Source organism: Periplaneta americana, chromosome 7 (genome assembly GCF_040183065.1).
Source record: "Periplaneta americana isolate PAMFEO1 chromosome 7, P.americana_PAMFEO1_priV1, whole genome shotgun sequence".
In the NCBI taxonomy this organism is placed as follows: domain Eukaryota; kingdom Metazoa; phylum Arthropoda; class Insecta; order Blattodea; family Blattidae; genus Periplaneta; species Periplaneta americana.
The window spans coordinates 124,406,117-124,550,295 of record NC_091123.1 but is presented as its reverse complement, the minus strand read 5'-3'; positions in this window follow the sequence as shown (position 1 = coordinate 124,550,295).

Sequence of the window (144,179 nt, the reverse complement as noted above, 5' to 3'; positions counted from 1 at the left end):
TGGTCAAGGGAATTTAATATGAAGGAAGGGTTAAACACGGAGATGGTCTTAGTCTCTTACTCTTCACTACTTTTATGAATGAAATAACTAAGATATGCAAAAGACGAACGCATAGGACTAAAAATAGGAAATTAGAGACTTACGACCGGTCTATATACAACTATGCTTTATGAGCTGCTAATGTCTTGATAGCAAACACACAAGACCTACAATATAGCAGACAGTAAATGAATGATAAAAGGTGCTGAGAAGGAAAGGAATATTGATTATCACAGATAAAAGTGAAGTTGTAAGGGTATCAAAAGAAGATGGGTGGCAAGAGGTCATAACTATCAGGTGTGGAGAGGGAACACCAAAGAAAGTAGATAGCATTGAATACCAAGGAACTATAATAAGCAGGCAGCGCATTTTCGTTCCCAAACAAGTTAGGAAAGTTATCGGTTAGTATATCCTGGAGTTTCTGTGTTCAAACTATAATCTTAAATGCATATGTTAGGGCGCTACGAAAGGTAAAACCTAGTTCGGTGCATAATAATAATAATAATAATAATAATAATAATAATAATAATAATAATGGAGCATGACAAAATATGTCAGTGGGATTGCTATTAAATTGAAATTGTCTGTCTAGCTATTTTTAACCACATAAACGCACTAACATTGCGAAACTAGCGCTCTACAAAATATTAGTGCTACATATAACAGGAAATATAATTAGGTCGATTTTAATACTGAACTAATATATATAATATATATTTTAGAACATAATAGTAAACATGATACACATTAACTGTATGTCCTCTATAAATACAATATACACAATTAATTCATTTAACGAAATCAGCTCCGTTACGGTAAACAAAAATATATATTCTGAGATCATGAAATTCATTATCTTTTACCATAACTGTCAGAAAAAATTTGTTTGAGGTAAGAAAATGTTCTTACTACGTCACAAGACGTAACAGGACACAATTATAATAACAAGAATCAATATACAAATTAGCAATATTTACATTTTACACAATATATAAAAAATACAGATCAAAATGACATACAGTATAACATAGATTGATAAATTAAAATAATATTAACACAAAAGTCTGAATGAAAATGCAACTTACTCAGTATTAGAATCAGATCACAACATAATCGTAATTTGGTGTTTTACATAAACAACATTGACGGTGGAGCGCCTGTATTGTACTATGATTCATAGTCTATGCGTACTGCTTACAATAGTACCCTGCTTATGCATCCATGGCTAACGAGCCCACGTTATGCATCGACGTGACGTAATAGATGTACCAGAAGAAACTACTCGGTCCGCTGTACGTTTGGGAACAAAAATGAGCTGCCTGATAATAAGTGGAGATGGAAAAAGGGAGTAAGAGATATTGAAGGGTGCAAGAAAAGCAATACCAGCACATTAATATATGTAATATGGTAGTTGGAAAAAGAGACCAAAGATCAAAATGCAAATCCGTGTCCATAAAGTTCCAGTACCAGTATAATTAATAATTGCTCGGAAACCACATAACACAGGGTAGTACCACAGTCTAAGATACACAGTCACGAAGCTTGAGTTGTGAGGTTGCTAGGAACAATAGACTGTGCCGGTACTATTTCGCATTGTCTGTAATGAGGCGATATTAGCGATCCTAGTGGTCAGCAACTATCTATGGATGCATATTTACTACGTATTGAGCTTCGTGACTGTATATACTAGACTGTGATAGTACGGTTTTCTGCAACATGTTCTACATCTCTCAAAGTTTTATTTTCATACTTTTGCAGATTTTAATTAAACGACAAGAACAACACCAGTGGAGAAGGCCCAATGTGTATAGTGGTATGCTGAGCGTGAATCACGAATAACTGTTCAGCGACATTTCCGCCGGCACTGTGGAAGAAATCCTTCATCCAAATCCACCATAATGAGATGGATTACGAACGTTCAACAGTCTGGTGGTGTTAAGGACTTGCCACGGAGTGGACGACCAGTTGTGACTCAACAAACTATCGACAATGTGCAAGATGCATTTCAACGCAGCGCTCAGAAGTCCATCCGTCGTGCTTCAAGGGAACTGCATATACCCAAATCAACCATCCATAAGATCCTCCAGAAGCGGCTACGTCTTCAAGCCTAAAAGTTGCAAATTACCCAAGCTTTGCAGTCAAATGGCGAGTGCAGTGCGGTTTCAGTTCTGTGTTTGTGTCTACTGTTTGAGACATGTTTATAAGATTTATTATCGAACAAAGGATTTTTTTATTTGTCGTAGAGAATTTCGGGATTGATTTCCTGGGTTTGAGCCATCTGATATGAGAACAATTCATAGAATAGTGAACAAATTCCAAACTACGGAATCGGTAATGGACATGAAATCAAATCGAAGACGTCACGAAACGTCATACAGGAAGAAATATCCAAAATTTCAGAGCTGCAACATGTGAATTAAAATGTCTTTACACGCTACAACTTTTGCTTCGCAGTAAATGGGGAACAGGTTCAACATCCTCTTCTAAAAAGGTAAGAATTTTTTACAACTTGAAGGTGCAAAAAAGAAACTCTCCGTTCTACAGTTTATAGTGCGTGTTCTTGACTCACAACTGATCGCTGTGCGGGCTGCGTATGGGCAGCTGCGCTCTACAATAGCGCATATAGTGAGCTTCCGCAAGCGAGCCCTAGCAAAATAAATGCACTGTATAAAAATGGTTAGCTACTGTTTACTATAATGTAGATACGTTTACATAATGAACTTAACACGGATGTGAAGTAGCGAAATATATAGATTTTATTGAACCCTTAAAAAAATTGATGCTGGATGGCATTCATTTCACATTGGAATAGAATAATGCTACTATTACTAACTTCACAACGCAGTATAGAATGTAAAAGTAACTCCTACTTGGATTGATAGCGCGCTGGTATTCAATCCAGGGGGCCTGGGTTTAGGTTTTGATGGAACTTGTGGTAGAAAAGTCGGGCGTTGCAGATAATTTTTCTCCCGATACTTCCGTTTCTCTCTAGCATTCCAACAACACTATCCAGTTTCCCCTCAGTTCGTCTAAGTTATCACCTACAATAATTAAATTTAGGCTGGGATTAAGTCTGGAGGAAGGGGTTCAGAGGAGCTTATCAGGCTATTCGTTTATGGATTGGAGCGCTTAGACAGGATGGCCTACCTATCAGTGTCAGATTCACAAATACCACCAGGCCACTTATCAGACTTGAACATCGCATCTATAGGGTGCACAATGGGTCAAAATAAGCCCAAATGCAAGGACCCGTTTCGGGTCAATCCCTCATCAAAGGCAAGGTACTTGGGGTTTAGCCGCAACAAGTGCGTAAGTTATTGTGTTACGAACGGCCCAGTTGAAAAGGAAACACTAAAAATGTAAGGGTTTGAGAAAACTACATTTGAAGCTTCATGTTGCTGTGAAAAATGAAAGGATGGTTGAAATAAATTACTATTAATTATATTGATGATATTTTATATACTACACAATGAGTTTGAATTTAGAGTGTGTTAATTGGATTTATCGCAGCAATATGAAGCTTTAAGGTACCATTTGGGTGTACGCGACAGAGACAGGAGACGGAGACGTCTCGCTAAATTGATATTGCGGCAGAGACAAGCGACAGGCGAAAGCGACACAACAACTCCCTCATTATTCTAGAAGAGTTTGTTCAGAAAATACGTGCAAATATTCTGTGAAATATGACTACAAAAGTGTTTTTTTTTTTTTCATTTCTCAGCAATATCCTTCCAGATGTTATCACGAGTATTCCCATCCTTGTACGACTCGACCTCTGATAGAACAATAGTGGGTTTTCTGCTACTAATAAAATTCTACCAATTGTTCGTCTTCTTGCCAGTGAATTTAATTACTGCCATTTTGGACAGGTATTTTACTCCACAAAACACGTGCTGCATAAGACTGTCGCGAGATACTACTGGTCCGAAACGGGTCTCGTGCGCTTTGTCTCGGTCGTCCGTCTCCGTCGCTTGTCTCTTGTCTCGCGCTCTCAAATGTACTTCATATAAATCTATAGGAAGCAGACAGAAGGCGACTAGTCTCGGTCGCTTGTCTCTGTCGCGTGCACCCAAATGGGTACCTTTAAAATTCACTTTTCTCAAAACTTGAAAAATATTTGGACTGGCGATGGAGTGAAGGACACTGGAAACTTTGCGAGATTCTGTGATATCCGGGTTGAGATAAGTAATGTATTTTGGATATAATAAATATGTAAGTCCATACTTAATTATATTCATGCATTATTAATGCTATAAGTGCTTTGGCTCTTAACGTCAGGTATCCTGGGATTGTTACTGATGGCTGCCTAGCTGCTCCAAGAATTTCATTAGAACACTAATTAGCAAGTAGTATTTCGAGTACTTGAATAATATAGATGAAATTACGTCACTTTATTATTTAAAGTAAATTGCTTATGCATTTACTCTATTTTATATATTTCTTTTAATATTTTTCATTAACATTTACATCTCCACTGATGCAAAATTAGCGAACATACATACAAAACCAAAGCACAGCAGGTAAACTCGTGTTACAACCTCGAGCTATAAACAAAATTGTCACATTGTGTTAATTAGTGAAGAACAGATGAAACACTTTACTGTAAACATACAAAGAGATCTATTTATAAACTGAGAGTGCGAAATTCTAGATATGAATGCGACGAAAGATATGAATGCACTAATTTTCTAACACGTTTTACACGTTCTGCACATGTTTCCTCAAGAATAGTTCTTTGCCTAATACTGTAACGAACCGTTGCATTAGAATGGCAGGCACTATTGTTTGGTTCCGGTGCTTCAACGCAAAAGTGGCTCAGAGAATGCGGGAGGAAGTGAAGTAATTGCCGTTAACTTACGTCATCGATGTACACTGTACCCACGCTCAAATTGTAAATGGATCAATGTTTGTAGAGGAAAGCGCACATATTATGAATAATTACAGTGTCCCTATAGCGCATGTTCAAAACTTTGATAAGTAATGACTACTACATTGTACTTCTATGAATATAGTATAATTAAGTATTTACGATTAGCGATGTGGAGACGAGCTCTACATACCAGTAATATTTTCATATTTCTCGCCTGAGCAAAAGCTTCTGATTTACAATTGCAGATGATGATGATGATGATGATGATGATGATGATGATGATGAGCCATATGTGTGAAAAAAAAAATCCTAGCTTTCCTCTAACATCCTCAAGATGACCAACTGTTTAATACTTTCTTTAATAGTTTGAACATGATCTATTTGATAGTTTTCCGTTCGCGAACACCCGCAGTTTGTTCTACGTGAAATAAGGGAAAAATGCCGGCACTCTATTTTATAGTTGAAACGTATTGTAAGATCTAAATGTGAAACATTATTATTATTGTTATTATTATTATTATTATTATTATTATTATTATTATTATTATTATTATTATTGTACAAGTAATAGTGGTGGTAGTATGATTTGCTGTACTGTCGCGGTTAAGGAGTTGAGTTCCAATCCTGAAGGTCTTGGGTTCGAGATCATTGATATTTTCCATTCATCTAATTCTCCGGCCGCACTAAGGCCCTGAGCTTCAATCAGACTATAACAGCCCTAGTAATAGTACGCCTAACAGTAGAAGTGGCAGACCCAGCATTAGCAGCAGCGATAGTAGTAGCCTAGTACTAGTAGTGACAGTAGGCCTATTAGTAGTAGTAGTAGTAACAGCAGTATTAGCGGCAGTAGTCGTAGTAGTAGTAGTAGTATTAGTAGTAGCAGTGGTAGTATTAGCACCAGTAGTAGTAGTAGTAGTATTAGTAACAGCAGTATTAGCAGCAGTAGTCGTAGTAGTAGTATTAGTAGTAGCAGTAGTAGTATTAACACCAGTGGTAGTAGTAGTAGTAGTAGTAGTAGTATTAGTAGCAGTGGTAGTAGTAGTAGTAGTAGTACAGCAGTATTAGCAGCAGTAGTCGTAGTAGTAGTAGTATTAGTAGTAGTAATAGTAGTAGTATTAATAGTAGCAGTGGTAGTATTAGCACCAGTAGTAGTAGTAGTAGCAGTGGTAGTAGTAGTAGTAGTAGTAACAGCAGTATTAGCAGCAGTAGTCGTAGTAGTAGTGTTAGTAGTAGTAATAGTAGTAGTATTAGTAGTAGTATTAGTAGTAGCAGTGGTAGTATTAGCACCAGTAGTAGTAGTAGTAGTAGTAATAGTAACAGCAGTATTGGCAGCAGTAGTCGTAGTATTAGTAGTAGTAGTAGTAGTAGTAGTAACAGCAGTATTAGCAGCAGTAGTCGTAGTAGTAGTGTTAGTAGTAGTAATAGTAGTAGTATTAGTAGTAGCAGTGGTAGTATTAGCACCAGTAGTAGTAGTAGTAGTAGTAGTAGTAGTAGTAGTAGTAGTAGTAACAGCAGTATTGGCAGCAGTAGTCGTAGTAGTAGTAGTATTAGTAGTAGTAGTAACAGCAGTATTGGCAGCAGTAGTCGTAGTAATAGTATTAGCAGTGGTAGTATTAGCAGCAGTAGCCGTAGTAGTAGTAGTAGTCCTAGTAGCAGCAGCAGTAGCAGTAATAGTATTAGCAACAGTAGTCCTAGTAGTAGTAGAAATAGTAGCAGCAGCAGCAGTAGTAGTAGTAGTAGTAGTAGTAGTAGTAGTAGTAGTTAAAAATGTCTCATTTCCGAAGTTTAGAATTTTTTCAGTTTCTTTCAAACAAAACATGAGGAAATGATTGCGGAGAAGACTCTTGATTTTATAGTTGAAAATGTGTTATAAGTTATGTCTGAAAGTCACATTATTATTATTATTATTATTATTATTATTATTATTATTATTATTATAAACATTATTGATATTATTACTAATTTTGTTATTACTTACTTACTTACTTACTTACAAATGGCTTTTAAGGAACCCGAAGGTTCATTGCCGCCCTCACATAAGCCCGCCAGCGGTCCCTATCCTGTGCAAGATTAATCCAGTCTCTATCATCATACCCCACCTCCCTCAAATCCATTTTAATATTATCCTCCCATCTACGTCTCGGCCTCCCTAAAGGTCTTTTTCCCTCCGGTCTCCCAACTAACACTCTATATGCATTTCTGGATTCGCCCATACGTGCTACATGCCCTGCCCATCTCAAACGTCTGGATTTCAAGTTCCTAATTATGTCAGGTGAAGAATACAATGCGTGCAGTTCTGTGTTGTGTAACTTTCTCCATTCTCCTGTAACTTCATCCCGCTTAGCCCCAAATATTTTCCTAAGCACCTTATTCTCAAACACCCTTAACCTATGTTCCTCTCTCAGAGTGAGAGTCCAAGTTTCACAGCCATATAGAACAACCGGTAATATAACTGTTTTATAAATTCTAACTTTCAGATTTTTGGACAGCAGACTGGATGATCAGAGCTTCTCAACCGAATAATAACAGGCATTTCCCATATTTATTCTGCGTTTAATTTCCTCCCGAGTGTCATTTACATTTGTTACTGTTGCTCCAAGATATTTGAATTTTTCCACCTCTTCGAAGGATAAATCTCCAATATTTATATTTCCATTTCGTACAATATTCCCGTCACGAGACATAATCATATACTTTGTCTTTTCGGGATTTACTTCCAAACCGATCGCTTTACTTGCTTCAAGTAAAATTTCCGTGTTTTCCCTAACCGTTTGTGTATTTTCTCCTAACATATTCACGTCATCTGCATAGACAAGAAGCTGATGTAGCCCGTTCAATTCCAAACCCTGCCTGTTATCCTGAACTTTCCTAATGGCATATTCTAAAGCGAAGTTAAAAAGTAAAGGTGATAGTGCATCTCCCTGCTTTAGCCCGCAGTGAATTGGAAAAGGATCAGATAGAAACTGACCTATACGGACTCTGCTGTATGTTTCACTGAGATTTTTACTGTAGGAATTCGTAACAAGCTGTTTTTTACGGTGATGGGTTGTTAGCCCTTCGCCCAACCCCCAAGCTGGAGGACCACCCCTTATCGGCTGTCCACGACTGCTTATTCAATATATTCGCAGCTACCCTCCATATCTGGAGGCCGTCTCCTCTATCCGCAACCTGAGGACGCGCCATGCCGTGGTGATAGGGACCCACCATACATGGACTAATTTTGTTATTATTAGTCAAAATAGGCCTGTTTTATTTAATCTATAATAGACTACATGATCAACAAAGGTACGAAGTTTTTTTTTTAATAATTGTTTAAGGCAGCTATCTTAAGACAGGTTGAAACCTCGTACTTAAAACTAGTAAGGCACCACTCATGAGGCAACTAAGCCAGGTTCCGTAAACTGGGGTTACTTTGAACACAGAGGAAACTTTGACCATTTTTTTAGAAAATCATATTTTTAGGTTTCTACATGCTGCACTTGTTACAGATGGAGGTAAATTTGGTATGAGAATGATTTTATGATAATTTACATCCATCTATAACAAATGCAGCATGTAGAAACCTAAATATGATTTTCTGAAAAAATGATCAAAGTTTCCTCTGTGTTCAGAGTAACCTCAGTTTACGGTTATAATGGGATAGAATAACCAGTTTCTTTCCCCCTCTATTGCATATATCGCAGACTAGTTTAAAGCACACACACAACACACACACACACAGATATATATATTATTATTATTATTATTATTATTATTATTATTATTATTATTATTATTATTAAATAAAAATATACAGATAACGGAATCAATCTGTGCGTTTGGCGTGAGTTATAGCCACATCACATCTCCATACCCTCCTCCGTACCCTTTACATCCGGGGGTTAATTTGTTCTTTTATATATGTTTTTAACATACCTGACATTTTGAATGTTTTTTTGTAAGTTTATTGTTTGGAAATACGCCAAATAATTTATGATGTTTTACGAATCACCTTGTGGATACTGCATTTATGTACCTCGTTTTTACTGTTACAACATGTTTTAGTTTCGTATTAGAATTCAATTTGTTATAGTGTTGATGTTTTTATTTTTGAAGAATTTTAGATAAGGGCGCAAATAGCCAGAGTAGCTGACGTGTCCTTTTTAAACCTTACTAACTGGCTGGCTGACTGACTGACTGACTGACTCACTCACTCACTCACTCACTCACTCACTCACTCACTCACTCACTCACTCACTCCATATCCGCACTAGCAGGATTACCTGGACTGAAAACGTTGGTCTTGAGTATGCTTATCTATTACATCATGGTCCGTCCCTTTGGAAGGCAATGTTTGTTTTCAGAACACTACCTACTCGCAGCCACCTTGCCTCATTCCACTCCCTCACCCAAGCATTGTAACGGTCATGTAATAGCCACCAATCGCAGAGATTGGTCCCAGTATCTTTAACTGGCATGAGCTTTCCGTCTACTAGTTAGTCTGTCTCTTTATCAGTTTGATAATGGAGTCGATACATCTGCTCCATGATGTAAAAACCAAACGTTCACCGATGTGGAGTATAGCTGACAATAAAACGAACAGACCCGGGTCCAAATCTTGGTTGGGATGAGTTACCTGATTGAGGTTTTTTCCGGTGTTTTCCGTCAACCCAATAAGCGCAAATGCTGGATAAATTTCGGCGCTGAACTCTGGACTCATTTCGTCCTCATCTCTCTCAGACGTTAAATAGCCATAGCAGTTTGATAAAGCGTCGTAAAATAACCAATTGAGAAAACGTTCCAAATATCTCGCACGGAAATTGCAGTACTTTATAACTCGCAAAGCCATTTATTTTAGGGGCCCAGTATTTTGTGCTCCTGACAATACCATATCTAGCAGTACAGGTCCATCCTTTGAAATTTAATATCACCTTAAAAGAAGTAATCTGTGATACTGTCTTTGTATGTATCTCTCTACTATGAAGACGAAGGCAATTTCCTAAAGAGGTTTTGAAGGCTCTGTAGGACGTATCTCCTGCTGTACAAGACAGCGGTTGTAAAACATGCCATCCATCAAAGAATATACGACAAGTTGTACAATATGCGCCAATATGAACTCGAGTCAGTAACTCTACCGCGATATATTGCAGTTTTATCTGCAGAGAATATTTGTTTGGTATTTTCTTGGGAATTGAAGAAACAACAAGACACTAATACAAGGATATAATTTTCATAAATAGGAAAGATATTTAATCCCACAGATAAGAAAGTACTTTAGAAAGTTTGCCTGTGTGAAGTTTAAACAATGAGAAATATATTATACTTTCCCAGAGGTAATTCTCTAGCTTATAACTTTAACTCGGTTTATTTTTTTATGACTAAAGCAAATCAGTTCTACAGAGCATATACAGGGTGAACCGTAAGTAATGTCATTAATTTCAGATATTTCAAACATTAAAGCTTAATACAATTTTTTTTTTTTCGGTTTTTCTTCCTTTTCGAGGAGAAAATTATTTTATGCGAAACACTTCATAGCGTGATTTGGTAAAACCATTGATTCAATTCTCAATATGCTTGCAAGGAAAGCCCGTCAAGTGATAATGGATTTACGTGATGATTTTTCCCCCATATGTTCCATTTGAAATCAGAAATCTTCCTGTAAATTCCTACATTCGGAGAAAGTCTAGCCTTCGAGATATGATTTAAAAAATCGCTTGACACTCATATAAGTCTCATATCTCCATTGTCATTGTGAAAAATAAAATGTTTGTCTCAAATGTTTATGTATTGCCCTCAAAATCGGGAAAGCTTATGAAAACTCACCTCTTTAAACCGTTTCAAGAAGTATATTTTCCATCTGTCAGTGATCATACCATTCTTTTGGTAGATTCGTGGACCAGTTACCGAGGTAGACAGGCTATAGAAAGAATAACTCCAGAAGGCAAAACTGTAGAAGTGTTAACAATTTCAAAGCACATAGCTGCGATTGTTCAGCCTCTTGACGTTATGGCTTCAGGCCTTAGAAAGAATTAACTGGAAAGTTCTCTGACAGTAGTTTGCTACTTGGCACGAATATTATATTGCATCACAGAGATAATGCGATACAATTGCAGTGCTTAACACGCAATCAGTTTCCATCTCCTAAATATGTATGTGTATGTAAATATGGCTGGCATAAAGCAGGGTGTCCACATCTGTGGACGGTCAGCGCGTCTGGCCGCTAAACCAGATAGCCCGGGTTCGAATCCTGGTCAGGGTAAATTACCTGGATGAGGTTTTTCCGGGGTTTTCCCTCAACCAAATTTGAGCAAATGCTGGGTAACTTTCGGTGTTGGACCCCGGACTCATTTAATCGGCATTACCACCTTCATCTCGTTCAGACGATAAATAACCTAAGATGTTGATACAGCGTCGTAAAATAGCCTAATTAAAGAAAATATAGCCAGGTACCTTGACAAAAAACCTGATAAATTCGTCACTCCTGTAGAATTCGGTTTTCACATTAATATTCAGAACTGTCTAAAGCTGAATGAGGATCTTATTTTTTTTGTAATGTTCGTGGTACAAAGTTCCACTGTGTTTTGAGAATTTTTACTATTTCCACTACCGTGATCAGTACAGTGAGTAATTTCAGGTATGCTTACATTTACTTATAATTACTTCATAAACTATTCTATAGTCAATTTCATTAATATTATGAATTTGATATGCCATTTTCATAACTTATACAGGGATATCATTTTATTTTTACTTCCATTTCTATTGTACCTGAGTTTTTTAATGTAATTCACTCCCACCCTCTCTACTTGCAAACGTGCAACCGTCCACACAGAACCAAGGTCGCGTATGCAGACAAAGTCGTCTTACGGTCATAATAAACAGTACTGAGTTAGTGAGTATAGTACGTTTCAGAAATATGTCCGCGTTTTCCAGTGACGAAAGAGCTTTCAATATTGAATCATATTTTCGCACAGGTACTGTTGTCCATTTGTCTACGTCGCAACCCGGTTTCCTCCACCCGCTTCTGCTCGCCATTCTGTAAAGGCTAGTGGTTGGGCTATCTTTGCTTTTTTCTCAAAACATTAATTTCTGTTAGTAATTGGACGTCTACGTAATATTATACAACTGTTTAAAATAACTTAAATAAAAGGGCCACGTTAAGTAATTAACTGTCACGTGATTTCCCCCTTTCTATGACCCTGCGACAAACCACTTGGACATCATTAGATAGCATGTCTGAGTAATCTTATCTTTTCGGATCGGGCAGAAGTGGAGATTGAATTTACATTAAGTAAGGTACTCTTTTATAGAGTAGGTACAGAATTATTTCAACATGAATTACTAGTACGAAGGACGAAACTGGTAATTGGGATTAGGTACAATAGTCTATAGTGCGATAATATGCACAAACGAACTGAAACCAGTATCGAAATGAACGGCCACCATTTTCAAATATGTATTTAAATATCCATATTATCCGAATGTATAGCTCAGTTCGTGAGTAAAAACACTCATTGTTAATACAGTACTGTATTTTGATTAAACAAAAACCTAATGAAAATTATCAAACTCAGAATCGCGATATTTCCTACTTTACGTAAATGGATGAACTACTTTTCTTCCTTCCTATACCCAGTAAAGTAATTTGTTTGTATTTTACGCCAGTATCATCGAACTCCAGTTGTGGAAGGGTGTAGCAAACTGTGTTTCCGGTTCTCAACCGTTAATCCAAAGGTATAGCCAGGTTAATATTGAAAATGTTAGTAAAAATAAAATGATGTCCCTGTATTATTAAAGGAGATTCTGATAATATGGTATGCAGCTAGATGAGATTTATTGCCTGATATGTCTAGCACATAGCACTGTTTGCATTAGCTGTTATAGCTCTGGATTGAATAATTTGAAAAAAAAAATCATATTTCGAAAACTACGCTTTCTCCGGATGTAGAATTTAGGGCCTATAGGGAGGTTTTTTTTTTCTTTAAAATGGAACGTACGGCAAAAAATCGTTGTGAAAATCCATTATCATTCGGTGAGCCTTCAGTAAATTTAAGAGAGCAATGTACTGTGATAACAAATGATTGAAAGAATTTTAGCTTTGTCCTTTAAATACGCAGAAATTTGATCCGAACAAATAAATGTAACTTTCCTTTCTGCGAAATAATTTTACGGCGTTACATTTGTTCGTATGAAATTTCTGCGTATTTATAACACAAAACTGAAATTATTTCAGTCTTTCTTTGTCATAATAGACTGCACTCTTACATTAAGTGAGCATATTGGGAATTAATTCAATGACTTTTCCAAAACACGCTGTGTAATGTTTCATATAAAACAATTTTTATCTCAGAAAGGAAGCAAAAGTGAGCAAAATTGTATTACACATTTCTGTTTGGAATATCTCAAGGAATAACCCCCTGAAATTACTGACATTACTTATGGTTCACCTTGTATATTTATATTTTTACAATATGAAGACGCAAGTTAAAATCCTGTCAATAATAATAATAATAATAATAATAATAATAATAATAATAATAATAATAACAATAATTGTATTTTATATTGAACTAAACATAATTATGCCTCTTAAACTATAAATAGGCCTATACAATTTTGTAGAGTGTTACATTTTTAATATCGGAAAAATCGTTTAAACTGAGATAATGATAAAAAAAAATCACAAAATTGAATAAATCATAGTGGTTATTTCGTGAACGCTATATAGTTTGGAACATAAAATGACGTCATAATGAATATCTAGATTGAATGAAATACACGATGAAACAAAACATACAAAAGACATCCAAATTAAAATGTGTTATTTGAATTCGTACAATGGTTTCTTTCCTCGAATATTGTTATGAAATTCGTAGAATTTCTCATCCTATCAAGCGTTCTCCAGAAATAGTTTTCGCTCAGACAAATTCCGTTGTATATCCAGGAAATAGTTTGTACATTTCCAATTGTTCGTGCGTGAGAAGGTTTATGTTTTGCTAGTATGAACAAATAACATAGACAGAAGAGACGTCAAAGTTGCAGCATTAATATAGAGCTGAGTTCTATTAATTTCAGTTCAGTTTAGTTCGTGGAAGTCCAGTACACATTACAACAGTGTGCATTCCTTTGTGAAACGTATATTACGAAGAAATCGTAAAAAAAGTGTCGTGCTATATGTGGACTAAAATATCCTGGCACTCAACTAGGCATACTATCTCACTGAACAATGCTTAATTTAATAAAATAGTGAGAGAAAGTGGCGCAATTTTTATTAAATTTATGTCACATAAATCGTGTTTTAATTGAAGAAAAATCAATGACATAGCTTAAAGCAGCCCTGGGCACAGTGGGGAAGTGAAAAGGAACGCAGAATTCCCCGCCTATGTCCTTTAAGTCAACAATGGTTCATTAATTGAATGAGTCCGATTATGTTCCTTGGATTCAATTCAATCGTATAGACGAAATCCAGCTGGTGTCTAAAATCTTAAAAAATATTGTGGAATGTACAGTACGTTAGTGGCAAAAAAAAAAAAAAAACCGGACCGACCCTTGTAGCTGATTTCAGAGCCTTGTTCACTCCAGAGCACGATAGACTGGTAACTAAGACTTTGGTGGTTCGAATCCTGCCTGGGAAGGAAACTTTTTTTTGTTCCTTATTCAAATTTATTCCCAATACTTTTCGATTGCAGCGATATTTTACTACATAATTATCTTATTATTCCCAGAACATGAATTTTACCAGAAATGAAAAGTATTGGGAATAAATTTGAATAAGGAACAAAAAAAAAGTTTCCTTCCCAGGCAGGATTCGAACCACGAAAGTCTTAGTTACCAGTCTGTCGTGCTCTGGAGTGAACAAGGCTCTGAAATCAGCTTCAAGGGACGGTCCGGTTTTTTCTGCCACTACTGTACATTAAAGGGAATGCTGGACAGTTCTATCATTTATTATAAGTCAATATATTACGTCTGTAATACGATGCATAAGCGTGAGATTTTATTGCCGAAAACTGATGAGCTGAATCACCGCTAAGTAGGCTGTTATTTGCCCATATCACTTTCGAACGGAACTGTACTTAGCGGAACTTGTTTCCAAGCGTACATCCGTTTGTTTACAAAATAAAATGCCATCAAAGTGATTTATTCATAATGAGACAGTGTGGGTTGAATGGGATACAAGATAAAAAAATACATGCAAAAGGAAACGAAAATTAATTTTACTTCCGGTAATACAACGCTTCCTCGCTTGTTATTAAATTCGTAGAATTTTGCATTCTATTTTGTTCCAATTGACTTTCATTTTATATGAATTCGTATTATGTCTCATCTCTCGTTTCAATTACTATAAATCGTGTTATGAAATTCATAGAACTTTGCGATGAATTTTACTTCAATTTGTCTTTTAATATTTCCTCTGAACTGAGCTTTAGAGTTAATAAATATTTTGCAGAAATATAACGAATAATACTACATAGAATGTTATTCAACAAAGGAATTAAACAGGAAATGTAGGTTATAGTCTATGAATCTAAATGCAATGCTATTTCCTCTTGCTCACGAAGTTCTGAGGAAATCTCAGGGAGAATATTTCATTTACTACATTGAACAATAAGTCATCCTATAAAACGTGAATGGATAGTAAGTTAATAGCTTTCTGCTTTAAACTTGAACTCTGAGATTGGTATAAATAGGTAGAGATATTTAATTATGTACAGTCACGGAAGAAAAAACTGGCCGATGTGCAGCAAAACTCGTAATGTTACTTATGCCGGTTTTGTTGTGATTATCACAATTATAGAGCAGTGGTCCCCAACTCAGAGCACTGTGTCGTCATCAAGCCTTGCCCGCTCGCCCGCGGAAAGTCGTAGCAGGGCAGGTAAGACGTTCAGCGGCGGGACCAAAATATGAATTTACTGCATAGGTTTATGATTGTTTTCTGATGGAAAAAAGATACGGGCTGAATAGAAATAACTAAATGAACTATCTTAAGCAATTTGAAAAAAAAAAAAAAATTTTAGCCTATTTTCAACAAAGTTAGAAGTTAAAAAAATTTATAATTACTTTCAGAAATGTAATACACATTTCATGTTAATTATTCGGGTAATGCATGACAATTACTGTAAATGTGTAAACTGCTTCTGTTAAGGAAAATATTGAACAAAACACATAAAAATTCTAGGAATAATAATGCAGAAATTTAACTCCATTCAGTCCACTCAACACTGGCATTAGCATTGATTTTTCGGGATTTGTTTAATTCTCTTTTTCCTCAGCAATTTCTCAACGATTGGAACTATTGTTTGTATAGTGCATAATGTGACAGCGCATTTTAAGTTGTGATCCGATAATTGGCTTCCATGACATGGCTTGTTTATCTTCATCATAGGAAAAAAGTTACTGTTCGCACAGATGGCCTACGTGAATCCGAAAAAGGATGTCTGTACAATCGGGGAAATCTAAGACATGGAAAGTTCATATAAAAGTCAGATAACTTCTTTTGTTTTGATTTTTATCCTTCAATTCACTATCGTAAAGTAAATCAATAAGTTCTAATTACAAATACTAATTGAAAATCAAATTGAAAATTTTCCTAATCTTTAAATCTCGAATCAAATTTCTGGTGCAGGACGTCATGATGTGTGAACATATTCTTCGAAATCCAAAGTCTTAAGAAACTAGTATGCCTATATCGTTGTTAATATTGAAAAATGTGCTGTAACTTATCCTTTTAGTTAAGCTAACGTTCCATAATTAAAGTTGGTTTATATTAAACGCTTTCACTCTGTCATATAACTGTGTAATAATCTTGTTGTTACCATGTAGAAAGCAATTTAAAGCATTCAGATAATTCCATTAAGAAGGCAAGTTCACAAATCCATTTGTTCATTCTTCACTTATGATACAGACTTTTCTTCTTCCTCCGTGAACGATGATGTTTCCTCCCTCAGTTCAAAGAACCTATTCAATAATTTGCCACGACTAAGTCACCGTACTTTACTATAATATGACAGATCGCCTTACTCGCTATTGCATTCATCAAGAAAGACTTAAATTGACAATGAGCGAGACTTTTCGATATAATTGTGTTGGTGGTTTTTCCAACTGGACTACTTCTATAACACCATTTTGAACATGATTTCTGTTGGTGTCTAATGTAGTGAATATAAATAACTTCATGGGATACATTAACGCTTTTCACTTCGTCCCTTAGAGAGATTGGCTTTCGGAATGGTTTTATTTACATTCTACAGTATTCTGTAGGTTATGCAGAGCCGGAGTTAGGTATAGTGCCGCTCCTAGGCAGTGCTAGATTTTGCCGTCCCCAAATCCCACAAACAGTTTATGGACAGCTATTATACAGGTGACGTTCAGTTAAAGTTATTTTTAAATGAAATGTTACAATTCAGAAAACAAAATGTTAAATGTTATGATTTATTTAACGACGCTCGTAACTGCAGAGGTTATATCAGCGTCGCCGGATGTGCTAGAATTTTGTCCCGCAGGAGTTCTTTTACATGCCAGTAAATCTACTGACATGAGCCTGTCGCATTTAAGCACACTTAAATGCCATCGACCTGGCCCGGGATCGAACCCGCAACCTTGGGCATAGAAGGCCAGCGCCATACCAACTCGCCAACCAGGTCGACTTCAGAATACAGTAAATTACTGAAATCAAAATACTTGCATCTTACTTGTGAATTATAAAGACTTTCTTCGGACTTTCACAGAGAAAGCAATGATGGTATTATCAAAGCATGTCAGACTCGAAGCAAAGAAACATAATACTCGAACTTATTCATTGTTGAAACAAAATTTATTTTTGAAAGGCAGGCTGTGGTTTTTTTTAAGCATGGTTTCTGTTGGTGTATAATTTTTACGAGTATTTCTTACTTCGACAGGAGTATAAAATAAATTGAAAAATAAACTCCAACTCTTTACAGAATAAACCTTTCAAATCGAATTATATAGTGAACATAATGAAAAGGATTAAATAGTATTGTTGATGATATAGGCCAGTGTTTCTTAAACTTTTTTGAAGTGGGGACCACTTTTTTAAGTCAGAACAGTTCCGAGGACCACCTTACTCTTGTTCCCTTTGAAAGCAAAGCATATTTTAATACCAGTATATTTTAAAACTGAATTAATTAATTAAAATTAATTTATTTCGTTTAACTTTATATTAGTATTAACTAATTAAGTTAATGTTAATAGAAAAAATACATTTTAGATTTTTAATAAATCAAGGTAGTAGAGTTTGGACAATCTTTAACTTATTAACTAAACAAAATAAATAAATAAATAAATAAATAAATAAATAAATAAATAAGTAAGTAAATAAGTAAGTAAATAAATAAATAAAATGTTGGTATTCTCATTAATGAGATAGATAAGCCTGTCGATTCTTGCGCAGTTGTTCTATATTTTGATATATGCTGGTAAGCTTAAGTCAGAGATCGTTACATACATAGAGTCGATTTCGGTACTTTGGTTTTATTAGAGTTAGTGATGAAAACCCTTTCTTACACAGACACGTAAAAGCAAACTGAATTATAATCTGTATAGCACCACTGTACATTTCAATATATTCTCTTTTCACTTGTGTTGAGGTCCAGAAATTAACCATAGTTACTGCTTGGAATTTCATTTTAAGTCGAGAGTTCAATTAACTGTTCTCTTTCACTCAACGAAAGTTTGTTATTTTCAATATCAAGGGATCGCGAACCCATGAAAATTCGTCATATTTACATGGAAAATAAGTTTCAAATTGTGACCTCAGAGTTTCGAGATGCGAACGTATGTCATTGCATAATTTTCTTTCCAATAACGAAATCATTTTCAATCAAAGAAGACTCTAGGGTTGAAAATAGTGAAAAAACCTCTGTTTTACGGATCTGACCCACAAACCAAGTTTCCTCCCGAACACTTTTTTCTCATACAGTCAAAGAATTACCTTGTAGAGAGAGATTTAGTTCGTTTAGTTTTGAGAATATATCTGGAAGATATTCCAATGTACTTAGCCACATGTCGTCAGCTGATGTGCAGGGAAAAGATGGCGAGAAATACCATGTTCATAGTGCTTTAAATCCCTCTTTTTTGCTGAGAGTAGAGTGGGAATTCTGTAGACAGGTAGGTTAATAAATTTCATAAAATGTCAGTACTGGGAGTAAAACTGAAAGGTGACTGTCATGTATCATTTCCAAACTCTGAGATTTTTAGATAGTGTGATAAGCAATTCGTTTGAATTTGATTTTTTCTTCTGTCCTTTTTGAAGAACCACAAGGGCAAACCTCGGGGACACAGGTGGTCCAAGGACCATAGTTTGAGAAACGCTGATATAGGCTATTATATTGTGAATGTAACTGAGAGTTGTGGTTACTATTCATAGAGATAAATAGCTAATAAACAACAATATGCAATTTGATTTTCAACACTGCATTCTTGTTCACACAAGCAGTTAAATTTAAGCAGTTTCATAGTATAATAATGTGATACCGGCATTACAAGTATGCAGCTGCATACTTTCCTTTCACTCTTGCCACGACCGCGACAATGTGATAACAAAACAATTTCTCACTTCCACAAGGTGTTCAAGAAGAAACTTCAGAAAAGATTTACCAACATGTGTTTTAAAAACAAATTTCATTGTAAAATAAAAATGAAAAAGGGAGAGAAAGAGAGAGAGAAAATGCCGCCCCCTGGAAATTGCCGCCCTAGGCAAGTGTCTAAGTTACTTAGCCCTGAATCCGGCACAGAGCCTATGTGTATATTTGCAATGTTTGTTGTGTTTTAGTCAACATACAGAAAGTTGTTCTGCCATTGGTTTTGCCATTGCGGGTATGAGAAAAGTTGTTAATGTTATTTTCATCCCCTCTGTTCGTCTCTCTTCACTCTACAGACATACTATATTTATGGTTTATGACTACTGTATATTTCGTGTTCTTTCTAGAGTCCTAGGCACGTGACCCTTTCCAGCCCTATTAACAGAATTTGTCTATAAATAGCCACAACCACTAAGAAAATCATCATTAGTATTTCAGTTCCACAGATATGGACGTCAAAGCCAAAGTAATTGCACTGATCGAGGAAGACCGATTTAGCACGGCTCGAGCTGGAGAACGCTATAGAGTTGCGACTAGAACAGCATCCAGGTGGTGGGCGCAGTATCAAGAGCGAGGTTACATAACTCGTAAACCTGGTAGTTGAAGACCCAAGGAATCAACACCACAACAAGATCTTATGTTAATAGAACGTTCGAGGCGCTTTCATTTTATACTTCTAAAATATTTGTGGCCGGCAGGGAATTTCCTGCTTCCAACAGAACGTTAGTAAAAGGCTCAATAGTGCCAACGTTGTGCTGAGAAGAACAGCGGTGAAGGAAGTTCTGACTGAAGACCATCGAATTGATCGTGTCACATTTTGTCGAATTCATACAACTATCCATGGAAAGAGGTCATCTTTTTGGATGATGTGTTTATGAACTATAGCAGGCCAGTGCACGTATATCGACCGAAACAATCCAAGAGATTTGACCCTGAATATTTGTGGACCAGAGACAACGCAGTGGTCGTTTGTCCGTGTCAGTGTGCTACGGATTTCTGGTTATGGTGGCGGTGCACTATGGAGGATTCATGGGTATATGAATGAGCATCAGTACACCAAAATGTGATGCTACCTAGTGTTCGTGTGTTTAAGCCCGAAAACAAAATAAAATTCCAACATGACTTGTCTTCGGTACACACATGCGTCGCCGTGCAGCGGTGGTTCAACATTCACAGGGACGATGTCAAGAGGTTCCATGGGTGCCAAGAAGTCCTGACTTAAATTCCATAGAAATATGTGTACGGAAGTGCAACGCAATGTTAATGTGTAACTACAGAGTCGGTGTCCTAGGATTGCAGATGAATTGTGGAATCTCATTGCAGATGTTTGAGATGATGTTGCATTGCCAGATAGATACAGTAGGTCTATATCCAAAGCCTTGTTAATTTTGTAAGTAGAAGAATGGATGCAGTGATCAATGTCAACGGTTTATGGACAGGCTATTAAGCCCAGAAGAAAATTGTTGTATATAACTAGAACTACATAGGTAGAAGAACATTTTAATGTGTGATATAAAGAACATCCAGTATTAATTATTTTACTTCAGGAATGTATTTTTATTTTCTATTATTAGAACAAAAATATACACTGTGGGCCGTATTCATAGACATTCTTAGCGCGGGCTTTCGGTGGATGATCAGCGAACTAACGTTTTTCGTATTCATAAACCAGTGTCAGCGATATGATGATATGATATGATATGATATGATATGATATGATATGATATGATATGATATGATATGATATGAATCCTGTTTAGCACGCTCGTAGCCCGGGCTAGCGAAATGTCTATGAATAGCACCCTGTAGCTTTAATAATATAATAAATAAATAGGTTCTAGTAAACACTAGAATCACTTATATAATCAAACGTTTTCCTAAATTGCACAAAAATTATTTCTAACTAACAAATCTATTTGTGTTTCTCTTCCCTCATTACTAATTGTTTACCGAAAGTAATTTATAGGTATTTATTTATTTCAATTTAACTGAATGTTCACTTATATAATTTGTATTGGATTACCTTAATCAATTTATATTGTGACAGCGACGTGAGATTCGAACTCACGACCAGCGTCCCGCGAGAGAGCATATCGCACGGGCTTCACGGGGAAAGGGGAAAGGAGCCTACACGCGAGGGAAGGCTGCGCGCGCAGCTGCTACTTAACGCAGTGAATGTGGAACGACCTTCCCGACTATTCCAGAAATCCGTCGAAGTGGATTTCTCTGGAGTGCCATCTCTAGAGACGCGTGGAACCTTCGAGGCTACGTCGCTGTGGTTATAAATTACGGACGCGAAGGAACGACAGCAGTTTTAGAGTTTCAGAGTTTTCAGTTATTCAGTCAGTGAGAAAGCCAGAGCAAGCAAGCCAGCCGGAGTTCGACTCGAGTGTGCGTCCGCATCTGCGTCAGCATCCGAAGGCCTGAGTTCGAGTGCAGTGGACCGCAGTTGGAGGGACCTGAGTTCGAGTGCAGTGGACCGCAGTTGGAGGGACCCGAGTTCGAGTACAGTGAACTGTCTCTGAAGGTCTGTAGTTCGAGATACCGTGAACTCGAGTGACTGAGATAGAAGAACTGTGAACTGAGAACTGGTAGTTCTGATTTGTAAATAGTGCTTTGTAAATATTAGTTAAGATTAACAGTTCATTGTTGTGCGTAATAGTCCAAGTAAATTGTCATTGTCGTCGGTGGAGTGCTATAACGAATACGGTGTTGAGTGAAGATCCAATTGTTGACGAGAGCGTTTAAGGTGAATTGTAGAAAGGAATTATTGTTGTGACGAATAAATTACATTGTTGTTACTAATAAAGTTCACATTGGTGTCAGAACCGGGATATTATCGACAATGGAGAACCTACAGCAGATCCTGCAAGCCATCGCGGAAATGAAAGCTGAAATGAAAAAGGACATAAGTGACGTAAAAGCAGAAATGAAGAACGATATCAGTGAGGTCAAGAACGACATAAGTGAAGTGAAAGGCGACATAAGCGGAGTGAAAGGCGACATAAGCAGAGTGAAAGATGACGTCACTTCGCAAATTGAAAGCGTTTCGGCCCACGTAGATGGAATTGTCGCCATCGTGAAAGACGAACTCAAAGCCGATCTTGACAACCTAAACAAGAATTTTACAACTATAAACGAGACAGTAACCGAATTGAGACAGGAGGTAGACCATTTCGATGGCAAAATCCGTGATCTCGATCGTCGTCAAGAGCAGACGACCGAGTTGCTGGACAAGACGAATGAGATGATGGATAAACACGCTGAGGAAAACAAGCACATTCTCGCGTTGGTGGATCGCCAGGCTAGAGAACATAAACAGATAGTTGCCGAGGAGGTTCGACGTGCCATGCAAGAAGCGGCCACAGAGTTGAGGACTCCATATAGTGCCCCTGCGGAACCATCGGCTTCAGCCAGACATCACAACGTCAAGACGCCGAAGTTCGACGGTACGACGTCTTGGGCGATATTCCGTCGCCAGTTCGAGGCCATCGCAGAGCACAATGGATGGACGCCAGCAGAGAAAACTACTCAGCTGCTGGCAACGCTTCAGGGACAGGCGTCGGAGATTCTTCACAGCGTTCCAGAAGATGGGACAGCCGCTGAGATAATGGCGGCCTTGGAGGGACGTTATGGTGACCATCAACTTGCGGCAGCGTTCAGGACCCAACTGAAAACGAGGGTCCAACAGTCAGGCGAGTCCCTGCAAGAATTCGCGATGGCGGTGGAACAACTGGCCCATAAGGCGCTCAGGGGCCTACCTAATAACTTCATCGCTGGAGAGGCGGCCTACACCTTCGGCAGCGGAGTTCGAGACCCGGAAATAAAGCAACAGCTACTCTTGGCAGAGCATCGCACCATCAATGCAGCTCTGGCGGCGGCCCTCAGGATGGAGGCAGCCAAATTGACGGCGAACGTCTCGGCATCGCACCGGATTAGGAGCGTCGCGGCGGCCGACGTCGAGGAACGTCAACCGAAATCACCCGAGCGACGAAGACGAGGAGTGCCCACCTGCTGGTCCTGCGGCGAGCCTGGACACCTGAGGAGGGACTGTGACCGATCTGGTCACAAACAGGAAAACTAAAAGGGGCCGATGCGATGAGGGGCACGTCGGCGCCGTCATCACCATCCCCTCGGCTGATCTTGAAGAAGGTTAACAGAAGATGCGACGATGGACTGATTGCTGACGGATGGATAAGAGGCCGCCCATGCAGAGTACTGGTAGACACCGGGGCGTCGCTCACTATCGCCAGACCAGAAGTCGTGCGTGGACTACCTGGGAGGACGCCGCTGCGCCGGTATGAGCTACGTACTGCCTCAGGCGAGAACCTGCCCATCCAAAAAGAGGTTTTCCTGGACTTGACCTTGGGAAAGAGGAGACTGGAGATATGGGTGTTCGTCGCCAACATCACTGAAGACGTCATCCTGGGACTCGACGCCATGCGGATCTTCGATGCAACGGTGGACGTCCGGCGCCGTATCCTCCGTTTTGGTCAGGATGAAGTGTTCCTGAGGGACGTCGAAGACCAACCCATGGCCAGCAGACTCACCTTGGAGAATCAAGTGACAATCCCAGCAGGCTGCGAGATGGTGGTGACGGCAAGACTGGACGGACAACCTAAGAGAAACCTGCTCCTCGATTCGCAAACAACTCCGATAGATGGGGTTTATGTGGCCAGATCCCTACTCCCGAATCAGAAGGTGGTACCGGTGAGGGTCCTGAATGTCACCAATCGGGACAAAGAGGTGCCTAGTGGAACTGTACTAGGTAGCGTCGAGCCGGTGGTGTCTGTGACGTCTCTGGCAGATAACGAGGAGTGTCACCGACCACGTCCAGATCTAGACCCATCACTGAAAGAGCTGGCTCGAGAATTGCCGGCGAATTTAAGCAAAAGAGAAAGAAGACAAGTCCACGATCTATTGACAGAATTTCAAGACGTGTTCAGTCTGTCTGAAAACGACTACGGGAGAACGGAGAAAGTTCAGCACCGCATCGACACCGGAAATGCTCGCCCAATCAGACAACCTCCTCGACGCGTTCCTCTAGCTAAACAGAGGGAGATTGACAGCCAACTGGAGGGCATGAAAGCAAGAGGGGTCATCGAGGAATCCGACAGCCCTTGGTCATCACCTGTGGTGCTGGTGAAGAAGAAGAATGGGGACCTGCGTTTCTGCGTGGTCTACAGAAGACTGAATGACGTCACTAAGAAGGACTGCTTCCCGCTTCCACGAATTGACGACACCTTGGACACTCTGGCCGGAGCAGAGTGGTTCTCGACGTTGGATCTCAAGTCAGGATACTGGCAGGTGGCGCTACATCCTGAGGACAAGGAGAAAACGGCATTCTCTACAGGCCAGGGACTATGGCAGTTCACCGTTATGCCGTTCGGCCTCTGCAACGCTCCGGCTACATTCCAGAGACTAATGGAGTCCGTAATGAGAGGCCTGACATACGACACCTGTTTGCTGTACCTTGATGACGTCATCGTGGTGGGCAAGACTTTCGGCGAACAGCTGTTGAACCTGAGGAAAGTGTTCGAGAGACTGCGACAAGCCAGACTGAAATCGAACCCGAAGAAATGTCATCTATTCCAGAAGAAGGTCAACTACTTGGGACACGTAGTAGGGACCAACGGAGTGGCCACGGACCCGGAGAAGCTACAAGCCGTCAAGGGATGGCCGAGACCGAGGGACAAACAGGAGTTGCGCCGCTTTCTCGGCCTCTGCACTTATTACAGAAGGTTCGTAGCTGGGTACGCCAACATCGCTAAGCCTCTAACCCAGCTGACCGAGGAGAAACGACAGTTCCAGTGGACGGACGAGGCGGAGTCATCCTTCCAGTCACTGAAAGAGGCGCTCTGCACTGCTCCTGTACTGGGATATCCCATCCCTGGAAGGAAGTTCACACTTGACACGGACGCTAGCAACGTAGGCATCGGCGGAGTACTCTCTCAGGAACAGGACGGGCAAGAGAGGGTGATTGCCTACTTCAGCCGAACATTGTCCAAGGCTGAGAGAAACTACTGCGTGACCCGTAGAGAACTTCTTGCCATTGTGGAAGCCCTGAAGCATTTCCACAAATATTTGTATGGCCAGGAGTTCCATCTGAGGACAGACCATTCTGCACTCATCTGGCTATTGGGCTTCAAGAATTTGGAGGGGCAGACCGCCCGTTGGGTTCAACGACTGCAGGAGTACAACTTCACCTCCGAACACCGCCAAGGGAAGAAACATTCCAACGCTGATGCCTTATCAAGACGTCCATGCCCGGAAGGCTGCAAACACTGCCTGAAAGTAGAAGAGCGAGATGGCGCCCACGCAGTCCGAGCAATTGCCGCCCAGCCGAGCCCAGGATGGGATAACGCCGCCATCAGGAGGGAGCAGCTGGAGGACCCAAACATTGGACAGCTACTACGTGATGTGGAGTCCGGCCAGAGACCAGTATGGGCCGTTATCGCCAACCGTAGCACCACTTACAAGAGCTACTGGGCCCAGTGGGAATCCTTCACTGTCAAGGACGGTATCCTGAAGAGGATTTGGGAGTCGGCCGATGGAAGGACCCGCATAGAACAACTTGTCCTGCCCAGGAGCAAGGTGAAGGAAGTGCTGGAGGAGACTCATGCTGGAGTGACTGGAGGCCACCTGGGAGCCAACAGGACGCTGGACAAGTTAAGGCAGAGGTTCTATTGGTTGCATCAGAGAACCGACACGGAACAATGGTGCCGAAGATGCGACACCTGTGCAGCCAGTCGCGGACCAAGGACCCGCAGCAGGGGAGCCATGCAGCAGTACAACGTGGGAGCTCCTTTTGAGAGGATCGCCATTGACGTTGCTGGACCGTTCCCGGTCACGGATCGCGGGAACCGCTACCTGCTAGTCGCCATGGATTACTTCACAAAATGGCCAGAGGTGTACGCGATTCCCAACCAAGAGGCTTCGACGGTGGCCGACGCGCTGCTTGACAACTTCATCTGCCGATTCGGGGTGCCCCGGGAATTGCATAGCGATCAGGGGCGCAACTTCGAATCCAACCTGATGGGAGAATTGTTCGAGCGTCTGGGGGTGCATAAAACCAGGACCACTCCCCTTCACCCACAGTCCGACAGCATGGTGGAACGATACATCAAAACCGTGGAGGAGCACCTGCGGAAGGTGGTGTCCAACCATCAGCGAGACTGGGATGCCAGAGTTCCACTGTTCCTCTTGGCCTACAGAGCTTCGGTCCACGATACAACCGGGATGACACCCGCAAACATGGTCTTCGGGAGAGAGCTGCGCCTGCCCTGTGATCTGCTGTTTGGCACGCCACCCAGCGCCGACCAGCCAGCGACTGACTATGTAGCAGAACTCACCGAGAAGTTGAATGGAGTTCACCAACTGGCCAGAGAGCACCTCAAGATGGTCAGCGACAGGATGAAGGTGCGCTACGACAGATTAGCCAACTCTGCAGGATTCCAGGAGGGCGACCTGGTGTGGCTGTATCGACCTACCAGGACCAAAGGGAAATCACCAAAGCTGCAGCGTGCCTGGGATGGACCATACCGCGTGGTGACCCGGATCAACGACGTGGTGTACCGCATCCAGCGACAACCTCGAGGGAAGATGATGGTGGTGCATCTGGACCGATTAGCAGCCTACCAAGGGACTGCCCGGGACGAGCAGCCCTAAGGAGGGAGCAATGTGACAGCGACGTGAGATTCGAACTCACGACCAGCGTCCCGCGAGAGAGCATATCGCACGGGCTTCACGGGGAAAGGGGAAAGGAGCCTACACGCGAGGGAAGGCTGCGCGCGCAGCTGCTACTTAACGCAGTGAATGTGGAACGACCTTGCCGACTATTCCAGAAATCCGTCGAAGTGGATTTCTCTGGAGTGCCATCTCTAGAGACGCGTGGAACCTTCGAGGCTACGTCGCTGTGGTTATAAATTACGGACGCGAAGGAACGACAGCAGTTTTAGAGTTTCAGAGTTTTCAGTTATTCAGTCAGTGAGAAAGCCAGAGCAAGCAAGCCAGCCGGAGTTCGACTCGAGTGTGCGTCCGCATCTGCGTCAGCATCCGAAGGCCTGAGTTCGAGTGCAGTGGACCGCAGTTGGAGGGACCTGAGTTCGAGTGCAGTGGACCGCAGTTGGAGGGACCCGAGTTCGAGTACAGTGAACTGTCTCTGAAGGTCTGTGGTTCGAGATACCGTGAACTCGAGTGACTGAGATAGAAGAACTGTGAACTGAGAACTGGTAGTTCTGATTTGTAAATAGTGCTTTGTAAATATTAGTTAAGATTAACAGTTCATTGTTGTGCGTAATAGTCCAAGTAAATTGTCATTGTCGTCGGTGGAGTGCTATAACGAATACGGTGTTGAGTGAAGATCCAATTGTTGACGAGAGCGTTTAAGGTGAATTGTAGAAAGGAATTATTGTTGTCACGAATAAATTACATTGTTGTTACTAATAAAGTTCACAATATTTATTCTACTTTAACTAACTGTTCACGTCTATATCATCTTACCATTAAGTTCGTATGTATTGTATCTATCTCAATTTTGTTTTCTCTTCGTCGTCTGTTTTTCCAGGAAGATATTAAAGAAAAAATAAACCATAAATAAACGAAGTACTGTATGTCTATAGAGCAAAGAGAGGCGAACAGAGGAGTTGATAATGAAATCAGTAACATTTCTCGTACTGGTAAAAACAATTAAATAACAAATTTCTGTACATCGACAAAAACACGAGAGTTTCAACTTTATAGAATGTGAACAGAAACAGTACGAAAGCCTTTCTCTCCTAGTCCAGCAACTTCGAGTAAACAGTACTCTGTACTGTGATAATTACAACAAAACCGGCATAAGTAACATTACGAGTTTTGCTGTTCATCGGCCAGTTTTTTCTTCCGTAACTGTACGATATGAAATAGACTATAACATGAATTACGAAAGAGGAAATGACGACTTTGAATAGCCTTGGATTGACACATTACACAACCTCAAATAATTTAGAATTTTCTCAAAATATTATTGCCAAGTAAAAAATTATACATACTGTTTATGCTATTTGTACACAAATGGGGATTATTAATAAATGCGGGAAGATTAAAGACAAATTAGTTTAACATACACTAATTTAATTCTGTGCTATTAATTTACAAGTGAATCCAGTTCCTTTTAACGGCATATAATTGAAGACCTCGGTGCAAGAACCGGTCAAGTTCAATTCTTTTTCAAAATCGACATTTAGTGTGTAATTACTGCATAGATAAATATATGTTGCACACAATTATGCAAGAATCCGTCAAGTCTGTCTTTTAGTAACGCGTCTACGGTTAAAATGACTTTACTGTTTCACAGATTTGCGTCAAAAGACAGACATTTTCTCGCTAGATATGATAGGCCCTATATGATATATTTATTATATTAATTAATTTATTTATTTATTTATTACTTAATTAATTAATTAGTTTATTTATTTATTTATTTATTTATTTATTTATTTATTTATTTATTTATTTATTCTAGTCTAGTTAAGACCATCAGGCCTTCTCTTCCACAACACCAGGAATACAAATACAATAATAGAAATAAACAGAAAAAAATACACTATATACAAAGTAAAGCTACACAAGAAATAAAGAGAGAGAGAGAGAGAGAGAGAGAGAGAGAGAGAGAGAAAACACTACAAAGTAAAGCCACACAAAAATATACACAGGTTGCAGTCACATAAACTTTAAATGAGAGATTAAGTATCATAATTAATTCTATCCTAACTAATTAACTAACATAAACAAGAAACTTGCAATTTTAATCTAGATTAAAAAAGAAAAAGAAAAAAAACACAAGTCAATACTTCTAGCAATAGCTAAAAAACATTAACTAAGACAAAATTTTCCAATTTAATTTTGAATTGTGATAAAGTCTGGCAGTCCCTGACATCATTAGGTAACGGATTCCAGAGGCGAGGTATTTCTACAGTGTAGGAGGATGAGTATAAAGACGTTCTATTATGAGGGATAGAAAGAAGTGCTTGATGTTGGTTTCGAAGAGTTGTAAGAAATTGATAGCGCGATAACAAGATATTATAGTTGACAGGCAAAAAAGAAAAAATACATACATATAATCATTGAAGCCTTACATTACATAATTTATAATTTACATATAGATATACAATTTTTAATATGATTTCTAAACTTAACTATTTAATATAAATTGTTTTATCAACTCAACTCATTTTAATATGTTGTTACAATTAGTCTTTGGTCACTTGGCTAAGATGTACTTCACGTTTCAGTCTGCAATGTGTTCTCGCTATACTATTTCCAACTAAAGATTGAAGTAGACATAAACAAAACCGAAATGTATTACTCCGCACTCGCAAGCTAGTTACCAAAACAGCACCAGAGCGCATTATTTTCAGCAAGTGAGTACGCAGGGCAGCCATCATCTATATATTGCAGACAATATTTCAACACATTCATTAAACTTACCCGTAAAATGCTCACAGAAGGTTAATAACAAGACTTACATGATTTTAATAAAGTTAAAATGTTATTAATATAATAACTAGATTCTACTTGTGTCAGTGTGTTAACTCGTATACCATTAATCGGAACTTGATAGCGAATCTATCCCCTCCATATCCGACACAACCACGACACTATAACACACGCTTCGTGTACTGACTGCTTTAACAATACAATACTGTACAACAAACTGTTGCGACTGAGACATTGACCTTAACCTCGGTGCGAGAAAGACGAAGTCGGGGATTCACAAAGGCATCTCTCACGTTATCATTCTCGGAACGCACACGCGCTAGAGGTAGAGGGGAGACGAATTGTGTGCTGATATACATGGTGATTCAGTAACACAGGAATATAAAAGAATTTTCATTAGATAGATATATGCACGTTGATATCGAAGAGTTCATTATTTCTCTACTGGGAATAGTGATTTTCTTTTTCTATAGATTCGCGAATAAATGTTGTTCTTTGAAGAATTTCTTCAATTCTACACAAATTTCTTTGAGGTTGGCAACACTGAATCTCGCAGTGTGTTAACAGTTGTGCTGATGTGCTCTGTGAAGTTGCAGGTCACCTTTGGGAGGAACTTAACGCCTATTACGCATGCGCGTTACCATAATACACGTTACAATGATTTATAATGCAATGTCTGAAACTACTAATATAAACATATTGTTTAAATCGTAACAAAGTGTTCTTATAAGCATGTTTAATTTACCCATATTCTATGTATATTATACATTATTATTTTAAAAGGAACTATTTTAATGTGATGAAGATGACAAGCATGGGCTTGGAGGCGTTGTGCGTTCAATAACCAATCAGGAACCTTCATGCCACGTGCATTTATTTAGATTTACATCAATCTTTAGCTGGAAAGAGAGCATTTCAGTACCAATTTTAACTACAGCTTTGGTCCCCCAAGATCAGATACTAGTAGCGCGTTCGCCCGGTGATCTGGAATTGCACTCGCGCGTGTGTTCGATTCCCGCTTGAGCTGATTACCTAGTTGGATTTTTCCGAGGTTTTCCCCAACCGTAACGAAAATGTAAAATAATCTGTGGCGAATCCTCGGCCTCATCTCGCCAAATACCATTTCGCTTTATAATATATAGGTATGTAATTTATATATATATATATATATATATATATATATATATGCATTGATTAACTTCTCAACGGGAACCCATCTAAGACTGAAATAAGTTTCGTAGGTTAGTTTCCAGACAAGAAATAAATGAAGTTCACACATGGCAAAGAAATGTGTTGTATTTTCGGGACAGAAACATTCAAGTTCACCATTTAAAAAAATCTGTGAAAGAAAGGGAATTAACAAGAATAATGGTAACCACATAAAAACCTACTAATTTCCTAAATTATCGTGAAACAAAATCAATTTAAAATTAATAAACATTCAGTTTTTGTGGAAAGTATTTTCTTTTATCTCCTGTAAAATTTTCATTTTCGGACTTAAGCGGTTTTTGCACCGAGATATTCAATTACAAAGAACTCATTGGCATCATATATTTGTGTGATTCGTTTACGACTATCAATAATTATTGCATTATTGTCTCGAGACTAGGCCTCATGAAATGGGGAAGTCGTTATGAAATAATTGACGAGAAGGCTAGTTTCTGTTTAAATTCAAGGAGAAAGAGAAATTATATAAATAATATAACCCAATAATATATATATATATATATATATATATATATATATATATATATTATTGGGTTATTTTACGACGCTGTATTAACATCTCAGGTTATTAGGTAAGCGTCTGAATGAAATGAAGGTGATAATGCCGGTAAAACGAGTCCGTGGTCCAGCACCGAAAGTTACCCAGCATTTGCTCGTATTGGGTTGAGGGAAAACCCCGGAAAAAACCTCAACCAGGTAACTTGCCCCGGGCCACCTGGTTTCGCGGCCAGACGCGCTGACCGTTACTCCACAGGTGTGGACTGTATATAGCCTATACAATCTCAAACATCCTTCCAATAAAACATTTCAGTTCACCACTTTAAAAAAATCTATGGACGAAAGAGAACTAACAAGAATATTAGTAACCAAACAAAAAAAAAACTTATAATTTTCCTAAATTATCGTGTAAAAAATCTGTTTGAAATTAATGCACATTCAATTTTTGTGGAAAGTTTTTTTTTTTATCTCCTCTAAAATTTTCATTTCTGGACTTGAATGGTTTTTGTACCGAGGTATTCAACTACAAACAAGTCATTGGCGTCATATTGTTGTGTGAATCGTTTCGACTATCAGTAATTTTATTCTTGTCTCGAGAGTAAGCCTCATGGAATGGGGAAGCCGTCATGAAATAATTTACGAGAAAGTTGCACCTTGTTATATTACAGGGGGAAAGAGAAAGAAAAGAAATATAGGAAAAAAATTTTTAATCTCAAACTTCCTTGCAATCCCAACCATGTTTACGATAATAATCCCGAACCGTTTATAAACATTTCACGAAATTATAGGCATTCGATGAATCCTCTGTGACTTTATCTTGTACTTGCAGTCTAAAGCCTAGTTCCCACAGTAGGCCTACTTGTTTCGTTCCTTGTTTCCTTGCTGGCCAGCAAGCTTGGGTCTCTGATGTGTACGCCGATGGCTCCCGTGTTTGCTACTATGCTAGTTGCTTTCCCACTTCTCTTTTCATAGTTCAAATTGGAAAATCATCTGATGTTTCATCTGTTGCCAACACTCATGATCAAAAAAGAAACTAAACCGTGAGTGGAAAACAACTAAAGTTCTACATTAACAATAGTAAAGGTCGTAATAAGGTAATTAAGCCAGAAGTGTACCCATCCTCCATCAAAATAGCTGATGTCCGATATTAAATTGCCGTTTCTTAGAAACTAAAGAATAGGCCTATAGAAAAAAACAGTTAGTTGGAAAACAACGAACATGGCGACAAGGTTTCAGTGGTGATACTGTATCACCTTTGGTTCCAGCCTGCAAGCCAACACGAAAAATAGCAAGCAACTTAATTTCGAAATCCAGCAAGCTAGCCACCAAAGCAGCCACCAGAGCGCATTATTTCCAGCAAGCGAGCACGGAGGGTAGCTATCAGCGCTCCCAGTTTGGAATCCATCACGGAAACAAGCACCGTGGGAAACGGGCTTAAATTTCCTAAGAAGCATAGAGTAGATCGGGGGAAGATGCCTGACTTTTTCTTTGATTGAAAATTTAAGATACTGTAAATTTAGTTTTGAATTTCATATTGAAATATCAAATTCTGGAAAGTATTTTGAAACTGTATTTTTAGTATAAAACAGAAAATATTAATTACCTTGTTTATAGATACAGGTTTTCTTCTTACCTGCACTGTAGGCATCTTTCCCCGATAGTCGGGCAAGATGACAAATGGAATAAATTAACACATTTACTGATATATGTATTTTACCTGAAGTTGGTTTGATACATGTATATAACAAAATTGACTTAATCTAAAGCTCATTGCCACTTCATAAAATATGTGTGAACAACAAGTTCCATGAACCGACCGAAGACTGCAAATGTGCGCTGTGCGGGCAAAGATGTAGGAAATACCACATCATAACGTGTGCGAAGAGAGTTAAACCAATAACAGACTATGGCAAAGACTAAACTTGGACATTAATGCTCAACTCGAGCATTTTTCTCATTATTATTATTATTATTATTATTATTATTATTATTATTATTGACACTTTCTCACTCGTTTATCACTACTTAGCAACACAGTCATACTGCACATATTTTATTGCCATATGCAAGATTCGTGAAATCACTTCTTGCACACAATGAGTTCAATCCAGTACATTTTTTGGTCTTCTTCTTCTTTTATATAGGTCGTAACCTGTTTTTCTTCACGCTTTATCCTGGAGATTCACTAGATGTTGATTGCAGACCATCTTTCCATCTTTGTTGCGGCTTTCCTATACCTCTTCTTCCTACGGGTTTCATGTCCCTGCCTATTTTAGCTATTCTATCATCCCTCATTCTTGTAACATGATTATTCCAGAATAGCTCTTCTTGGGTTCTCAGCCAGGTGAGTTGGAGATTAGCTTCCAAGCTTTCGACGGCTAGCTCTGCCATCTCCTTCATCTTTAAGGGTACAGTAAGAAATCCCGTATGCTTGCGATGTTCTAAAATAGTTCATACCCTCTGTTATAACATCGCAAGTTGAAGATTGTCCTCAATCCACTGACTTCTATCAGAGGATCTTACATAATGTTTACAGATTCCCTGCAATAAAATAAAAAATTAAACTCTTGCAACAAGTTGCCAGCTTACCCCGAAAAAAAGTGATCATCTTCCTCAATTATCGGGGTAAGATGCCTAATACTGTGACGCAACCTAAGATGGCGGAACAAGGTCGTTGGTTGTTAACAATACAAACTTTAGAACCTTTACTAAATATCTATTACACACTTATTACGAATTCAAGGATGTATTAAAATTTTAACATACTTTTGCAATTATTTTATAGCAGAAAAATGAGCTGTTTTCTTGCTTTTCATGTTCTCACAACAAGAACACGTGGCAAAATGAGTTAGCTTCCACTCTGCAGACATTCAGCTATCTCAGTGATCATGAAGACATGCGCGTGGCGTTCTCTCTTGGAAGAATGTGAAACTACAAAGAAGTAAGCATCTTCCCCCAATAGTCATCGCCCCCCGATTCACTCTATGCAATTTGGGGCATTGAAACTTGAAAGAAACTATCTGTAAAGCTTCTTTACACTTGTCAGACAGACAGGGGCAGCTCGTCCATAAGAGCTGCGGAGCTGCAGCACTCCCTGCTTTGACAGGAAAATAAAAATAATATTTATTTTAATTTGTAGAAGAATTGTTACAGCTTTTATTGGTAAATCGCTTTATATTTCATCTGGCCGGGAATATGTACTATTATCTTATGCATAATCTTTTTGCGCGTCGGCTGTATTGGAATTGACACTGCATTCAAAGTCGTCCTGGGATCTGCAGGGTGGGACAGATCATAGAGATTGTGTCTTGCATGGTCAGGGGGTAGAGAGGTGAAGGGAAGCAGAGGGAAATTGCCGCTGTTTAAAACCCATATTTCGCTGCAGTGGCTTGCAGAGCCAGGCGACAAGGAAAGATCTTTCCTCCCCTCCCACACTGCTATTGCAATGCTACGTCAAATGGATTCTCTATTCCCTTGAAACTTATTGACAAAATTTTTATTTTCTCTTCACATACTTATTGTCGTAGAATCTTATCGAGTTAATATAACGAAATTAATATTCTCTTTTACCTTATTATTACGTATATATCCAGCCTCCAGCAGAACCTAATATTTGCCTTAACTCAAAATGTTTGCACGAGTATAATCCTTTTGATATAACACGTAAAATACGAAAGAGAATTCTTCTCCAATTTTAGAAAATTGTTGACAATCAGTATATCTGAGTGTTTCTTTGGTGTGACGTTTTAGTACCGTAACTTAACCAGTGAAAATGTGCAAGCATGAGTGTGTGTGAATTACAGAATATTAATTTTATTTTTCTCAACTTTCCCTTGCGGAGAAAAATTGATGTAATGAAGTGAAATTAAAGGGTCGTTCGTTACCCGACTTAAATCTTACTCGAGCTTCATCCATACGAAATAGTGCATATATGTACAGAAGTATAATAATGAAATTTACGCTGAGCATTTGTGGTTGCCTCCTCTTCGGTGGTGATACTGCATAGACTAGGAGTGGTGTGACAGATTTAGGACATTTGCCCCTAAAAATTAAAAAGCACGAATCTTCGCAATCTCACATGAAAAATGTTGTTTCATTGGCTATGTTAGGCAAAACTAATATTGCTGCGCAATTAAGTGAAACGAACAGAACAAACATTCTCAAACATAATCAAGAAGTGAGAAAAAATCGTGAAATTATTTAAAAAAAAATATTGGTTGTATCAAATTTTGTGGCCAATATGAACTTCCCCTTAGGGGACATTATGAAAAAAAGATTCGAAGAACCCTGGTGTATTTCGTGGGTTGCTACAGTCCGTGAGTAATCTATTTTTTTATTTTATTGGGTTATTTTACGACGCTGTATCAACATCTAGGTTATTTAGCGTCTGAATGATATGAAGGTGATAATGCCGGTGAAATGAGTCCGGGGTCCAGCACCGAAAGTTACCCAGCATTTACTTGTATTGGGTTGAGGGAAAACCCCGGAAAAAACCTCAACCAGGTAACTTGCCCCGACCGGGATTCGAACCCGGGCCACCTGGTTTCGCGGCCAGACGCGCTGACCGTTACTCCACAGGTGTGGACGTGAGTAATCTAAACGAGCCACTGTTTAAAGTTAATTCTAAGACAATTCAGAATGAACTGGTAGATTGCAAGTTGAGTGTCTGTCGATCAGAAGTTCAGACTGAAATCGATGGTATTAGTTTTTTTTTTTTTAGCGATTAGCAAATGATGCCACAGCCATCTCCCAACTAAGTTAGAAAGTTTTGGTTTTTCGATATGTAGTGCATTTATTTTTGTCCTATACTTATTAGTCATGGTATCAAGAAGTGCAATTTTTATGTACCAAAATCTATTGCAGCAGCTCTCCCAATCCATAAGTTCACGAGCCGCCACTGCAGACAGATAAGTGAATCAGTTGCAAACATAAATAAATAAATGCTGTTTGCAACAAACTAAGAAATATCAGTTTCTTTTAATCACACATAAGGTAAAGTCTCTCTCGTATCGACAACCAGAAATAATAGAAAACTTAATTATCTTCCATAGGGATTAGCTGAGAGCAATAGTCCCGCCTTTTCCCTGTGTTGTCTTATTATTATCTCAGACCTTGATCTCAACTAGCTTACACAGTGAGAGGTTCGTAAACGAAACTTGTAAAAAAGCTGCGAGAGTAAGTGACTCTTAGCGAAAAGTAATAATAGTGTGCTGTGGTAGGTCTATCCCTACATATCATTACGGAAGCAAGTGTACAACACCTTGTTGACCTTCATTGGATTTCCACCGCTGCATAAAAGTAGATGCATTAAATTAAAAATATCTGAGTTTGTATCCTACACACGTCCTGCCATTTGTTGTGCTCTGTCTGTTACAGAATGTATACCGGTACCTATGTATACGTTTTCTTTTTTGTTAGAGATTGTGAATGATTAAATTGCAATGTGAAAAGAATAGTATTGGAAATACATCGAGAAAACCTAAAGAAACATTATGTCCCAGACTTTAAAGGCTAGTCTACAATAAACCGGGAACGGAAACGACGAGAACGAGAACGGAAATATTATTGAAATGTATTTCAATGTGAGCATTCACAATTAACGAGAAGCTTGCCGGAGCCCCGGAACGGGAACGTGAACGTGAAATTTAATTGTGTATGCTCAAATTTAAATATATTTTATGCTCGACCGTGCCGAAATGTAGTAATTATACACCTGGTAGCAGTCCTTTATTGCATGTCATTAAAGTACACCTACTCATTAAAGTACTTAAAGTACAGGTGTTCAGCCAATGACAACTCAGCTTACAGGTGTTCAGCCAATGACAAGTCAGCTTTGTACCGTTATAAAGCCGCAAGTATCGATTATTCTCGGATATGCAATCGAAAGAGAATTAGCGAAAAGTCACGGAGGCTGGAAATCCAATACTGTCGCAGAAGGTTATGTTCTGTTACTATAATAATTAGCGTTAATTGTAAATAATATTCAAATAAATTCAATTTGTCATCTCGTTTTTCAATGTCGAATTCAATAATCAAGGTTATATAAAGTTTAACGGGATTACATCAAGGTCAATGACATTATTGTTCCTCGGAAAAAATCAATAGTCTACTTTCGCGTCTGCGCACATCTCACAATACACGACCTAGAACAAGGTCACTTCCGATCTTGTCAGATACAAATAAAATGTATACATCTGAATAATTTCAAGTTAGAAATATGGTCGAGCATAAAAAGTCGTATGAAACTCGCCTATAATGGTAATTAAGAAGCTCGTATGAAAATGAGGAAACTCGCTTGCGCTCGTTTCATAAACATCCATACTCGCTTCTTAATTACTATCATTATAGGCTCGTTGCATAATGTACTATTATGCTTCTGAAGAAGGCCAATAGCAGGCCGAAACATGTCAACCAGGTACAGTAAAATTTAACACGAGAAAGTCATATAATACATATTCCGGAGTAAATACATTTATTTTAATAATATTTCTGTTCTCGTTGTCGTTTCCGTTCCCGGTTTATTGTGGACAAATCTTAATCTGGCTTTCCGGCGCGAAAATTCTAGGTTTTAGCCATTTAGCTGTGAGACCGACATACAAATGAAATGTCGTCAAGTTCTCAGACACCAAAAAGCAAGTTTCGCATGGCATTCGGCCAGCAGGAGGTATGTGACTTGTCAGTGTCACGGCTAATTTCGAAGTGAGTTATCGCTAAGCAATGTCTCCCATACTTTCTTTGACGCAGAAAATGTTAATTTGTTCTACAGCTCGACCTTGCGACTTCTGTAAGCAGATATGCTGGAACATTGCCTGTTCTGCACCTGCTCCCATTTCATTATTTTTATGTTATTACATTTATGCCACATATCTAATCGTTTTGGCGCCCGTCGTCGCGTTCAATATAATAATTACTATTTTGTTACTTAAATTACAAAATCCTTGAAGTTTATTTTTCCACGAAATCGTATTATATTATATTACTAGCCGTACCCGTGCGCTCCGCTGCACACGTTAGAAATAAATATAAAGTAATTACATAATTAAAATAGGACATTTGATCTAGGGAACATTCGTGTTTGATACAAGGATAAATCGTTTAATATGTTACTTCATTTAAATTGTGTTTAAATAATTAAAATGCAGAGAGCACTCATTTGGTGCAATGACAATTCCTTTAACATGTTTCTTAATTGTTATTACATGCAACCGTAGTTTAATGAACATTGACATCATTTAGATTTAATGTCTATACTTTATTTTACTTGCTATATGTTTCCATATAATTATGGTAATAACTTAATTTTAACCCTTCTTTTCTACGTATTCAGTAAATGGCGTTTGACACACTATGGTCCTGAACCCTACAAATAACTTAAATTATATTATATTATACTAGCCGTACCCGTGCGCTCTGCTGCACCTGTTAGAAATAAATATAAAGTAATTACATAATTAAAATAGGACGTTTGATCCAGGGAACAACTTTTACAACAGCGCAAAATAATCTGCTTCACTCATTACCCAATTTTTTTTGCATTGCATTTATTACATATATATTTTATGTATTTTAACACGATTCAATTGAGCATAGTTAAAATTTGAATTATAAAGTAATGGATTGCTAAGCTAACGTACTATTACTGCATACTAAATCAATACACTCCCGTTGTTCGTTAATTCTCTGAGATTAAAATGAGTGTACATAAATATTATTTTAAGAAATATAGAAAACGAATGTACAAAATAGCCTATCAAATTTTCTGTGCATAAGAAGCTATTTTAATCTTACCTGTCCTCGATTTACTCAGACGTTACTGTAATAATATTATAGCAATATGTCCCTCTAGAGAAACTACACTTTCCAATGGTGAAATAATAATTAATTATACAAATCGGTTAATTTAGCTTCTTATATTACTTCAGACAAACACAGGAACATTGTCTGTAGGCTATGTTTCGTAGCTTTCGATTGTTGTTGTCCAAGGCCCCTTATAGACGAAGTCATTTGTTCTTAATTCATTGCACCGTCTTAGATGGCGTTATTTTAATTTTAAAACTCATTTATCTCATGAAATATCAGTCCTATCAAAATTTTGTAAAGAATAAAACGTATCGGAAATCATTTTTAAAGAAACTTTTGTCATGTAATATTTTTCACAAAAATCAATAATAAGCGAGATATTTCGATTTATTTAATTCAGGCCCTCTTATAACCCCCCTTTTAAATAAAGTATTTTGAATGCCATAGAGTCTAAAATCTAAGTTACAACGAACTTAATTTATATTCCAATTTTCATATAAATCGGTTCAGCCATTATCACGTGAAAAGGTAACAAACATATAGACAGACATACAAACAAAAATAAAAAAAAAATGCGATTTTCGGTTTCAGGGTGGTTAATTATATATGTTAGGACCAATCATTTTTGGAAAATCGAAAATTACCAGAAAAATTTCGGCTACAGATTTATTATTAGTATAGATTACATATTATATTATATTATATTATATTATATTATATTATATTATATCAGAAGTTACTGTAATAACATTATAGCATTATGTCCATCTAGAGAAACTACACTTTCCAATGGTGAAATAATAATTAATTATACAAATCGGTTAATTTAGCTTCCGATATTACTTCATACAAACACAGACACATTCTCTGTAGGCTATCATTCATACTTTTCGATTGTTGCTGTCCAAGGCCCCTTATAGACGAAGTCATTTGTTTTTTAATTCATTACACGGCCTTAGATGGCAGTTATTTTAATTTTAAAACTAATTTATCTCATTAAATATCAGTCCTATCAAAATTTTTCAAGGAATGTAACTTATCGGACATTATTTTTAAAGAAACTTTTGCAATGCAACATTTTTCACAAAAATCAATAATACGCGAGATATTTCGATTTATTTAATTCAGGCCCCCTTATAACCCCCCTTTTAAATAATGTATTTTGAATGCCATATAGCCTAAAATATAAGTTACAACGAACTTAATTTATATTCCAATTTTCATGGAAATCCGTTCAGCCATTATCGCGTGAAAAGGTAACAAACATACAAGCAGACAGACATACAGACAAAAATGTCAAAAAAGCGATTTTCGGTTTTAGGGTAGTTAATTATATATGTTAGGACCAATTATTTTTGGAAAATCGAAAAATTACCAGAAAAATTTTGGCTACAGATTTATTATTAGTATAGATATAATATCTATGCTAATAATAAATCTGTAACCGAAATTTTTCTGGTAATTTTCGATTTTCCAAAATTAATTGGTGTTAACATGTATAATTAACCATCCTGAAACCGAAAATCGCCTTTTTGACATTTTTGTTTTTATGTATGTCTGTCTGTCTGTCTGGATGTTTTTTACCTTTTCACGCGATAACGGCTGAACCGATTTATATGAAAATTGAAATATAAATTAAGTTCGTTGTAACTTAGATTTTAGACTATATGTCATTCAAATTACTTTATTTAAAAGGGAGGTTATAAGGGGGCTTGAATTAAATAAATCGAAATATCTCCCTTATTATTAATTTTTGTGAAAAACTTTGCATAACAAAAGCTTCTTTAAAAATGATTTCTGGTACGTTTCATTCCAAGCAAAATTTTGATGGGACCAAATTGCACCAAAAACGGGTGTTCTCTGAACCAAATGATCATATTATAATTATTTGCACGTAATAACAATTAAGAAATATGTTAAAGGAATTATCATTGCAGAAAATGAGTGGTCTCTGGACCAAAATGATCGCATTTTAATTATTTAAATACAACTTAAATTAAGTGACATATTAAACGATTTATCCTTCTATCAAGCACGAATGTTCCCTGGACCAGATGTCCTATTTTAATTATGTAATTACTTTATATTTATTTCTAACAAGTGCAGCGGAGCGCACGGGTACAGCTAGTTATATAATATAATATAATATAATATAATATAATATAATATAATATAATACAATATAATATGATATAATGCAATATAATATAATATAATATATAATATAATATAATATAATATAATATAATATAATATAATATAATATAATTCATTATTCATTCATTCATTTAGTGTTCTGACTGAGGGCAGGTCTTTCACTACAAACCCAGCTTTCTCCAGTCTTTCCTATTTTCTGCCTTCGTCTTCGTTTCCTCATATGATCCACATATCTTAATGTCGTCTATGATCTGATATCTTCTTCTACCCCGGACTCTTCTCCCGTTCATCATTCCTTCCAGTGCATCCTTCAGTAAGCAGTTTCTTTTCAGTCAGTACTCCAACCAATTTCTATTCCTCTTTCTGATCAGTTTCAGCTTCATTCTTTCTTCACCCACTCTTTCCAACACAACTTAATTTCTTATTCTGTCTGTTTACTTCACACGTTCCATTCTTCTCCATATCCACATTTCAAATGCTTCTATTCGCTTCTCTTCACTTCGTCGTAATGTCCATGTTTCTGCCCCGTACAATGCACATTCCATCCATACATAGCACTTCACTAGTCTCTTCCTTAGTTCTTTTTCCAGAGGTCCGCAGAAAATTCTCCTTTTTCTATTAAAAGCTTCCTTTACCATTGCTATCCTCCTTTGTCTTCTTGGCAGCAGCTCATGTTACTGCTTATAGCACACCCCAAGTATTTGAAGCAGTTCACTTGCTCTACTGCCTCATTTAGAATCCGCAAGTTTATCTTCTGTATTTTTCTGCCTCTGACTGTGCTCTTCGTCTCATTTGCGTTTATCTTCATCCCATACTGCTCACAGCTGTCATTTACCTCCAGTAGCATATCTTTTAATATAATTTTCTCTTCAACAACGCCATATCATCAGCAAATCTTATGCACTTTATTCTTCTTCTCCTACTATCACTCCTCCCATGTTCTGAAAACAGTTCTTTACTAAATCCTCCACGTAGACGTTGAACAAGGTAGGTGATAAAGGGCATCCTTGACGTACTCCTCTCCCAATTTCACTTCCTTCTGACATTTCTTCCCCTATCCTGACTTCCACTCGTGGTTTCATATAAAGATTACTGAACAGTCTTCTCTCTTTCCAGTCAACAGCAAATTTTTTTGGATCCCCATCAGTTTATTCCAATCCACATGGTCAAATTCATTTTGTAGGTCCACAAATACTACAAACACTTCTTTATTCTTCTTTAGGTATCTTTCACCGATTGTCCGTAGCAGTCCAATTGCATCTCTCGTATATTTTCCCTTTCTGAAGCCAAACTGCTAATCATTCAACTGTTCTTCCATCTTACAATTAGAATATAAACGTCGATTCAGTATTCGCAAGAGAATCTTCGCCGAGTGCGATATTAGACAGATAGTCCTGAACTCCTTACATTTTTTGGCATATTATATTATATTTTTTACTTGGTTAATTAACGACGCTGTATCAACTGCGAGGTTATTTCGCGTCGAAGAAATTGGTGATAGTGAGATGGTATTTGGCGAGATGAGGCCGAGGATTCGCCATAGATTACCTAACATTTGCCTTACGGTTTGGAAAACCTCGGAAAAAAATCCCAACCAGGTAATCAGCCCAAGCTTGAATCGAACCAACGCCCGAGTGCAGCTCTGGTTCGGTAGGCAAGCGCCTTAGCCGACTGAGCTACACAGGTGGTTATATTATATTATACTAGTGGCTTGTGCAGCAAATGCTGCAAACTAAGTTCATTAGACGTTCAAATAAACATTTTTCAGATTTATTTTCAATGAAGAATACCAGACATTCTGAAAGTTATTTGCTCCCATAATAATGAAAGATACTCTCTCTCGAGCGAATACTGAAGAGAACCACGCATATAAATATCTACACCACACCGCCATTCTCGTATGAAAAAGACCCAACCCCACTTGATTAATAACTATAAAAATATTTGATTTTTAATAATATTATTATCTTACGTAAGTTTTATAGCTTTCAGTAACATATACTATATTATATACTATATAGCCGCCACTCAGTAAAATATAGAAATCAAAATCTAATTTAAGTTATTCTCTACATCTACTTATATAACCCCAAAATGTTTCACTTTCATATCATCAATATAACATTAATATGTATAATAAATTAATGAAAAATAGTCACATCAAGGCATTAACTACAATAATATTTAATTTCTAATGGTAATAATGTCATCAACCCACATCAAGTTTTGTAGATTTTAATATCCAAAACACAGCTGTACCCAGAAAATTACACACCACAGAATCGAACCTGTAAATTATTTTTAGTACGTTAACTTTTTAATAACCAATTTAATTTGAGCTCTAAATATGTCAGCATTCTTGCAGATCATGGCCTTCGTGTATATTGTTTACTGTAGTGTGTGTTTTGTTTTATTCTGAAATGCAATTAGCTAGTTCTCAAAACTGACGACAGATGGATTTTGGAAAATAGGAAAATTAACATTTCACTGAAAACTGCTATTTTTCTGAAAAACTTTTGAGTTCCAAGCTTCAAAATGAGGGGTCATTTATTAAAATCCGTTCAACCGTTTTCCCGTAATTTCCATTACCAGTTCAAATTATATATATATATATATATATATATATATATATATATATAATATTATATTTTCAGTTATTAATTCCGAAACACATTCAGCGTTAATAAAACAGTCCTGGATGAAATTTGCTATGAACATGGTGAAAAAGATGTTCTGAGAATAATATTTTCGTTTTCCCTAACTTTCCACTGTTTAATTCAGTGACGGAATGTAACTCTGTCATAAAATAAAACTCACGCTAATTGGGCGCTGTAGTCTTAATCAACACTAAAGCATAGAGCAGCGTTTTTCAGCCTTTTTCAACATGTGGTATACTAAGTTGTAATTTAAAATCCCGCGGCACACTCATATAATCTAAACTAGTGGTTCCCATCCGGGAGGGGGGATTCTGAAGGTTTTAGAAGGGAATATGTTTATTGAATGTTGACGTGCCGTGTTCGCTGAATGATGACTCTTGTGGACTCACTTTTTTACGACTCTTTTCGCTTTGATTTTTCAATGTTTCCTACAGCCTTCACTATTCTCATTTTCTCGCGGCACACAAGCGGATTATGAAAATGACTGGTATAGAGGAAATAGAAATACATGAAAGTGGCACGAACTTTACATTTGTCACGGACCTAGTTTGAAAAATTACTTTTAAATAGTATATCGGTAGTAAGTTCACTACAATACCTATACGCTTCCTTTCCTCTTGACTGATTTTGGCAAAGAAAATGTAGGCCTATTATATATCGCAGCAAGGCTGTCCTGATCGTCATGATTTATGTTTATCTACGCCACTACTGAACAGGCGATATAAAGCATTTATCTTCACTAGCTTGTTGTTCCTTACCCTTCAGCACCGGCCGTCGTTGTTTTGTATCACGGCCAGTGCACTATTAAGTTATTTCCCGGCTCGACATTCCGTAATAATGTGCTATGATGTGTGCCTCACATAATAACTATGTAAGCTTGCAGTTCTGTAGTGCGATGTATCCAACATTCCATTTACTTGCATTCCACCTGTATGCAGGCAACGTCGTCATAATGAAATTATCCGTAAATTTTGTTCGATGTGACATGCAGGAAATCAGTGACGAAGCAGGAATGTGATCAACAGTGTGTTTCAAATTTAAATTTGTCAGATGATCTAAGTGTATAAAGGTTAAATTTTTTAGTTTTTATACTGCCCTTGTCTTTTCTTGTCTTTAAGAGCTAACTGCCTCTCTTTGAAAAAAAAAATCAGAAATTCCAATCCCTTTTATAGCTCTTCTCGCCTGTATTGATAGCCATCTTGTCTCTTGTCTTGTCGTGGACTGTGTGAAAATGAGCTTGCGAAATGATGAAGTATTTTTGTATTTGACAGATATTGGAGAAAAAATTGGAGTATAAGAGTAGAGTACAGTACATTAGTTATTCATAGATTTCAAAAAGGCATATGACTCGGTTAAGAGAGAAGTTTTATATAACATTGTTATTGAATTTGGTATTCCCAAGAAAGTAGTTCGATTAATTAAAATGTGTCTTAGTGAAACTTACAGCAGAGTCCGTATAGGTCACTTTCTATCTGATGCTTTTCCAATTCACTGCGGGCTAAAGCAAGGAGATGCACTATCACCTTTACTTTTAAACATTACTCTAGAGTATGCCATTAGGAAAGTCCAGGATAATAGAGAGGGTTTGTAATTGAACGGGTTACATCAGCTTCTTGTCTTTGCGGATGACGTGAATATGTTAGGAGAAAATCCACAAACTATTAGGGAAAACACGGAAATTCTACTTGAAGCAAGTAAAGCGATAGGTTTGGAAGTAAATCCCGAAGAGACAAAGTATATGATTATGTCTCGTGACCAGAATATTGTACGAAATGGAACTATAAAAATTGGAGACTTATCCTTCGAAGAGGTGGAAAAATTCAAATATCTTGGAGCAACAGTAACAAATATAAATGACACTCGGGAGGAAATTAAACGCAGAATAAACATGGGAAATATCTGCTATTATTTGGTTGAGAAGCTTTTGTCATCTTGTCTGCTGTCAAAAAATCTGAAAGTTAGAATTTATAAAACAATTATACTACCGGTTGTTCTGTACGGTTGTGAAACTTGAACTCTCACTTTGAGAGAGGAACAGAGATTAAGGGTGTTTGAGAATAAGGTTCTTAGGAAAATATTTGGGGCTAAGAGGAATGAAGTTACAGGAGAATGGAGAAAGTTACACAACGCAGAACTGCACGCATTGTATTCTTCACCTGACATAATTTGGAACATTAAATCCAGACGTTTGAGATGGGCAGGACATGTAGCACGTATGAGCGAATCCAGAAATGCGTATAGAGTATTAGTTGGGAGGTCAGAGGGAATAAGACCTTTGGGGAGCGTAGATGGGAGGATAATATTGAAATGGATTTGAGGGAGGTGGGATATGAGGATACAGACTGGATTAATCTTGCTCAGGATTGGGACTGATGGCGGGCTTATGTGAGGGCGGCAATGAACCTTCGGGTCCCTTAAAAGCCATAAGTACGAGTAAGTAAGTAAGTAAGTAAGTAAGTAATGAAGTATATTGGCCAGAAAAGAAACAATGCACTATCTCATTAGGTCAATAGGAAGTTTAAGCTAACATTTTAAACTCTGAGGAAACTGAATATCTTCATGTGAGGCCCAGATAAATGCTAACTACAATTAGTAATTAACGGAAAATAAAAAGTGTAATTTTTTCTGGGCACACTTGTCAACATAAAAATACAAATAAATTGTGCAGATGTATTTTAGTAATTTTTATGTATAACTTTTAAGAAGATGCAAAGAAAAATGTAGAAATAAAAAATAAAACTATGTACTGCGTCACCATAAAATTATCTATATGAATCTTGACTTCCTCGCCAATATTAAAGCATGTCTAGGTAGATAGATAGGTAGATAGATAGATGGATTTATTGAGTAATATTATACATACAGATTTTATATTATCATAATTTTCTCTAAAATCCAATGCACGGGTCTTCTGACCGTACGTGCTTCGTACGCAAAACAAGTCCTCCTTTAAAGCATATCTATAACATTTGAGCTAAAAATGGTAATTGTTCACACAACGAAAAAGTTTGGAATGCGTGTATTTTGATTCCATATGCCTGCCAGGAAAATGGTGACATTTAAATACCCAGATACCAAAGAAACTAGTTACGGGTTCGTAATTAATTTAGAATGGACTTGAACGATAGACATCAGGAACAAGAATCAGAAGAAGTTTCTTGCGCTATTGATAATCTCAAGTTCAGTGGAAGGGTTCCCTGTCCAAAGCTTGTCGTCATAAGAGAGGGATACCCAAGATAGAGCGATGTGTTGAATATATCTTTCGACTACAAACGACCTGACAAGATAACCCCTATACATTACACGCTTACTGAAGATTCATTATTTCCTTCCTTTGATAGTGCTGCAACTTTTTCACAGCCATAATATGTGATTGTAAAATAAATTGGAGTATTGGATTCATAATCGCAACGTTTTCAGTATAAATTTGCACATAAAAACTATTTTATAATAATTGTCTTCTTTTTTGTTTCCTTGTAGTCATATTTGAGGAAACTATTTGCTGCATGTGTTGTTTTGTAATGAGACTGCGGACGCCTTAGGCGATACCCATTTCCCCCTTTGGAACGATGCTGAATATAACCTCGACATTTGCGAGCGTCGTTAAATAAAACATAATTTAAACATTGTTTATATCAAGTGTTAACATGCCCGGAAAATTTAATAATTGTACTTCCAAGTTAGATAGTTTTAATTTTGAGTGTACAGTAAGTTGAATTAAAAATACCTTTAAAATTTAAACATTAATGTCCCATTTCGTAACTTACTGTATAACACAGTAGATACCAATCACTCAGGTGTATTCAATACACAAAATTAATTCTAAAAAGCTTCTATCATTAGGATCAAATCCATAACAATGAGATTTCAGGCATATATATATATATATATATATATATATATATATATATATATATTATTTTTGTAATTTTTCATATGCCATTACAACTATCTTCACTTAACTATGACACTTACATATCGTACGTACAACATAATAATAATAATAATAATAATAATAATAATAATAATGCCCAAAGATTTCACCAAGACAGTGTTACTTCCAATACCGAAGAAAAATAAAGACAAGAAATGTAACGAGTTCAGGATTATCACCCTGATATCACACTCGGCGAAGATACTTCTGCGAATACTGAATCGACGTTTATATTCTAAGATGGAAGAACAGTGGAAGAAGAACAGTTTGGCTTCAGGAAGGGAAAAGGTGCGAGAGATGCAGTTGGACTTCTGCGAACAATCGGGGAAAGATACCTAAAGAAGAATAAAGAAGTGTGTGTGTGTGTGTGTGTGTGTGTGTGTGTGTGTGTGGACCTAGAAAAGGCGTTTGACAGAGTGGATTGGAATAAACTGATGGGAATCATGAAGAAAATTGGCGTGGATTGGAAAGAGAGGAGGTTGTTCAGTAACCTTTATATGAAACGAGTCAAAGTCAGGATAGAAGAATAAATGTCAGAAGGAAATGAAATAGGGTGATAAGTACGAAAAGTATGCCCTTTAACACCTACCGTGTTCAACATCTACTTGGAGGATTTAGTGAAGAACTGTTTTCGGGACATGGGAGGAATGATAATAGGAAGAAGAATAAAGTGTGTAATATTTGCTGATGATATTGTGTTGTTAGCAGAAGAGGAAATACTACTAAGGGATATGCTACTGGAGCTAAATGACAGCTGTGAGCAGTATGGAATGAAGATAAATGCCAACAAGACGAAGAGAATTGTCATAGGAAGAAAAATAAAGAAGGTAAACTTGCGAATTCTAAAAGAGGCAGTAGAGCAAGTGGACAACTTCAGATACTTGGGGTGTACTATAAGCAGTGACATGAGCTGCTGCCAAGGAGTCAAAAGGAGGTTAACAATGGCAAAGGAAACTTTTAATAGGAGAAGGAGCATTTTCTGCGGACCTCTGGATAAAGAACTAAGGAAGTGACTAGTAAAGTGCTTTGCGTTGAGTGTAGCATTGTATGGGTACGGAAACCTGGACATTACGACGAAGTGAAGAGAAGCGAATAGAAGCATTTGAAATGTGGATATGGAGAAGAATGGAACGTGTGAAGTAAACAGACAGAATAAGAAATGAAGTTGTGTTGGAAAGAGTGGATGAAGAAAGAATGAAGCTGAAACTGATCAGGAATACAAAAAGGAATTGGCTGGGTCACTGGTCGAGAAGAAACTGTCTTCTGAAGGATGCACTGGAAGGAATGGAGAACGGGAGAAGAGTTCGGGGCAGAAGAAGATATCAGATGATAGACGACAATAAGATATATTGATCATATGAGGAGACAAAGAAGAAGACAGAAAATAATAAAGATTGGAGAAAGCTGGGTTTGCAGTGAAAGACCTGTCCTTTAGACAAAACACTATAAATGAATGAATGAATGAATGAATGAATGAATGAATGAATGAATGAATGAATGAATGAATAATAATAGAGGTAGGAGTAGGAGTAAATATATGGTGTTAGAAATTTCGAGCTGACTTTTGAATAGGTCTAATCACATTACAATACTTAATTTTTTTTTTGCTTTATATCCTGAAGAGATGATTTGTGATCTCTTCTTATAGCCTATATGTAAATATCCATAAAAAATAAATGAATGTTCTGTCTTATTCATTGTACTTCTGGCCGCAAGCAGTAGTTAATTATAATATTTCTCAAGTCCACACCTGTGGAGTAACGGTTAGCGCGTCTGGCAGCGAAACCAGGTGGCCCGGGTTCGATTCCCGGTCAGAACAAGTTACCTGGTTGAGGTTTTTTCCGGGGTTTTCCCTCAAGCCAATATGAACAAATGCTGGGTAACTTTCGGTGCTGGACCCCGGACTCATTTCACCGGCATTATCACTTTCATCTCATTCAGACGCTAAATAACCTAAGATGTTGATAAAGCGTCGTAAAATAACCTACTAAAATAAAAATATATATTTCTCAAATGCCTACGATGAGAGTATAACTGGAAAAATTCATGCACTGGGAACATTGTAATTTTCTGGTGTATTGTGCTATAACTTCTGCGTCATATGTAGAGCTTGCACCGTTGTGAAACTTTCTGTAACACGAGTATTACCAAGCTTCAGTTTGGTTTATTTTTCGACTCAGCTCCAAGGCAGCGAGCAATCTTGCAGTTCAAGTACCAGACGTATAAAAGGCGTGAACACTTCATCGCCCGCGGCAGTCTCGCTGGAACAACCCTTCTGATTTGCGTCCTTGATCCCGTATAATACAACTACAAGACCCTGAAATCAAGCCGTAAACACACTCGAGTATATTTCCTAGACCTCCCATCGCAGTATATCTTTCTAATAACAGTTTTAAAATTCAGGGACATTTTAAACTCAGTCTGTTTCTGCATCATGATTATTCCCTCTTTCGAAGCACAAGAGAAATATAGTTACTTTTATCACAAAAACAAACACCAAATATGTCGCTACAGTCTTGCACAAGCACAAGCTAGTAGTGCAGGAAATCTCACGTGTGACTGTAAACGCTGAAAATAATTGCACTCAAGTTTTCACATATCCGACACTTGTGCACAACTCAGTTCTATCACAGTCTAGTACGAGTATATACAGTCAGAAGCTTGAGCTGTGAGGGTACTAGGAACAATAGACTGTGCCGGTACTATTTCGCATTGTCTGTAATGAGGCGATATTAGCGACCCTAGTGGTTAGCAACTATATATGGATGCATTTTTACTACATATTGAGCTTCGTGACCGTATATACTAGACTGTGGTTCTATTGTTTACTTCCTTGTCGCTTGCAATGTTTTGTTCATGCTCATTTTTACATTACGTATATCTAATCTTCAGGTTATAATTATGTGTCATGTGTCTGTCTGACAACGAAAGCAAAATACTGTTTCAATGTATTGTATGCAGCTAGTCTCGATTCTCTTTTCATTTCTGTTTTCATTTCGGGATTGTTTCAAGCATAGTGGAGCTCCAACCCCGATTTTTAGTTGCAATTGATGTTGCGGAGCTTTTTCTAGTTTAACCCAGGAATTTAATTCTATTAGTAACTTTCAGGTGTTAAAATAAAAAAAAACAAGTGGTAAATTATCTATTTCATTAATTTCGACGTCGTGTTAGTCATCTTCAGAAGTAGATAATTTACCACTAATTTTTATCATTTTAACACATGAAATTTGTTATTGTAACTAATTCTTAAGTGATACAAAGTTTGAAAGTGTGTAATCACGATGTATTTTCTTGTTTCTTCAACATGGTTTGATAAAATTCTCTACTTCTATAGCTGCTTCAATCAATTGGGTCAAAGGTTCAGTTTTTTCTTTTGCACAGATATTTTAATGCAACTTTATCACATAATTTTTGGACATAAAGTATTGGCCATCGCCGTAGCTCAGGCGATAGGTGCGTTTGTCTACTGATTCGGAGCTACGCTCGGGTATGTGTTCGATTCCCGTTTGGACTGATGACGTGATTGGGTTTTTCCTGAGGTTTTTTCCAATTGTGTGGCGAATGTCAGTATTCAGTTTCGAATCCTCGTCCTGATCTCACCAGATACCATCTCGCTATCGTCAGTTTAGTTTATTCTCAAATATTTACATTTTAAATTTTAAGGAAAAGAATTAAAAGGGGCACTTTTTACTTAAGGTTTATGTTTATTGAGAATGTTATGTTTTTCTTAATATAACACGGACAGTTTGAAATTGAAATACAAACTGCTGAGCCACCTATACCCGAACCCACGCTTTGAGAAGTCGAAATTGCGATAGAAAATCTGAAAAAGTACAAGTCTCCAGGTATCGATCAAATTCCAGCAGAATTAATACAAGAGGGTGGAAGTGCATTATATAGCGACATTTATAAACTTGTACTTGCTATTTGGGAAAAGGAAATTGTACCAGAACAATGGAAGGAGTCAATAATTGTACCTATTTTTAAAAAGGGGGACAGAACCAACTGTGGTAACTTTCGAGGAATATCACTTTTGTTGACGTCGTACAAAATTTTGTCCAATATTCTTTTGAGGAGATTAATTCCGTACGTAGATGAAATTATTGGGGATCATCAGTGCGGTTTTCGGCGTAATAGATCGACTATTGATCAGATTTTTTGTATTCGACAGATAATGTAGAAAAATGGGAGTATAAGGGTACAGTACATCAGTTATTCATAGATTTCAAAAAGGCATATGACTCGGTTAAGAGGGAAGTATTGTATGATATTCTTATTGAATTTGGTATTCCTAAGAAACTAGTTCGATTAGTTAAAATGTGTCTCAGTGAAACATACAGCAGAATCCGTATAGGTCAGTTTCTATCTGATGCTTTTCCAATTCACTGCGGGCTAAAGCAGGGAGATGCACTATCACCTTTACTTTTTAACTTCGCTCTAGAATACGCCATTAGGAAAGTTCAGGATAGCAGGCAGGGTTTGGAATTGAACGGGTTACATCAGCTTCTTGTCTATGCAGATGACGTGAATATGTTAGGAGAAAATACACAAACGATTAGGGAAAACACGGAAATTTTACTTGAAGCAAGTAAAGCGATCGGTTTGGAAGTAAATTCCGAAAAGACAAAGTATATGATTATGTCTCGTGACCAGAATATTGTACGAAATGGAAATAAAAAAATTGGAGATTTATCCTTCGAAGAGGTGGAAAAATTCAAATATCTTGGAGCAACAGTAACAAATATAAATGACACTCGGGAGGAAATTAAACGCAGAATAAATATGGGAAATGCGTGTTATTATTCAGTTGAGAAGCTCTTATCATCCAGTCTGCTGTCCAAAAATCTGAAAGTTAGAATTTACAAAACAGTTATATTACCGGTTCTTCTGTATGGTTGTGAAACTTGGACTCTCACTCTGAGAGAGGAACATAGGTTAAGGGTATTTGAGAATAAGGTGCTTAGGAAAATATTTGGGGCTAAGCGGGATGAAGTTACAGGAGAATGGAGAAAGTTACACAACACAGAACTGCACGCATTGTATTCTTCACCTAACATAATTAGGAACTTAAAATCCAGACGTTTGAGATGGGCAGGGCATGTAGCACGTATGGGCGAATCCAGAAATGCATATAGAGTGTTAGTTGGGAGACCGGAGGGAAAAATACCTTTAGGGACGCCGAGACGTAGATGGGAGGATAATATTAAAATGGATTTGAGAGAGGTGGGGTATGATGATAGAGACTGGATTAATCTTGAACAGGATAGGGACGGATGGCGGGCTTATGTGAGGGCGGCAATGAACCTTCGGGTTCCTTAAAAGCCATTTGTAAGTAAGTAAGTAACACGGACAGTTTTATTAAATAGAATATGATTATTCAGATGGGAGCATAATTCTTTAGTTAAGGCCAGCGGGCTATGAATGTATACACAAATTATGGTAAAACATGCACTGACACTTTTGACAATATCTGCTAGAATATTTATGATAGCTGTCGGTGAAGGCGTCATACATTCTTTCTGCAATACGGTCAGTCCCAGGTAGAGCATTCAACACAACCCGTTGCCGCCACCCAGACTGTGACGAGACTGAAACACTAGGACATGTGTTAGGTTTCTGCCGGAAGACTAGTTACTACGGAACAACCGCCATTACAGGTTGAGAACAATGCTTGCTGACATCCTAAGACAACAAGGATTAGAAGTCCATGAAGCCGTCCATTGTATCTCGGAAGATGATTCAACAAGACGAGCAGATATTGTTGTCATTGATAGAAAAAAGAACACAGGAACAATACTATATCCGACTATCAGGTTTGAAAGGATGCACAACAGCCAAAACTTACTGATGATGAAAAGAATCTTGCATTCCTTATTTTAGCAAGCAGTATAACATCATGGCTAATCGTTGATCAGTACACGGACTTCTTTTTGAAGTTCGTGGTACCATCTCCAAATACACCTATAACCTTTTAAAATCAAAGGGATTCACATTTTACAATGTTGAGAAAATCCTTAGAGAAATTCTGATGGATTCAATTCAAATTTAGGAATTTCAACTCAGTTTCAAGTAATATGATTCACGTTAATTTTCTGTATGTGTTTATTGTATGTATTTTCATTGTAAACTTTTATATATTCATTTGTTTTCTGGATCCTTGTGGTCACCCTTATTGAAGGGCAGATGGTTTTATTTTATAAATTCGATGTGTGTAAACTGTATCGCTTGATCTCGAAAGAAAGCTGAATCGAATGACATACAGTTCACTTAATTTAGATTATTCACCTGTCCTAAATAATTTGTTTAATTGTTGCAACAAATCGAAAATACACTGAAACATAAGATCACATAGGTACAAATTGCTGGTAAACTAATGATTTCATTGGTTCTAAATTTTTATCAGATCTTACATATACATACAGCTATAAAAATCACTTTTTTATTAAATTTGAGAAAGCTCTGTCTATTTTGAGATATTTTAAAACATTAGACTTTGGAAAAAAATATTTTCACAACATGTATAAAATTATGAAACTAACTTAATTTTAAAGTTATAAAAATAAAACCTGAGTTTCACTACCACAAGGCAATATGTAAGATATGGCAAAAATTTGTTTACCAAGAAAATGTTCCTATGTGAACTATAAGCCATTCAATTCAGCATTCTTTCAAGATTCAGTAGTAAAATTTATGTAAGTATGGTTATCATAAATCTTGTGATAGATATTGTCGAAAGTGTTATTGCATGTATTGTCAAAGTTTTTGTATGCGTTCGTAACTCTCTGCCCTTATATCTTATACGATTATATTGATTCTTACTTTTGAAACTGAATTAACCACATTCGTACACAGCCAAGACTTTGACTGTGTTAGGCATTTGCTTGTGGCCAGAGCTACGTTGCCCCGTCAATTTATTCTGTGCTACGAATGTTACCACCACTTATTACTATCATTGACCTTGATACTCCAACTCTATACTGCGTTCTATAATGTCTGACAGGCAAAATAAACATTGCCGGCAGAGGAAGGGATAAATATAATTTCTAATTAACCAATGGGAGAGGTCACATCCCACGCTTATCTTCCGGTTGGATGGTCTGAAGTGTTCTACCTCCGCCCAACTTCAAGATAAGTCTGAAATGTGACCGCTGCCATTGATTGAGGAGCAATTATCTTCCTCCCTTCCTCTGCCGGCATTGTTTATTCTGCCTGTCAGACAGTATGGAACGCAGTATACTGAGTGTTCATTTCAAAGTGTGCCTTGACGTCACTGTTGATGAGTCAGCGATTTGAAGCGAGTTTCAGCTTTTGTGTCAGAGAAGATGCCTATTAATCATGGCGTTCAATCTGAACTTGAGAACGTGAAGGCTACGGTATAACTTGAACGTCATAGCAACATTTGGCGGTCTGTACGGTCTGTGTGCTACCATAATCTCTTTCGAACTGTGTTTTGCGCGGCCAAATCGTACGCAGGGTATTTGTTATCATCGGTTGCGTACGGCAACATCCACAATACAAATCAAATGCTCCGTGTCCATGTTGACCGTCGAAGTTAATGTCAACAAATACGTAAGTAATCGTCTTAACCCTTTCCCCATATCCCGACAGTAAGAAAAAAACTCACCTCAGTACATGTTTCGAAACAGTTCACATTCCTGCCACTACCGGCGTTACCGTACATATCAGTAAGTACTCTTCTGAATGAACGCCGTAGTTGCTAGGCAACTTCTCTGGCAGATAAGTAAACACCTCTGCGGAAGTGTAGGAAGATTGAATTTTCTAGGCTCATCGATTAGCCACGTGACGGCATACAGCGAGCCATGACACACTTTGAACTGAACACCCATAGGTCTTTTTGCTAAATTGTAGGGAGACAGGCAAGCAGGAAAACTATTCCAATTTTAGTCGATGTGAATGATATCGAGTCTGCTTCAAGGCTGATTTTCTGAGTCAAAAAAGAGCGGTCCCAGTGAAATCATTAATTGCTCTCAAAAAATAAGGTTTGAGTCTTCTTCACCAAGCATTGCCCTAACAAATCCGACAAAATTAAGCGTCCTACTTTTTGCGGATGATAGAGTAATCAGTGCTAATTCAGAAAATAATTTACAAAGAGGAATATTTTCAGTACGTAATATAGCTAAAGATATTGGTGAAAGAGTAATGGAACGGAGAAAAATTCCCTCCGGCACCGGGATTTGAACCCGGATTTTCAGCTCTATGTGCTGATGCTTTACCCACTAAGCCACACCGGATACCCATCCCGGTGTCGGACAGAATCGTCTCAGTTTAAGTTCCAACTAGAGAGAACCCAAGTGTTAGAACTTAAACTGAGACGATTCTGTCCGGCACCGGGGTGGGTATCCGGTGTGACTTAGTGGATAAAGCATCAGTACGTAGAGCTGAAAACCCGGGTTCAAATCCCGGTGCCGGAGAGAATTTTTCTCCGTTCCATTACTCTTTCATCTTATGATGACGCAGAATATCTGCATGGAAATATCATATGTACTTCGGTACATTAAAATAATATATATAAAGATATTGGGATGGAAATATCTTCAGAAAAATTCAAAATAACAGAATTTGTAAAGCAGGATCCAAGAAGTAGAACAGTAATCCATAACAAATGTTTAGAGAAAGTATCAAGTTATAATTGGATACTTAACAATGATAAGTGCCAAAATTAAAAAAGTGATAGTTCAGTAGAATGGTGCAAATTTCCAAAAGGCATTCATCACATGTCAACAGGGCTAGGTCCATAGAAGATTGTAGAGTGTTATTGAGATTATCAAAAGATGGCAATGGTGCTAAGTTACCAGGCTCTCTCATAAAAAAGGTGCAATATGCCATTCGCTTTGATTTCCCTCTATTGTTTATTTGGCGTGTTAATAATGGAAAGTTGGCCTGGGTAGCGTAGTCGGTATGGCGCTGGCCTTTTGTGCTCGAGGTTGAGGGTTCGATCCCAGCCCAGGTCGATGGCATTTAAGTGTGCTTAAATGCGACTGGTTGGTGTCAGTAGATATATTGGCATGTAAAAGAACTCCTGCGGGACAAAATTCCGGCACATCGGTGACGCTGATATAAACTCGGCAGTTGCGAGCGTCGTTAAATAAACTATAATGTAATTTCAATAATGAAGTTATGGTAAAAGCAAGATCAGCGTATGTAAATCTTATAAGAAAAGTCATGCGTCATATTTGCAAGTTTTTATGTCGTATTTAGGTATATTTAAGGTATAAGTGTATCAGTGGCGGCTCCTGCATATTTCTTAAGAGGAGGAAAGAAGTTACAGCACGAAATGACACCTTCTTGAATGAAACATGCTACAAATTAGCCTACATGCATACATGTAAGGCCAGGTAGTGTTGGGGCTGGCCTTCCCTTCTGTATAGCAATAATCTGTTCTTGTAAACTGAGTTTCCTAAATTGTCCAAAATATATTATGTTTTCACTTCCATTCTTTGTTGAATAATTGCGCAAATTAACAATTACAAGGAAATTCACAATCTCATAGCATTTTTCACGCACACTACAGCATCACACGTGTTGGAAGAGACTAGCTACTAACTCGTAACCGGAACCGTTTTACGGAAATGGAAATGGGAATGGGAAATAATCTGAGGAAAGCGAGAACATTGCACCCACCCACGTGGTCTGTGTTGCCACATGTACATTTTACAAGTTCAGTTATCACATGCTTTTGAAGAATGTCAGTTCTTGTAAAGTCATACTACCATTATTGTTCAAAGCTGCCGGTGGCCGATTAATTTTTTATGTTAAAAATTATGTAATTTGGAGTACCTACTTTCAATTTCAAATATATATTTGTACAAAACTGACAGCTTGGCTGTTGCCCTGTCTAGTAAACAATGAATAGAAGTGAATTTCAGGGGCCAACTACGTAGAACTACTTCCTCTTTGTTTTACATAAACCCGACTTTAACTTTCAAATATCCACGAAAGTTTCAAACCATGAATAGTAGCCTATATAAAGTGCAATGAATAATATTTTTGATTTATAATTAAAAAAAAGTTTACATGGTGTCTTTCATAGCGTTGCGTTAAAACTGTTTTTGTTGTGTCTCCTCCTAGATGTGTTATAGTCCGGTCGAATGCAACATAGTTAGGTGGCAGCGGTAGCGAGCTTGCTGCACGACCAGTCGGTTTCTATTTCTCTCCCATGACGGATTCAGAGGAGGATCTCCTCCCTATCCGTTCATTTACTTGCTTTAAAACTCTGCTTCTTTCTCTGGCCGCTAGTGCGCTGTTGTCTATGTGTGTTAACTGCAGTAGAGGAGGAATGGACAATCGTTTAAAACTCGATCAACCGAGTTTTTCTTATAGCTGTGAACTTAAAAATTATCGAATCTTCCTCGAATTTCAAGGCACATATTTTATTTGGTATTTATTTTCAAAAGAAGAAAATGTGAGGAGGACGTTCCTCCCTTCCCTTCCCCGAGGAACCGCCACTGAAGTGCATGCATATTTGCTGGGTTTTGAGGTCATACAAATCCGAGCCCTAATGATGATAGTATGGTAAGCCTTATTGTTGTCATTAGCACGCTAGTATAGCCATCGTTACGGCTTACTACTGCTCTTGTTTGGAATTGCTTTCACAAAGGACACAGTGATCCTTTCATTACTGCTTTCACTGAGCGCCGTAAATAGACGTGTGATGACTGATTCGTGTGGCTAGCAAACGCAACGAGTGTGTGTGCGTTTCCCACGCGCAGCGGTTTGATTGTGGTGGGCCTTCAAGTTTCATCGGTACGTAGGCTTTTTGTGTAAAATAACTAATTTCAATAGCAATGTAACAAGTTCACTTTAACCTCTCGCTTTCACAAAGCACTGCCGGAGGTTTCATTTCGATATTGCGACTGATTCTGAGTAGCCTACATAGTTTAGGAAAAGCTAGTTTAAAATGCACAGACGACATATTTCTTGTTTATGTGTGGAAAGGAATTGGATTATCACCTTCATCTCATTCAGACTCTAAATAACCTAAAATGTTGATAAAGCGTCGTAAAATAACCTACTAAAATAAAAAACTCCATGGTGTTCGCTGATGATGCCACTTTTTTGACATGTCATAGTGATGTTAATGAATTCAAAAGTCTTACTAATTCACTTTTCACGGAAGCCAAGAAATGATTTAATTCCAATAAATTTCTTCTAAATGAAAACAAAACTGCATCTCTCTTATTTAATAGTACAGCCATGGAAAATAATAACTTCAGACTCCCGGTATTGCTGTGGACACCACACTTACCTGGGCAGACCATATTGATTTTGTTTGCAAAAAATTGTCAAGAGTAATATTTCTTCTGCGAAATTTGAAAATGTATGTTCCGAAGAATTACATTAGAGTTGCCTATTTTTCTTATTTCCATAATATACTTTCTTACAGACTACTGTTATGGGGAAATAGTACTCATATTAATAAGATTCTTATTTTACAAAAAATAACAAATTCATCAATGAAAGCACTCTGCAGACCGTTATTTGAGGGGTTCACAACCAGAGTGGATCAAGTTCACCAGTGGTCAGTTTCTGGATTAATACAATCTCGGATGAAGAAAACTTAGATTTATTCATTGCCATAAAAACAAAGTCCATAACTCATTTGTTACTCCACAGAGGGCAGCATTTCCTATGGAAGGTGAAGGTTGCTAAGCGTGAGCCAGGAACTTCAAGACTCAATATCTCAGAACTATTCCAGATGGACTTGGTCCACTCTAGTTGTGAACCCCTCATTTATGAATGAAAAAATAATGACTGTAAAATCACTGTACATTTATCAAGCCCTAAATTTTGTGAAAGATAATGCACAAATGTTGACACATAGGAATGATGTACACCTATACAGCACTAGAAACCGTGACATTTTTTACTTACCTAAATGTAGGCTAACTAAAATAGTGAATAATTATTTTATTACCTCTTTAAACATTGCAAATAAATTTCCGGAATATGTTTTCAATCTTGAAACAAAGTCTTTTATCAGACTTGTCTCTGGTTAGTTGTTCAACAAACCCTATTATGATATTAATTCGTTTTTTTAATGTTAATGTTGTTGAGTATTTCTGACACGATGTTATTGTCTTTATGCCTCTGTTTTTTTTTATTTTATATGCATTATTTGACTTTGTCAATTGCACAAATTTGTGTTCACTGACTGTACGATACTCAATATACATTTATAACATGAATTACTCATTTTATGCGTATTTTACGCATGGTGTAGAAATTAATTTCTTACGCGTAACTTTCCAACCCTGGCGGTCATTGATCTCGTTTGTACATTTATAATCTGACGATTGTTGGCACATACTAAGCGAAGTGTGTTGTAAGCTGCTCCATAGTAGCAGGCTGCTATGAGCGTGACACAATTTGAATCTCTTCCAGAGCCGCCCACACGGAATCAAAATAATATATGTAGTTGTAACTGTGTAACAGATAATTTATTAAAAAAAACCGATCCTTACTAGAAATTACAGTCACTTTTACTACGTCACACTACTTTTGACCAATAAAACGGTACGAAAGAACGTCTTTCAACCAATCATGGCTGCTTATCGCACAATTTTATCGCGTCCCTAGCATTTGTTTAATTTTATCGCGTCCCTAGCATTTGTTTATTTTTATCACTACCCTAGCATTTGTTTCTTTGTTTGCCAACATTTCAAACTGCACTGGTCTGGACGTCAAAAAACAGAAAATTACAAGCCACTCCAGTCGATGCACAGCACTTTTAAATATGACTAACATTGGCATTCAAGAACAAGAATTAATAAAGATCACTGGTCATGGCTATTCATGTTCCCTGAAACCCTATTTACAAATAAATGAAGAGCACTACTCGGAAATCCTGAATAAGTTGAGGGATACACCATGTACAACAACGAGTTCACTTCTTTTACGCACACGTCCAATATAACATCAAATGAACCACCAACCACTAAAACATTCAAATTTGAAAATTGTACCTACTTTTAATAATTGTTTCTTTTAAAATTATTCATGCGTATTTTTTATTTCATCATCGTTAATTAAAATATTTCTTGTTTATTTCATCATCCCTAATTAAAACTTTTCTAACACTTGTTTATATTATTTAGGTTATGTTATAGCTTCTGCTATATGATATTATGAATAGTCACGTATCAGAGATTGTTTAATACTAAGATTTATTGAAAATCATCTGTCAAGTGACGTTGATTACTGGGATCGGGATAACTGAAGTAGAATGCAACTGTTTTAATAAAAATGAAACTGAATCAACAAAGCCTTCTTGACCAGTAACCGTCCACAGAGTTCAATGAACATTCCATAGTTGGCACAACTGATAATAAAACAGCTATTAATAACACACTACTGCCATCTACTTGCGTAATATTTACAATGTTGAGATGATACAAATTTGAAGACAGTTTTGTATTTTCATAAGTCAGTTAATATTTTATTATATTGGAGTACTTTGTTACTTCTAATCTTTATATACTTTCTTCTAATCGTGTAATAGTCAATTAAATTCCACTCGAGTGTTGATTTTCTCTGGATAAATCAAAGCCTCTAGTGAGATAACTGTTGATAAATTTAATATTTTTTGTGGGTTACTTTACGAAACTATATAAACATCTCAAGTTATTTAGCTACAGAATGAAATAAAAGTGATAATGCCAGTGAAATGAGTCCGTGTTCCAGCACCGATAATTACCCAGCATTTACTCATATGCAGTTGAGGAAAAATCCCGAAAAATTTCAACTAGATAACTTCCCCCGTCCGGGATTCGAAACCGGGCCACCTGCTTTCGCGGTCAGACACGTTAACCGTTACTTTACAAGTTTGAACTAAACTTCATATTATTTCGGAAGACCGACCTATACAGGCTGGAAATGAAATAATCCTGCAGATTGAAAGAAACGATAGAGTACACTTAAATTAATAGAAAATCTATATCACGTTTTGTGATAAAATAGACGATTAATTAGAAAATTGAGTTGAAAGATTCAGCAGTCTGGCTATATCGTCGCTAACAAGTTTCTTTTCTTTTTGGAATACAGATGTAAGAGGTCAACGAACCCAGGTATGTCTGCCTTAGTGAACTATCTCCCATCTTCCTTTCTGGCCACAATGTTGCAAGCTAGTCGCATAGGTGTGTGGCTTCAAATTAGTGGTTTTTAAATTAAATTTACAAGAAAACCGTCCACGTTATTGAAATACGCCTGAGGGATAAATTATTCTTTATTTAATTTTCTATGGATATGGACAAAAATCACGATCATACTCGCAATAGTCACCGAATAGTCAGGGAGAGGCTTACCCCCAGCCGTGGGCTAAAACTTCAGTGTACGAGAATTATATCAGCTTGCACTCAGTCGATCATGTGTGTACATTCAAGTTAACTTTAACTACTATTATAAATAATTCAGTCAATTATTCGTTTATATGGGATAATCTAGACTATATCATTGTTACCTTACCTCAAAGGAAATAAATAAAATTTAATATGAATTAGAGAAACATAATAACAAATAATATTTTAATAATGGTACAGTATTTTTTTTCTTAGGAGGGAGAGAGCATCCCACGCACTACAACCTGAAGTCTATTGTACACCCTCCTATATGGGATGAGTTGCGTGCCCACCGATCCTCTACGCGCATCAACCTAACCACTTGACCCTCTTAACGACTGGGACCTATAGCCAACAGAGTCGAAGTATCACTCCTGCTTCGGCGCCTCCCCCCCCCCCCAAGGCTCCCTTAACGATTCGAGGCGGAAGCCCTCCCCCTAGAACGTCTGCCCCGGGTTTCGTTGCGGAAGTTATCTATCATCGCATGAATACAATCCATGGAGGCCGGTCGGTCGAGAGAGCCAGCAGCTTCCGAAGGCCATCTGTAGAGCGATCTGAAAAACCAGAAGAAGTAACGGGATGATCAATGAAAGGATGATAGGGGAGGAAAGGAAGTGGCGAAGATGAGTGGCATTCCAATCGCCTGATAAAGGTACCTGATATTCATCCATAGGAGTGAGGGTAAAAACCCCGAATGGAACCTCACCCAGGCAACTCGTCTCGAGCGGGGATAGAACCCAGGCCCGCTGGTTTCGGAGTTAGACTCGCTAATCCCTCAGCCACAACGGTGGACTACAGTAGTTACATTCAAACAATGGAATACCGAGCCAGATGACTAAGTGGTAGAACACTGGGCTTGCATTCCGGAGGTCCCGGGTTCAAATCCCGGGACCATACAATTTGATTTCTAGTGCTTTCCTCGATCATAAAATAACTATAAATCTAACTATTTACAGGTTGTTCCTTAGGACTTGAGCTCTTGCTTTTGGTTCAGAAATAGCACACAACACAATGCGAAGGAAGGGAAGGGGGAAGCAATCTGTCAGTTGTGTCTCAGTAGTGAAAAGTTAAGATGATATTTTATTTGCAGTTCAAAAACATCGGTCAGTTATAATTACAGTTACACATCCTTCACGCATGTTATAGCACAGTCTAACCGAAAGACATTTTTTGAAAAACGTAAATGCCGGTTTGGTTCCCATTTTCACTGCAAAAGGTATTGCAAGATAATGTAGACATGTTTGCAGATATGACCGCTAGGTTGAATGAGAGCTCTCTGACTGAACGATAGTTGGCAGCAATGCATTTTATCAACAAAAATGCACACCAGATAGACAGTCGACAGTCGTGAAATGACCTTGTAGTTAAAGTGGCAATAAATAAAATCTGAGACAATAAAATCAAAGGAACAATAAATTATCCTTACGTAATAACAGAGTAATAAAATGTTCCGAATGAGAGTTTTTAATTATAATAGAACAAAAACATATATATGACAATTTAATTGATTCAATAATTTTACTCCTCAACGCTACAACAGCTGTTTACGACGGAAACAATTGGCTGTTTACTTTTTTGCCCACGAAGGCTTGAATTTCCCCCTACACAAAAAGGTACTTTCTTCACATATCAATCGTACTTGGCATGAGGACTAAATAATTTATGAAGTTTGAGAGCATATTCTTAGGAAAATTTACGCGAACGTAAATTGATAATAATGACTTTACTTGACTTCAGCAAAGCCTTCGATTCTGTAGACATTGACTTGTTAATATGTAAACTCAGAAGACTACACCTAGAAGAGCACGTTGTCCTGTGGTTTGCCTCTTACCTAAATGGCCGCCAACAAAGTGTGATAGCTGGAAATCGTTCTTCCTCTTGGCAGGTCGTGAGGTCAGGGATCCCACAGGTATCAGTTCTTGGCCCTTTACTATTTACAATTTATATCAACGACATATCAGAATCTCTAAAGTACTGCCGACACCATCTCTATGCAGACGACCTTCAAATACACATAAAATTCCACACTGACGAAATAAATGATGCAATAACTAAAATTAATGACGATCTGGACTCCATCTGGAAATGGACACGGAAATTCCGATTTAAACTAAATCCAGAAAAATCACAGTCAATCATTGTGGGCCATTCACGTTTGTTAAGCACTATTACCATACCAAATTTGTCCCCGATTAAAATACACGGCACCGAAATTCCGTTCAGTGAATCAGTAAAGAATCTAGGTATTTATATGGATAAAAGTTTAAATTGGAACATTCAAGCTGCAGAAACCTGCAAAAATGTATTCTCATTAATCCACTCGTTTAGATGATTGAAGAATTTTCTACCCTTTTCCATGAAAAAAATGTTAGTGCAAACGCTCGTGATGCCCCACTTCGATTACTGTGATATTCTGCTTACTGACCTAAGCGTTACTTCGGCGCAGAGACTACAACGTGTTCATAATATGTGCGTCCGTTTCGTCTGCAATATTCGCCGGGCTGATCACGTAACACCATCCCTCGAAATGTTGTCCTGGCTCCGTCTAGAAGATCGTAGGAAAATCCACTGTCTTTCCCTTCTCTTTCACATATTACATTTCTCCACTCCTGTCTATCTTGCGTCTCGTTTTCAAAATTTATCCACCCATCATAACCTAGACACACGATCACAACACTCCTCAATATTATCCATTCCCTCCCACCGAACATCCTCATATTCATCTTCTTTCGCTGTGGCTGTTCCTCGACTTTGGAATTCCCTACCGAGGAATGTCAGGGACTGTCAGACATCAAATCAATTTAAGAATAGCCTAACGAGATATTTTTCTAACAATTCTTGTTATCAATAATAGCTGTTTCAGGTTTCTCAATGTTTAATGGTTATATATATCACAGATAAATATCTAAATTATCTCATTATTATTATTAGTATTATTATTATTATTATTACTACTATTATTATTATTATTATTATAACTATTTCTTACCAATGTTTATTATTGTCACACTAACATTAGCTATCCAGTTTTCATTATTTACTTTCATGTTGTTTTATGATCTAGATATTAATGTAATAACTATGTAAGCAAATGTATTTAATTAGAATTAGAGTCTGGCTGGGCGGAAGAGAAGGCCTACTGGCCTTAGCTCTGCCAGATTAAATAAATAAATAAATTATTATTATTATTATTATTATTATTTCAGTTAACAGCTTTCAAAATTTAATTAAACATGTGCTACAAAGAGGGGAAATTTTTTGCAGGAACTCAAGAAAATATGTGATTTTACTGAAGAAAACTTGCTAATATAGAGACATACTAAATAATTCATGACTTAAACCTTTACGATAGTTAACTCAGCGAGCTGGTGTTTCGAGAACTCTGCTTGGAGGACAACCAAATTTAATTTTACGTCCTCGAATACAATTTGTCATGCGTTGACTTTATGAGGCCAATAATGAAGCTAGGGAACGTTACACAAGTTTCTTAACTAGACTGTGTAGTGTGGTATTGTTGACAATGAAATTACACTTTACACAGACAAAGCTCGGTTCCTCCTGAGTGACTGAATAAACTCCCAAAATAACGGATGTTGTAATACGGACAATTCTCATCTACTCCAAGATGTTATTCAAATGTGGGAGTTGGTGCGCAATTGGCGCTGAAGAATTCATCCCTCAGATTCTACAATATATTTCACTTTCTACTTCCATGGTTGTAAAAGTAAGGAAACATAAATAATGCATTAAATTAAGCATGTATAGAAGAAATTCTCATTTTTATGAACGTTGCTGTTCATAGTGAGTAAAATGCTGCAGAGTTCAGGCGACAAAACTACTCTGAAACCTAAAATACCCAGACCGGTAAAGTGATTTGGGACTTGAAGAACCTGAGTTCGTTGTTTTATGAAAGCAGAGACGTTTATTACAAACAACATTAATACTCACTTTTCCAACATCACCAGCAAAGAAATCGAACTCCTCTGATGTCTCTGATAAACTTTACATGGAATTAAAATATTTGAGAATATCTAAATTGGCCGGAAATATTTTAGTCAGAAGACGGTGGAATCTAACGGTGCGATACCATAAAGTTCAATTAATGAGATTGAAAGTTTGTATTTGCTGTTCGTTTTATGTAAACAATGCCCCTGCATTAGAACAGAGAAACTTATCTATTTTGTACCGGTATGTCTGTATCCGCTCGTGCTGTACTGTGTACTCGTAAACTCCCTCCTCCCCATCTAGCAACGTTGCCAAGCACCTAATATTGTAAACTTGAATAATTAGTTAAAAGATGCACTATCACCTTTACTTTCTAACTTCGGAATATGCCATTAGGAAAGTTCAGGATAACAGACAGGGTCTGTAATTGAATGGGTTACATCAGCTTCTTGTCTATGCGGATGACGTGAATATGTTAAAAGAAAATCCACAAACGATTAGGGAAAACACAGAAATTTACTTGGAGTAAGTAAAGCGATAGGTTTGGAAGTAATCCCGAAAAGGCAAACTATATAATTATATCTCGTGACCAGAATATTGTACGAAATAGGAACAAAAAGTGGAGATTTATCCTTCGAAGAGGTGGAAAAATTCAAATATCTTGGAGCAACAGTAACAAATATAAATGACACTCGGGACGAAATTAAACACAGAATAAATATGGTGAATGCCTGTTACTATTCGGTTGAGAAGCTTTTGTCATCTAGTCTGCTGTCAAAAAATCTCAAAGTTAGAAATTATAAAACCGTTATATTACCGGTTGTTCTGTATGGTTGTGTGACTTGGACTCTCAGTTTGAGAGAGGAACAAGAGAGATGAAGGGTGTTTAAGAATAAGGTTCTTAGGAAAATATTTGAGGCTAAGAGGGATGAAGTCACAGGAGAATGGAGAAAGTTACACAACGCAGAACTGCACGCGTTTTATTCTTCACCTGACATAATTAGGAACATTAAATCCAGACGTTTGAGATGGGCAGGGCATGTAGCACGTAAAGGCGAATCCAGAAATATATAAGTTATGGAGTATTAGTTGGGAGACCGGAGAGGAAAAGACCTTTGAGGAGGCCGAGACGCAGGTGGGAGGATAATATTAAAATGGCTTTGAGGGAGATGGGATATGATGATAGAGACTGGATTAATCTTACACAGGATAGGGACCGATGGTGGGCTTATGTGAGTGCGGCATTAAACCTGCGGTTTCCTTAAAAGCCATTTGTAAGTAAGTAATAATTAGTTAAATATTTCAATTACAAAAAAATTGTGAGGGCATTTTTTCTTCCTTATGACATGAACAATCATCAGTTAAAATAATGACACATACTTTATACCCCTTACACCTTGTATAATCCCATTTCAGTCAGAGCTTTGGCCTTCTTTTCCCATCTAATTTTAGCTATAAAAATAAATTTTCCTAATTTATGCGGATTACTAGCCCTTAGGGGACCATTAATTTTTTATATACCACTATAGCGTTTAATTTCAAAAAAATGTTTACCCATCCAACAATTTCTCAAATCATTCCAACCAGTGCAGGTGTAGTTTTCGTAATATCTAGCCATTGAGTATTGCAGGCGAGAACGTCTAAAGGATGAAGATTAAGCACGACTTAGGCTGCTGAGGAAATTTATTATGTTAAAACATGTTTACTTTTCCGTATTATCATACGAATGTCATAGATTACTCCTAAGTGCCTGTCCTATATAGATATTTATCGTTGTGTAGGTTTAGTGCTGACATGGAATACAAAATGCTGTCACGGTAAAACATTGATCCTTTAATAGCTGTTAACTTACTGCTTAAGCTAGTATTAAGTTATTACGCGTTATCCACATTCGACGTTTCCAACGTGTTCAAATGGTACTCTTGCTGAGGAAAGACATTTTTGAGCAGATTTTCTGGTTATATTCTCGTTTCAAATTCTACGGTTCTTCTTATCTCTATAATTTAACATTTGAGGGGTTCGGGAGTAAAACATGGTAAGTGACGTTATTAGGTAGGTAAACATTTATATATGCAACAGTTTGTGTAGTTACCAGGAAAATAAAACCTTTATAGGGTAAAGGTTGGTAATATTGTGATATGAGTAATATTGTGATAGTTCTTTTTGAGAATTTATTACAATTTTACTTAGCGAGAGGAAGATCGGTTGTTTGCGTCAACGTATTATGGGAATGTTCGTGGACAAGTTTATGCGCAAAACTGGTCCTTCTCTCGCTCAGTAAAATTGTAATAAATTCTCAAAAAATAAGTATAACAATATTACTCTTATCACAATATTACCAACCTTTCCCCTACTTCTGTCATCTGTTGAGATGTTGGAAAACTAACTACCACTTTAGACGCAGAATGTAAGATACCATATCATACGCTATATATCTCATTTTCTGACCAAAATGTCAGTTACCATGTTTGACGCTCGAGGCCCTCATTTGTATTGGCGTATTGTTACAAAATTATCTACACGGAGTAAGAACGTATTCGATCCAAACTGAGGTCAGTTCCAATGCTAATTTTTGTTGATCATAGATAGCGGATGAGTTTTTGACGTAGAATACTCACCGAATATGGGCACCCGTTCCGAGATCCGTGTTCAAACGAAAAATTACAGAATTTAAAATGCTTACTGTTAACAACACTATAGTCGAATGCTAATGTCATTAGTAGTTAGGCCATGAACGAATGTAACTTGTGTGATCACCTCAATTACTCCATTTCCGTGGTGCCTCTCTTAGTGATATCTCGGGATCGAGAGTACCTACAGATCTATGCTAGTACTCCTTTGATTTGTAATCGCGAGTTCTGCAATGTTGAAGTGGCAATAGACCTTTATGAGATACTTTGAATGAACCACAGTGAAAAATTTGTTGTGTGCTGGGACTAATTTCGATTCGTATGGAGAGAAACTATATCTCATACCCTTAATTAACTACTTCTCTCATTTTAGTCCCCCTACTCTCCATTTGTAAACCAAAATAAAACAAATCATTCAAACTAACAGAACAGTGACTGTGACGTATTCTATGTGGCAGTGTATTTCTGATACAAACCAAATATTTATTCTGTTTATTGCTCTGGTCTTCTGAAAATATGTACCATTTCTGTACATGTAAAAATCAAGGGAAACAGTTCATTACGTTATCTATGAAAGAAAACATCAGAAATTGGCATAGTAAAATAGTTCATAGAGTAATTGATTTCTAGACTTGACTAAAAAGTGTTTTGATTTCGAAATTGTGAACCGGGAGAAATAGTGGTGAAATGTACAATTTTTAAAATAGAAGAAAGAATTTGTTATATTCTTATAAACTATCTTGTTTCTATCGCCATACGAAGTTAATTGTCTAGCAATGGACACAGTGTAATTTCTAAGTGCTTCCAAAGTTGTAATACTGGCATAGTGGTTAATTTTAATGGGAGTGATAATTGGTGAAGATATTCCAGCGTACAGCGTTATCGACGCTACAGCCAGCTGTCAACATTGTAACCTCAACGTGTAGTGTCAAGAAAATCAAATGATCAATATCAGTAGCAAGAACCGGAAAGATTAAACAGCTTTTAACAGTTCCTGCTATCTTCCAAAGTGTTACTGATGATTACCTTGATCTGTATTATGAAATATTACTTTTCTGAGAGAAAGAAGTGAATAAACTGATCCTTGCTTCTTGTCTTCTTAAAAAGGGTGCTTTTGGAAGGAAAGATAAGAATGGAAGATAAGAAAAGGTGAGAGAAAAATGGAAGTCTAAGATGAAAGAAGAGAAAATTAAGTCTAAATAAATTGCGAGACAAATAAGTAGCCTATAAGCACAAAGTAAATGAAATAAGTATAAAAGGAAAATTACATAAAGGAGGAACAACAGAAATAAATGGAAGCAGAAGTAGCTAGACTAAAAGATCTTCTTTTCTATTTACAGGCAGGACCTTTAATTTACTATTATTCTCCCCGACTCATGAGCGGGCTTATACAGTAGATGTCACTAGTGCCGGGAAGCGACACCACGTAGTTCGTCAGATAAAATCCAGAGTGCGCCAAAGGTGGTGGATCTGCACTGCACTTATGATGATGATGATGATGATGATGATGATGATGATAATGATTGTGTTAGTGAATAATTGTTGGGAGTTGACTAAAATGTAGGGTCTTTAAAAATAGTGACGAGTATAAATAGAAAAAGCCAGAAATAAGAATGAAGCTGTGAGATGAACAAGAAAAAAGGAGAATAAGAATGCTGAAGCAGATAGATAACAAAGATTAAAAGAGAAAGAAAAATAAGATGATGGAAATAACAAAAAACGGAAGAAAGTAGGAATTAAAATAGCCTAAAGTTGAATAATTTCAAGGGCAATATTGTTTCGGGGACCTTTGGCTGAGCGCGTCAACACTTTACCGACTGAACTATCCAAGAACTTTAGTAGAGTAATTCAGTCGGTAGAGCGTTGGCGCGCTCAGCCAAAAGTCTCGGGTTCGATATCCGGTACCGAAACAATTTTTCCCTTCAAAATTATTCAAATCAGCTTTGCAGGGAGCAATTCCTGAACGGTCAGATTTATATAATAAACGTCACTGTTCATTAATAAAAAAAAAACCACAATTTAAGTCACAGGGAAAAAGTGTGCACTCATTGCTGGGACTTTGATGTCTTGTCAACCCACTTCAGATATGTGGATAAAAAGGGGGAATAATTGAGCCGGGATCTGGTAGAGTTCTTGGGTAGCTCAGTCGGTAGAGCGTTGGCCAAAGGCTCCGGAACAATTTTTGCCTTGAAATTATACAAGTCAGCTTTACAGGTAACTTTTCCTGAAAAGTCAGATTTGTAAAATAAGCTGACGAAATGAAAAAATAAGGAGAATAAAGAAATAAAAGATAAAGAAGAATCAAGATGAAAAGAAAGGAGAAAAGAGAAGCTTAATATAAAAATGTGAAGAAAGAAGAAACAAGACATGACCTAAAGAAGAATACGAAAATTAAACAATGAAGATAAAGGAGTTTGGCAAAGAGCAAGAATACTAAAGGCAAAAGATTAATGTTGAACAAATGAGGAAAGTAAAATGAATCCTTAGATTCAAAACCCCCTAAATACCATTTTGTTCAGAACTGAGTTATACCCACACACTGCTTGCTAAGAATGATTTCTAAAGATTTATATAGGCCTAGTTATAATTCAAAATGCCACAAAATTCAAAGCAAAAGGTTTGTTAGAAGTCACTGTTAGGTTGAAAATTCGCCCTATTTGCGACCAGTTATGGTCAAAATCCTTTAATTTATGAAAGTGGATATAAGGGATTTTGAATCTATAGGATTCAAATAAAGAACAAGAAGAAAAAGACAAAACAAATGTTGATATGAGAGGGAAAGATGGTAGAAAAACAGGAAACAGTTAAGGAAGTCACCGGCATAGCTCAGTCGACTGGAGTGATTGCCTGCCGATCTCAAGTTGCGTTCGGGTGTGGTTCGATTCCCGCTTTGGCTCATTACTTGATTGGGTTTTTCCGAGGTTTTCCCCAGCCGTAAGGCGAATGTCAGGTAATCTATGGCGAATCCTCGGCCTCATCTCGCTATCACCAATCCCATCGACGCTAAGTTGATACAGCTTCGTTGAATAACCAACTTAAAAAATACGGAAAGGAAAAACAAAATGTTGGAAGGAAAGCCTGGAAAGCACTACATTTCTCTATGCGTAATCTGAAGGTCAAAAGAATTAGCGTACAAAACCCTTATTCGCCCAATTATGGAATATGGAACAGTAGGTTGGGATCCGTACAGACAAAACCAAATCGATTCAATAGAAAAGGTCCAACACAAGGCAGCAAAATATGACAAAATGGGAAAGGGACATGGTGAAGAGATAGTAAAAGATTTAGGGTGGGAATCTCTCAAATCAAGGCGACGAAAAACCAGACTCACCGCATTGTTTAAGGCACAAATGGGACACAAAGCATAGACCGACATCAATGCTAGATTAGCAACACCATCATACTTAGGCAGAGCAGATCATATTAGGAAGTTTAAATATAGGAAACAAAGAACGGTCGTGGCAAAATTTTCCTTTGTTAACCGCACAATAGTAGACTGGAACAGCTTACCTGCGGCAATATTTCAGGGTGGTCCTCTCAAAATCAATACATTTAAGGAAAGGTTGAGAAGATTAGACTGAAAAGGTAATTGTAGGTGCAGTGTAAATATCTAAGTTGTGTCATGTAATTAATTAAGTTGATATGTAATTAATTAAGATGATATGTAATTTACTTGATATGTAAATCAATTAAGGTGATATGTAATTAATTAAGATGATATTTAATTAAGTTGATTTGTAATTAATTAAGGTGATATGTAATTACTTAAATTGGTAATAGTTGGGTGAAATAGAAGTACTTATAAGTTAGGTTTACTTTTGCTTATTGTAGGCGTTATTATAGAATAGTTTTTATTTATAGTCCTAGGTTTATTGCATCTATTTATTTATAGTTAGAAATAAATTTATGTTTATTTCATTTTATATTTTTTTATTTTTCTTTTATTGCTGTAATTACTGTAGAATTATAATGGCATTATTGTATATTATATATCACTGCCACCGGGTGTATACCCAATTGTAGTGTTAATAAATACACACATACAAATGGAAAGTAGAGTTAAAAGGGAAAGGAGAAGAGTAAAGGCTGGTTCACAATAAACCGGGAACGAAAACGACAACGAGAACGGAAATAATGTTAAAATGTATTTCCGTTCTCGTTCTCGTCGTTTCCGTTGCCGATTTGTTGTGAACCAGCCTTAAGAGAGAAATAAAGTGAAAGAAAGTTAAATAGGAAAAAAGAAGAGTGAAAAAAAATAAAGTGTGACAAAGAAAATATAAAAAGAACAAATAAGATGTGAAAAAGGGAATGTGGAAAAAAGAAGAAAAAGTAATATAAAAACAAGTGAAAATATTAAACGTAATATGAAAAGAGGACAAACAATAAGGAAGGGGATAATTGAAAAACTCAGGAAAATAAGATAAGAGAAGTGAAACGGATTATTAATAAGAAAGTTGGACAGAAAACGAGAAAACTGAACACAAGGAAGTATGTAAGCGGTTGATAATAAAAGACATAGAAGACAATGACGAAAGAATAAAAGAAACGATTATCGTAAGGATAACAACAACAATACATTTGGTCAGTGAGTCAGCCGGCCATGTAGCTATCGCTTACGGATAGAAAATGTTTCTGTAGATTAGTCATAATCGCCTTACCCTTGAAAGTCCCACACAGGCGTTTTATAATTTATTATTTCTATAGTAGAAAGAGGTTCGTTACTTGAAACAGCTGTTAGGCTGATAAACGTCCTCTACTCTTCTGTCACTTGTTTCTCTGCCCACAAACAAACTGTCGAATACGCAGCCTGTATCGTATACATCACCACTTCGCGCACGAAGCCATGTGTACTAATTAAGTTGTTACAAGGTTACTATAGTTACGGCCGTATAATCATTGCGTGAGCATGAAATCAAGTCAGGTGGATTATAATAGAGGTTAATAACAATTTTCAAGTGCGTTGTCTGTGTATCTCTTTGTCAGCCACTGCAACTAACTACCTGTATACCCCCATATCATTATCATCCTCTCTCTGATTAAATTCATTAATACCTTTCTGACATGCATTTGAGTAATATAGGAACCTGCTGAAATTGAATGAAACTTGTCTCTCGTCATTAGATTTCTAATGTAACTAACTTAGAAATATTTGCTAAACAAAATCAATTTTGTCTAAAATTTGTACTTTTTCGTCGGTAACTTCTAATGAAACAGATTGTTTACGTGAAGGATTTTGCACTTATTCGATTAATAGAAGTTACAATTATTGCAAAACAAAGCTGATAATAAAGTAAATCTCTCTTCTTTTTTTTTCTTGAAAATGAACTTTAAATTGCTAACTGAACATGGGTAGTCAGTGGAGATACACTTCTGGAGTTTAAATTACGAACTGGACACAGGATAGGCTACAAGTTAAGGTAAAGTTCTGAAGTTTCGAATTACGAACTAGACACATAGAAGAGGTTAAGTTACAGGTCTGAAATTTAAATTAGGGACAGAATACAGAAATTATGGTACAGTTCTGATATTTTAAATTACGAACTGAAAAAGTAAACTAGTTAAGGTGGAGTTGTGAAATTTAAAGCTGGGAGCTGGATATTGGGGAAAAGTTAAGGAATTGTTCTGAAGGTTTAAATTACGCACTGAACATTAGGAACCTGTTAAAGTACAGGTTTGAGATTCTAAATTACGAACACAGGAAACCAGTTAAGGTACAGTTCTGAGGTTTCAACTCTTTGCAGCATAGTGGTTGTCCAGAAGAACACCGTTTTCTTTCCTTCTAAATTTTATGGCACAGATATTCCACCAAGGAACCATCTCTTAAGCATACATAGAGGTGCCATCTGTGTTTTGAAATTGTATGCAGAGTTAAAATGTTGAAAAGTAATTGATTGAAACTTTGGTATGATTCATGATATGAAAAACATAACAAATTAATTTGTGCTTCAAAGGGTTAAATTACGAACATATGAAACTAGTTAAGGTACAGTACTCAAGTTTAAATTACGAACTGGACACAGGGTAGAAGTTAAGGTACAGTTATGAAATTTCAAATTACGAACTTGACACATGGAATAGGTTAAGTTACAGCTCTGAATTTTAAATTAGGCACAGAATACAGAAAACAAATTATGGTACATTTCTAATATTTTAAATTACGAACTGAAAAAGTAAACTAGTTAAGGTGGAGTCCTGAAATTTAAAACTGCGAACTGGGCGTTGAGAACAAATTAAGAAACACTTCTGAAGCTTTATGTTACAAACTTGATACAGGGAACTGTTAAGATACAGTTCTGAAGTTTTAAGTTACAAACTTGATACAGGGAATCGTTAAGGTACAGTTCTGAAGTTTTAAATTAAGAACTGGACACAGGCAGCGAGTTAAGGTACAATCCTGAGATTTCAAAATATGAACTAGTCATAAGAAACGAGTTAAGGAACAATTATGAAGTTTTAAATTAGGATCTGAACACAGATAACCACTTAGGGATAGTTATGAAATTTTTAATTACACAGTGGACATAGGAATCCAAGTAGTGTAGAATTCTAATGTTTTAAAACTTTTTACTTGGTTATTTAACCACGCTGTATCACCTACGAGGTTATTTAACATCGATGAGATTGGTGATAGCAAGAAGGTATTTGGGGGGATGAGACCGAGGATTCGCCATAGATTACCTGACGTTTACCTTATGGTTGGGGAAAACGTCAGAAAAACCCAACCAGGTATCAGTCGAAATGGGAATCGAATCCACGCCAGAGCGCAACTCCAGATCGATTTTAAATTATGAACTGGACACAGAGACCAAGATAAGTTAGAGTTATGAAGTTTAAGGAAAAGGTAAAACTTAAGGACAATTCCAAAATTTTAAATTGCGAATTGAATACAGGTAATTAGTTAAGGTACGTAAGATAGAATTCTGAACTTTTAAATTAAGAACTGAACATAGGCAACCAGTTAAGGTACAGTTATGAAAATCTGAATTATACACTGGACATAGGGAACGAGTTAAGGGACAGGTCTGAAAAAATTTAATTTCCAAACTGGATACAGAGACACAGTGGAAGTAGAATGCTGAAGTATCAAATTATTAACTCAATACAGGGAGCCAGTTAAGGTAGAGTTCTGAAATTTTAATGTACCAACTGGACACAGGGAGCCAGTTAAGGTAGAGTTCTGACATTTTAATATACAAACTGACACATGAAAGCAGTTAAGCTAGAGTTTTGAAATTTTAATTTACCAACTGGACACAGGAAATCAGCTAAAGTAGAGTTTTGAAATTTTAATATACAAACTGGACACATGAAACCAATTAAGCTAGACTTCTGAAATTTTAATTTACAAACTGGACGCAGGGACCAGTCAAGGTAGAGTTCTGAAATTTTAATATACAAACGGATACAGGAATCCAGTTAAAGAAGAGTTCTAAAGTTTTAAGTTACGAAATGGAGCCAGAGAAATAGATAAAGTTAAGTTCTAATTTCAAAATATAATTATGTATATAATAAATTATGTTGTCTACTTTTGCTCTTCCTGTTTGCATTGCTAGAGGTGTAAAGGAAGTATACAGATTTCCGGAAAAACGATTTCAGAATTATTACAGAGGAAATGCAATTTCTAACATAACGTTTGAGTGTTAAATTTTCCATATAATTACTGAATACATTTTGACTTGAAGTATTTCAAGAACTCGGGACCTTTGGCTGAGCGCGCCAAGTCTCTACCGACTGAGCTGCCCAGGAACTCTACCAGACCTCGACTCAATATTATTTATTTTTATATCTACATACCTCAAATGGAATAGCTTCCTGTAAAGCTGCCTTGAAGAATTCTTTAACACATTTTGTTTGTATTAGTAATTTACTGAAATGTATGCAATAAAATGCCCAAAAGTTTACTAGGAATGTGATACATTTATTTAAATCCCTCCAACAAAAATTATTTATTAAATATAAATTCTTCAATTTTTCGAATTGTTAACGAAGAAATAGAACAGTAATGGCTGATACCTCAGACATGTTGCCTTCATATTACCTAACAATTTGAGAAAAGAAAATGACATACACCGCTTATTAAAGCATTTAATGACTTCTATTCGCGAAGTGAACTCTTCAATTAACGTATTTGAGAAGAGAACACATTATGTTTCCTTTCGCTATTGGACATGTCACCAGGAGGACACGAGCGGGTAAACACTTGTACTTCGTCGACCACTATGGATTAATTCAAACTGCAAGAATCCTGCAAACATTGAGAGCGCTTATGCATACTAAAAACTGAAGAAGTTAGATTTTTACATGACATTTGTTTCCATACGTCATTATCATTCCAAACTTGGTACCGTCAACTTCATGCATTCATTCAAAGACCTTTGTCTTTCATGACCGTGTGACCTTGAAACTTTTCCTGTTAATAATAAATGCAAACGAGACTGATATATCTACTGTAACTAGTTTTCAATCTCTTCTGTCATCAGTCTGTCTGATGATTGATTTGTCACTCAATTTATGTGTATTAAAAGGGTGGATTTGTGTCTGTCCGTAACTTTTTAAGGGATAATTTCGTACTAATCTTAAAATGGTGATTGAATTTTTTATACTGAAATACATTTATTATTTTTCTTAAGTGAAATAGATTTAAAGCGCGTTCGCTTTTCAGCCAATCGATCCGTAGTTCAACTCCCGATGTGGACCGAGATTTATCTCCATTCCACAGGAGTTTGTCTCTCGTCTTGTACTTGACCTGTGATGTTTCCACGATGATCCTCATCCTTTTGACCACACAGTTAGGAAGGCTTGCATTATGAGAGAGTCTAGTGGACCCAATTCCTTCTCCCCTACACATCATTGGATTATAAATCGATATAGGGGAAACTCGCAGGACGGGCAATTCCGCAGTAGTTTATAAATGAATTTACTGCGGCTTTACAATAGCGTGAATGTAAGTTTTGAGAGGCTGTCAACAGGAGGCATGTCCTCAGCAGTGCTATAGAAAAAAATCAAGAATATTGGTCGATACCTCTGTCGGAAATACACCGAAACATTGAAAAGTTAGCTGTTTTTCGTGTTTTGCTACACAGCTGTGAAGAAAGTGAGCATTGTTACATATAAATTGTTCCTTTTATGTTACTTTCATAATGTATTTCATAATTACTTACTACTGCGGAATTAGCCAAGTCCTATTACGGATTTATCCGCACTGTTGCGGAATTACTCGAGTTGTACTTTTTAAACTGTAATCTATGTACAACTAAAATATTTGCATTTTAATAGGTCTCTTTATCTCATTTGGTAATGAAAATTTTCGTCCATGCCTACATACCTTGATAAGATTTTTCAATAAATATTTTGATAAAAATATAATAGATTTACTTCTTAATATTGCGGAATTAGCCGAGTCTCCTCTAAAGGAGGCGATGTAATAATAATAATAATAATAATAATAATAATAATAATAATAATAATAATAATAATAATACAAAGAAAACAAGAGGTAGAATTTTAATGGGACATTGAAATGTTGTAACACGGCCTCATTTGTATCAAAAGCATTTCGCCAGTGGTGAAAGGAAGCGTGTCTGTTTGAATCTTTTTTCTCGCAAGTCTTAATACTTAGCAAGCACGCGGTAGCGTCACGGTTAAGGGCTGCGTTACCACGGGAGAGATCGTTGAATACAGGATGTCTCAGGAGGAACGTCAAATACTTCCGGATAATGTACAGTCTACGCACAAAGTCGTATACAAATTACAAAGTATATACTTTCATTCAAATTAAATTACTTACTTACTGGTTTTTAAGGAACCCGGAGGTTCATTGCCGCCCTCACATAAGCCCGCCATTGGTCCCTATCCTGAGCAAGATTAATCCATTCTCTATCATCATATCCAACTTCCCTCAAATCCATTTTAATATTATCTTCCCATCTCGTCTCGGCCTCCCTAAAGGTCTTTTTCCCTCCGGCCTCCCAACTAACACTCTATATGCATTTCTGGATTCGCCCATACGTGCTACATGCCCTGCCCATCTCAAACGTCTGGATTTAATATTCCTAATTATGTCAGGTGAAGAATACAATGCGTGCAGTTCTGTGTTGTGTAACTTTCTCCATTCTCCTGTAACTTCATCCCTCTTAGCCCCAAATATTTTCCTAAGCACCTTATTCTCAAACACCCTTAACCTATGTTCCTCTCTCAAAGTGAGAGTCCAAGTTTCACAACCATAAAGAACAACCGCTAATATAACTGTTTTATAAATTCTAACTTTCAGATTCTTTGACGGCAGACTGGATGATAAAAGCTTCTCAACCGAATAATAACAGGCATTTCCCATATTTATTCTGTGTTTAATTTCCTCCCGAGTATCATTTATATTTGTTACTCTTGTTCCAAGATATTTGAACTTCTCCACCTCTTCAAAAGATAAATTTACAATTTTTATATTTCCATTTCGTACAATATTCTCGTCACGAGACGTAATCATTGACTTAGTCTTTTCGGGATTTACTTCCAAACCTATTTCTTTAGTAGCTTCAAGTAAAATTCCCGTATTTTCCCTAATCGTTTGTGTATTTTCTCCTAACATATTCACGTCATCCGTATAGACAAGCAGCTGATGTAACCCGTTCAATTCCAAACCCTCTCTGTTATCTTGGACTTTCCTAATGGCATACTCTAGAGTCTAGAGCAAAGTTAAAAAGTAAAGGTGATAGTGCATCTCCTTGCTTTAGCCCACAGTGAATAAAATTGGAAACGCATCTGAGAGAAACTGACCTATACGAACTCTGCTATACTTTAAATTAAATTACATTACCGACATTAAATTCAAGCAGACGTGCCATGTTCGTGCTGGTATATTGGCACTATTGCTGTCCATTGTTGACGATCTGAGAATCTTAATGCGTGGCAGCAGTTTGTTAGTTGAAGGCATCTCTGACAGAGTGAATACACGATTGAGGAACGTTTGGTGGCCATGAGCATCAAGTTAATGGCAAATCAAATGGACGATTTCTTTACACGGTTTGAGAAGGCAGCACCGATAAGGAAGACTTTGTTGCTGTGAGAAAAGAAAGCTTTCACAATGGCCAATGTTCATGACGAGCCGAGAAGTAGAAGACCATCCACAAGACCTGAACGTTATGCAGATGTGGCACAATCTGTCCAACACTCTCCGGTCAAATCCAAATGGAAACGTGCTGCTGAGTTAGGAACATCAGAATCACCATGAGGAAACACAAGAAATTGGACCTGAAATTGAAGTGACTCGAAAATTTCGTATAAAAGATATTATTATTGGCAAAGAATGGAAAACTATGAGGCATACGTTTTAACGACGAAGCACTTGAAATTAAAAAATAAATAAATAAATAAATAAATAAACGACTAATTCTTGAAACGTTATGTGTGTGGTAAAAACAGCAATGGCTACGTCTCGAAACTTTTCTCTGCTTGATATTATTAATAGCGGATAGTTCTTGAAAATTGTCACCCATGTGAGAAATAATAGCAAAAGCTAGATGTCGTAATTTTATCTGTGTGTTAGCAATAGCAACGGCTACGGCTCGAAAATGTTATCCATATAATATCAGTAACAACGGATAGGCATCGGAAAGTTATCAATGTGATACAAATACTGTTTAATAGTTTCGAAAATGTTATCTGATATCAATAGCAACGGCTAGGCATCTACAGTTTTATTTCTATGATATCAATAACTACGGTTATCTATGAAAAAAATTATCTATGTGACATCAATATAAACTATTAGGTCTCGAAAATGTTATCTGATGTCAGTAGCAACAGCTAAGCATCGAATATTTTATCTATGTGATATGAATGACAACGGTTGGCATCGAAATATAACTATTATGTTCCGAAAATATTATCTGCTGTCAGTACCAACTGTTGTATCGAAACGTTATCTGATTTCAATAGCAAGAGTTAGGCATCGACAATTTTGTGTGTGATATCAGTAGTAACTGTTACGTCTAGAATTTTATCTGATAACAATAGCAACTGCTTTGTATAGAAAATATGATTTATGTGATATCAATAGAATCAGTGTGAATCAATACCAACTGTTAGGTCGCGAAATGTTATCTGATAGTAATACCATTACGTCCCGAAATGTTGCCTGATATCAATAGGAACGACTAGGCATAGACAATTTTATATATGTGATATCAATAGTAATTCTTCGGTGTCGAAAATGTTATGTGATGGCAATAACAATTTTCTGTTATCGAAAATTTTATCTGTGTTACATCCATACTAACCTTCATGGAAGTGTTATGTAATGTCATTGTCAACGACAAGATATCGAAAATTTTATCTATATGATGTGAATGACAACGGTTAGGCATCGAAATATAACTATTATGTTCCGAAAATGTTATCTATTGTCAGTACCAACTGCTGTATCGAAATGTTATCTGATATCAGTAGCAACAGTTAGGCTCGAACATTTTATGTGTGATATCAATAGTTACTTTCACGTCTGGAAATTTTATCTGATAACAATAGCAACGGCTTTGCATAGAAAATATTATTTATGTTATGTCAATAGTAACAGTGTGATGTCAATAGCAACTGTTAGGTCCCGAAATGTTACCTGATATCAACAGCAACGGCTAGGCAAAGACAATTTTATCTATGTGATATCAATAGTAATTGTTAGGCGTCGAAAATGTTATCTGATGACAATAACAACATTCGGGCATCGAAAATTATATTTATGTGACATCCATACTAACTTTTGTGTCTGGTAACTGTAATGTAATATCATTAGCAACTGAAAGGTATCAAAAATTTTATCTATGTGATATGAATACTAAGTATTAGCTCTGAAAATTTTATCTGATATTAATCGCAACGGCTAAGTATCGAAAACTTTATCTATGTGATATCAGTAGACCCTGATTACTTAATATGCAAAATATAAATTGTAACAAATTCCATTTTGTGAGATATCAACGCATGAAAATTGTTGAAAAAAGAGAAAGACTATAACAGACAGGTTTTTGGGTCATTTGGTTTCTTCTTCACTACCGATCCACAAATTTGTTACCAATATTATTATTATTATTATTATTATTATTATTATTATTATTATTATTATTATTATTATTTAGAAAAAGCTCAACCTAAACAGATTTGTAGTCTAGAGTTACAAGTAAATAACTTATAAACCGTAATTGTCCCTCAAGCTCTTAACTCGAAGTCAATGTGTCTTCTGAAACTGGTTACCATCTAACAATGCAAAGCAATTTTTATAACATATTCTAAATTATTTCTATATCTTAGCAAGAGTCCACCTAACGCTCTACTTACTGTTGGAGATTCTCTAAAGAGTAATTTAATTATTACATCTTTTGCAACTCTGGTGAAAAGATTGATTCATCTAATTTATCATATTTCAATTTCAAATACCAAGTTGACATCGAGATATATGTGATACATTTTCTTATTGTTTTATTTTATTCATTATGAGTTGATCTTTGCAAATACGTTTCTCAAAATCTTACGCTTGACAGTATTAAAATTATTTTCATCTGATTGCTAGTATGTTAAGAGTGTTCTGTATCGCGTGCTTAAGAAAACGTAGATTTGGTTACTGATGTATTAGTATGAAATGTTTAATTTCTCTAAGTATTTTAGGATATTCAACGGAGCGTATCACTTGTTTGCTCACTTTGTTTGGATAGAGACTTTCCCTTTCCAACTATTAATATGGATTACTTGAATTTCTAAATAATTAATGTTACTAATCCTATCCATAGTGTCCATGTACTTTTCAGGTTTTCCTTCTGCAGTCATGAGTCTGAGAAGTACTGTACTGGAAACTGTTGAAAAAATAGCAATTCTTGCTTAGGCCTATATCCTAAAATTCTTACATATGAACAGGTGAAATATTTAGGCATTATAGATAGATATAGATAGATTTATTGATATTAGTTCACAAAAGTACAAAACTTAATAATTTAACAAAAAGATCTATATACAAAAGTAGTTATACATAATAAAATATACAATTTCCTAAACTAATTAATTTATCGCAAATCTCAATAATTTATTGGTTCAAACTTGCACTTACGTCTGGTTATTTAGGCATTATAACGCACCAAAAATTAAGGATATAGCCTATAGATTATATTTCGTCGGTTTACAAGCAAAACACATTAAGTAAAAAATATTAATTACTTACAAATGGCTTTTAAGGAACCCACAAGTTCATTGCCGCCCTCACATAAGCCCGCCGTCGGTCCCTGTCCCGTGCAAGATTAATCCAGTCTCTATCATTATATCCCACCTCCCTCAAATCCATTTTAATAATATCCTGTCATCTACGTCTCGGCCTCCCCAAAGGTCTTTTTCCCTCCGGTCTCCCAACACTCTTATATGCATTTCTGGATTCGCCCATACGTGCTAAATGCCCTGTCCATCTAAAACATCTGGATTTAATGTTCCTAATTATGTCAGGTGAAGAATACAATGCCTGCATTCTGCGTTGTATAACTTTCTCCATTCTCCTGTAACTTCATCCCTCTTAGCCCCAAATATTTTCCTAAGCACCTTATTCTCAAACACCCTTAATCTATCAAAGTGAGAGTCGAAGTTTCACAACCATAAAGCACAACCGGTAATATAATAGGTCTATTATACAAAATTTACATATCTTGCTTGATACGATGGTTGTAATAGTAACAATGATTAAATTTTATGGTAGGCCTACATGATAATATGAGAAAGAATTGTGGTAAATATAATTACACTTAATATAAAAGTAATTAATTCCGGAACTACACGTAATAGCCGGTAATCAGTGACAGGTTAGGTTTAGTTTGTTGAAGTTCTTAGTATGCCTACAAAAATACGTAGGCCTATATGCAAGGCATATCAAAACCTAAAGAAATCAAACCTAACCTGTTATTGATCCTCGATGACTGTATTGCATTGTATTTATTTATATTCCATGGTATTCGTACATCGCTTACAGTTAGAATATGGAACATGTAAAAAAAAAGTCTTAATAGTACTATTAAGTCCTAATTATAGTCATAGTCTAGTTGAAATATACACAGAGTAGTTTTACAGTATAGTTTACTAGTACAACACAAAGGTTTAGTATCAATACTTAATACAAGACAGAAATATTCATGAAGCGATCTTGAATGTCATAAATTCACCTACAGAATAGGAGACATGAGAAATTAGTTATAAGTTATGAGAATTATTTGTAGTTTTTTAGAAATTATCCTACACGATCCCCTAGATTTAGCACATACTATTATTCTAATTACTCTTTTTTTTAGTAGGAATATACTGTTATAATCTGTAGAATTTCCCTTTAATATTATTCCAAAATTCATTACCGAGTGGAAGTATGCGAAGTATATTGTTTTTAAGGTATTGATATTTACTATCTCTTGCATAGTTGTTAGTTGCATATATATTATTGATTTTCGTCATATTGACCAACGTTTAAATTATTATATGTTTCCCTTTTCATAATATTTACCGTAACATATACATTCTTCTCTTCAGTTCATACTGCATAAATGGGTGTTCAGTATTTGTATAAAATCTTTTAAAGCAAGCAGTATAGGCCCTATCTCAACACATTTTCTTCGGAATGACGAAATTTTCACGAAAATGTAAATGAACTGCCTTGGAATCGTGCCACGACTTTGTCATCAACCCTATGACGGAAAAATTATCAATGTTATATTTTTGTTGGAAGTATGGTGTCATTGATTATTTAGATTTTCTCTGTAAGTAATCCCAGTTAATTTTCCTTAAGGTGTAGGGTAAAGGTTGGTAATGTTGTGATACGAATAATATTGTGATAGTTCTTTTTGAGAATCTGTTACAATTTTACTGAGCGAGAGAATGACCGATTTTGTGCAGAAACTTGTCGAAAAAAAAAAAAATGTCTTCTCGTTCAGTCAAATTGTAATACAAAACTTTTACTATATTACTCTTATTACAATATTACCAACTTTTACCCTACAAAATCCACATTTTTTCCCTTAATGTCATTCAAACTTTGGTATCATGATTCTAGGGAGTAAACTAAGCAATTTGAAAATCGAATTTGGGTGTCAAAAGAGTTTTTTTTTTTGGAAAAAAAAAATAAACTTTTGGCCCACCTAACTCCATTAGAAATTTACCTAGGGTGAAACTTCTTTCGCCAAAATGATCCCCTACGTATGGAGAATGTTGCAAATTAAAATTATTTATTAATCTTGAACCAATGAAAAGATATGCCACATTAGGTAAGCACTTTAGAAGAAAGAAAAAGAATATATATATATATGGGATTAATGTAACTATAATCGATTGAAAATAATAATTTTAGTGTACAACATAGCCACATGTTTAAGCTATAATTTGGTACCTCAATGAAGTCTTTTTCCAAAATTGAAGTCTACATTTTTTTCGTCGGAAAGATAATAAATGTCGGAAAATGTGAAATAGGAGAAAATAGACAATGAAAATGGCGTGAGGTATCGAAAATATAATGCGCTTATATTACAAAGGCCCAAATAATTATGTAATTATTGAGATAATGGGTAGAAGTTACATATTTATGAAAACTAGAAGAAATGATCTTTCAGATGAGGCAAAAACATTATTTACCAAAATTTTGAACAAATCTGATATTTCTGGAGTCGATGTACTGTATACGTCAAGACAATTGTATTTTGTTTATGTATTTAATTTTTTTAACTAGCTAGCTAGTAAGTTCAAATTAAAATCATAAAACAAAAATATTTCTAGCTACTACCGTAAGAGCCAGGCTCGTGTACGGTGTGGTCTTAGCCAATGATATAATATAAAATTTACAAGGACAATTTAATAAATGCAGTAACTTAATTCAAACCAATAAATAACACGAAAGAGAAAAAAAAAAAGTAGAAGAAGAAGAAGAAGGAGGAAAAGAAAAACAGAGCAAAAACACATAATATAAATTGATTATCAGACAGAAGCCAATTATTCAATAAAAACATGAATATAGTCGACAGAAATAAAAGGTAAAAAAAATACACACATTTGTTAATATTATATGAGTTATCATGGATAATTTTATAAATTTCTTTTTTAAAAGCTTCAATTTTAAAATATTTCAAATTTGGAAAATGGTTTGTAATTTTATTATAAAATGTTGGGCCGAAACTATAGTGTTATATTATGATTGCATAATTAAAGTTTTAGTTTCTAAAGCGCACATACCTAAAACGAGTGCATCACACTCAACCTGCCAGTATACTTAAATAACTGACATTCTGCGGTTTAGTGATACGATTGCCTCCCATCTCCATTCGTCAGAGCGTAGCCGTTGCTATAAACACAAGCTATAAAAGCACTGTAACTATAAAGAACTCGAACCTACCTTGACTGGGATGCAGATGATGATGAGCAGAAGGTCGGCAGACGCGAGGCTTGCTAAGAAGACGTTGGTGGTGCTCTTCATACGTCTGTAGCGGCAGATGGTGAAGATGATGAGAGAGTTACCGGCGATTCCTATCACCATGGTAGCGCCGTACACCACCAGCGTCGGTATCAATTCAGCCCAGTTGAAGATATTGTGAGAGTCACTTGCATTGTATTCATAGTCGTATTCATCTTCTGTTAACAATTCTTCTTGTTCCACAGTTAAAACTTTGGAAACGTTATCGCTTTTAGCAACGTACGTGGTGATGTTATTGTTGTACAAGAATTTATCGACGTGTTTCTTTACTCCGTTTCCTTCCACACTGTTAGTGTCGAAACTTATTTCGTCACCGTCACTGAAGTGTGTTCTTTTGTTATGTTTTTCATGGTTTTCATTAGCTTCTTCATTGTGTTGATTGTTACTGTAATCTACTTCTAACTCACTGTTACACATCACTAGAAACATAGGACTGAGGACTAGGAGGTAAAAAACACTGAAAACACTCGAGTGAGGCACTCTTCTTTCGTACGTCATGATTGTGTTGTAGTCACTGTTATTTTATTCCATTAGCAAAGTAGCCATTTCTGCTTCAAAAAAGTTAAAGATATTTAATTCTGTCTTCATAGTCTTGTCGTGATTCATAGTTCAGTCACATATGTATTCGACTTTTAAAAACATTTTAATTGGATAAACGACATCAAAAGAACGGAAACCAATTCTGGATTCCCCTGTCATAAGGCGATAAAGTTCCCATATGTTCACACAACGCTGAAAAAAGCGGAAATTCTTGTAGTACAGCTTTTTTATTTGTGTTCGTGTCCTTATCGGAATATGCTGGTAATTCTACTGGCGTGTTAATTTATACTGTCTACATAGTTTATCCTGCAAAAAAAAAAAAAAATTCACCTTAAATGTCGTATAGTAAGAAGAATGATAGTCTGTTTAAATGTAACTGAACCACTGCTTTGATTCAGTGCGTAAACTTCTTTCCGATTGTCTAGAACTTTGGATGTCTTATAAAGCGATTTTAATTGGATAACTTTGAAAATTAACGTCAGTTGAATTAACTTCTAATAAGATTCCGAGAATGAGCAATCAAAGTGTTATAAGACGCTTTGTAATAAATTGCTTGAGAAATTCTATTTTGGAAGGCTGCCAAGAAATCACACTCAATTTATGAGGCACGTTCTTTTCTTCATGAATCTTTCTCGGTAATGATTTGTTACAAATCTCTAGTCTTGATAATAATGCTTCCGCGATTGAATAAACGGGCTAGAAAAAAGTATATTTACGAACTATAGTGAGGGGAGGTATTCATTATGTGTCACTAAAAATCTTGATTAATAATTGAATGCAAGACAAAGAAGTGTGATACACTTAATATGATATGATTTATTTGTCTTCACCGTCGTCTATGAAATTTCGAGCATTCAAACTTAGTAATCTAAATTTAATTTTTAATTGATTGACACTTTTCGTAATTTAATCAAAAACTGAAACAAAATAACTGTTAAATAATGAAAATTTTTTAATACATAGCGATATTTTCGTTAGTAAACGTTTACGCAGATGATAAATTTAATAATTTGGCGTGCACTCTGTGTTGTATATAACATTTTGAGAGGGTTTGCCGCTGAATTTTACTTTATGCTTAATGCTTCCCGATATTTTACTTTCACCACGACGTCTTTTACACGACCTCACTAAAGTTTAAAACTCGACCAAAGTGGAACTTATTATTTGTTTCGAATTATGTTTTTGTGAAAGTAATTCCAAATATATTAGTTTTTATTTGCGCCTTTTTGAACACAAATTATAAAGAGAAATTTTACTTAAGAATGAAATAAAATAAAAAAGATCAAGCATAATATTATAACTACACAACTACATAGATTTCAGTTTATATTTTTCAATTTATGTTCAAGTTGGTACAAGACTTACTTCTGGATATTTCTGAGTAAATTGCCTATAGCAGCAACATTTAAGAACTTTAACTGTCAAATAATGTCACATCGGTACGCTAGTTATTAATTGAATTACTTTAAATTCAGATTCAAACGACAATAATAAAAAAAAAACTACTATTAGAATGTCAGTTTATTAACGCATACGTCTTTTCTAAACACAGATAACAAAAGAAAATGTCTACATTTTAATGTGGAAAGGGTAACATCGATAATATTTCACGATCTTGCGTGAAGTTCCATTTATATTTCAGAGCATTCCAATGATTACGAGCGTTCGGAAAACAGATGACAGCTATGGCAACTCGGGATAAGCGACGGACTAGCATGGAAAGTCTTGTTTTATTTACCCACGTGCGTACAGCTGCACCGCTGTCCGCTACCGACGCACCGACCCGTCGCGCGGCTGCTCTTGCTAGTGGACACGAGGCAACTGAGCGCTCCTCGCGGCCGCTGTCAGGCTCTGTGAGGAGTCCCTCTAGCGCAGCGCCATCACGCATGCCACAGCGCAGATTGAAGTTTTCAGTCGTCTCATCCTTCTTATTTTCTACCGGCTCCTTTCTTCCGATATTTCATTCTATAGAATAAATGAGTAGTAAATTTAGATGAAGGGGGAAAAGACTGATTGTAGTAACTTTCGAGGAATATCACTTTTGTTGACGTAGTACAAAATTTTGGATAGAAACAAATACAATAAAAACATTCGATATTTATATAAGGGTATAAAGGAATTTAAAAATGGATATCAGGCAAGAGTAAACATGATCAAGGATGAGAATGGTGACTTGCTTGCAGACTCTCATTCAATCCTGAACAGATGGAAAAACTATTTTGGACAACTACTAAATATACATAGGCCAAATAGAAATGATCGGGACGAAATTCAAATACAAACTGCCGAGCCATTTATACCGGAACCGACACTTTATGAAGTCGAAATTGCGATAGAAAATCTGAAGAAATACAAGTCTCCAGGTATTGATCAAATTCCAGCAGAATTAATACAAGAGGATGGAAGGGCATTAGCTAGCGAAATTTATAAACTTGTACTTGCGATTTCGGAAAAGGAAATTGTACCAGAACAATGGAAGGAGTCCATAATCGTACCCATTTTTAAGAAGGGGGACAAGACTAACTGTAGTAACTTTCGAGGAATATCACTTTTGTTGACGTCGTACAAAATTTTGTCGAATATCCTTGTGAGAAGATTAACTCCATATGTAGATGAAATTATTGTGGATCATCAGTGTGGTTTTAGGCGTAATAGATCGACTATTGATAAGATTTTTTGTATTCGACAGATATTGGAGAAAAGATGGGAGTATACGGGTACAGTACATCAGTTATTCATAGATTTCAAAAAGGCATATGACTCGGTTAAGAGAGAAGTTTTATATAATATTCTTATTGAATTTGGTATTGCCAAGAAACTAGTTCCATTGATTAAACTGTGTCTCAGTGAAACATACAGCAGAGTTCGTATAGGCCAGCTTCTATCGGATGCTTTTCCAATTCACTGCGAACTAATGCAAGGAGATGCACTATCACCTTTACTTTTTAACTTCGCTCTAGAGTATGCCATTAGGAAAGTTCAGGATAACAGAGAGGTTTGGAATTGAACGGGTTACATCAACTTCTTGTCTATGCAGATGACGTGAGTATGTTAGGAGAAAATCGACAAACGATTAGGGAAAAGACGGAAATTTTACTTGAAACAAGTAAAGGGATAGATTTGGAAGTAAACCCCGATAAGACAAACTATATGATTATGTCTCGTGACCAGAATATTGCACGAAATGGAAATATAAAAATGGTAGATTTATGCTTCGAAGAAGTGGAAAAATTCAGATATATTGAAGCAAGAGTAACAAATATAAATCACACTCGGGAGAAAATTAAACGCAGAAGAAATATGGGGAATGCCTGTTATTATTCAGTTGAGAAACTTTTGTCATCTAGTCTGCTGTAAAAAATCTGAAAGTTAGGATTTATAAAACAGTTATATTACCAGTTGTTCTGTATGGTTGTGAAACTTGGACTCTCACTCTCAGAGAGGATTAAGTGTGTTTGAGAATAAGGTTCTTAGGAAAAAATTTGGGTCCAAGAGGGATGAAGTTACAGGAAAATGAAGAATGTTACACAACGCAGAACTGCACGCATTGTATTCCTTACCTGATTTAATTAGGAACATTAAATCCAGACGTTTGAGATGGGCTGGGCATGCAACACGTAAGGACGAATCCATAAATGCAAATAGAGTGTTAGTTAGGAGGCCGGGGGGATAAAAACTTTTGGGGAGGCCAAGAGTAGATAGGGGTCTGAAGGAGGTGGGATATCTTGATAGAGACTGGATTAATCTTACACAGGATAGGGACCGATGGCGGGCTTATGTGAGGACGGAAATGAACCTCCGAGTTCCTTAAAAGCCATTTGTAAGTAAATAAGTAAGTAAATTTAGATTAAAACACAACACTTACTTCCACTTCTCATTACTTATTATCCATTTTCCGGCTTGTGACTTATTTTTATGACGAGCATGTTTATCATTCATTATTTCTGCATCGCACGTATGTAACAGCGACACTAATCTTGATAACTACTAGGGCCTATGATATAATAGACAATTCTGTGATTTAACAGCAAAACTGACAAGGAAAGCTCACCAAGTGGTAATGAATTTTCAAAACGATATTTTCCCACACGTTCCATTTGAAATAAGAAACCTCCGTATATATTTCTACATCCGGAAAGGGCCTAGTTTTTGATGTATGGTTTTTTCAAATTCTTCAATCCAAAGCTATAGCAGCTAATGCAAACAGTGCCATGTGCGAGACATATCCGGCAATAAATCTCATCTATCTGCATACCGAACTGTCAGAATCTCCTTCAATAATATAAGTTATGAAAATTAGATCAAATACATTCACGAAACTAACTGTAGAACAGTCTATGAAGAAAAGATAAGGAAATATATGCAGGCTTGAAATTGATCAGAGTAGTGCAATCGTTGTAAAAATGCAGAAAACACAATGAAACTTTCCACCACGAACATTTCAGAAAAATAAGTTTCTCCTTGCTTAGTTGCCTCATAAGTGGTGGCTTATTGGTATCACTTGCGAGGTTGAGACCTATCTTCGGACATTTGACTAAACAACAACAGTCAACTTTAGAGCAGTTCTGTACATCAACATGAAAACAGAATTTTATAGGAGTGACGAATTTATCAGGTTTGTTGTCGAGGTACCGGACTTTATACCACCCATATTTAAACATATTTACATACCTAGGAGATGAAAACTAATTATATGTTAAGAACTGCAATTTTATCACATTATCTCTCTGATGCAATGTAATATTCGTGCCAAGTAACAGAACACAATCAGAGAACTTCCGAATGAAATTTTCTGAAGCGATTATTTTGAAAAATCATATCTCGAAGATTAGGCCTTCTCTGGATGTAGAAATTTGTAGGGAGGTTTCTTATTTCAAATGGAACGTATGAGGGAAAAATTGTTGTGAAAATCTATTATCACTTGGTGAGCTTTCCTTGTGAGTGTATTATTATTATTATTATTATTATTATTATTATTATTATTATTTGTTTCATTTATTTAATCTTGTGTAGTTAAGGCTATCAGCAGAGACAAGAGTTATCGTTACTTACTTACAAATGTCTTTTAAGAAGACACTTTGGTGAAATAATGCTGACAAAATAATGTAGAAAAATTCAGCTTTCTTGTTTTTACGGTTGTAATAATTAAGACAGTTTTAAATTATCTAGCTATATTGTCAAATATGTCCAAACACACGGTGCGTGAGTTGACAGAAATGTTTGTTTGCTTTTTTAAAGCTGTTTTCTTGGCTTCAAAATTTTAAGCTGTTTATTGAATAAAAAAAGCTTCTTGCGCAATAGTCAGATTGGTCAGAAACTTCTCACAGAGATCAATTAAATGTTCATAAATAAAATTTAATTAGCATTTGTATGAAATAATTATGTTAAATTCATTCGGGGCATATTCATATTGCAATTATAAATATGCTGTAATGGTAAATTCATGATATGTAAAAAAAAATATTGTGACTATTTACACTAAGCTCAAAGCTAATTAATTTTTATTCCCATGACTATTTTCAAAGATTTTGAGCAAATATGAACTAAAATTGTTTATACTATGACGCAAGAAACCTTCTAGTGACGTCAATATAAAATATATTTAAAAAATGTAATTTCGAAACTACTAGCCCTAATGACACAACATTTAGTACAGATGATAATGTTGTAGGCTTGTTTACGTGGTTTAAATTTCATAAAATTATCGATTAAAATTGTGGAAGTTTTAAAAATCATATAGCCTATGTTCCCTTAAAGACGCCGGAGGTTCATTACCGCCTTCACATAAGCCCGTCATCGAACTCTATCCTAAGCAAAATTAATCCAGTCCCTAGCATCATATATCACCTCCCTGAAATACATTTTAATATTTTCCTCCCATCTACGTCTCGCCCTCCCCAAAGGTTTTTTTCCCCCTTACATCTTCCGTCTGTACTCTATGTACATTTCTGGATTCACCCATACGTGCTACATGTTTTGTTCATCTCAAACGTCTGGATTTAATGTTCCTAATTATGTTATGTGAATAATACAATACGTGCAGTTCTGCGTTGTGTAACTTTCTCCATTCTCCTGTGACGTCATCCCTCTTAGCCCCAAATATTTTCCTAAGCACATTATTCTCGAACACCCTTAACCTCTGTTCCTCTCTCAAAGTGAGAGTCCAATTTTCATAATCATACAGAATAACCAGTAATACGGTATAATTCTTTCAATATGAATTGATTTTTAAAGGAGTAGTCGAATACTCTTCGATTTTATAACTATATTAGTTTTTCGTACTCATTTTTATTGCATGTGGAAACATTTTATTCATTTTTTTTTTAGAGTGGAAGTCTGTAAATAATCTTTCTCTATCTATTCTTTAATGGCCTTTCTGCTAATCTATCATTAATATTAATGTCTCTGGATTTTATTCTTTCCTTTTTGTCTATTAGTTATTTCAGTATAAGATCTGCATCTACTGGTATTATTCGGCCTCATCTAAAATCACGGTGTTCCTCTCCTATAATTGGTTATATAACATTATTTTAATATATTCCGCATAATATTTGCATAGACTATAACTTGGTGCCGCAATCAGGAGTGAAATTCCTCTATAATTGTTGGTCATCTTATCTCTTGATCCTTTATTGTGAATATGTATTGCCGTACACACATAAACATTCTTTCTAATTATACGTTTTGCGTGTTCCTTTAGAAAATTGTTTCCCATATATCAATTAATTTCTGTCTGCGTGTCTCTCCGTCTTTGACAATAGGCCTATTTCACTAGAGGAAAAACAAAACATTCTAGTGTAAAATATTTGAAAATAGTACAATTAATAGGTTTTGTAGTGGAGTTACTGAATGTGCACAACTCTTCAGGCTGTATTTTACATTATTCTAGCTGTGAGAAGTTTTTCTTCAGCATTGAGTAACAATCTGTCATTGCCCGTAACGCTTAGCGATGACACACTCTCTGATAAGATAATGTGCAGCGTTAGTTTCTACAGGCAAGTGGGTTAGTGGATCTTCAGCTACAGTTCAGTGCCTAGTGATCCAGTGTCTCAAATGTGCATACAATTTAACGATATATAATTTCTTCTCATATTGTTCCTCATTGTTAGTTGATTCATATCGTCTCTAAGCAAAATGTATAGTAGGAAATACAAATTACATCGAAATGTTTATTTTCTCTCTAACGGTGCATCCGAATTGGCTCCCATTTTCCGGATTGGCTCTTGATTATAAAGTTCTGAAATCCGAATTGGCCCCCGGTTACATCCGAATTGGTCCCCGGTTACATCCGAATTGGTCCCCGGTTACATCCGAATTGGCTCCAAAAATCGAATTACCAACAAGTAATAAAGAAAATTCATTACAAAATATAAATACAGAACCAATAAAGAAAAAAAATTCTTAAAACAATAAAAATGGACTAAGTGCATCAGCATTTTGCTTCTCAGTTTGACTTAGGACTGTCTACATTACGTAGGTCTGGTTAAAAATGTTGTTGCAGTAAATCAGTACCTAAACCAATAGCTTCGTTTGTTTTAAATCAGTGGTAAAACCTATAGCTCACTTTTTAAAAAACTTCATCCATGTAATAGGCCTATCACGTCGTCTGCATTGTTGCAGTAAATCAGTACTTAACCCAATAACTTCGTTTGTTTTAACCCCTTCAGGCCTGAATTTATATTTAAAAAAATGAGAAAAAACTGATCACACAATCATTCTGGGGATCCAAAATTCCCAAATCAAGTCTTCATAGAAAATCAAAATTTTGGGACAATTTTGACCCCTGGGGGACCAAAATTTTAAATTTATAGAAAAGTTTCAAAAATAATATTCTCAATTTCTATCACATTGAATTTTTTCAAAATATTTAAAAGTGTCGAAGACATTCCAGAAAAGAAAGAAAGATATGTACACTGCAATGTACAGCAGGCCTAAAGGGGTTAAATTTGTGGTACAAACTTATAGCTCACATTTTTAAATTGCATCCGTGTGATATCACGTCGTCTTCATTCTTCCGGGATAGTTTTAAGAACGTTTTCTTTCTCAAGTTGTGATTTACTTCTATATTTCTTCTTGCTGTTCAGTTTGATATATGTGTTATTTTGAATACCAATTAAAACATCAATAAAATTAAAAACATTGGGATGAGCAAAATAGAACTGTGAATTCAACTTTGAATGGAAAGACTCACAGCAGTTAGCCGTACGGCAAATAGAATCCGAAAATTCATCTCAAATTTTAGGAGTGAAACTCGAGGACGGAGATATATTAATCTCTAACACATTATCACAAAAATCATCAAATTGTGGGAGCCTATTCGGACGCGAATTGCTTATCTTTACAGGTAACATCCGAACATATTTGGGAGTCAATTCGGATGAAGTATTTTAATCTGGGAACCAATTCGGAAACACTGATTTTAATTATAGACGATCCTGAGATTAAAGGTAGATAATATTATTGTTCTTATAGGCCTAATACTGAAAGAGATAATAAAAGAATATGAAGAAAAGTGCCTCAAATACCGTCGTTGTTCCTAGAAGTTTCAATAGATACGAATTTTAGATTTTCACGGTAGTTGTGTTCAGAAGTAGACTCCTGGGTAAGTCCACACCTGTGGAGTAACGGTCTGCGCGTCTGGCCGCGAAACCAGGTGGCCCGGGTTCGAATCCCGGTCGGGACAAGTTACCTGGTTGAGGTTTTTTCCGGAGTTTTCCCTCAATCCAATACGAGTAAATGCTGGGTAACTTTCGGTGCTGGACCCCGGACTCATTTCACCGGCATTATCACCTTCATTTCATTCAGACGCTAAATAACCTAGATGTTGATACAGCGTCGTAAAATAACCCAATAAAAAAACTCCTGGGTATTCCACCGCATATGAGCATCTCGAAATAAGTCCGACCTGAAGAGTTATCTGTTATGTTGTAGGCTATTCGTTATGTTTGGTTATCCCAATTTTATTATTCCCCCTTTAGAGAAAGGCACGGAGTGGGACTGTCCTCGCACGCACGCCGCTTGGGTGGGCCTATAGTACTACCCAACAAGGAATGGTGTGCATGCGCTAAGGGCCCCCACACTACAGATCCCCCTGCGCTCCGCTCCCCTACAGGCTTTCCTTTTACTATTTCACGTAGCCCTCAGTACACCCCAAGTATTTGAAGATGTCCACTTGCTCTACTGCCTGAATTAGAATTCGGAAGTTTACCTTCTTTATTTTCCTTCCTATCGTCATGGTCTTCGTCTTGTTTGCATTTATCTTCATCCCATACTGCTCACAGCTGTCATTTAGCTCCATTAGCATATCCCTTAGTATAATCTCCTCTTCTGCTAACAACGCCATACTTACTTACTTACAAATGGCTTTTAAGGAACCCGAAGGTTCATTGCCGCCCTCACATAAGCCCGCCATCGGTCCCTATCCTGTGCAAGATTAATCCAGTGTCTATCATCATATCCCACCTCCCTGAAATCCATTTTAATATTATCCTCCCATCTACGTCTCGGCCTCCCCAAAGGTCTTTTTCCCTCTGGTCTCCCAATTAACACTCTACATGCATTTCTGGATTCGCCCATACGTGCTACATGTCCTGCCCATCTCAAACGTCTGGATTCAATGTTCCTAATTATGTCAGGTGAAGAATACAATGCGTGCAGTTCTGCGTTGTGTAATTTTCTCCATTCTCCTGTGACTTCATCCCGCTTAGCCCCAAATATTTTCCTAAGCACCTTATTCTCAAACACCCTTAACCTATGTTCCTCTCTCAGAGTGAGAGTCCAAGTTTCACAACCATACAGAACAACCGGTAATATAACTGTTTTATAAATTCTAACTTTCAGATTTTTTGACAGCAGACTAGATGATAAAAGCTTCTCAACCGAATAATAACACGCATTTCCCATATTTATTCTGCGTTTAATTTCCTCCCGAGTGTCATTTATATTTGTTACTGTTGCTCCAAGATATCTGAATTTTTCCACCCCTTCGAAGGATAAATCTCCAATATTTGTATTTCCATTTCGTATAATATTCTCGTCACGAGACATAATCATATACTTTGTCTTTTCGGGATTTACTTCTAAACCGATCGCTTTACTTGCTTCAAGTAAAATTTTCAAGTTTTCCCTAATCGTTTGAGGGTTTTCTCCTAACATATTCACGCCATCCGCATAGACAAGAAGCTGATGTAACCCGTTCAATTCCAAACCCTCTCTGTTGTCCTTGACTTTCCTAATGGCATATTCTAAAGCGAAGTTAAAAAGTAGTTAATTAATCGAACTAGTTTCTTGGGAATACCAAATTGAATAAGAATATCATATAATATTTCCCTCTTAACCGAGTCATATGCCTTTTTGAAATCTATGAATAGCTGATGTACTGTAACCTTATACTCCCATATTTTCTCCATTATCTGTCGAATACAAAAAATCTGATCAGTAGTCGATCTATTACGCCCAAAACCGCACTGATAATCCCCAATAATTTCATCTACGTACGGAGTTAATCTTCTCAAAAGAATATTGGAAAAAATTTTGTACGCCGTCAACAAAAGTGATATTCCTCGAAAGTTACTACAGTTAGTCTTGTCCCCCTTCTTAAAATTAGGTACAATTATAGACTTCTTCCATTGTTCTGGCACAATTTCCTTTTCCCAAATAGCAAGTACAAGTTTATAAATTTCGCTATGTAATGCACTTCCACCCTCTTGTATTAATTCTGCTGGAATCTGATCGATACCTGGAGACTTGTACTTTTTCAGATTTTCTATCAGCAAATCTTACACACTTTATTCTTCTTCCTTCTATTATCACTCCTCTTATGTTCTGAAAACAGTTCTTCACTAAATCCTGCAAGTAGATATTGAACAGGGTAGGTGGTAAATGGTCCCGCGCCGTGGCGTCGTGGTCTAAGGCATGCTGCTTAGGACTCGCGTTACAGAATGCGCGCTGGGGCCCGTTTCACAATCCTTACAAATTACAAATTAGCAATTTACAAATAACAAGTAAAAGATTACAAATGCTTGTAAATTGTGTTTCACAATGCTATTTTATTAGTTTGTAAAGTCTGACGAACTTTACAAAATCAGCTAAAGGAATTTACAAATACGCATTATTGGTTACACACGATCGCCAACGACAGTTTACAAAAATCGCTAAGGAGCAGAGCTAAAGTCGCTGTATTTTTACTACTATCGATACATATGTTTATATTTTGTACTAAAATAGATAATTCTAAGCTTGCTGATTCATATTTCACCAACAGAAAATATAAATAGATAATTCTAAGCTTGCTGATTCATATTTCACCAACAGAAAATATAAACGCGGTATTCTGAAGTATAGTGCGGGACTCATTCGAAACCTTTCATTAAATTTATACAATGATACGAACGTGTTATTAATTCTTGCCCGGAGAATTTTACGTATACGTCTTCGTTTGATTAGGCCTAAATTCAATATCTTCGTCTGAGTCATTAGAACTCCTTAATAACATCAAAACTGCTTTAGTTTAATTCTTAATATTATCCAGTTACTCAAAAATTAATTTAACAAGTATTTCTTTATTGTATTTATTCATAATTTGTTACAGTTGTATTGTAGAAAATGTGCTAATTTTACAAGTAAAATTTACACGCTTGTAAAATTATTCTTCATTGTGAAACAGAATACTTGTAAAGTGAGCAAAATTTAATTTGTAAAGATTTGATTTCCTTTGTAAAGTTCAACATTACAAACAAAGATTGTGAAACAGAAGTTTACAATTTACAAGCAAAGTTTACAATTTACAAAGATTGTAAACATTATGAAACAGGCTCCTGGTTCGAGTCCTCATAGGGAAGAAATTTTCTCATGAAATTTCGGCCAGTGTATGGGACCGGTGCCCGTGATGCACTTGGGGAGCTACGATGGGTAGCGAAATCCGGTTGCGAATGCCAGCTATAACAGCTGGGGTGGGGGGGATCATCGTGCTAACCACACGATACCTCCATTCTGGTTGCATGATTGTCCACCTCTGCTTCGGCATGTGGGCGTGAGGCCAGCAGTCGGCTGGTCGGTCTAGGCCCTTCACGGGCTGTAGCGCGACGGATTATTTTAGGTGGTAAAGGACAATGAAATGTTTGTGTGGAAAGCTTGAACATCCATAGCATTTGTCAGTTTAAAACTTAATGCAAAGGGGTATAGTAAAATTAACATAATATCCTGATTTGCTTTCATTTTGTAAGCTTTAAACCACTTGAACTAAATTAACTGCATTATATTAAGCTTATAGAGCAGTGCTTAGCAAACTTATTCCACCGCGAATCCTTTTGTAATTTATAGTGTAACTGCCGAACCATTGCAATCCATTTTCTATATTTTCTATTGTATTATTATTATTATTATTATTATTATTATTATTATTAATCCTAGTATATGAATTGATTTTCTCATTTTTTTACAAGGAAACAATGGTACATGGCAGCCGTGGCGAAAATGCGACTCACGAGCACATTGTGGCTCGCAGTGCATTTCCCTGCTTCCTACCTACAACCCCCACCATCTCACTCACTGGAGTCAAACTCCGTTCCATTTGTATTTGTCTCTGACCTGCGAGTGGCGTATCGTCGCAATGTCTCTCTCGAAACCATGTACCTCTATAAAAACGAAAGTTTCAAGTAGGATAGGAGGATGCATTTTTTTTATTTTTTTTTTATAATTTTTTTTTATAATTTTTATTATTTTTTTTTGCTGACAATATGATGAGAATATTAAATGTATGATTTGTTCACAAGTATTACTAGGAAAATGGTTTTGTAAAACGGCATTGTAAGTTACTATATGTTACTGATGAAACATTAAAAGGTTAAGTGTTATTATTATTATTATTATTATTATTATTATTATCATTGTTATTATTATTATTATTATTATTATTATTACCGGTATTATTATTATTAATATTATTATTATTATTATTATCATCATCATCATCATAATCTCTGTACGTCGATCCTTTTTCAGCAGATGTACGAATAATGCGGTTAGATCTTCAATTTAAACTCACAGATTTACAATGTGATGTTTAATGAAAGCTAGATTTAAGGACTTGACAAATGTTGAACTTTTCAAATCTTTGGCAAAAAATAAATATTTGAAGCTTCGTTCTTTCGCTTGCTCTGTTGAAGCCATGTTCGCTACAACTTACATTTGTAAAAAATTATTTTCAACAATGAAAATAGTCAAAATCAAATTTAGATCACGACTGACAGACTACGACTGGCAGTAAGGACATAATTCCTGATTTTGAAAGTCTGTCGCAGAAACATTCTGAAGACAGTTAATTTTAGGTTGTGATAATTTGTCCTATGTTTTCTTGTTCATTTCTTTCTTCGTTACACGTACTAAACATTAGTTTGTAGCCTTGTACTGTATATAATTTTATTTAAGTTCTTGATGTAAGGAAAATGAAAAACCGTTAATAAGTCAGACAGTTGCTTCATTTCCTCTTCGGGTGTCCGCCTCCCTCCATAGGTGCTATGCACGTTGCAGGTTACACAGTGGCTCGGCGCACGATGGCATTTTCGCCACGGCTGGTATATGGCTTAATGATACCGATTTCCATCGAGTATCACAATTTATTCAGCATTTAGGAAAAGTGGAAAAATGTGATCCTCGAACAAAACCGTTTCAAATTAAAAATATTAGTTTTATGTTATCGTGTTCTTCTGAATGAAGTTGTCTTTTTCAGTTACAAAATATATCTTGAGACGGTGACATGATGCGATCATAATAATTGTGGGAATGAAAGACGTGTATTGGTAATCTTACCTAATTTTCACAGCATCTGTTCAGACTCGCATTCGAACGCCTTTGGTAAAAGAAAAATCGAGCACAAATGGATCAATTGAAGGGTTCAGAGCCATAGTGGGCCAAGCGCCAAGCGCCATTTATTAAAAACGAAGAAAGCAAAGATTAAAATTAAGTGAATACCATAGTTTAATGAAGATTGATATATCATTTAGTTTTAATGTGTATACTTTATATTACTTGCTGTATGTTTCCATTGAATTATGGTAATAACTTCATTTTAACCCTTGTTTTCTGAGGTTTTAATAAATGGCGCTTGGCCCACTATGGTTCTGAACCCTTCAATTTAACTTCCATATTAAGCTACAGAAACTACTCGGAGATGATAATATACAAAATAATAAACAAAATCCGAATGGGAATGACTAAACCTGAGGTTGACCTAGAAACCCGTGTTACAGCTTATTAGACGCCACAAAATTTACACGACCTACTGCCGCTCGGAGTGCAGTGTCATAGTGAGAAAACATCAGCTTAAACGAGCTATTGTTGTGGACCACAACTTGTGGTCTTGTGAATTGATTGACCGCTGTTTCAGGGACTACTTTTGTAAGTAAACATGTCTTTAGTCATTTGTAGTCCTCGGGATTGTTATGACTGGCATACACTCGACATGTGTTCGCCGTTTAATTTCTGTATTGTAGATTGAAACATTTCTAGTCTTTGCGCTTCATGAAGACATTAACATTATTGAAAATTATTCGGTTTCACTTCATAGGCCTATTGATTTGTTGCCTGTGAAAAGGCATGGAACCAATGACAAGAATTTACATTTTCTTAGCCAGTTAAAAGCCCACATATGCCGAGTGTGTAAAAATGTAAACCCGACTTTGAATCTATGATGAATTATTTATTTATTTGTTTATTTATTTAATTCTTTTTATTTATTTGTTTGCTTACTTGCTTGTGTATTTATTTATTTGTTGGTTTGTTTGTTTGTTTATGTATGTATTTATTTATTTGATTCAACATGGTTACCTGTATTGAACCATAATCAATAACCATAACATTAATTTTACTCACACTCAACAACTTCACAAAATAATATCTATATTCGTAATACTTGTATAATGTTAATTCTTGTGCGCGGGGTATGTTTATATGGAAAGAAATCGGGCGTAAATTTGTAGACACCGGGCATATTGACTGTAGAGTACATGATTGTTCTTATCATACATAAAGCATTTTTTTTTTTCAGAAACATACTTCTTTATCTTCCACCGGTGCGGAAGTTTAACATTCCGAAGTTTCAGAACTTCATACATGTTTCATCTTCAAGGCAGTAAGAGTCACCTACTCTTTAAGGCCCCATATGTAAGATGATCCAAACAACTGGGCTAATATCCAGAACTCTTCCTCTGAACACAACAGTAATCACTAGAGCCCGGATTTTATGTGTAATTATATATTCTGTTCCCATATAGGCTATTTAGCTACAAGAAAAGCTATAATATCGATGAATCATACCAAAGGGAAAATTAATCCATATTTTTTTAAGTTACATAGCTATGTTTACATATTTTGGAGCACAATAAATATTTTGGTGCATAATAAATATTTTGGTGCATAATAAATATTATCATCCAGTATGCTGTCAAAAAATCTAAAAGTTAGAATTTATAAAACAGTTATATTACCGATTGTTCTTTATGGTTGTGAAACTTGGACTCTCACTTTGAGAGAGGAACATAGGTTAAGGGTGTTTGAGAATAAGGTGCTTAGGAAAATATTTGGGGCTAAGAGGGATGGAGTTACAGGAGAATGGAGAAAGTTACACAACATAGAACTGCACGCATTGTATTCTTCACCTGACATAATTTGGAACATTAAATCCAGACATTTGAGATGGGCAGGGCATTTAGCACGTATGGGCGAATCCAAAAATACATATAGAATGTTAGTTGGGAGGGCGAAGGGAAAAAGATGTTTAGGGAGGCCGAGACGTAGATGGGAAGATAATATTAAAATGGATTTGAGGGAGGTGGGATATGATGATAGAGAACGGATTAATCTTGCTCAGGATAGGGACCAATGGCGGGCTTATGTGAGGGCGGCAATGAACCTCCGGGTTCCTTAAAAGCCAGTAAGTAAGTCTAAATATTTTGAAGTATATTGCATATTTTGAAAGAATATACATTTTTTTCATCAATTTTCCTTGGACTTAACTCATAAGTTACGCGTTTTAAAATTGTTTATAAAGCTTGTCCCTTCGTCTCTAGTATATAAAAATAATTTAAGTAATTGAAAATAGTAATGTATTCTGTATAAATATGGACATCCCTTTGCCATTTTGTTTATCCCTTAAGAAGTAACGGTGAAGTAGAAACAAATACCAATGCTAAGGGTGGTTCATTATACTGCTACCGCGGTGAAGAAAAGAGTGAAAATTACCCTGTGGGTATGACCGTTTGGCACAAATACCCCCAGTCAGTTGCTGTGAAAGAAAACAGTAGTTCTTTCATATTTCTTAAGAAGCTTATTCTGACATCAGGTGATACAGCTAGCGAGTCTAGTGCTATGGCGCCAGTCGCATCCAAGTTAAAAGACTGGGTTTCAATTGATGATGCCTTTACAAGTAACGGCAAAATCGTGCTGTGCAAAGTGTGTGGCAAACGTATTAAAAAACTGAACTTCATGTCACAAATAAAAAACGCGCTCCGTCGAAAAAACAAAATTTTCTTACACAAGTGGTGCTGGAACCTTATTCGTCTTCTACCAGTGAATTTAATAAAGATTCGTGCATGGCAATGGTTGCTGCAAACATACCGTTGTATAAACATGAGTGTCAAAGTTTCAAGCATTCCCACGCAAATACTGCGATTTCAATATTCCGGATTAATCAACACTCCGGAAAAATTATCTGAACTCCTGCTACACTGACACAATGGAAAGGATTAGAGTTTAACTTGGACATTCCTACATATGGGTTGCCATTGACGAGACGATCAATGACCGCAGCAAATATGAAAAAAATATATTTAAATATTAACTGCGCCTCCAAACAATAATTGGCTTAATCACATGTGCACCTGTAATTTTTATCAATGTGCAAAAATACATGTAGTAAAGCTTATATTTTCAATTACATATTTTTTTTATTTATTACATATCTATCTACATATTTTTCCATTTTAGCTACATATTTCTTATTTTCATATTACGTTAAATCCGGGCTCTAGTAATCACCATAAGAACCTAAAATCTCATAAAGCATTCATTGTTCAACTTACCACGCACTCTTGAATCCCAACTTGGTATATTAATTTTACTCTTTCATATCAATATATTAAATTCCTGTTTGAATTTATATTCACAAGACTGAATGGAACCCAATTTTTGTGGAGATTATGATGATGACGATTTTGAATTTATTTCATTTCTTCTTGGACACTAGATATTTCTTGTACAGTGGAAGCTCTTAAGTTCGACATCCTATAGTTCGACTGCTTACGTAGCAGAATTAGACACGCCCCTATACGAGCACTAAGAAATGGGTTTGCCATTTGAATGGGAATTGGTTCTGTGTCTTGTAGTGATACTTTTGTTGAAGAAAAACAGAATATTTTATTGATTAGGACATCCATATTTAATCATTGATTTTAAATTAATGAACTCTTCCTTTTCTATTTGAGAATTGTGCCGTTTGTGAGACGGAATTGTCGAAACCCACTGTGGTACTAGAAGCACATACATAAGTCTCGGGGCGGGCAGGAAATGCAAGTACAGTACTGTATTCGTTGATGGATAACCAATAAGAATTTGTATTCATGTTACCTACCACACCCACTACCTTTATTGGACTGAACTTTCAATTCTGTTCAGTCGAACTGAGGAGAGTCCACTGTACTACCAACTGAGCATTCACATTCAATAGAAACAGTAGTAGGCCTACTCTTGTACTGTGTTCGTATAAATTGTGTTATTTTCATGATGATGATGATGACGATTATGGCTATTGTTCGTTATAGTGATACGTCATTACACTGTTTTAGCAACGATTTGTCTTTGTTCGCCAATTCTATGACCGAAACATTAAACAATGTCGTCTCTTGGTTTCAGACGGACAATTTTAGTCTCAATTTCAATCAAACTCAGAAGATACTTCTTCCTATAAAATAAACCATGACCAATTGAGACCATAATAAATTTTTTGGCTTAAAACTCGATCCAAAATTGACTTGGGATAATCACACAAATTCACTTTGTTCTAGATTATAGAGTTCTTTTTTCTGTTGAAACAATTGAAATCTTTGGTACCCAAATCTTATTTAAGAATATAATTCTTTGCCTTTTTAATAGCTTATTACTACATAGGATTCGTATTTGGGGAAATTTTCTGGTATTCCTAAATTACTTATCTTACAGAAAAAGGTCTTATGATTACAGGTACCGTTTTCAATGCACATTGCAAACCAGAGTGAATATGCATTTATTTCATTGTTTATTGAGGGTAAAAAAGGGAATTAAGAACAGTAGTAGTGGACAGGATATTCGTAATTGCAATATTAGGTCTAATTAATTACGTGCTAATTGAATCGTCAGACTAAAAAAAAATAAAGTTTTGGATCAATTCAGTGTCTGTAAAATTATTTAAAAATAGTTATCCCACGAACTTCACAACATAATTTAAATTAATTTTAAAATAATTTAAGAAGATGGCTTGCTACAGCCATTTTTACAGTGTGAGTGAGTATTTTGAAAAGCAGAAATCTCTAAATTTTAATATTAATTTTCTATTGGTTGATTATGTACACGGTTGTTTCCGATCTCTGATAACGGATTTGAATGACATAATGTGCGTCAGGAGTCACACGACAGCTGAACTGTGGCGCGAGGTGACAGACCAGTAGTGAGTGATCTCATAGCCAGAGTGCACGCGACTCACAGCAGAAATTCCCAAGAAAATCTTGCCTTTTTGGGAGGAGTACATAACAACCATTTCCGATGCCAAGTACAGTTAAGTGAAAATAAAACAAGCCTGCAATAAACGAGGTTTCGTTATTTCCAAGAAAGGCATTTTCTGTGTACTTAATAATATTGGTAAAGCTCGAATGGAATTAATTTGCATCATCTCGTGGGGTGCGGCATCTTGTGATTTGCTTGCTTTTTCCACTCTGGAATTAATCCCATCCGAGTTTTGCCAGTCTTATTAGGTATACACAAGATATCTTTCTTGTAAATAACGAAACCACGTATTTTTGCAGGCTCCTATGATTTTCACGTAACTGTACTTGGCATCGGAAAGAGTTGTTATGTACTCCTCCCAAAAAGGCTCGATTTTCTTGGGCATTGCTACTGTGATACACCATGCACTCTGATTATGAAATCACTTACTACTGATCTGTCACCTCTCGCCACAATTCAGCTATCGGTGTGATTCCAGACGCACATGACGTCATTCAAATTCGTTATCAGAGATCGGAAGCAAACCTGTATACATGTAGAATGTATTTTTATGTTTACGGCGGTAACTAATTAAATTAAATTAAAACAGTGATTTACGATAATGTTGGCAGTGATGATGATGCTGATTGCGATAAAGATGGAGTTATAGCTACGTTTGAAATAATATGAAAATATTCTAACTTTAGTTCAATTGAAATTCTGTCATGTATGTCGTCATATTGTGAGTTCAAATTTATTGCAAGCCCTTATTTGCATACCCTCTGCATAATGTAGATTTTAGCAAGTATCAAAAATCATTATTTTTGAACGTATAAATATACCTACTCCGCCTTTGATGTAAACCTTCATTTAAATACAGTGTAGGCCTACTGTATGTTTGTACTGACAGCAAGGGTCTTTTTTTCAATTCCTGCTTTTAGTTTATCTTTCCTCACACCTAATACATCTCTCAATTTCATAAATCCCACCCTCAGACCTACATCTCTATTTCGCCCACATAGGATTTCATTAAACTTGTGGGTGTAGAGATGTGATCCACAAGCAAATTTGTTTATGCGATGTTAATGGCTTAGCTTATCTTGTTCCAAGTGTCGTTCAAACACATTCGTAGGCGTATGTCACTTCACTGTGCCAATTAATGGTTTGGTAATTGCTCATTCTTGTTTCGACGCACCTTTTCAACTACAGTAACTATTCAGTGATGATGACGTGATATGGCGATATGGAATGTTCGTACATTGAGAATGGATGAAAACTGACAGGGTTCTGATAAATAATAATAATAATAATAATAATAATAATAATAATAATAATACTTTATTACTTACTTACAAATGGCTTTTAAGGAACCCGGAGGTTCATTGCCGCCCTCACATAAGCCCGCAATCGGTCCTTATCCTGTGCAAAATTAATCCAGTCTATATCATCCTATCCCACCTACCTCAAATCCATTTTAATATTATCCTCCCATCTACGTCTCGGCCTTCCCAAAGGTGTTTTTCCATCCGGCCTCCCAACTGACACTCTATATTCATTTCTGCATTCGCCCATACGTGCTACATGCCCTGTCCATCTCAAACGTCTGAATTTAATGCATCTAATTATTTCAGGTGAGGAATACAATGCGTGCAGTTCTGCATTGTGTAACTTTCTCAATTCTGCTGTTACTTCATCTCTCTTAGCCCCAAATATTTTTCTAAGAACCTTATTGTCAAACACCCTTAATCTCTGTTCCTCTCTCAAAGTGAGAGTCGAAGTTTCATTATCATACAGAACAACCGGTAATATAACTGTTTTATAAATTCTAACTTTAAAATTTTTTGACAGCAGATGGATGATAAAATCTTCTTAACCGAATGATAACAGGCATTTCTCATATCTATTGTACGTTTAATTTTCTGCCGAGTGTCATTTATATTTAATACTGTTGCTCTAAGATATTTGAATTTTTTTTTCTATCTCTTCGAAGGTTAAATTTCCAATTTTTTATTTCCATTTCGTACAATATTCTGGTCACGAGATTTAATCATATACTTCGTCTTTTCGGGATTTACTTCTAAACCTATCGCTTTACTTGCTTCAAGTAAAATTTCCGTGTTTTCCCTAATCGTTTGTGGATTTTCTCCTAACATATTCACGTCATCTGCATAGACAAGAAGCTGATGTAACCCGTTCAATTCCAAAACCTGTCTGTTATCCTGAACTTTCCTAATGGCATATTCTAGAGTAGGCCCTAAATTTAAAAAGTCAATATTAGTTAAAATAAATAAGTTTAATATAAAAGAATACTGCTACTGCTACTGCTGCTACTACTACTACTACTACTACTTACTTACTTACAAATGGCTTTTAAGGAACCCGAAGGTTCATTGCCGCCCTCACATAAGCCCGCCAGCGGTCCCTATCCTGTGCAAGATTAATCCAGTCTCTATCATCACATCCCACCTCCCTCAAATCCATTTTAATATTATCCCCCCATCTACGCCTCGGCCTCCCTAAAGGTCTTTTTCCCTCCGGTCTCCCAACTAACACTCTATATGCATTTCTGGATTCGCCCATACGTGCTACATGCCCTGCCCATCTCATACGTCTGGATATAATGTTCCTAATTATGTCAGGTGAAGAATACAATGCGTGCAGTTCTGCGTTGTGTAACTTTCTCCATTCTCCTGTAACTTCATCCCGCTTAGCCCCAAATATTTTCCTAAGCACCTTATTCTCAAACACCCTTAACCTATGTTCCTGTCTCAGAGTGAGAGTCCAAGTTTCACAACCATACAGAACAACCGGTAATATAACTGTTTTATAAATTCTAACTTTCAGCTTTTTGGACAGCAGACTGGATGATAAGAGCTTCTCAACCGAATAATAACACGCATTTCCCATATTTATTCTGTGTTTAATTTCCTCCCGAGTGTCATTTATATTTGTTACTGTTGCTCCAAGATATTTGAATTTTTCCACCTCTTCGAAGGATAAATCTCCAATTTTTATATTTCCATTTCGTACAATATTCTGGTCACGAGACATAATCATATACTTTGTGTTTTCGAGATTTACTTCCAAACCGATCGCTTTACTTGCTTAAAGTAAAATTTCCGTGTTTTCCCTAATCGTTTGTGGAGTTTTTCCTAACATATTCACGTCATCCGCATAGACAAGAAGCTGATGTAACCCGTTCAATTCCAAACCCTCTCTGTTATCCTGAACTTTCCTAATGGCATATTCTAAAGCGAAGTTAAAAAGTAAAAGTGATAATGCATCTCCCTGCTTTAGCCCGCAGTGAATTGGAAAAACATCAGATAGAAACTGACCTATACGGACTCTGCTGTATGTTTCACTGAGACACATTTTAATTAATCGAACTAGTTTCTTGGGAATACCAAATTCAATAAGAATATCATATAATATTTCCCTCTTAATCGAGTCATATGCCTACTTCTACTACTACTACTGCTACTACTACTACTACTACTACTACTACTACTAATAATAATAATAATAATAATAATAATAATAATAATAATAATAATAATAATAATAATAATAATAATAATAACAACAACAACAACAACAACAATAATTTATTGCTGGAACAAAGATACATATTCGTTTTCATATATAAAAATCACTCTAGCACCTTTACAAAGGGTTCATACTTGTGCTCAGGAGACATTCCACAATATTTTGAGATAAGTATTTCATTAACCAACAGAATAAAAACAAAAACGCAGATATTACAATAACTGAAAAGTTATATTTTCTCCCTATACTATATTTTTAATTGATTTTTTTCAATAAAGTGCATTAGCAAATTGAATGTTTGTTTAAGTAAGCTGTTACCTTGTTGTAGAGCCTTGGATCGAAGTTGCTAAGCTGTACAGTTGTAGCACATTTTAGCATCTGTCAAGCATAATGTTGTCTGATATTTTAGTTTTATATTTGAAGAGTTCGCGAGAAAAATGATGAATGTCACAGTTTTGTTAAGGCTGATGTCATTATCTAATTCAATGTATCACTACGAAATTTAATGTTGTTCTTATGAAAAATGATAAAAAGGAGAATTATCACCACAAATACAGTAATCCTTTCCTTTATTTTATAGAAACAGCACTACATCTTGCAGTTATAGACTCAATTAGATCATTATCTAATCCTTAACAGAAAAGTAACATTCATCGTTTTTCCCGCGAACTCTTTCATTTATGTGAATATAGATTAAATATATTTCGTTTTTTTGTGTACGAAATTCAACAAGATATTGCTATAAATTTGATGGATATTGAATACTTTAAATCCAGAATACAACAGTTCTGAGGGATAATCAAGATGCTTATTAAGACATATTCATTATTCTTTTCTGTAGGAGTGTTATTGACATGACTGAGGTATAAAAACACAACCCCATTCTAAAATACAATATTGTAACATAGCTTGTACTAATTCGAGGTAAGTCAGTCACAAAGATAATTTCGTAGAATAACGAAATGGTGAATAATTGTTCTTAATCTAATGCCAAGAAAAAGAACATGTTTATCCCACTTTAAGTGTTGGTCGATTATTTATCCGAGATACTTAACTTGAGGAGATTCATTTACGATACAGCAGTTACAATTATTCATAGAAGAACAATTGAATGTATGAATTTTTAAATAAAAGAGCGAATCAGAGGATTTCATATCGAAAGATGTTAACGAAAATGATACAGACGTAGTTTTATTACGATTTAAGACGACTAGGTTGGAAATCTAACCAATTATTAATCAACTAGATGCCATTATTTGTATTAGGGTAGGTGTCATCCCAAGTTTGACCTGAAAAAATTACAACAGCGTCGTACGCATACGAAAATATTTCACAATTGAATTTTCTAAATTAATTTCCAGTATATCATTGATATACATTAAAAACAAAATAGGACCATGGACCAAGGACAGTCCCCTGTGGGATACCGATATTTCAAGTGCTACATGTGTTACATGTGTTTTCTGATTGAGATAAGAAACAAACAATTTTTGTTACATGTGTTTTCTGATTGAGATAAGAAACAAACAATTTCAAAACACTTCCATTAATTCCTATCTTATTTAATTTTTCTAATAATATAAACGTGATTCACAGTATCAGAGGCATTTATAATGTCATTAAGACACCCAAACATTAATTTTACACTCCAAATCAGTGATAATACTTTTGGTTATATCAGTACTAAGATTATTATGAAAGCCAAATTGATTCGTGTATAAATTAATATTACGGTTGTCTAAGAAGATAATTAAACGTATTTTATGAAATTTTTCTAGAATTTTAGAAAACTAGAAAGTAAAGAAATGGGCCAGATTTATAAATTGGAAGAATTTAAGTATTTTACGAGTATTAATCAATAAACAATCTTACTTCACAATATTAAAATGAAACTCAAAAATAAAATGTAAAATTTAATCAATTGACCTGTTCTGATAGGTATGAGATCTGTTCCAATAGATATATACCAGAACAAATGTGTCTGAAATCTGTTTCGTTTTCTTATTCTCCAACAATTTCATAAATTTTTCGTGATTTATTTCATAGCTTGCACAAGATTTTCTGAACACTAATTCTACTTTACAAGCCACTTTGTAGTAAAATACCTGCTGGTAAATTGATTTCGATATTGCACAAAAATATCAATATCAAACCAAACAAATATGCCATGAGTATATCGCAGGGTTTTTTTTCACAGTAACTGATTAGGAATTTGGTATCTTATTTACCTAATTCGTCTTTATTAATTCACTTATAATTCTGTTGTAAAAAAATGTAGCATATGAAAGTCGTTTATAATATTGTACAGTTATTTCATTCGTAAGAATTAGCCTGAAAATTAACCCATGCAATAAAGTATGGTAACATTATTTATAAACTAATTTCGTAATATAGTCTGTAATTAGAATACTTTTGTATGATTTGATGACTACTCATAAAAATAAAAATAACAGATGAAACTTGTCTTGTTATGAAATTTATAATTGCGAGAAATTCCTCACACATTAGCGTGACTTTATGGATAATGGCATAAATCTGGAATGCTATGAAAGGCGATCGGAGGATTCTTGTTTCCTGACTCAAAAAAATAGATTCAGGATTGAAATTTATGTCTAAAAATGAAATTTTTATTGCATAATATTAAAAAACTTCTAAATATTATATTCTGGTCTAAACATGTTTAAATTACTACAATGTTAGACATTTCCAATGTGAGTTTTATTTACTTTTTAAAGACCTTCTCCACTTGTCAGATGTTGCGTTCTATTGCCTGACGCCAAAGAATTTATTCTGTTCTATATTTGGCTCTCATCAGGGTTTCGCTCTTTCATTGCCTTGCCGATTCCACTTCTCCACATGATGCTAGGTCTTTGCCTTTTTCTTCGTCCTTGCGGTGACCACATCAGGGTATTGTTCAGCTACCTCTTTTCTGGAATTCTTTGAATGTGTGCATACCACCATCGTACCTTCCTTCCAAACTCCCAACGGCTGATTCGATTCGTTTTTTCTCTTATTACCTTATTTCAAATTCGCTGTAATCTAGAGACGCGGCAACTCCTTCGCAGTCCATATATTTCTTTTTTCTTCCCTTGGAACAGTGACTTCCTTCTCCTTCATAAGTTACAATACTCCAACGATTACATTCAAAATCATTGACTTCGTCGTCCGGTAGATCTGTTGACGGATTTTTCGCCTCCAAAGGTCACCGCTATGTACCCGAAGCGCGCCCTTTGCACATACGTCTCTCTACATCTTCTTCACAAGTAGCACTCCAGTAAAAGTGTCGTAACTTGAAGAGTGTGATTTGTAAAGAAACGCTATTATCTAGTAAAATTTTAATTTTTTTTTTATTATTCAATTTAATAAACCCTATTTCACCCTGAAGTATATTAGGGTTATAGTTGGCATCAAAATACATATAATTAGAATTTTTCTTTAGAATTATAAAAGCCCATTACATCCTTATCAGGCAAGGGCCTCCTACCATCGGTAGGGCAGCTCTACTTTTGCTCACGGGGTGAGCTAGTCCCTGTGGGCCTTACTCAAAGTTGAGTTACTTCACTGTTTTGTGTTCTACTGTTACTTATTCTAAATCTAAAATTATGTCTTTCCATTTTTCTCTGTCTCTCACAATACGCGTCCACTGCGGTCCTATCACGTCAACGAAGTCCTCTGCCCATCTCCTTCTAGGTCTTCCCCTTCCTCTTCTTCCCCTCCTTGGGTCCCAGACTGTAGTGGCGTATGTCCATCTGTCGACGGGTAGTCTGGCTATATGTCCTCCCCATTTCCATTTTAGTTTTCTCGCTGTCTTGCAGGACATTTCGATACCGCTTTTTAATCTCAGTTCTTCATTTCTTACTTTGTCCTGTAGTTTAATCTCTAATGTCTTTCTCTCCATTTTGTTTTGGCATACCTGTATCTAGTAAAATACTGCTGTAAAAATATTCATAAATATGTACTAAAAGTTTTTGATAATTTACTTTATTATTATTAGAATTTCATACCTCCAACCAATAAAACAGTTGTTCTTTAGCCAATTGTCCGAAGACAGATCTGAACCTCACAAGTGATACCAAGGAGGCAGCACTTATGAAACAACTAGGCCAGAAGATAATGGGGTAGGTTGGCCAATTCCTTTCCCCCTCTATTGCATACATCGCCGGCTAGCTACATATTACACTAGTCTGAATTCAGATGCTTATAAATAATTGAAGCGTTGGGCCGAATAACGATCTATGTTACAATTTTTTTAAAATAGAGTTTTTAATGGAATAATTTTCTGTATAGTCTTACACAGCTATCGCAATTTTTTTTTTTTTTCAATATCTGTATCAGAGGCGCTTCTACACGAGTTACAACCATGAATTTCTTGGTTGGAACAACGGTCTATGTCACTAGTCACTTGTAGCGTATCCAGTTGTTTACATCGTATCGCGAGTCATTGCACGGGAGTTTGTTCTCTTTACGAATACTGGATACTTACATTCTGTGTATCAGGTTTCGGTTGATATATTACGTTAAGTGGTGGACTGCAAGGCAATGACAATTTCTACAGTAGATATTGACCGGCTAAATAAATCTAAAAACAAAAAGGACCCACACAAATTAATATTAATATGTGGAAAGATGTGTCTCGAAAGTCGCTGAGAAATAGTGGTCTTGAGTATACGACAAAGGAAGACGTAGTCGCAAGTTAGTGTGAAAGGTTTCTGTCTGTTATTTTTGCAGTTATTTTATTTATTCAATTGTTATTCCTACAACTTCCATTAATTTAATGGTGTCCTTCCATCTCAATAACTGCAGTTATTTTCTAATAATAGTGTTATTATTTCATCAATATTGTACGTTTATTCATAATTTGATTTTGAGTGTAACTTTAATAAATTGCATTGTGTTAATTTATTTTAATACATAGCGTTTAAAAATATATGGCATAATAATTTTTTTCATAATTTAACTTTTTTTTTTATTTTGTATATTTCGTAATATTCTGATTGTATAAAACTGTTTATTGTCTGTATTCCCCAGTAGAATTTCTGTGGAGTTAAAAATGTTACAAACTTCTATGATGTGTAATATGACTTTCAATAACATACAACAGCGGTGGCGAAAATGTAATCGTGCGCCGAGCCACTGTGTAACCTGTAACGTGCATAGCACCTATGGAGGGAGGCGGACACCCGAAGGGGAAGTGAAGCAACTGTCTGACTTATTAACGGATTTTCGTTTTCCTTACGTCAAGCACTTAAATATAATTTTATACAGTGCAAGGCTACAAACTAATTTTAGTACGTGTAACTAAGAAAGACATGAACAATAAATGAACAATATCACAACCTAAAATTAACTGTCTTCAGAATGTCTCTGCGACAAAGTTTCAAAATCAGGAATTATGTCACTTACTGCCAGTCGTAGTTGATTACGAAGGTATTTGTCTGTCAGTCGTGATCTAAATTTGGTTTTTACTATTTTAATTGTTGAAAATAATTGTTTCACAAACGTAAGTTGTAGCGAACATGGCTTCAACAGAGCAAGCGAAAGCACGAAGCTTTGGATATTTATTTTTTGGCAAAGATTTTAAAGTTCAACATTTGTCAAGTCCTTACATCTTGCTTTCATTTGACATCACATAGTAAATCAGTGAGTTCAAATTGAAGAGCTAACCGCATTATTCGTACATCTGCTGAAAAAGGGTCGACGTACAGAGATGATGATGATGATGATGATGATGATAACACTTAACCTTTTAATGTTTCATCAGTAACATGTAGTGTAATGCCGTTTTATGTTATGCAACCGTTTTCCTCGTAATACTTGTGAACAAATCTTACATTTAATATTCTCATCACATTGACAGCAAAGAAATGCGTCCTCCCATCCTACTTGGAACTTTCGGACATGGTTTCGAGAGAGACATATGCCACTCGCAGGTCAGAGACAAATACAAATGGAACGGAGTTTGACTCCAGTGAGTGAGAGGGTGGGGGTTGGCGGAGGTTAGAAGCAAGCGAAATGCACAGCTATCACTGCGAGCCACAATGTGCTCGCGAGTCACGTTCTCGCCACGGCTGACATACAATCGTATACTTCGCTTAGTGTACAATACATATTGATGGAATAACGGTCTACGTTGCCCGTCCGATAGTAAATTTATGAACAGAATTACGATGTAACATTTTTGTTCCTCCTGGACAGTTAGCAGATTGTAACATACAGTAGACCTTTATTCGGCCCAACGCTTCAATTGTTCTTGCTCTGACACATATCGTCAAGTGAGATGTACTGCCTGATAATAGAAGTAGGCTACATAGCAATCAGAAGATCAGTAAAACAGTGTGGAAAAAATTTACGAAAGTAATATGTTTTTTTTTGACATATGACAGTATTTTACTGAAGTGAGAAGTGTCAGATACATCAGTAAAAGAACCTAGATATCTGAAGCAAACGTCTAGGCTTATCTTCCTCACTCCAGGTATCCTGTCCATGTAATACTCTGCTTTCCCTGAATTTATTCTTAGTTCCACTTTCTTCACATAGTTCATTCCGCTTTATTACCATAGGTTTATATCTTCTATGTGCGGAGCTCTGTTTCAGGGAGTTTTATTATTATTTGTTTATTTACGACGCTTTATTAACTACGAAAGTAACCATTGGTAATACAAGACATAAAGTACATTTAATTTATTTCACTCCCAACGGTACAATACTTATAAATAAGAACTAATTTCTTAATGGTTAATCGTTAATCGTACAACGTCCTACCCGCAGGGAGGAAATGTCCACTTCATCCTACAATGTTTGAGTGATTATGGAGGCTCCATCGTACTGCACAGAGAACCCATTAATACAGTTGAAAAAGCTATTATTTTTCCTGTTAGGGTAAAATTATTTGAAGTTGGTGTGACGATTCGTTGCTGAGAAATGACGAGTTCTAACAACAAAGGAGTGCAATTTTTCGTAAATTCAGCTTTTATTCAGGCAGAAGCCACTCGTGAAGCCCTCTATATCATGCTTAACATGGAATTTCTACATAATTTATAATTCATAACCTCACTTTTGTTGTAATGTACAACAAAATGTTTCTTTTACAAATAATTTTTGTAAAATTGTTAGACATCCCGAGTAACAACAATTACTTCAGCTGCAATATACCATAGGCCTCAGAAAAGTATAATCGTGTTTCAAATAATGTTTAATTTAATTCAAAATGTCCTAAATATTCGTTAATTCACATATTATAAATATTTCCTTTTTAAAATTTTCAATAAACTTCATTAAGTTTCAACATTTATTTAATTATTATATCATAATAAAATACTGAATGACGTTGATATTCTAAGATGAAAGAACAGTTGGAAGAAAAGTAGTTTGGCTTCAGGAAGGGAAAAGGTACGAGAGATACAATTGAACTGTTGCGGACAATCGGCGAAAGATATCTAGTGAAGAATAAAGAAGTGTTGTAGTATTTGTGGACCTATAAAAAGCTTTTAACAGAGTGAATTGGAATAAACTGATGGGGATCCTAAAGAAAATTGGTGTGGATTGGAAAGAGAGAAAACTGTTCAGTAATCTTTATATGGGACAACGAGTCAAAGTCAGGATAGGAGAAGAAATGTCAGAAGTAAGTGAAATTGCAAGAGGAGTTCGCAAGGATGACCTTTATCACCTATCCTGTTCAACATCTACTTGGAGGATTTAGTAAAGAATTGTTTCCAAAATATAGAAGGAGTGATAGTAGGAGGAAGAAGAATAAAGTACATAAAATTTGGTGATGATATGGCGTTGTTAGCAGAAGAGAAAATCATACTAAAGAATATGCTACTGGAGGTAAATGACAGCTGTGAGCAGTATGGGATGAAGATAAATGCAAATAAGACGAAGAGCATGGTCATGGGAAGAAAAATAAAAAAGAAAAAACTTAAGAATCCTAAATGAGACAGTAGAGCAAGTGGACAGCTTCAAATAATTGGGGTGTACTATAAGCAGTAACATGAGCTGCTGCCAGGAAGTCAAAAGGAGGATAGCAATGGCCAAGGAAGCTTATAATAGAAAAAGGAGCATTATCTGTGGACCTCTGGAAAAATATATAAGCAAGAAACTAGTGAAGTGCTTTGTGTGGAGTGTGACCACAGTCTAGTATATACAGTCGCGAAGCTCAATACGTAGTAAATATGCAAACATTAGATAGTTGCTCACCACTAGGATCGCTAATATCGCCTCATTACAGGCAATGCAAAATAGTACCGTCACAGTCTATTGTTTCTAGCACCCTCAAAACTCAAGCTTCGTGACTGTATGTAGTAGACTGTGGTGTAACATTGTATGGTGCAGGAACGTGGACATTACGACGAAATAAGAAAAGTAAATAGAAGCAAATGAAATGTGGATATGGAGCAGAATTGAAGTGGACAGACAGAATAAGAAATGAACCTGTGTTGGAAAGAGTGGATGAAGAACGAATGATGATGAAACTGATCAGGAAGAGGAAAAGGAATTGGTTGGGTTACTGGCTGAGAAGAGACTGCCTACTGAAGGTTGCACTGGAAGGAATGGTGAACGGGAGAAGAGTTCGGGGTAGAAGAAGATATCAGATGGTAGACTACATTAAGATATATGGGTCATATGCGGAAACAAAGAGGAAAGCAGAAAATAAGAAAGACTGGAGAAAGCTGGGTTTGCAGTGAAATACCTGCCCTGGGGAAGAACACTAAATGATGAAAAATACTAAAAAATGAAACATGGACATTACGGCGAAGTGAAGTAAAATAAAAAAAATACGGCTAGAAGTACTTGAAATATGGATATGGAGAAGAACGGAGCAGATAAAATGCAGAGACAAAATAAGAAAATAATGTAGCATCCTACTGATAGGATAAGACGCAAAAGTGAAGTCTTGCTGGTAGGAATTTCTTTCTGCTAGTAGAAAACTCATGGAAAATAGTGTTTAAGAATCTGTCCTACCGGCAGAGCAGAGTTCTTTGTACGGAAGTCGTTCTGGAAACTTTTCTATTTGGACAAAACTCTGTATGATTAAGAAAAATCTGAGTGTCATAATAACGCTCAACCGAGAGCATGAAAGTTTTCTCCGAATTGCAGGGATCCTATTAATGCCCTGTCACTTTTTAAATCCTCTTCCTCTAGAAGATCCGATTTGCCGGCACCTGCTACATTGCCTCCTCCTAAAATTATTAAGGACTACTGCCACAATGTACTTACAGCAGCTGTGGACATGAGCTTTCGATGTAAAAAATTTACGTTTTAAGCTGTCGTCACTCTTTCAATCCTCTTTTCACCACCGTCCGAGTGCTTTTTATACATACTTTTTAAGTTTTAGTGCGTAAGAACTTCACAGTGAGGAAGGTTGTGTTTTCTCTATAATGGATGTAAACAAATATGGACTTTATACGCAAAAATCGACCAGAGGGACTTTCAACAGATGTTTTTGCAGTAGAAGTGGCGCAAGGTACATTGAAGAAAATAAGTGCTTTCTCATTCTCAAACCACTGTTATTGATCTACAGCAAGTCTGGGCGCTATTGAATCGATTGAGCCATTGCAAACCACCCCATATTCCAAGGCTGAAACAGTTATGTTTTGGTGGTGTACTAGCGCCAGGAAATTCAGTGACGAATTTGATCAGGCTTTTACGAACTTTCGGCTCTCGCAGGTCGCCTGAAATCCACCACTGATGCACAGAGCCTTACTTTGTGTTTGTTTATAGGGCAGTGTTTCTGCGTCCCTTCCTCTTCTCCTCTTATGCGCAGGGCTGCCCTACAGTCTCTGTGCAGAATAATCAGTGGCGTAGGCAGAATTTTTTCAAGAGGGGGTTATTATTAAAATTATTTACAATTTACATCATCGATATTTTAAATGTGTATTAATATTATTATTATTATTATTATGTTACGGTATATTTATTAATATGCTTATAATGCGTAATTTTTTCACAGCCATCCACTTTTTAACAAACAAGTTAAATTTCATATTGTGCTGCCTTCATTTTATTACAAGGTCGGTACTAGGCGATACGTCTCTTTGTAATAAAGATGACATTGTCTTAGGCTAATTCGAACGTGTTGCAGCACCAAGTACAGGGACTATATTGAAGAAGATGTAGGAGGAGTACGCGTTATGTCGATGTAGATTTTGTTACTCTGACAGTGAAAAATTAGAGAAAGGGATACTATTATTGATTAAAAATACTCAAGTCTAAATATATGTCATTTTTTTAATTCGATTCGTATGCCCCTGACAGTAATATTAATATATTGTGTCTCAAACAGCATAGAGGTTTGTGATGTTTCCTTATGTTAGAATATATTCTGTGCCTTTGTTTACTTCGCTTTGGGTCAAGAATAATTCAGGCGTTTCCTGGAATAAGAACTTAATGTATGTTACGTCGTTTTCCGTTTCCAGCATATTTGAATCTTCATCTTGACGAAATATTATTTCCCTTTAACAAATACTGTATAGTGTATTCGAGAAACATTTGAACATTGTTCTGCGCGATGTTGTTATATCGGATGTAAAAAGTTTTCTGAAATTCAAGATTTTGTAGTTAAGCATATGTTCCAGAGAGCGTCTTAATTGTAATGTTCCAAATAAAATTTCGAGATTTTTTAAAATGAAATTACGCTTTCAGCTTCCCTAATGACGAGAAATGATTTAGTCACGCCACCTGTCTGACTGTGTAATGTACGAGTAATATATAAGTTGCGAGATTTTATTGCCTAAAGGTGACGCGCTGAATCACCGCTAAGGGGCTATTACTGTCCCATGTCATTTTTCGAACGGTGCCGTACTATGCGAAACCTGTTTTCAGGCGTACACCTGTTGTAATGAGAAAACATATGTAATCTTCATGAAGTCAGTTTTTTCAAATGTAAATATATTATTTTCAGTGCAAATTAATATAATTAATTATGGTATGAATTGACTCGCTGATCCTGAATAAGAAGAAAATCATAATCTTTAAGATAAGACATTGTACATATACATTGCATGATTAGAATATGAATGTGATACTGTAAAATTATTAATTTCAATATTTTTATGGCAGAAAGAAACCTTCTGATACTTAATTAGTAGTAAAAAATTGTGAATAACTGTGCTTCTATTGCCTAAAATAACTATACGGCGTAACACCTCCATCGGTATCAGAATTTTGAAAACATTTGCTTTTGAGAAAGGTTCGAAACTCCTTTTTGAAGACCCAAATACTTATCTTTACAGTTATCTTCTTCTAAGATGCTTACAAATAGATTCTTAAAAAGTAATAGTAATAAATTGTGAAGTATGCGACAATAAAAAGCATGGCTTTCAATCTGCATTCTGATTGGTAACTACAATTCTTGAAGACAACACTTAAATATCGATGCAGACCAGAGATGACTGAAAGATGGTATTAGGATGATGGAGTATTGGGGGAACAAGAATTCCGGAGATGACGAGAGTTATCAAACAACACGTGTTTCACAACCGCCAAGTCAACGATAAGTCAGTCTCACATGAGCTGCTAATAATAGAATTCTGATCCATTTTGATCCATTGAAAAGCTATTGATTAATTGAACTGTATAATGGAATAACTCATACTAAGTGGATCTTAAGGTTTTGGATCTGAATCTTTCTTAGATCGTTGATATTTTCTCTCTTAGGATTCTTATTGTAGATCTGTGTTCGACTTTATATTGGTCTTATATCAGGATTTCAACTGTATTTCCATCTGATATGAGGATGAATGAAATCTAAACTGGACTGATGTGAAGTTTCTCGTTATGTCTTCCATAACTTCAGCTTCAAATGAAAGTTCACACTCTGTAACTTGCTACGACTTGTATAAGCGCATGCTGATTAACATCTGTGAGTGTTCTGAAATATAACCAACGGGGAAATGGCTGGAAAGATAAGGAGGAGCAGGGCGGTCACAGAGGAGCAGAGAGAGGCCAGAGTCGTGGAAGTCGGGAGACGAGGCTGTAATTCACAGGAGACCAGAAGTATTCAAGAGTCGTACAGGGAAGACGAAAGGAACCGAGTAGCCTACTTAACACTTAAGTTTGGTAGCTACTGTTATGAAATATTAAAGCAGTTTAGGAAGGTAGGAGAAATTCAGATGGACAGATCATGAGATCTTAGAACATAACAGGCATAAGATACTAATGGCATATTTTATAATTATGTATAAGAAGAAAAGTGAAGAAAAGACGAAGAAATAAAAATTAAGAAAGAGAATATATGTAAAGTGGATAAGGATAAGAAAAATAAGGAGAAAAGAGAAAAATGACAAGAAGAATAAAGTAAATGATTAAAAATGGAAGCGTACAAAGAGGAGGAAAGGAGAATGTGTAAAATGTGAAACGAAAGTTAAGAGAAATGGGGATGAAAGAGGGAAAGAAAAATAAGTAATTGAATATTTATTGACTACAACGGGTTTACACTCACTGTCAGTGGTACTTACAGGAGAAATAGCAATATAAAGAAATAGGCCTACATAATAGGAATGCAGTTGAACCTGCTTTATACGTAACTCTGTGCTACGTAATTCGTGTTTATATGTAAATATTTGTACGTCCCGGCAAAATTACATTTAAAAACGCATTGATTAAAGTTTATACGAGGCGCATCCAGAAAGTAAGTTTCCCCATTTTTTCCCCTTGAAAGTAAACGTAATTAGCCGTGTCAATTGCGCATGCGTAACAGATCTATGACGTATCAATCATATGCCACCCGGACAGGTCCCGCCTGGTGCCAGTAGCGTGGCAGCAGTGGTCCGAAATGGAAGCTCTTATTCCTTCTCCCGCCTTCTGCGAGGTTCGGTCGGTGATAAAGTTCTTTAATGCACAAAGCATTGTGCCAATTGAAATTCATCGGCAGCCCTGTCAGGTCTATGGGCCGAACATCATGAGTAGGCAGATGGTGCGTCGCTGGTGTAGGCAGTTTTCCGAAGGTCGTCAAAGTGTCCATGATGAAGAGCGCAGTGGGCGACCGTCCCTCATCAATGATGATTGTGTTGAGCTGGTGCGGCAGTGCATCATGGAGAACCGTCGCTTCACGATTACGGAGCTGAGTAGCCATTTTCCGCAGATATCGCGATCCTTGTTGCATGAGATTGTCACTAAGCACCTGCTGTTCAAAAAAGTATGTGCCAGGTGGGTGCCGAAAAACGTGACACCCGAACACAAAATGCAACGTTTAGGAGGAGCACTGACATTTCTGCAACGGTATCACGATGACGGCGACGAGTTCCTCGACAGGATCGTCACGGGCGATGAGACTTGGATTTCGCACTTCACCCCGTAAACCAAGCAGCAGTCAATGCATTGGCGGCATAGTGGATCTCCGGTCAGGACGAAATTCAAACAGACGCTGTTGGTACGGAAAGTGATGTGCACTGTGTTCTGGGACAGGAAGGGCATTCTGCTCATTGACTTCCTTCCGAGAGGTGAAACAGTGAACGCTGACCGTTACTGTGAAACACTGCGAAAATTGCGACGTGCCATTCAAAACAAGAGGCGTGGAATGCTTACTGCAGGTGTTGTGCTCCTCTATGACAATGCTCGTCCACATACGGTTCGGTGCACAGCAGCTGTTTTGACGGAATTTGGCTGGGAGTTGTTTGATCATCCACCCTACAGTCCTGATCTTGCTCCAAGCGATTTTCACGTTTTCTTGCGCCTCAAGAAATTCCTGTCCTCCGGTGAGCGTTTTGGCAACGACGAAGAGCTGAAGACGTCTGTCACACGCTGGTTCCATTCACAGGCGGCAGAGTTCTACGACAGAGGGATACAAAAGTTGATCCCACGATACGATAAGTGTCTCAATTTGATGGTGGCTATGTTGAAAAATAGCTGAAACATTGCTGTACCTGATGCCAATAAATGTTTTCCTGAAAGTGTGTGTTCTTTTTTTTTTAATAGGGAAACTTACTTTCTGGATGCGCCTTGTATATACGTAATGTACCGTATTTGCCCGTGTAATTTGCACACTTTTTACCCTTTCGACCACAGAACAATTGGGATGCGTAAAATATTCGTTTTTTAATATATATTTGAAGGATTGATCTATGTTTTGTTCTGATGCTAATAAAAATACAATATCGGTAAGTTATTCCAATTCTATAACAATAAAGTTTTCATAATATTGATTTTATAACAAATTTATTGTAATCACAGTGTAGCCTACCGTATAGGTATATCGTACTCTACATACAATATTCTATTTCAGTAGATACCTAGTCTACAAATTTCAAATTACCGCAAGTTCACACTACTAGCACAATCTTCTAGTATATACAGTCACGAAGCTCCATATGTAGCAAATATGCATCCATAGGTAGTTGCTAACCACTAGGATCGCTAATATCGCCTCATTACAGACAATGCGAAATAGTACCGGCACAGTCTATTGTTCCTAGTACCCTCAGAACTCAAGCTTCGTGACTGTATGTACTAGACTGTGCTATAAGTGTTTAAAAGAAACTGAACGAGGCAACTACGGTACTCCTAAAACCACCCCATGGATAAATGTATAATAGAATGCGAAACTGCGGTCAGCACCATCTGGCGGGGGGGGGGGCTGAAATAAGATGATCAGCGCCCAACGTCGTAGGCTGTGAACATTAGAACTACGTGTTGGGTACATTACCCAGAGTTCTCTATTTATCCGTTCGAGATATTGCTCGAAGACACGACGAGGAGCCAAGATGGCAGACAGAAACTTGCTAATAAGTGAACATAAAGTGATATTACGTATGTGTATAAGCAGTGCATGTTAAACAGTGATGTATAGGGACGTTGTAAAAATAGTGTCGTTGAATGTATTGTGAAGTAATAGTAATATAATAAATAGAACTATCTAAGTAGTTCTTGCAGACTTTTCAATTGCGCTGTACAATAAATACCCAAAGAATACAATCCCAATTATCTAACCTTTTGCTTTATTTTTTTTGTCTGTGTCTGGTTATATTTTAATTGGGTAGTGTAAAATAGATCGTATCTTTTATCTTCCTGTTGACTCCGGTAAGAATTTTCAGTAGAAGCTGCTGTGAGGAATAAAAACGTAAATGTTTTATTTTAAAGTGGGTTAGTTTTGAATATCGATGAGGGTGGGAGAGAATACTTTCTGCACAGTTTAACATTTCCGTCACCACGTGCGCTGCTAAATGCATGGAGTAATTACTCTTTTCGCTACTTGGTGTCCTGCTAGATGTAATAACGCCCCTCCCTCTAACAGGTGGCAGCAAGATCATTTTCTACAACAGCGCCTCTAGTATGTGTTACGGGAAACTCGTTAAGTTTCGCATCCTATTATATATTCATCCATGACCACCCTTTCATCTTCAAGGACAGGTAACAGAATTAACCTGAGTTGAGAATTTACCGTAAGCCTGGAGCAATACGATGGAATGCGAGACACGGCCTTGACGAAAGGACCGTACCAAAAAGTAAAAATAAATCAATGTGGTGCAAGCACTCTGGAAAGTAAAACCTTATGGAATTGCACTTAAAGCTGATGCATAAAATACGCTGAGCAAAAGTATTTTCAAAATAATCGTTAAAAATCAATGTGCGCAAAATACGCAGGGGCGCAAATTAAGCAAGCAAATACGGTATCATACCACAGTCTAGTATATACAATCACGAAGCTTGAGATGTGAGGGTGCTAGAAACAATAGACTGTGCCGGTACTATTTCGCATTGTCTGTAATGAGGCGATATTAACGATCCTAGAGGTTAGCAACTATCTATGGATGCATAGTTAGTACGTATTGCGCTTCGTGACTGTATATACTAGACTGTGATTATATGTAATTCGCTGTTATACATATTACATTTCAGTGAAATACAATTTAGTCTTGCCAAATTGTAATAAGCATAATGCTGGGTGAATTTTCCTGTTCTCTGTCGACGTAGATGGAAGTAGAGCGGACGGTTTTCGACGCGAAAACAATTGTCACGCTTAACAAGAGTTACTAGTTATTGAAGCAGTTATTAAAAAAAATGGGTCCGACCCGTTATTTTAAAATTTTACAGGAGTAAAAACTGTATTTATCTGTATCAAATACCGAAACAAAATTAATTTTTTAATATCACATAGGCCTATTTAAAGCACTTCCAATATGATGTGATATAATTTTATTCTTTCTACTACTGCTTGAATAGTACATTATTCAACGAGCCTATAATGATAGTAATTAAGAGGCGAGTATGTTTGTTTATAAAACGAGGGCAAGCGAGTTTTATAATTTTCATACGAGCTTCTTAATTACCATTATAGTCAAGTTTCATACGACTTTTTATGCTCGACCATATTTCTAACTTGAAATTATTCAGAAGTATTCATTTTATTCGTATCTGACTGAAGATCGGAAGTGACCTTGTGCATAGCTCGTAAATTGTGAGATGTGCGCAGACGCGAAAGTATTGATTTTTCCGAAGAACAATAATGACCTTGATGTAATCTAGAGAATAACATGAACTATTTTTGATATAACCTGGAAATTGATTTAGAATTGAAAAACGAGATGACAAATTGAATTTATTTGAATATTATTTACAATTAACGCTAATTATTATAGTAACAGAACATAACCTTCTGCGACAGTATTGGATTTCCAGCCTCCGTGACGTTTCCCTCATTGTCTTTCGATTGCATATCCGAGAATAATCGAAAACCTGAACTTTAATGAATAGGTGTACTTTAATGACATGCATTAAAGGACTGCTACCAGGTGTATAATTACTACATTTCGGCATGGTCTAGCATAAAAGAATTTAATTGTTATTTAAAAATAACAGAATTAGGCCTTTCTTCTACACTGCTACTACTTAAAAATATCAATTTTATCAATAATGAAAACAATAACAGTGAGAGTATCTAATACTGACTTCTCAGAGAGTAATAGGCTACATTTTAAACAGATCTTTTGTCACATCAAGAGCAGGCTGTGAGCACATCTACTTACAAGAATTTCCACAAATCTGTTCCTGATACGAAATACCTTGATAAAATTCTAAGATAACTAGGCCTATAATGGCAAAACACAACATAGATCAACTAACACTAGGTAAAGTGTAAATTAAAATACAACTAATAAAATAATGAAAAAATAACAGACAGGAACTTACATTACTTGGGTATCTTTCGCACTAACTTGCGACTTCGTCTTCCTTGTTGTGTAGGCCTAATCAAGACCATTATATCTCAGCGACTTTCGTGACACATCTTTCCACTTACTAATATTAATTTTTCTGGATTTTTTTTTAGCCGGTCAGTATCCATCGTAGAAATTTTCACTGTCTTGCAATCGTCCATTTTACGTAACAGATCAACCGAAACCTGATACACAGAGTTCAAGTACCCAATATTCGTAAAGAGAACAAACTCCCGTGCAATAACTCCCGATACGATGTAAACAACTGGATACGCTAAAAGTGACTAGTGACATAGACCGTTGTTCCAACCAAGAAATTCATGATTGTAACTCGTGTAGAAGCGCCTCTGATACAGATATTGAAAAACAATTTTTTGACAGCTATGTAAGACTACACAGAGAATTTTCCATTAAAAACTCGATTTTGAAAAATTGTAACATAGACTATTATTCGGCCCAACGCTTCAATTGTGAAATTAGAAATTGGGACGAAATTTTGCACTAATATTTTCCTTTCTATTCAAATTTTGGGACACTCTGTATATCGTGACACCACATCAATGTAATTCTGTTTTCGAATAACGTGATATTTGCCGAACTTCTTTCATTTTCTTATTTTCTATTTTATAAAGGAAGGTGAAAGTTCGTATCATTATTATGTAATGTCTCGCACTAAAAGAATTTACTTTAGACGTAAAGTATAGTCTGTATTACAGAATTTTCCTTAGACTAAAATACATAGTCTATAAATAGGGCTCCGTCTTCTATGTAAGTGTTTATGTAAGCCTTGTAGGAATTAAGCTGCTTTGCATTCGAGTCAAATTTAATAGCCTTTTAGCCCCAGAATTTCACTAGGGAACAGTGTTTTTTAATACAATAGACTTGAGAATTACACGGTCCAGTAATCCAGCCGCTCAACGTAACCTGCGACTATGGGCGAATTCGATATTGAAATGTATGCTGCTTTCCGGACCGACGAGTAAACGATTTTAGATTGATCCATGCATTCTCCCGCTCTCCCAATTTCGTTATTGGAGGACAGAATATAGAAACAGAGAAGCCGCATAAGCCTTTTAAAGACTTGAACATGTAGAAATAGAATTATTGTATTGGATCGAGGCTTCCGATTTGTTTTTATCGGCGGATTAAAGTTGAAAAAGAATTTTATTTGCTGAAATACAATTTTTAATAGCTAGATATTGGAGAAAAAATGAGAGTATAAGGGTACAGTACATCAGTTATTCATAGATTTAAAAAAGGCATATGACTCGATTAATAGAGTATTTTTATATAACATTCTTCTTGAATTTGGTATTCCCAAAAAACTAGTTAGATTAATTAAAATGTATCTCAGTGAAACATACAGCAGAGTCCATATAGGCCAGCTTCTGTCTGATGCTTTTCCAATTCACTGCGGGATAAAGGAGGGAGATGCACTATCACCTTTCTTTTTAACTTTGCTCTAGAATATGCCATTGGAAAGTCTAGGATAACAGAGAGGGTTTGCAATTGAACGGGTTACATCAGCTTCTTCTCTATGCTGATAACGTGAATATGTTCGGAGAAAAAACACAAACGATTAGGGAAAACACGGAAATTATACTTCAAGCAAGTAAAGAGATAGGTTTGGAAGTAAATCCTGGAAAGACAAAGTATATTATTATATCTCGTGACCAGAATATTGTACTAAATGGAAATATAAATATTGGAGATACATCCTTCAAAGAGGTGGAAAAATTCAAATATCTTGGAGCATCAGTGACAAATATAAATGACACTCGAGAGGAGATTAAACGCAAAATAAATATGGCAAATGCCTGTTATTATTCGGTTGAGAAGCTTTTGTCATCCAGTCTGCTTTCAAAAAAGCTGAAAGTTAGAATTTATGAAACAGTTATATTACCGGTTGTTCTGTATGGTTGTGAAACTTGAACTCTCACTTTGAGAGAGGAACAGAGATTAAGGGTTGTGAGAATAAGGTTCTAAGGAAAATGTTTGGAGCTAAAAGAGATGAAGTTACAGGAGAATGGAGAAAGTTACACAACGCAGAACTCACGAATTGTATTCTTCACCTGACATAATTAGGAACATTATATCGAGACGTTTGAGATGGGCAGGGCATGTAGCACGTGTGGGGGGAATCCAGAAATGTATAGGCCTATAGAGTGTTAGTTGGGAGACCGGTGGGAATAAGGCCTTTGGGGAGGCCGAGACTTAGATGGGAGGGTAATATTAAAATGGATTTGAGGGAGGTAGGATATGATGATAGAGACCGGATTAATCTTGCACAGGTTAGGGACTGCTGGCGGGCTTATGTGAGAGCGGCAATAAACCTGTGGGTTCCGTAAAAGCCATTTGTAAGGAAGTAACTAAGGGAATAGTATAAAGCTGCATTAAACATAACAGTAAGGGCCGGTTTCTCCAACAAAAAATGCACATATGTTTCTATGCACTCCTAGCATGAAAACATGTTTGTTATGACGCTATAAATCGTGTACACTTGGCGTAATTCTGGTACTGGAGCCAGAAAAGGTTACCTGGCAACTATACTAGGGGCAGAAGAAATCGGCGGGTCTGGCGAACCCCTACTTCTCTACCCCGACTCCTACACCCCTTCAGAGCTTGCTTGGTCCTGTCCCAAATAACTTTCTCCTCCATTGATACTTTTTCACCACAGGAAAACTTAGAAGATAAATAAAATAATAACGTGATTTGTAGTAATTACAAATAGGGCCTACGTTCTTTACTCAGTATTATCATTATAATATTTCGCAAGTTAAGTCATTTCACAAATGTAATAAAGTGTAATGTAAACCTAATACAAATCAAATATTTAGGATTACACAAATAACATAATGAGTATGACACAAAAAATCGTTTTATAAATTGGGCACTCAGCACTATTCTGATTCTATGCGGTAAGTTTCATTCAGTCTTGTTTATGCGTCTGTATCCATCAACAATTCAATACAAGAAATGTTGAAATAATATATATTCAATGACAAAAGTCAATAAAATAGTCGCCAGTCACAGTTATATCTACTCAAGTTAATGTATTATTGACAAGTTATTAAATAATATTTCATTTTATGATCCTAATAATATTTTATTCCCAAACGTAATGTATTTTACCTAATTGTAACTAACACTGGAGCACCTAAAAATTTAGCATTCAAGAACATGTAGTAGACTACAATATAATACTCCATTTGACAGAGATATAATTAGCATATCAATTAAGAAATTTACCTTATTCCGTGAACAATTTCTAAAAAAATTAAATTAACTTAATAATGGTCTTCAACAATCTAAATAATGAAACAATTTTCCATTGTTAATGTCTTAAATAAACAAATTAATATAGCATAAAATAAAATGTTACAATATCTGAAAAATATATTAACTTAAATGTAAAATTCCATATTATCTACATCTGTTCGTGTATTCTTTAAATAAATATATGTAAAATTAGGCTCCATAGGATCATTGCTTTACTGCTATTCGTCTCCCTTTTGCATAAATTCTCTGGACCGATCGTAAAGAAGCGCCACTGGCCTTTGACAGTGACTGTCTGCATTGATGACAGTACATTTTTAATGTCCTCACAGTTCTTTCAAGAAACAGTGAAGTTGATAAATAACATCTTTAGTAAGGCATCTGATATCAGGGCCCGATTGAGACATGATAGCGATTGGAGTACTCGGATGGTTAGTAACTGTTTAAAAATACTGTTTATTATTAGATATATTGTATTTACGAACAAACTGTAGCACAGTAGTATCACAGACGAGCAGTTGTCAATAACTAACATTCGAACGGAGCGACAGAGAGGTCTCTTTGTTCAGGTCATAAACCGCTAGGGAAAGTGTGGAGTGAGTTGTTTCCGTACCATACCAAAAACCCGCCTATTGATTCTGCCTGTACTATAGTATTCAATGACATTATCACCGCCTGCACATCACAATTTTGTACAATGTACCTGTAAGAAATACTTCAAAACAACACCAAAATAATATTGTCTTAGAAAGGTTACTTAGCAACCATGGCTATATTAAGTCATATCCAATAGTTATGTCTGAACTGCGTCATAACATTACGTTTTATAAATTCATAATAGTTTTTTTATACATATTTTAATGCTAGAATAGCATAACATGTTGTATGTAACATGTGTATATTCTTCATTATAAACACTCGTGAAAATTAGTGCGCTTGCCTACGCTCACGCGCTGAAGATTCACTTGTTCCATATTTGCCAAGATTATTCACTAGTTACATATATTGCTATTTGTCGTCACACGTTAAGATTTTGACAATTGTGTTAACATTCTTTCGTGCACTGGGGTGCACTAACGATTTCCAGATGGATGTGAACTAAAATTGTTGTTAACTCTGGTCACGGTAGTTGCGTGGCTAACGAGGAAGAGGCGCTACGGCTAGACGTCACATTCTTAGTCATAACATGGCCAACATTGAACAAGTTTATATGTAAATTTACATCATGTATTTATATTAGGCGATTGTCAAGAATGGCCATAGCTAGACCATGTTAATCACGTGACTCCGATTCGTGTCAAAGCCTGTCTTTCTCGTTAGCCACGCGGTAGTTGCAACTGACGCCAAAATTTAGAATAGTGTGGATCAGGAAGACCGTGTCAGAACCTAAGCATTTCTGCAGCCGATGTTTCATATTGAAAATATAAAAACACTGATACAGAAATGTCTGTCATTAAACTAACTTAATTAATTGTTTAAACAGATTGAGCGAATCTAGATGCAAAAAAACTTTCAATTTGTTTATACTGTATATAAAAATTCGTTATTTCGTTCGTTCATTCAGTGTTCTGCCCAAAGGCAGGTCTTTCACTGCAAGTCCAGCTTTTTCCAATCTTTCCTAATTTCTGCCTTCCTCTTTGTCTCGTCATATGAGCCATATAGATAGGCAGGTAGGCAGGCAGATAAATTTATTCAGCAATATTCTACATACAGATGCACTACACTATCAGACTTTGCTCTTAAATCCAATGCACTGGTCTTTTGACCATACGTGCTTTACAAAACAAGTCCTACTTTGTAGATTTCACCCCCTTCACCTATGATTAAATCCAACCAATCTTAAAGAAAACACACAGATTAATATTAAAATCATACAAACAAAACACATTATATCATACAATATATCCTAACCTAACATACAAACAGGATAAAAGTGTATAATTCTAAAGTTACCATCATCCCTTCGTCAGTTCGCATCATAAACTTCAACAGCTGATGTTCTAAACTGTCTCGCCTTCAAGAGGAACAATCCAGTCTTTTGTTCCCATTCTCTATTACCCATGAGGTCAAGACATGCAAGCGAACTCCTATTCCGACTTAGCATCGAGGGTGGTAGATATCATCTTCTGCTCCGAACTCTTCTCCCGTTCACATTCCTTCCAATGCATACTTCAGTAGGCAGTTTCTTCTCAGCCAGTGACCCAGCCAATTCCTTTTCCTTTTAATCAGTTTCACCATCATACTTTCTACACCCAATCTTTCCAACACAGCTTCACTTCATATGTTCCATTCTTTTCCATATCAACATTTCGCTTCTTTTCACTTCGTCGTAATGTCCATGTTTCGGCTACATACAATGCCACACTCCATACAAAGCACTTCATTAGTGTCTTCCTTAGTTCTTTTTCCAGAGGTCCGCAGAAGATGGTCCTTTTTATATTAAAAACTTCTTTGGCCTTTGCTATCCTCCTTATGATTTCCTGGCAGCAGCTGATTATACTGCTTATAGTACACTCCAAGTATTTGAAGCTGTCCACTTGCTCTACTGCCTCCTTTAGAATTTACTTGTACTTATCTTCATCCCATATTGCTCACAGCTGTCATTTAGCTCCAGTAGGATATCTTTTAGTATCATTTCCTCTTCTGCTAAGGACGCCATATCATCAGCAAATGTTATGCACTTTATTCTTCTTCCTCGCACTATCACTCCTCCCATGTTCTGAAAAAAAGTTCTCTACTAAATCCTCCAAGTAGATGTTGAATAGGGTCGGTGATAAAGGCTATCCTTGACGTATTCCTCTCCAAATTTCACTTTCTTTTGCAATAAGCTATAAAATATCCTAATTATTAATAAGAAGTATTCTTGAAGTCAAAAAAGACTCCAGATAAGTGGTATGAAATTCTAGAGGAGCTAAGTGACTAAATGGTAATGAAATTTCAGTCCTGGGTTACCTGTGTTCCGACAATATGAAGGCTTGGTTACATACGTACATACATACATACATACATACATACATACATACATACATACATACATACATACATACATACATACATATAGTCCGCCCCTGTGGAGTAACGGTTAGCGCGTCTGGCCGCGAAACCAGGTGGCCCGGGTTCGATTCTCGGTCGGGGCAAGTTACCTGGTTGAGGTTTCATCCGGGGTTTTCCCTCAATCGAATATGAGCAAATACTGGGTAACTTTCGGTGTTGGACCCCGGACTCATTTCACCGACATTATCACCTTCATCTCATTCAGACGCTAAATAACCTGAGATGTTGATAAAGCGTCGTAAAATAACCTACTAAAATAAATATAAAATATAGGGAAATCATTTTATTTTTACTTCAATTTTTATTGTACCTGAGTTTTTGAATGTACTTCACTCCCACCCCCTCTACTAGTAAACTTTCAACCGTCCTCCACACAGACTCAAGGCCGGTTATGCAGTCTGTCGCCTTACGGTCATAATAAACAGCACTGAGTTAGTGAGTATAGTACGTTCCAGAAATATGTTCGCGTTTTCCATTGGAGAAAGAGCTTTCAATATTGGATTCATTTTCGCACAGGTACTGTCGTCCGTTTGTCTACGTCGCATCCCGGTTTCCCCCACCCGCTTCTGCTCGCTGCTCTGTAAAGACTAGTGGCTGAGCTGTCTTAGCACTTTTCTGAAAACATTAATCTCTGTTAGGAATTGGACGTCTACGTAATATTATACAACTGTTTAAAATAACTTAAATAAAAGGGCCTCGTGAAGTAATTAGCTGTCACGTGATTTCCCCCCCCCCTTTCTACGATCCTGCGCCAAAACCACTTGGACGAACAGTAGATAGCATGTCTGAGTAATTTTATCTTTTCGGATCGGGCAGAAGTGAAGATTGAATTTACAATTCGTAAGGTGCTCTTTTATAGAGTAGGTACAGAATTATTTCAACATGAGTTACTAGTACGAAGGACGGAACTGGTAATTGAAATTAGGTACAATAGTCTACAGTGCGAGAACTGAAGTCTGTATCGAAATGAACGGCCACCATTTTCAAAAATGTGTTTAAATATCCATATTATGATAATTTTTCAATTTAACTTCATTCTGTATATTGTACACTAATGTGCTGTAGACAGTATAATATACACTGCATAATGAATACGTCCGAATGGATGGCTCAGTTAGTAAGTAAAAACACTCATTGTTAATACTGTACTGTATTTTGATTAAACAAAAACCTAATGAAAATATCAAACTCAAAATCGCGATATTTCCTAGTTTACGTAAATGGATGAACTACTTTTCTTCCCTCCTATACCTAGTAAAGTGATTTGTTTGTATTTTACGTCAGTATCATCGAACTCCAGTAGTGGGAGGGGATAGCAAACGGTGTTTCCGGTTCTCAACGTTAAATCAAAGGTATAGCGAGGTTAATATTAGAAATGTTAGTAAAAATAAAATAATGTCCCTGTACTACATGCATATACATACATACATACATACATACATACATACATACATACATACATACATACATACATACATACATACATACATTACGAGAATGTGCCATTTGGTTTAGGTCTGTAGGAATAAGTAAGGGAAAGGTCCAGAATCTGAGACTGGACTATGACATTGTAACTCCAGTTCTGTCTTGGAGGGGTATGGCTTGACCTTGGCGTTGTGCACAGGTTACAGATCTCGCTCAGCGCAACCGGTTCCACTTTCTTTTATTTGGCAATTCAGCCGATGATTTGTGTTCACATTGCTATCAGCATTCTTCATAGAGGAGTGGGCTCTGATGCTTCGCAGATAAAATGGGCGTAACAATTACGCTGTTGTTCTAGCTGCTGTCTAATTAGTTGGTGTTAAGCTTCTATTGTGTAAGTGTTTAATGCACCATCCTTATTTCTTCCTTATTTTATTATTTTCTGTCTTTCCTTCTGTTTATTGATTTAATATTTTCCTAGTTTGTTATATTGCTACTACTACACTACCACTACCACTACCACTACTATTACAGCCACCGGCGTAACTCGATCGGCTAAGGAGCTTGCCTGCCGATCCGAAGTTGCGTTCGGGCGCTGGTTTGATTCCCGCTTGGTCTGATTACCTGGTTGGGTTTTTTCCGAGGTTTTCACCAACCATAAGGCAAATGTCAGGTAATATATGGCGAAACCTCGGCCTCATCTCGCCAAATATCATCTCGCTATCACCAATCCCATCGACGCTAAATAACCCCGTAGTTGATACAGCGTCGTTAAATAACCAAGTAAAAAATAAAACTACTATTGCATCTACTATTACTTCGGTAGAACTACGATGCGATTTGATTACTACCATTACATTATTACTACACTACTACTATTGTTACATGCCACTACTACTCCAACTAATACTATTACGACTACTATTATAACATTACTATTGCAACTAATAAGATAAGATGTCCATTTGTCGTACCCCGTTTAGTTTTTGCTTACCATTCACAGGTCATTAAAGTTGAATACTTGAAAATTATGTAGTTAAGATTCTTCAACATTTAGCTACAATGTACAGAATTCGATATTTATAAATGTAGAAACAAATGGAATATAAAACATGAAGAATGAATTTACGCATTTTTTGACATTTCAATGAAGCGATCTCAGTGAAAATTGTTTTAATAATACAGTGAAATTAAAAGAAATAGACTCAAAGCACCTTTATTAATAACTAATGATCATTGAAAATATGTACCTAATATTTTTATTGATACTTCGCAAAAAAAAAAAAAAAGCACATCTTTCATATTATATTTTTAAACACTTTGAAAAATTTTACACAGTTTAAACGGAGATTAAATAGTTCAATGCATTTTAGTCCGACCTGAAATATAAATGACAACAATCTTCTTAAAATTCCACGGGATGGGAACAGCATTTCGATTTTCGTCCCAGGGACAAAATTTAGATACATCCAGAGGGACGAAATACAGGCATGTGCACCATAAAGGTATGGCTGCATCTTGTTCTAACTATGCTGCAACATCCGATCCGCTGACTGTATAATCTTACACTAGACACTTTAATGTATATATAGAAGCAAAAGTATTAAGGAAATACATAGGCCTACGTAGGACTGTGAAGCACTACTGAGAATATACAAGGAGAATAGTTTTCCAACTTCACAGATATTAAAAACTTAAATAACAGTGAAATAGACAATAATACTCGCTCCAATTGAACGCACGCTTGCTACATACTGTATAAAGAAGAATGGTTTCTACTCGCCATCACCAGGGTGCGACACGTTATATAGGAAAAACGGACTGCGTGGAAACCACAAGGCACGAAATTGACTTTACACGTCTTCTATTTCCATGATACCCCAAACGAAGTTAGAGTTCAAATGTATAGAATCTATTGCACTTCTGTGTGCCTTTCCTTGTTTTATCTTCTATTGTTTTAATGATTTCACACACAGTCGAAGTTTGTAAGTTAGTAGCCAAGTATTTTCGTTGTTTTGCAATGATATTCACACTCTAAATATTTCAAACAGCATCGTGATGAATTTCGGGATCTACGATAGTAGCGAAATCCGATTTCGAAAGCCACCTATAATGGCTGAGAGATCATCTTGTTAACGATACCTTCGTACTGGGTGGATAATAGGTCACCTCTGTTGAGACACGTAGACGACGGTCTGGCCCTAAGTGGACTGATCTTTACGAATTATTTAGGCCTATTATTTAAAATATTTTAAATTTTAGGCTTGTTATACAGGTATTTTGTTATTTCTTCATTATGTACAATTAAGGCATTGTCTGGAATAACAATTCAGCGTACTTTAAATCGGGTTTCATTTTCCTTAATAAAGTATTTCCCTCCTATCAAAATACTATTTTCTTCCAACAAACCCAGTGCTCTCTAGAAACATTTGAACGTCGCTCTGCGCAATCCTGTTATGGCATATCTATAATGTTTGGTTCTCTGTATTTCAATTGAAAGATTTTGTAGTTAAGCTCTTCCATAGAACGCCTCAATTTCAGTGCTTAATTCTTGATTTCGTTTGAAAGAACCTCTTTAAGTTTCTTCTGTAAATTTTTTAAGGCTATAAGGTTTTACCACGTGTGGTAGAAAGTAATCCGTCTTTTTTATTCCTTTGTCACAATTCTATTTTATAAATTTGTCTTCCTTAAAGAGTCACTATTTAATAATTTTCCATTTACTAAAAACTGCTATTAGTTTTAGCTTGCGATTTTGTTGTTATTTCATATACCGGCTGCGTAAGTATTTATAATAATACACCTTATTTACATCCGTAAGGCTAGTCGAACTCTACAAAATTTTCACCATCATTCTCTATGCATTTAAACAACGTTTGGTAACTGATTTTCATATATTTTCACACAGTTCTGGATTGAAGTATTTTAAAACTCTATCTCAATAATATCCTTAAAATGTTTCAGATTTCTCGGTTTGGTAGCAAGCGCTGTCTTTCATAATCCCCCACATATCAAAGTTGAAAGGTGTAAGGTCCGGTGATCTTGCAGGCTACGCAATAGTACCACGTCTGCTTATCCATTCAGTGAAATTATCATTAAGACAATCGCATAGGTACGATTAATCCATAGTGTGGTGGAGCGCCGTCTTACTTCTAAATAAGTTAATGCACGTTTGAAATGGGAAGCGAATTACGCAACAGCCAAAGGACAATAATATTAGTGGAACCTTACCGCTCCTTCTGATTGGACATTGGTCGCGAGGCCTCAAGGATAAGTCGCTTGTCATTTGAAATGTTCATTAGTGGCCCATGCCTTCAAAAATAGAACTAGGCCTATTATATATTTCAATAATCACTTCTGCCAACATGTATCTGTAATTTCCAGAGTTCACATCACACTGGCTAGTCACGTCAGCACTGCATATGCCTGCCCAGTCTGTAACACCTGAAACATTTAATTATTCCTCATGAATTACATCATAGTATTCTGGAAAGACCAGAACACAAAGTTTTACCTGTTTTTCTTTCTGTTTAATTTAAAATTCACATAATCTAATCATACAACAATTTTAAAAATAAGGATCAACTTCTTTGCGAAAAGCATAACATTCAATAAGCTTAAGAAATGCGCAACTATCAATCGAACATAGCAGGATAGCGACTTTTGCCGCGCACGGGATAGTACAACCTATAGCAAATAATATTAATGAATGTGGGCATCTATAATTATTTACACCTCTGTTTATTTATGTTTCTTTCTCAGGTCATACAGTAGAGCATCGATTATCCGAAAGAATTGGGGACGGGGGTATTCGGATAACTGATTTTTCGGATAACCGATTATTGACGAAAACAAATTGTACCGGTGTCATAGGAGCAGTATGATACAAAGAAACATTGATATTAAACACAAAATTGTACATACAGTATATATTTTGTATCGCACATCTTACAAATAACACAGAAAACTGACTGGCCTATTTTGACAAGTTTAAAACGGCCATTAAAGTAGGCCTACAGTTTAGAAAAGAAATCCAATTTTTTTTTTTTGCATCAGAGCTGAGAGTGGTTTTTTGCCGCTAAATCTCGCAAATAACGCTAGCGAAACTTCTACATGACGCGCGCGCAAATTCAAATTTGCCGACTGAAACGCTTTCGGTTAACCGATGTTTCGGGTGATCGATATTCAGATAATCGATACTCTACTGTATTTTAATATACAGAATGGACACAAAGTCCCGCTATCCCCCCATGAATACCTCAAATATAAAAATTATTTAATCGGCCTGGGTAGCGTAGTCGGTTTAGCGCTTGTGCTCAAGGTTGAGGGTTCGATCCCGGCCAAGGTCGACAAAACTCCTGTGGGACAAAATGCCGGCACACCGGTGACGCTGATATAACCTCGGCAGTTGCAAGAGTCGTTAAATAAACTAAATTTTTTTACACACTATTTATGTAATTCTGGTCATAATGCAGCCATACATCCACTTTACACTAACTGTGTGTCCTAAGTGTCAAAAGGATCAGTTAGTATTTAGCGGGACTCAATCAGCATAAAATGACATTATCTCGTTAACGGTTAGTTTACGGAACCATGTTTACTGGAACTTTTTCTCTTCTTTCCGCTTTTACTTCTCATCCCTAAATTTTTGACCATCACTTTTGCAACATTCTGTATAAGCTAAAATATCCCATTTTATTCGTTATGATTTAATCTATTCATTTTCAGATAAAAATTTGCGTTTTTACTATAAATCAGTCGATGGCACATGAATATTTACAGGGAAACTTGCTTTGCCATTCAAGAACATTGAATATACATCAGATTGTTTATGTCAGGATGCTATAATACATTCATCTATGAGACCACTGCGGGTGCCAGCTTGTGGTGCATTGAGTACAAAGGCCACCTTCATTTAAGCCACGTTTGACCTGACCTCAAATGCCACACGTATCCAACCGGTCATGTACAGTATATATTAGGCTAACTCATAACCAAGCGTTTCTTATATTGTTTGCTGGATACCGTCACCGTCAAAATAACAGTTCTACTCCCAAGGCTATGTAGGAACCACCCTTAGTTTTCAACGCCTCCTTTAATGCAAATTTATGACAGCTGTTGTTAGCTTACGAATGCGCAAGAAGGGAATTTTCTATTATAGTGTAGGGAATTTCATTTTTGCGTTAGAAAATAAGTTTCGTCTTTAACTTTTACTCACAGCTCTACGTATTGTTATTGCGTAATTTTCACATGAATAAAAATTCGGTACAGTGACGATGGCGTATATTTTCGTTTTCATTTGTACTTTTCATGCGTATCTTAAAATCTTTTCTCATTTTGTAAATATTATTCTAGTTTTTAGTTATTATTATTTTTTATATATTCATTCAGAAGCAGACATAAAGCAAATCATTCACTACGACCCATATTCGTTTCCATTGCCTGTATTGCACACCAAATATATGTCTTATAACCCCAAAGAGCTGGGTATTTGATTTCCTTTCTAAAGTGAAGCTTTAAAAGCCTTTAAATGAGTAATTTTGCACAAACTTACACCATAATTAAACTTTCATCCATTGTAATCACTAGGGACCGCACATTGTCCCAGAGGCTACAAGATTAAATTAATATTACTGGAGTTTTACTGGACGACGCACGTGCTCTAGCAAGCGAAGTACAGTATTTGATTGACGGCTCACGCGACTCTTGTTTCGTCAAGTGGGAGCAGAACAAAACATGGACCACTTTAACAGTTACCGATATACTAATATTTACAATTTAATTATGTTTACTGTGTACACTAGAACACGCTAATTTCAATAATTACACTATAATAAAGAATGTAGGTCTAAATTGATGAAACATTTTTACACTGTAAAGCTTATGCACAGTATTTTTTTGGCAGTTTTAGCGTTTACATCAGCGGTCATGAGCAGAGAGCACCCTCTGGCTAGTGTCCCTTACCCGCGGATAAGACATTCCACTGGCGTGCATCCGTAGCTGCTGGCGGGTATGCTTTCTACCTCTCTCTTCTCCACGAGGGGGCATATTTCGATGCACTGCGACTTTACCAACAACCAAAAATGTATTTAAAAACAGGCTTAAGGACTTTACTAATAGACGGTAATTATACACAGTATTTAAAGGGTGTAAATGATATTTTGTTATTGAAGTGTTGTATCAGTAAAGAATTATGTTGTGTCAGTGAAGTGTGTTGTGTCAGTGAAATGTGTTGTGTAAGTGAAACGTGTTCATGTCAGTGAAGCTTTATAGTTTATAGTGGCAATGCAAAGTATTTGAACAGTGAAATTTTTTTGAAGTGTTAGTGAAATCAGGATAGAATCAGTGAAATGTGTCGTAGTTCCAGTGCAGTGAGTGAGTTGACAGCGAAATGAGTGTAATGTTGAAAGGTACTTGTGCAGATATGAACATATCATACTCGTGGGTTTTAGTTCGAACTTAGGTTTAAGATACCCATTGCAGTGTGAATAAATACATACATACCCGTTACCCATTTCAGCGAGTGCTGACGATCACTGGTTAACACGCTGTATGTTTGGAAACAAATATCTGTTGACATGTGGATCATTCTTTATTGTGGCCTATTATCGTCTTTCGCTTAAAACATACAATTGTTCGTATGTTTTGGGAGTGAACCCATTCCTCAACATAAGTGAACAGAGTGTAGTAAACGTGGGTCCTCCGCATCTGTGGCTACAGTGAACACGCCGGCCTTCAATCCAGGCGCCTCGGGTTCGACTCCGGGTCAGGTTTGGGTGGAATTTGTGGTGAACAAAACAGACATTGGAGATTGTTTTTGTTTTTTTTTCGGAGTTTACTGGCAATCACGTAGAGCGGGGAATTGAGGAGATCATAACATAACTCTGCTAGGTGAATATAGGTTAAATGGGGCCGTCTTCTTGCTTGCTTGCTTGATAAGCAAGAAGACGGATCCAGTTAACCTATATTCACCTAATTTAATTGCTTATCGGTCTATACCACCATTTCAAAATGAAAATAACTCTGCTAGTTCGTGGAATCAACATTGGTCAATTTACAACGGACGGGTAGTACAGTACACCTGTGTTATTCTTTTCAGTGTAAACAGTCTAATGGACTCATTATTCTACAAAGGAAATGGCAGACATGATATAGGCCTGGTACTGTGGTTTAGCGCCGCGGAGACTAAAGGATCTAGCGAGACTTGATAAAAGGAGAGCTCCGCGAGCTACTCTAGGGAATAATGGAGAAAGATAGCGAGAAACCCAGTTTAATAACTCCAAGAGAATATGGTATAATATCCGTACTAAGCTATAGCAGAGAATTACTAAATCATCTCTTGAGATTACGATCAAGTAAAAAAATGTTGAATTATGCCAGTAAATGGTAGGAGTTTCTGAAGGGAGTTTGAACCTTCCCATCATATTTATTACTAGGTTAAAGGTGAACATGTCGCTGGGTGACAACCATTTTGTTCTATGTCCAAATTGGCCTTTTTTTTTTTTTAGATTTTGGAGCCAATTTGTTCTATATAGGCCTACCAGTCTACATATTCTTTCGCACCCAATTTGTTCTATCTGCACTCTACAGGTCAATATCGTAAGAATTCACTTGTTCCGTGTCCACTCGATTAGAATCTATTGTTCTATCTCCGCACGGACTGCAACTATTGCGTGAACCAATGAGACACCCGTTTGTAATCACGTCACTAGTTATTCGTTGTTAGGATACAACTTCATCAATATAATAAGTTTGTTTATTCAAGAAGAAAAGTAATAATGAGTGATATTGAGGAAGATATTGACGATCCAGATTATGTTGATATATCTGATTGAAGTAGTATCTCATCCGATGAGGACAAATCTAGATGGGTAAAACATTAATTTTATTATAGATTTATTAATTTGTCATACAGAATATCATCTGTAATATTGACAATTAATATTTGAGGAGAAAAATTCGCTCCGGCGCCGGCGATCGAACCCGGGTCCTTGGTTCTACGTACCAAGCGCTCTGACCACTTATTAATTGTCAATATTACATATATGACATATTATTCTGTCTGAGTGGCCCTGGCATTGAGCTGATCCCTCATCCGGGGAGGCCCTCCATGTCCTTGTGTGGTCAAAAAGTATGTATGTGATCCATAGAGTAATTCCTCTCCCGACAGGTCGCGGCCCTGTAAGGCCCGGGTGGCTTGGGTCGTGTAAATGTACCTAGAAGGGAGAGGTTAAACTAAGAGAAAGAAAGAAAGAAATTCTGTCTGACAAATTAATAAATCTTAAATATTCTCATAGCTAGGGGTGCATATGTCTGTACAGATTACTGTGCACTTAACTGCGGAATCCCGGCCAAATAAGTCACTCAGCTGAGTGCGCTCCTAGTATAATGGGTGTTGACATTGGACATATACGTCAACATAGATGCCTAACACGGAGTCAGGGCATAAAGGGAAACATTGAAGAAGGAGAATTCGATCCGGTGCTATGGATTGAATTCGGCGTAGCTCAGTGATCAGAGCGCTTGGTACGTAGAACCAGGGACCCGGGTTCGATCCCCTGCGCCGGAGCGAATTTTTCTCCTCAAATATTAATTAATTTTATTGTTATGAATGTGAAAATCAACAACACAACATTCATGGAACTGAGAAGGTTGCAGCCAGGGAAGAGAAAAAACTGTACATCGTAAGCATTGATAAAATCACGAAAATTATTTTCTTTGATTTGCAAAGTGTTATGCAATGTCCAGAATGTGATACATCAGTGTTCTATTATTCAAGGAACTTGGCTGTTTATAACCTGACTGCTAAGGCAGTAAAGACTAAAAAGTCATATTGTTATATTTGGTATGAAGAATTAGCAGGTAGAGGACTAAATGAAATTGCTAGTGCTCTTTGCGTCCTATTAAAGAATAATAATAATAATAATAATAATAATAATAATAATAATAATAATAATAATAATAATAATAATAATAATCCGTGGCGCTACCGCCCGTGAAGGGCCTAGACCGACCAGCCGGCTGCTGGCCTCACGCCCACATGCCGAAGCAGAGGTGGACAATCATCCAACCAGAATGGAGGTATCGTGTGGTTAGCACGATGATCCCCCAGCCGTTATAGCTGGTATTCGCAACCGGATTTCGCTACCTAATGTAGCTCCCCAAGTGCATCACGATGCTGGGTGGGCACCGGTCCCATACACTGGCCGAAATTTGATGAGAAAATTTCTTCCTCCATGAGGAATCGAACCAGCGCGCATTCCGTAACGCGAGTCCTAGGCGGGATGCCTTAGACCTCGACGCCACGGCGCGGGACATTAAAGAATTACATTTCAGAATTTCCAGATATCAAAAAAATAATTTTGTGGTCTGATTCATGTCTGGCTGAAAACAGAAATTCAGTAATGAGTACTGCTTTGCTGTGGTTGATGAAAGAAATACCAGGCGCCAGTTTCGTAAAGAAATTTCAAGAGTCAGGTCATAGTGCAGTTCAAGAAGTGGACAATATGTACTCTGCTATTGGAAGGAAGCTGAAGGTGCAATATGAACTTCACAGCCTTGTGTCGTACCGTACCTGCAGTTTTTCTTTTTTTTTTTTTTTTTTTAATATTTTCCTAAATATGAAGTCATTCAATTGCAGCCAGAAATGGTTTACAATAATTGTAATTATTTGACATTATTTCAAAGCAATATCAGTATTTACAAATTTGTCAGTGATTCCATATTGTTCTGTGAAGCTCCTCGACTATTTCATAGATTCTGTAGTTTATAAAATCTGCCTTGTAGAAGAGTCTCCAGCAACAACTGTTGCTGTACACAAAACTCA